General features: G+C 42.2%; 2 protein-coding genes across 2 annotated transcripts; one reads left to right on the plus strand and one right to left on the minus strand.

Moving 5' to 3' along the window:
• Positions 1-24,965: 24,965 nt before the first annotated feature.
• Positions 24,966-40,988, minus strand: SFRP4 (secreted frizzled related protein 4). Its single transcript, XM_032237391.1, has 6 exons — positions 37,736-40,988; positions 36,911-36,988; positions 36,735-36,800; positions 34,836-35,034; positions 26,846-26,909; positions 24,966-25,546 (listed from the first exon to the last, which is right to left on the minus strand). The coding sequence occupies exons 1-6, from the start codon at positions 38,187-38,189 to the stop codon at positions 25,358-25,360; spliced, it is 1,050 nt and encodes a 349-aa protein (XP_032093282.1). The 5' UTR covers positions 38,190-40,988; the 3' UTR covers positions 24,966-25,357.
• Positions 40,989-45,084: 4,096 nt separating this feature from the next.
• EPDR1 (ependymin related 1) lies at positions 45,085-112,055 on the plus strand. Its single transcript, XM_032237390.1, has 4 exons — positions 45,085-45,971; positions 98,331-98,539; positions 109,599-109,818; positions 110,681-112,055. Exons 1-3 carry the CDS (start codon positions 45,721-45,723, stop codon positions 109,787-109,789), a joined length of 651 nt encoding a protein of 216 aa, XP_032093281.1. The 5' UTR covers positions 45,085-45,720; the 3' UTR covers positions 109,790-109,818; positions 110,681-112,055.
• Positions 112,056-144,179: the final 32,124 nt, after the last annotated feature.

Here is a 144,179-nt window from a genome sequence, read left to right on the forward strand (position 1 = left end):
CAGGACTTTGGTCTCAGGTTGTTGTTGCTAAATGCCAGGTCTGTGGTTCACAAGGCTCCCCTCGTCCAGGACCTAATTTTAGACGAGGGGGCAGACCTGGCATGTATTACTGAAACCTGGCTGGGCCCGGAGGGAGAAGTCCCCCTCACTGAAATGTGCCCAGAGGGTTTTCAGGTGCTTCATCAACCGGGACCCCAGTGAAGGGGTGGGGAATAGCAGTTAGACTTATATACCGCTTCATAGGGCTTTCAGCCCTCTCTAAGCGGTTTACAGAGTCAGCATATTGCCCCCAACAACAATCCGGGTCCTCATTTTACCCACCTCGGAAGGATGGAAGGCTGAGTCAACCCTGAGCCGGTGGCCATTGTTATCTGAAAGTCCTTAGTTCCTCGTAGGATCCCTGCTCCGGAGCTTGTCGGGTGTGAATCCTTGCTGGTGAAGATGGACCTTGCAGGTCAAGTGGGCTTGTTGTTAAAGTACCTGCCTCCCAACAGCATGACGACAGCCCTCCCCTCGCTCCTCGAGTCAGTAGCTCAGCTGGCAGTTGAGTTCCCCAGACTTATGATACTGGGGGACTTCAATCTGCCTTCGCTCGGCGAACACTCTGATGGAGCGCAGGAGTTCATGGCTTCCATGACAGCCATGGGCTTGACCCAAGTAATCCGGGGCCCGACTCACTCAGCGGGTCACACACTCGACCTCGTATTTCTCTCGGAGCAGTGGAGTTGTGATCTTGGTTTGAGGGGCAGTGAGATCTTGCCCCTGTCATGGTCGGACCACTTCCTACTGAGGCTCGACTTTCGGAGACCAATCCTCCGCTGTAGGGAGGAGGAACCATTAGGTGGTTCCACCCCAGGCGTCTTATGGATCCTCAGGGTTTCCAGATGGCGCTTGGTGTTATGCCTGATACTCTCGCCCGCAGTCCGGTGGAGACCTTAGTTGCTGCTTGGAACTCAGCAGCGTCTGAGGCTCTCCACCGGATTGCGCCTTTATGGCTGATCCACGGCAGTGGATCCAGGAGGGCTCCTTGGTTTACCGAGGACCTCTGGGAGATGAAGCGCCAAAAGAGATGCCTAGAGCGCCGCTGGAGGTCCAGTAAATCCGAGTCAGACCGAGCACTATTAAAAGCTTGCATCGGAGCATATCTTTCGGCAATACGGACAGCTAAGAACACCTATATTGCCGCTCTGATAGCATCCGCTGAGTCACGCCCTGCCGCCTTGTTTACGGTAACCCGCTCCCTCCTGAATGGGAGGGTTGCGGATAATCCCTTACGAGGTAGAGCGGAGGAGTATGTCCAGTTCCTCGCGGACAAAGTTGCTCGGCTTCAGATGGACCTGGACTCCAATTGCGCAGAGCCAGCCGGGGTACCTGGGGAGGGTCTTGAGCGACATCTCTGGACTGACTTTCAACCTGTTACTCCTGATGAAGTGGACAAGGCCATGAGTGCCGCCACGTGTGCACTGGACCCGTGCCCCTCCTGGCTGATCGCGAACAGCAAGGAGGTGACACGGGGCTGGATCCAGGCAATGGTGAATGCCTCCCTTCAGGAGGGCTTCTTTCCTCCGGCATTGAAGACAGCGGTGGTGAGACTCCTCCTGAAGAAGCCATCTCTGGATCCAGCCATTTTGAATAACTACCATCCAGTCTCCAACCTCCCCTTTGTTGGGAAGGTTGTTGAGAAAGTGGTAGCCTTTCAGCTCCGACGGTCCTTGGATGAAGCCGATTATCTGGATCCCTTTCAGTCCGGATTCAGGCCTGGCTTCAGCACGGAAACCGCTTTGGTCGCACTGACCGATGATCTCTGGAGAGCCAGGGATGGAGGTCATTCCTCCATCCTAGTGCTTCTTGACCTCTCAGAGGCCTTCGATACCATCGACCATGGTATCCTTCTGTGACGGTTACGAGAGGTGGGTGTGGGAGGCACTGTTTTTCAGTGGTTCTCCTCCTACCTCTTGGACACGTCACAGTCGGTGTTGGTCGGGGGGCAGAGGTCGACCCCTAGGCCCCTGAAATATGGGGCCCCACAGGGTTCAGTCCTGTCCCCCCTCCTGTTTAACATCTACATGAAGCTGTTGGGTGAGATCATTCGGCGGCATGGGATAAAATACCACCAGTACACGGACGCTACCCAGTTGTATCTGTCCGCCCCGTGCCAACTCAGTGAAGCGCTTGACGTGATGTGCCAGTGCCTGGAGGCTGTCAGGGTCTGGATGGGAGTTAACAAGCTTGCGCTCAATCCAGACAAGACCGAGTGGCTGTTGTGTTTTCCTCCCAAAAATTTGGCTAGTACTCCATCACTCAGGCTGGGGGTGAAATTTTACGCCCCTCAGACAGGGTTCGCAATTTGGGAGTCCTCTTGGACCCACAGCTGACCTTAGAACATCATTTGTCGGCTGTGACCAGAGGGGCATTTGCCCAGGTTCGCCTGGTGCACCAATTGCATCCCTACCTGAACCGGGAGGCACTCGCAACAGTCACTCATGCCTTCGTGACCTCAAGACTGGACTACTGCAATGCGCTCTACATGGGGCAGCCCTTGAAGAGCATTCGAGACTTCAGCTCGTCCAGAATGCAGCCGCACAAGTGATTGTGGGTGCACCTCGATACCCCCACATTACACCTATCCTCCACAAGCTGCACTGGTTACCGATTGGTCTCCGGATACGCTTCAAGGTGCTAGTCGTCACTTATAAAGCCCTTCATGGTATTGGACCTGGGTACTTGAGAGACCGCCTGCTGCCAATTACCTCTCAAAGACCCATTAGATCACACAGAGTAGGCCTCCTCTGGGTTCTCTCTACCAGCCAATGTCATCTGGCTACTACCCGGGGGAGGGCCTTCTCTGTGGCAGCTCCGGCTCTTTGGAACGAACTCCCTGCAGAGATTCGGACCCTCACCTCTCTCCAGGCCTTCCAAAAAGCCATTAAAACCTGGCTGTGTCAGCAGGCCTGGGGTCGATGAGTTCCCTTCCCCTCTTGAATCATGTGGCTGTTGCTTGTTTTTTAAATGCCCTGTACTTTTGTAGTTTTTGTGTTTTTCCCTTCCCCTCCTTTGGGTTTGTGTGCCGCCCTGAGTCCCGTAGCGAATAGGGTGGCATATAAATAGAATGAAACTCAAACTCAAACTTTAAAGTGCATGCTGCCTCAGCCCGCCATAGAGCAAAACATGTCCTGGTTTGTGGCCGGGAGGCACGCTGGCACTTTAAAGTGCATGCTGCCACCCCGCTGTATGGCTGCTGTATGGCCGGGGTGGCGGCATGCACTTTAAAGTGCCAGCGTGCCTCCCAGCCACAAACCAGGACATGTTTCACTCTATGGCGGGCCGAGGCTGCATGGCTTTAAAAAATAAAATAAAAATGTGCTAGCCTGCGCTCCACCAGAGGTGGGTAAAAAAACATACACACACACGCACACACACACAATAAAAACAAATTAAAGTTACTTACATTACAAATAATTTTGAATTCCTCCCCCTGTCCCCTCCCTCTGACCCACACACCTTCCAGCTCCATCAAAAATGCAAGATTTGGTCTAGCCAGGCCAGGGCCAGGCAGGCTAGGATAGTTGCTGCTAGAGTCACCACGTGAATGACTCTGCTTAACTGTTTAAAAAAAGCCTCTAAACAAAGTGCCCTCTGTAGGAGGAGGCGAGAGAATCACATGCCTCCTTTGCATAATGAATTTTTCGCCTTTTAACCCTTGGTTAACTCTGAGCAACGGTTAAAAGACGAAAAATTCCTTATGCAAAGGAGGCCCATAGTTCTCTCGCCTCCCCCTACAGTTAGCACTAAGCAGACTCAGAGTCACTGTGACTTGGAGTCTGGCAGCAACTACCTTGGCCTTTTTAATTATTTTAAAAATTCTTTTCTTTTCCTCATGAGACTGATGAGGCCCCGCCTCCCCTGACTGCACATCCCTGCAAAAAACCCACCAAGAAGCCTAGGAAAACTCTTTCAAAAGCTTTTTTTTACAATGGCGGAGGAATTAAGTCTACAGGACACTTGGAGAGGAAGATATCCGAAGGAAAATCAATACACATTTTATTCAAATAGACATATGTCATGGTCCAGAATAGATATGATATGGATGTCAACAGATATATTAGCCAATATCCAAGATATAAACATCAAAGCACATACCATAATTCAATCACAATGGTTTGGAAGGGATGGAAGAAAAGATCAAGATGGACATTAAATCAAACAATATTAAATGAAAAGGAGTTTCAACAACATGGAGAAGGAATTGATTTTCTTTTTTAGAGAAAACAAAAAAGAAGATACCTCATTACAAAATGTGTGGGACCCAGCTAAAGCATACATTTGAGAGTTAGCAATAACTTATGTGGGGAAAAAGAATAAAAAGAAAAGACAAATTCAAAAAGAATTGGAAGCAGAGTACAAGAAATTAGAGATGGAATTACAAAAGGATACACAAAATAAAAGGATTGAAAATCAAATGGACTTGAAAAAACACAAATTGAACTTCATCATAGAAGAGGATTCGGCACTTAAAATAAAGAACTCTAGAGAAAGCTTTTTGAGAATGCAAATAAACCAAGAAGATGGTTAGCATACAAAATGAAAAGAGAGAGAGGGAAAAAGTTAAGTAATCAACTGATGGATGAGGAAAAAACAACATGTTATCAGAATCAGGAAAAGAAAATAATTGTTCAAACATATTTTGAGAAATTACATAAATAAGAGGAAACCTCTGAAAAAAAGATAAAACAATATTTAGAAAAAGCAGAATTACCTAAAATACCAGAAAAATTTAAAAAGGCATTTGAAGAAAGGATAACAATGATGGAAGTAACAGAGGGAATTAAAAGACAAAAAAAATGAAAGACACCAGGGCCAGATGGATTATCAGCAGAGTTATATAAAACATTACAAGATAATCTAAATAATACAATGTTAGAAGTATTTAATGAACTCCTGATAGAGGTGAAGGTACAAGATTCATGGATGGAAGCATATATAATTCTGATACCAAAAGAGGATACAGATTTACAACAAATAAAAAATAGACCAATTTCCTTGTTAAATGTGGACTATAAAGATTAAAAGAGACTGTTAAATGAATTTATACGTACAGATCAAAATGGTTTTTTTACCTAAGAAGCAGATTAGAGACAATATGAGAATAGTTTTGGATACTTTGGAATACTACAAAGTCCATCCTGGAAAACAAATGGCGTTGATGTTTCTTGATTAAGGTGACCAGATTTTCAGATTGGTAAAGAGGGATACCATTGACCGGGGATGGCGGGGTGGGATGGGGGGCAGCTTGATTAAAATTTTTATATTTTGTCAAAAGGTCACACAAGGTGATTACATGACCCCAGGACACTGAAAGCATCATAAATATGAATGTTGCCAAACATCAAAATTTTGATCACATGACCATGAGGATGCTTCAATGGTCGCTAAGTGTGAAAAATGGTTGCTAAGTGTGAAAAATGGTCACTTTTTTCAATGCCATTGTAACTTTGGTCACTAAATGAACTGTTTGAAAGCTAAAGCTAGCTTGCATTATGCTAGCTTGCATTATGCTAGCTTACATTTTCAAGAGAGAGAAGCTAAACCCCTTATTAGAATTGAAATAGAAATGAGTAGAGTAGAGTAGAGTAGAGCAGAGCAGAGCAGAGTAGAGTAGTTTATTAGCCAAGTGTGATTGGACACACAAGGAATTTGTCTTCGGTGTACATAAAAAAAATAAAATGGAATACATTCATCAAGAATCATAAGCTACAACACTTAGTGATAGTCTCTCTCTCTCTCTCTCTCTCTCTCTCTCTCTCTCTCTCTCTCTCTCTCATACACACACACACACACACACACACACACACACTCAAACACACACACACACTCCTCCTCTGGATTCAATGGGACTTTTAGAAAATCCCCACTCCTGTGCACATACTCCCTCTCTCTCTCTCTCTCCCCCTCCCTTCTCTGGATTCAATGGGACTTTTAGAAAATCCCCACTCCTGTGCACACACTCCCTCTTTCTCTCTGTCTCTCCCCTCCTCTGGATTCAATGGGACTTTTAGAAAATCCCCACTCCTGTGAAGGAACTAGACCTCTATGATGTCTGGCAAACAATGAATGACAAGATACAACAGTACACATTCTACTCTCAACCACATAATTCTTGGTCCCGTATTGATATGGTCTGGTCAAACCCGGAACTACTTATGGATACTGTAAATATTGAAATAACAACAAACAAGTGGGCCAACCATCATCCAGTCTTATGGCAATGGAAAGGAAAGACAAGGATAAAAGCTAGGTGGACACTAAATCAGAACATATTACAAGAGAAACAATTTGTATAATCAATAGAAAAGGAATTGGGATATTTTTTCAAAGAAAACGGTAAAGAGCAGACATCAATACAAAACGTCTGGGATACGATGAAGGCAGTCGTGAGGGGAACATCAATAGCCTATATAGCAAGAAGAAATAAAATGCATAGGGAAAAACTTAATACATTGAACAAAGAATTAAGAGAGATAGAACTGCTGATTCAGAAAGAGCCAGACAATATTAAATACAGGGAAAAAGGAGAATTAATTAAACACCAAATAAATCTGATTTCTCAAGAGGAAGTAGCACAAAACATTAAGAGAATGAAGCAGAACTATTTTGAACATGCAAATAAAACTGGGAGATGGCTGGCTCACAAAATAAGAAAAGATGATGCAAAAAGAACTATTAAACAACTGAGCGACGAGGAGGGGAACTTGAAACAGGAAATAGGGGAAAAGAAAAAGATTGTACAGAACTACTATAAGAAACTATATGAACCGGACGAAATTAGTGAACAAGACATCAGAAAATACCTAATAGAACAGAAACTTCCAGTCTTGCCGGAGGAGATGAGAGAGATGCTTGATAAGGAAATTACACAAGAGGAATTGAAAAAGGCCATTCAAAAACAAAAAAACAATAAAACACCTGGTCCAGATGGGCTTCCATCGGAAATCTATAAAAAACTCCAAAATACTGTAGAAGACAAATTATTAGAATTATTTAATGAGGCACTACAAAATGGTAAGGTTCCAAAATCATGGGGGAAGCTTTCATTACCCTAATACCAAAGGAAGAGGCGGATAGTAGTAAAATTCAAAACTATAGACCTATATCCTAGCCTGCCTGGCCCTGGAGCCTAGCTAGACCGAATCTGGAATTTTGGCGTAGCTGGAAGGTATGTTGGTCAGAGGGAGGGGGCAGAGGGGAGGAATTCAATTTATTTGTAATTTAAGTAATTTTAATTTGTTTTTATTGTGTGTGTGTGTTTGTGTATGTGTGTGTGTTTCTTTCTTAACTTCACTCAAATTCTCTCAATTTGAGAGAGAGTTTGCTTGAGAAGAGAGGGAAGGAGCAGATGCAGGGAGGGGAGCCTTGTTTGTTTGAGAAGAGAGGGGCAGCCCTCTCCCTCCCCCATCCTGCTCCCCTCTTCCTTTCTTCCTCCTCCTCTCCCCTTTCTTCACCGGCTGCCACCTCGCCCCCCACCTCCTCCATCCCCCCCGCTGTGTCTGCCAGGTGTCTCGCATTTATGGCTGGCATAAACACGAGACGCCTGGCAGACACATAGCTGGGGATGGAGGAGGTGGGGGGCGAGGAGGAACCACGGAGGTGGGAGGCAAGGAGGAACGGCGGAGGCGAAAGGCGAAGAGGGGTGGGGGGGTGTTTGCAGCCCTGGTTCCGTCTCCCAGCAGCCCCAGGAGGAAACGGCGAAGAGGGGTGGGGGGGTGTTCCAAGAGGCCCCCTCCCCTTTTGGCACTCTGCAAGCCAGGCCCACAATGGCAAGAGGATCCGCTCCGCTTCTATCACACACCCCCGCTCCAGAGAAGCTGGCCGGGCAAGTCTCTGCAGCCCCGGTTCCGTCTCCCAGCAGCCCCAGGAGGAAACGGACCAGCCCCGCCTCCCTCCCCGGACTTTCTGGCAGTGGAGGACAGCATTCTGCTCCCTCTTCCAAGCCCCGAGTGGCCAGCCTTTTGCCTTCATGGCTCTCGCTCTAGCCTTGTCTGGGCTCCTCCTTGGCAGGCTTGCTGGAGCTCTGGAAGAAAGCGGCGGGAGCGGAATGCTGTCCTCTATTGCCGGAAAGTCTGGGGAGGGAAGCGGGGCTGGCCTGTTTCCTCCTGGGGCTGCTGGGAGAGGGAACCGGGGCTCATGGAGACTCGCTCGCAGCCGGCTTCTCTGGAGCGGGAGGGGGGGCGATAGAAGCGGAGCGGATCCTCTTGCCGCTGCGGGCCTGGCTTGTGGAGTGCCAATAGGGGAGGGTGCCTCTTGGAACACCCCACCCCCACCCCTCTTCGCCTTTCGCCTCTGCAGCTCTCGCTCCAGCCTGTTGCAGGGGGGGAAGCCACTTTCTTTCTTTTTGCCTCACCAGCCAGAAGCTTCACCGCACATCACTGACCTCCACCACGCCCCTGCCTGGGACAACCACCGCCGCTCGTGGCTCTGCCAACCTCTCGCCCTCCCCTCGTCTTGGGCTCTCCTCATGGTCTCTCATCTTTGTTTCAGAAGGGGAGGGGTCCCTGGGCACCCGCAGCCTGTCGCCCTTTCTCCCCCCCACTCGCCCCCTCCTGAGAAAGGAAGGAAGGAGGGAGGGAAGAGAAGGAGACCGAGAGAGGGATGGAGATAAGAAAGGAGGCAAGAAATGAAGGAAATAAGGAAGGTGATAGGAATAAGAAGGAAAGAGGGAAGGAAAGGAGGGAAGAAGATGAGAAGGAGGAGGAGACAGAGAAAGGAAGGAAGGAAGGAAGGAAGGCTGCACATGGGAGAAGTTCTGGCACATGGGACGGAGCGAGCTGGAGGGGGGGCTTACAGGGCCGTCCGGAGAGGCGAGCTTCCTGGAGGCTGGTGTCCCGCACCCCACACCCTCCCCTCCAACCGGGCGACGCCGCCGAGCTCTTTGCCACCAGCGACTCTCGGAGCTGCTGGAAGAAAGAGGCGGCCATGGAGTTTGTCTGCCCCCCCAACTCCACCTTGCCCGGTCACACCCCCTTGTCCTGCGGAGGGCTTGCCTGGTGACGAAGACGCCTGGAGCGTCGGTGCCAGCAGGCAGGCAGGCAAGCGGGGTGCAAAGGGAGGGAAGCGCTGCTGCAGGTAGCTCGAGGAGGCGTGCCTTGTCACAAGTGGCTCTCCAGCCACCTGGAAGGAAACAGCAAGTCGAAGGGTGGGCTGTTGCACCCCGCGAGCAAAGGGGCTGCTGGGGCCACCGCAAGACTGCTTCGTTTCTGGCGGGTAGTTCTAAGCGAGGCGGCAAGAAAACCATATGCAATTCAGTAAGGCTTACTCCTTAATATATTAGTTCAGGACTTACAGCTTAATGACGTCGGTTTTTCCATATTATATCTTTTCAATTTACTACTGCATAGCAACGTTGTGAGTTATAGTGCAGAATCCCAATGCTATCGCGAGTAGGATAAGTCTTCCCTTGAATATCTAGGCTTTCTGCTTTCCGAAAGCATTGAACTGAGAGATTAAATATTTGTCTCAACGGATTGGGATGAGTGACATTCTCGTTCCTACAGAGATGGCTATTCTTTAGGCAAAGCTACAGTGCTTTTTGTCCTCCTTCGGAAGCCGTCTCTCGTGACGTTTGCGAGCCAATCAAGAGTGTGGCTTTGAAAACCTGTGGCGTGATCGTGCTGCGCGGGAGCAAGTGTCTCTCCCTGAATATGGAGGATGTAGTAGGCAACTTGTATGTATCCTAGAAAATCAGTAAGACCCGCTGGCGGCCCCTATCTGCCACGGTCTTGCAGCCTCTTTACATTGGTAAAAATAATTTTTTTAAAAAAATCGGGACTTTTTAAGAACGTGGTGGGACACGTGACAAATTGTAGAAAAGCGTGCCTGTCACGCTGAAAGCGTGACATCTGGTCACCTTATTCTTGATGCACATGATGCTTTTGATAATGTTAACCAGCAATTTATGATAACACAATTACAGATTATGGATTTTGGGGAGAGATTTATAAACATGATTAAAACAATTTACCACAAACAAGCAGCAAAGGTAAATGGAGAAATGACAGACAAGGTTAATATTATGAAAGGTACACGACAGGAATGTCCTCTATCCCCATTATTATTTGTGTTAACATTAGAGGTGTTAAATAGAAATATAAGACAAAATGAAGAGATAAAAGGGATAAAAATTAAGAAAGAAGAATATAAATTACAGACATTTGCAGATGATTTAGTGTTCATCTTGGAAGAACCGCAAGAAACTGGGCCAAAATTAGTAGAACAAAGAAGAATATGGAGAAGTAGGACACAAAATAAATAAAGAAAACAAAATTATTGGCGAAAAATATTACAGAGAAACAGAAACTAAAAATGTAAAATATTTAGGAATTCAACTAACAGCAAGATGTATTACAATTAAAGAAGACTATTATTATAAACTGAAAAGACAAATTGAGATAGATTTGGAGAGATGGAAAAATCTACAACTATCATTAATGAGCAGAATAGCAACAATTAAGATGAACATATTACTAAGACTGTTGTTTTTATTTCAAATGATACCAACAAAGCTAGAGAAAAAGTATTTTGAAACGCTTAATAAAATAATGAAATTCATATGGCAAGAGAAAAAAGCGAGAAATAACATAAAAATGTTACAAGATGCAAGTATTAGAGGAGGGTTTGGACTATCAAACTGGGAATTATATTACCAGCAACAGCACTGTCATGGATGAAAGAATGGGTTGTACTGAAGAAAACAAAGTTATTGACATTGGAGGGACATGATTTACAACTAATTTGGCATGTGTTTTTGTGGTATGGGAAAAACAAGATACGTAATCATTTTCTAAGACATTATGTAAGAAATACTTTATCAGTATGGGTGGAAGAAGGCGGGACTTAGCAGTGAGAAGACGGAGTTTCAGGCCATTCCTGAAATTCCCCTATTCCGGAGGAATTGGACGGGTTGTTTTCGATCCTAGCTGTCCTGAAGAGACAGTGAAGGTTTGGGGAGATCCAGTGACCTCAGAGACGTTCGCAGGTCTTGGGGGGGCTCGGAATTCAACCCCTTTTGCCAACCCTTTCTGGATTAGCTGTATGCTAACCGAAACTGCAGGTAGCCCCTAAGAATGGTAGAAGTGATTTCAACTGGTAAGCTGATTTTATTACTCAAAGAGAGACGGTCCGCATTAAAATCTAAGCTAATTGAAACCAAAGAACAGAAGAATCTAGCAGCGAATTGGTTTTTTTTAATGGATTTATGGCTGGTGGTTACCCTATTTCTTAAATGTTTTGAATGCTGTTTACGTGGATAAAGGAAAGTTTACTTTACTTCAACACTCCCTCAGGCTCTCCTTAAGTGGGCTGTAAACCAATTTACTATAATTTGGCTTCTTATAACTTGACACTTTTACTGCTTAGCTGTGTTGGTCTAAGATCAGATAAGATTGCATAGCTCCCAGCATGTCCTTACTTGCAAATATCTTCTGTGTCACATCATGGCATCTATACTTGCTTCAAGTGATTCGTTTCAAATGATTTTCTCCGCTTTTCAAAAGTTGTTTGATACATATGAAAAATCTGAAAAAAAACTGGACTATCTGTTGTTTTTAACATTAAAATATGAAGGAAAGAGTGAGAACGTTGAATGTTTGAGTGCTTCTGAAATTCAAATGAAGAATGTCAGAAAGGAAGTCTCTCAACTTGCTGACACGTCGGGCGTCTGGTCTACTTCGGAGGCAGAAAGAGAAAGAGATGCAACGCTTGAAAGAGGGGCAGCCATACAGAAAATTTATCTCAAAAGACAGATTGCAGGAGGAATGAGAAGCATTAAAGAATCTATACTTTATGAAACATTATTTGCAGAATTTTTGATACCACCCTTGAAAATCAAAGACAAATTGAGTGGAACAAGCCAAGGACAACGTTATTACACCAGAGGCACCCTAAGCAAAAAGGTGCAAAGATATTCCTGTTTGGACTTGCTTATAAAAACGTTTGGGGAACTTGTTTTAAGAATGGCAATAGGACTAAGGAAGTTTTGCTATTGGAGAGACATAGGCTGATAGATTGAAGAGTACAATTGAAAATTAGCTAAATCTAATTACTCTTATTTGTAATAGATATAGCTGAATAATAATTTATTTTTTTTCCATATTCAGATGTTTTATTTTCATTTTTTCATTTTCATTTCTTACAGTCACATATATACTGTGCATGATTGGGGCCATATAACATTAGGCAATAAACACAGCCATCCTTGTACTCCCCAAAATACAAAACCAATATACCACTTCAACCCTCCATACACCCTTTCTTACTCCCCCCTCCAACTTTCCTTTCTCCCCGCCAACATTCCCCTCTCCTACTTCCCCTACCCCTCTGTCACTCCTTTCTCCCCTTCCCTTCCATCTCACCCTCCTTCCGATCCTCTCTCCCACCCTCTCTACCCCTCCCTCTTCTTTTCCTCTTCTCCTCGCTTCGGTGTATTTCTACTATCTATCGATATATTCAGCTTCTTATTTTTATACTAAAATTAAAAAAAGCAACAGTATACAAGTGCAATCATGTTACTTTAAAATCTGGCACATACTATATTTCCCCCTCCCCCCATGACCCCACCTCCCTTCCCCCCTCCCGACTTCCCAGAGCCCGTACACGGTATAGCTTTTTATCAAACACAGTCTAAGATGTATTAAAACCAAGAAAGTTGGGGGGAAAAAATAATAATAAAGAAAAAAAGGGGGGGGGGAAGAAAAAAGAAAGAGAAGAAAAAAAAGTCAGTAAAATCTCTGCGTTGAACTCAGCTTCTTACCATTACACAAACTTTAAGCAGTTTACATTGTTCCTAATCTTAATTGTTTGATTACCTGCAGGATTTCCCCAGAAGTTATTTGTTGATTCAGCTTTTGCCTGTACTCTTCTCTAGCTAGGGGCCTTATCTCTTTATCTAAGTATCTGTCTGTTTCTAAACCCTTAATTTTGTCCCCTTTGTGCTGCCTTCCTCTATAACACAATTTAGATACATTTCAAATTTTTCTTTTGGTATCCTCTTCCAACTCTTTTCGCTTTTACCCTTGTTTCTGTCTATATATATATTTTTTGTATTCATCAGTACTCTCATATATGCTTTACTTACATCTCCTACAAATTCCCTGAATATACCCTTATTCATATTCAGAACAAAGTAATCATATAGCAATTTTTAACAATCATTAATATACTTTTCATATCAAAATAAACTCCCATTCGACCTCCAAGACCTTCTTGCCTGCACTACCCTTCCCAATTCCGTCCAGACTAGGTTATGATCCAAGAGAACCCTCGCCGCAATCTTTGTCTTCTTCACCCTAGAAGATAAATCATTAGTGATTTGTATAAAATTCAAAGTTGTCCATCAAGTCTTTTTCCCTTCTAGAATTAGGTCTAATGCGATATATCTTCCAAAGGGATCTGCTTCAGTTCACTCAGTCTTAATGTCTTTTCTTAAATATACAACTATACCATTTTTCTTTTGCGTCGCAGAGGTCACAAAATATTGACCAAGTTCGAGGTTGAACAGATATTTTGGATCAGTTAATTTAATATGAATTTCTTGCAGACAAGTTATATCGTTCTTGAACTGTTTGAAATAGTAAAATATTTTCTTTCTCTTCTGTAAAGAGTTCAGACATAACTCCTTGATCAATGGCCGATGATTATTGAGGTTGTTGCAATCTGCCTTGTTTTCCCATTCGTCTGGTAGTCGTACGGCTAGGTCCTTGTTCTCTGGTCCCTTGCCCTTCCGGAAGGAGGAAATGGTGCTTTCTGTCTGGTAGTTGTGTGATTTGCTGTTTATCTTGTCCTTCTCGTAATCTTTCTCCAGATCCAGATGATTCAGGGTGTCCCACCTTCAGGGTCTTGTGATAGAAATCTCGGGCTTCCCATACAGAGTTGAGACGATATATTTGCTTATCAAATGTAATTATAATACCAAATGGCACATCCCATCTATACTGTATCTGACGGTTTCTGAGTTCTTCCACTAGAAAAGCATAATCTCTCCTGGCTCTTACCATTTGAGGTGGTATTTCTTTCAAGACAATCAAATCCTGGCTGCCAATTTGAAGCCTGGTGTTATAGGACTCTTGTAGTATCATGTTTCTGAACTCTCTTGTGGCAAAGTATATAACTACATCTCGAGGGAGTTGCTTCTGTTTTGCCGCCCAAGAATTAACGCGATAAATTTTATCGATCTGCCAGTCAAAGTTGGACCCCGGTCTTCCCATCAGATGGTCAATAGCCTCTGAAAAAATCTGTTTCAAGTTCTCCTGTTTATCCTCACGCAACCCCCTGACTCTTAATGCGTCCATCTGCCTGTACTGTATCAATAATAATTGATATTGATAGTAATGTATATAATGTGGAGTTGATATGATAAATAATAATTGGATATGAGAAAGGAAGGTTGGAAATATTTTTGGATTATATACAAAGGGTATTAATCACAATAATTATCACTATTAAAAAATAAAATAAAATATATACAGTTAAATGTTAATTAATATGGGGAAAATGTTATGATATATGATATAACTACATAAAGAAGGGAGAATGATAATAAACTATACTGCATGGAAGATGGAATTTTTGGTATTAAATATTATGGATGTTCAGCTAAAATAGGATATGAGGATTTGATGTTAATAGAGGATTTTACAAACAAGTAAATGAAATGTCAGCAGGTGTTATGGATTAATTCTTTGGCATAGTTAAGGATGAAGGATGTTTAAATAACTGTAGTCAACTAAAAGTGGAGGTATAATGATGTTAATATGGTAAACATTTGAGTTAAGATATTTGAATTAATATGAATTAATGGAAGAGATGCACCAAAACATGTTGTAACCAGCTGATATACTTTTTTTATATAATATATAGCTGTGTTCTTTTTTTTGTCTTTGTTTTTGTTTTTGTTTTTTGTTTTGTTTTTTCTTCCCTGCCTTGTCTTTTGTTATTTTTGTCTTTTTGTCTTTTTTTCCCCCCCCACTGGTGTGGGCATGTATTGTTTAAGATTATTATTTTTACTAATATTTTTAAATAATAATTGCAGTCAAATGAAAATGGATATATGATGATGGTGATATGTATGAATATTTGAGTTAAAATGCTCGAGTTAACATGAGTTATGTTTGTTGACTGTGGAGGAGATGCACGAAAGTTTATTTGTGACCGACTGACACACTTCCTATAGCATGTAAAGAAAGATGTTGTACTTGTTTTAAATTAAAAATTAAAAAAAAATTAATTAAAAAAAAAGAAATACTTTATCAGTATGGAAGAAAATTAGAGAAAAACACTATTTAAAAATACCAAAGTGGCTTTTGACAGTGGAAGCATTAATACATCTGTCAGCCTCTGCTTTTCTGCTACTTCGGCTGCCATTGAAACGGGGAGGGGGGCATGGTATTTGGGAAGGGAATCATTATGTGCTGGAGGCAGATTCTAGACGCTGGTCTGACCATCTCATTGTGCATGCAGAGGAAGGGAGTTTCCCACGAAGGTTAACTGTCCAGCATTCCATCCTGGTGATGTTTTTTGAAGATATCTCCCACCTGACAGTTGGGTGAATTATAATTGGACTATGGACTGGGGTGCCAAGGGGAGGGGATTGAACTATACATGATATTCTTTGCTTTTGCGCCTAATTAACCAGCTTCGCTACTATTCGTTTGTAATTAGTAAAAGTACACTTAATTTCAAACAAATGGAGTTGAGTGGTTTCTTTCCTGATTATTAGATGAAGTAGCACCTGACAATATCCAAATCTTATTAAGTTGGAAAATATTATTAGATATTTTATCAGAAAAGTGAGAATTGAAACATAAATAAATTAGAAGATCAAGGGATTGATATGATTTAGTACACACAATTACAAATACAATCGCGATATGAAAAAGATGCTAAGCTGTATGATTTTTACTTGGAGTTGACAGAACTGCAAAATACTCACAGGAACAGAAGCGTGAATGATTTATAATGGTATAATTATTTACTACTATTAAATTAGAAGAAGAACAAGTAAAAGAAACAATAATAGCATGAGCAAAAAACTTTGGCTATACGATAGAACTTGATAAGTGGCAGCAATTATGGGAAAGGAATTATAAATTAACAATGGCAACAGCATATAAAGAGAACCTGTATAAAATGTTTTATAGATGTCATATGTTACCGGAAAGACTGGCAAAAATGTTTAAAGACAAGTTAACCAAGTGTTGGAAATGCCATCAGACACCAGCATCATATTACCATATGTGGTGGACATGTGCACAAGTGAGAAAGTATTGGGCAAAAATCTGCACATGGCTGGAGAAGATGACACAACAACAACATATTGATTTAAAACCAGAGCTGTTTTTGTTGGTATTTTACCAGAGAAATATAGTAAAGAGAATGTATACTTGATTATTCATGTAATAACTGCAGCTAGAATTGTTTTTGCACAAAATTGGAAGATGGAGAAAATCCCTTCAGAGGGAGAGGTATATCAAGAAAATATTAGACTGTGCAGAAATGAATAGATTAACATTGGCAATTAAGGGGAAGGAAGAATTGGAGTATTATATGGGGGAGATTTTATCACTGGATAGAAAATAAATATGGACAAAAAGAGATATAAAATTAAATAAACTGGGAAGGGAAGTAGATTTATAGAGGGAAAGCTGAATTGAAATGTAAATGAAATGTAAAAATAAGTGGAGAGATAAAAACATAGTAAAAATGATAGTAAATGTTAAACATGGTGACACAAAAACTGTACTCAGATGACTCACTATATGATTATGTTTATATAAAAAAAATAAAAAATAGACAAAAAAGAAACACTTTAAAAACAGCCTTTCAGGATGTTTTTCACAGCCATATGATTCAGGGCCAGTGGGTGAGTAGGAGAGGGGCAAGTACAGCAAAGACAAAGGCAAAATTGGCCATGCCCATCCAGTCACATGACCACCTAGCCATGCCCACGCAGCTGGTCTGCCCCCCCAACAGTCTGAGGGACCATGAATCAGCCCCGTTTAAAAAGTTTGAGGCCCTCTGGATTGAACTGATAGATCTTTATAAAAATGGCTTGTTCATACTATTATGTAAAAGCAAAAAGCTGTGATTTGATATTAATCTCATTTTATTGTAGAAGTCAGAAGTCATTACTTCTTTTTCTCTCCCCCATCTTTCCTCACTTCCCTTCTCTCTTTCCCCTCCTCCTCACTGCTCTTCTATTTACTTTTTGTATTTTGTATTTTATAATACTCTATAACACAATAAAAATGTTTTTCAAAAGAATTTTTAAAAGGCATTAATATGCGTGAATATGTCTTGGCTGATGATAAACAGCTAAGTTAATGAAAACCAATAGAGAACTTTTGGTTTTCATTAACCTAAGAGCTAGAACAGAGAATGCCTAGCCTATTGAAGGAGCTGTATTTCCAGAACTTCATGCAGAACAGTAAAAATCAATTGAAGCATATGAAATCAAAGTGTATCTTATCCAAAATTGAATTGAATTGAATTTATTGCACTTATATGCCGCCCTTTTCCCCGAAGGGGACTCAGGGCAGCTCACAATCCAAGTCAGGGAAGGGGATACAGATAAGGGATAAAAAGACGAACAAAACAATACACAATTTAAAAGCACACACCATTCGAGGAGGGGGGCAAAAGCTCTTTAGCCCCAGGCCTGTCGGAACAGCCAGGTTTTAAGGGCTTTGCGGAAGGCCTGGAGGGTGGTGAGGGTTCGAATCTCCATGGGGAGCTCGTTCCAGAGGGTCGGAGCAGCCACAGAGAAGGCTCTCCTCCAGGTAGTCGCCAGCCGGCATTGGCTGGCGGATGGAATTCGGAGGAGGCCTAATCTGTGGGATCTAATCGGTCTATTGGAGGTAATTGGCAGCAGGCGGTCTCTCAAGTACCCAGGTCTAATACCATGAAGGGCTTTATAAGTGACGACTAGTGCCTTGAAGCGTATCCGAAGACCAATAGGCAGCCAGTGAAGCTCGCAGAGGATAGGTGTTACGTGGGTGAACCGAGGTGCACCCACGATCGCTCGCGCGGCTGCATTCTGGACAAGCTGAAGTCTCCGAATGGTCTTCAAGGGCTGCCCCATGTAGAGCACGTTGCAGTAGTCCAGTCTAGAGGTCACAAGGGCACGAGTGACTGTTGTGAGGGCCTCCCGGTTCAGGTAGGGACGCAACTGGTGCACCAGGCGAACCTGGGCAAATGCCCCCCTGGTCACAGCCGACAAGTGGTGTTCAAAAATCAGCTGTGGGTCCAGGAGGACTCCCAAATTGCGGACCCTGTCTGAGGGGCGTACTGTTTGACCCCCCAGCCTGAGAGATGGAAAACTTGGCCAATTAGTAGGAGGGAAACACACCAGCCACTCGGTCTTATCCGGGTTGAGTACAAGCTTGTTAACCCCCATCCAGACCCTAACAGCTCGAGGCACTGGCACATTACGTCAACCGCTTCACTGAGTTGGCACGGTGTATCATCCGCATACTGATGGTATTTTATCCCGTGCCGTCGAATGATCTCACCCAACGGCTTCATGTAGATATTAAACAGGAGGGGGGACAGGACCGAACCCTGCGGCACCCCATGATTCAGGGGTCTAGGGGTCGATCTCTGCCCTCCGACCAACACCGACTGCGACCTGTCCGAGAGATAAGAGGAGAACCACCGTAGAACAGTGCCTCCCACCCCCACCTCCCGCAGTCGTCGCAGAAGGATACCATGGTCGATGGTATTGAAGGCCGCTGAGAGGTCAAGGAGCACTAGGACGGAGGCATGACCTCCATCCCTGGCTCTCCAGAGATCATCGGTCATAGCGATCAAAGTGGTTTCCGTGCTGTAGCCAGGCCTAAATCCCGACTGGAAGGGATCTAGATAATTGGTTTCCTCCAAGGACCGCCGGAGCTGAAAGGCCACCACTTTCTCAACAACCTTCCCCACGAAGGGGAGGTTGGAGACTGGACGATAGTTGTTTAAAACGGCTGGATCCAAAGATGGCTTCTTCAGAAGGGGTCTCACCACTGCCGCCTTTAAAGCGGGGGGAAAGAACCCCCTCCCCGAAGGGAGGCGGTAACAACCGCCTGGATCCAGCCTCGTGTCACCTCCCTGCTGTTAGCAACCAGCCAAGAGGGGCACGGGTCCAGCACACATGTGGAGGCACTTACGGCTCCCATGGCCTTGTCCACGTCCTCAGGGGTAACAGCTTGAAAATCAATCCAGTGATGTCCATCCAGATTCTCCCCTGGTGCCTCGGCTGGCTCTGCGCAATTGGAGTCCAGGTCCGTCCGAAGCCGAGCAACTTTATCCGCGAGGAATTGGACGTAGTCCTCAGCTCTGCCTTGCAAGGATCACTCGTATCCCTCCTATTTAGGAGGGAACGGGTTATCCTGAACCAGGTGGCTGGGCGCGACTCAGCGGAAGCTATCAGAGAGGCAATGTGTGTTCTTTTTGTCGTCCTGATTGCCCGAAGGTAGACTCTGATGCTGGATGTTAAAAGCGCTCGGTCTGACTCAGACTTACTGGATCTCCATCGTTGTTCTAGGCATCTCTTTCGGCGCTTCATCTCCCGGAGTTCCTCAGTAAACCAAGGAGCCCTCCTGGATCCACTGCCTCGGATCGGCTGTAAAGGCGCAATCCGGTTAAGAGCCTCTGCCGCTGCTGAATTCCAGGCAGCAACCAGAGTCTCCACCGGACTGCGGGTGAGGGTATCAGGAACAACACCAAGCTCCGTCTGAAAGCCCAAAGGGTCCATAAGGCGCCTGGGGTGGAACCACCTAATCGGTTCCTCCTCCCTACAGTGGGGGTTTGGTCTCCGAAAGTCAAGCCTCAGTAGGTAGTGGTCCGACCATGACAGGGGTAAGATCTCGCTACCCCTCAAACCAAGATCACAACTCCACTGCTCTGAGAGGAATACGAGGTTGAGCGTGTGACCCGCTGAGTGAGTCGGGCCCCGAATTACTTGGGTCAAGCCCATGGCTGTCATGGAAGCCATGAACTACTGCGCTCCATCAGAGTGTTCACCGAGCGAAGTCAAATTGAAATCCCCCAGAACCATAAGCCTGGGGGACTCAATTGCCAGCTCAGCTACTGACTCGAGGAGCGAGGGGACAGCTGCTGCAACGCTGTTGGGAGGCAGGTACGTTAACAGCAAGCCCACTTGACCCTTGAGGTCCAACTTCACCAGCAAGGACTCACACCCGACAAGCTCCGGAGCAGGGATCCTATGAGGTACTAGAGACTCTCGGATAACAATAGCCACACCCCCACCCCTTTATTGAGGTTGCGGCTGATGAAGCACCTGAAAACCCTCTGGGCACATTTCAGTGAGTGGGACTCCTCCCTCCGGGCCCAGCCAGGTTTCAGTAATACATGCCAGGTCTGCCCTCTCGTCTAAAATTAGGTCCCGGACAAGGGGAGCCTTGTGAACTACAGACCTGGCATTTAGTGACAGCAGCTTGAGACCAGGGTCCTGATTACTCATGCCATCTGGCCTTGGAGTGGGACTCATAGGGCCGGAAGGAGCGAGCCCTCCTTCCCCGATAATGGCCAGCCCTAAAGTCCCTGCCATATCTGCCCCTCCCTATTAAGACCGTAATGCTCCGGCCCACTCCCGTGTCCGTAGTCCCTCCACCCACCCCCATAGCCCCCGCATTTCCCGACAGGCCCTTCGAATCAGTCATCCTGAGATTGGAATAGGCCCAGATCCCCCCAACACTTCTGCGAAGCACTCAGTGTGGGGGAACCCGGTTCCCATCCCAATCTCGCTTACACACCCAAACACTCACTCACTCACACCCCCACGAGAATTTAAAAATAGAACAATATAATATAAAAAGGGAATTACACAAATTTAAAAAGTGGGATCATTCGCTTACCATCATACACATCCACACTACTTACAAAGAAAAATTGCGCAGATATAAAAAGGTGAATAAGCGAACAATCCGTACATAAAGACATAAAGTCCATAGAGCAACAGCACAATAAACCAGTCAAGGCCGGCACAATATGAGGGAGCTAAAAAGGCCTCTTTCTCTAAAGGTCTAGTATAGGAAGAATAATAGTCGAGATGGCTAGCGTAAAGTTTCTGAGGTAGTAGTGGACGATGATAGCCACGGTAATAGACACAGTCTGGGGGGAGAGATGCAGAACTAAAAGTCCAGCGGGCTAAGTCCATAAAGATGAAACGGATAACATATTTTAGCAAAAGGATAACATATTTTAGCATTTGAGACAGAATGCCATAAGAGGTTCTCCCCACCAATATAAAATTCTCTGCTGCTTTTTTTTTTGTGATATCCCAAATCTGCTACCTGAAATAACTTCACTGCCTAACAGAAGTACCAGTCAAATATCTTTTCTTAATGATTTTCAATCTCTGCTCTTCTGAGATTCTTTGGAACATTTCTTCTCAGATAAATATGCTGAACACATGATCCGTGCTGGTTTTATATAATAAATTGGACATACCTTGCAATGTGTATAAGGTTTACTTCTGTGGTGTTTGAAAAAAAAACCCTAAGCATAAAAAATGACTAAAAATGACATATCTACGCAATGTATATTTCAAATTGCTGTATTCTTTTAAGTGTATCTCTGTATAATAACAGTGATCCTTTATATATGAATATGAACACTCACTCTCCCTCCCTCCCTCCCTCCCCCCCCTCTCTCTCTCTCACACACACACACACACAGTTCATATTTCTCCAAGCTAAAACTTTTTCTTTAGCTACATGGACATTTAAAAACTGAAAATAAATAAAAAATATTATTATCAAATTGAGCTATGTGGTGGTATATCAATCATGGTTGCTTAAGTGTGAAACAATAGTTTGAATTCTATGATGACAATCATTTTACATGATCTCTAATTTCAAACAATTTATTTCATTTTAGAAATAAATTATCAAAAATAGTAGTTCTCTAATTGTTGGAGAACTTTCAGACAAACCATCATGCTTATTAGAAAGAAATACACATAGAAACATTTATATGTGGCAGAGAGAAGCAGTTGTTGTTTCCCAGCACGAGCAGTGGCGGAGAGAAGAAGTAGCCACTGTCCCGGAGAGCACATGGAGCCTCTCGGCCTGTTTTCTCTCCACCGCTGCTCTGGCTGGGAAAGCAACTTGTGTAGCATAGTGAAATTTAGCAACTGGGAGTTGCCGCTTTGGGTCATGTAAGTCTCATCCAGAAAGCACTGCAGCATAGAGAAACAGTCTTCAACCTGTCTGTTTCTCTCTGCTGCAGCGCTTTCCGGATGGGGTTTAAAGGACCCAGAGTGGCAACTCTTGGTTGCTAAATTTTGCTGTGCTGCACAAGATTCTTTCCCAGCAAGAGCAGTGGTGGAGAGAATACAGCTGCTGACCCAGAGAACATGTACTCTCCAGGTCGTCAGCTGTTTTCTCTCTACCCCAGTACTTTACGGATGGAACAGTAAGGTAAGAACCTTACCCAAACTGCTTCAGTCTACCTGTGCCCGTGCTTCCTCCCTGTGCCTCCCCTCCCCCTCTCACTCATGCTTCCCTCCACCCGTGCTACCCCATGGCCCTTCGGTCGAGCCTGGCAGGCCACAGGCCAGGTAAATTGTTTCAATTGAGGGAGAGGATGTAGTTTAAGGCCAGGCCAGGGTTCTCTAGGTGAGTGTGGGCAGTGCGCCTGGCCATGAGGACTTCCAGGAAGGCTTCAGGGAGGGCAGCGAAGCATGGTGGGGCCACATGCTGCGTAGAAGGGAGTAGGGAAGACAGGTGGGGATGAGGGGGAAGCTAGCTAGGCCACGACTGGCAGGCTTACTTATTCATGCAGGCAGATCAGAGCTGTTCAGTTGGGCTGCAGCAGGCACTTCATGGGAAGGCAGGCAAGCCACAGAGACTGTGTGGTCAATGCAGCCAAGGAGCCACATAGTGTGCTATGCTGAGGAAGTGAGATGAGAAGTGGCGGGGTGAGCAGGTGGGTAAAGCGGGTGGGTGGGGCAGGCAGGGTAAGTGGATGGGTAGGCAGGGGAGGGGCCAGCCTGAGATGGTATTTGCTAGTTCTCTGAACTACTCAAAATTTCCACTACCAGTTCATGCGAACTGGTCCAAACCAGCTGAATATCACTTTGATCTTATCAGTAAAAAACAACAACACATAGTGGCAATTTGTTTATAGTCTTTATACATTATTAATGGGTAAATGTGTTCAATAATAGACAACAAACAAAAAAACGGTCCTAAATGTATTCTAGCATTACACAAGATTGCAAGATGGTTTTGAAAAAGACAGTCTAATTCTAATTCTTCAAATTCTAATGCATATCTATGCCTAACTAAACAATTCAAATGTATTGTCCAAAATTTTCAATAAGGAAAAGTTCATTTCTGAACTTGCCAGCAATCGTATTATGGATTCCTAATTGGCATTCTTCAATGAAGCATATATATTACAATCTCAATAAAAGCTCAGATGTATGCAAGTGAGCCACTTTGAATTTCATCCTTAATATAGTATCAGAGAAATATAGTAAATATAGTTGGAAAACTATATGTACAGCAGAAAGCATGGGAAGCAAAGGTCCTTCACATATGCAATTCTTCAATTAATATTAAGACTCTGTGTGATTCTTAGCAACTAAATCATAATTCTTCAACAGGCAGAGTTGCATTCAAAGACTATTACTCCAAATAAGATGGATGGAAGTTAGTATTAGCTTCAGGTATAGTACAATGGGTATTCAAAAACATCCTATACTGTAAATATTACTACATGCTGTTCTGCACTACAGTCAATTGCCCTAATCCAATTTAATTTAGGAGATGGGAATTTGGGAGATGAAAATATTTCCTCCATTTTAAATTTTTTATCACCTGAAATATCCAGTCCAAACACAAAAAAGAATATGCTTGCTAAAAATGATCCTCAGTAAAATGAATGGGAAACATGGAAGAGAATCCACATCTACATATTATTGTTGTGAAACCTGTTGAAGAGGGTAAGTTAAGATAAATTTGACATTATAATGTTTCACCCTTGCTAAATTAGTTGAGATGCCTTCCCATTTTTAATAAAAAATGTTGAGACATACTGTAGTTGTGAATTAGTATTTAGGTTTTTAGTTAGAAAAGTTTTTGTTTTAATACTCATTCTTAATAAATCTATGTGACACTTAAGTTCAAGTTTTCAGTTTTGTTGTAGTAGATTTTTGAACGAATGGCTTTTTGTAAATGTGAAAGTATAACAATATACTATAGCAATGAATACTTATAAACAAAAACAGAGTTGAAGTAAAAAAAAAATAGAGCATGCTTTATACTGGCAGTCCTGTAGGTAAAGGTAAAAGTTCGCTTGCACATGCCTACTAGTGGTTTCTGGCTCTAGGGGCGGTGCTCATCTCCATTTCTAAGCCAAAGACATCTCCGAAGACATCTTCACAGTCATGTGGTTGGCACGACTAAACGCCGAAGGGGCATGGAGTGCTGTTACCTTCCCATCAAAGTGGTCCCTATTTTTCTACTTGCATTTTTCTACATGCTTTTGAACTGCTAGGTTGGCAGAAGCTGGGACAAGTAATGGGAGCTCATTCCATTATGCAGCACTAGGGATTCAAACCGCTGAACTGCTGACCTTCTGATCGACAAGCTGAGCATTTTAGCCACTGAGCCACTGTGACCCTTTTTGGCAGACAAAGGAATAAGGTAGACTGAATGTAAGGGGACTTGTTTTTAAGTATATATGGTATATGGCAGTCCTATATATACTGTGTATACTTAAAAATAAGCCCCCTTACATTCAATATATTGAATAAGTATATTGTAAGTATATTTAGAATAGCAGCATTACATATTTTTGCCACAGAAATCTGTATAATTCAATGACCCAGTGATGTTGTTTATGCATTTTTGACAATAAAGCTATGGTATTGTACTTTTTCTGTGCAATGAAGGTAGGATGAAGCACAAGAGCAATGCATGGCATCTCATCCCTACACTCAAAAAAAATTCTTCAGGATATTAGACAAAGACTCTCTTTTTGCTAGCATTATGATAAAATACTAGATAAATGCCAAAATAAGATATAGCTTTTCTGCTATAGCAAAACTATTCTTAGTACCAGAAGCACACAGGCATATTTAAATCAAAGAGCTACTAACCTAGACACCTGTTAATCAGCTATGATTTGCAATGCTAAATGTAGGCTGCATAATCAACTCTCTCAGTTTAGTGCAAAACTGTATGTGCTTTTATTTATTTTACAAAATAAAAATGAAATGTTTAGGTTATAGTGTTCAGCAAATCATATGCTTTTCAGGCCAGCTTGTTGGCTTTCCTATGGGAAAAAAAGGTGGAACTCATATTTTTTTAGAATTAATGTTTTTCTGGTGATTTCTGAGCTTATTGATCTTCTTGGAACTGGTGAGCACAGGATTGCTTTTCTTTAAGTTTTGTTTTGGTATCCTAATGTGACCAGAGTTTCTGGAATTCAGCTTTCTATTAGAGGCTGCTTGTAGTTTCTGTTCTTGGAGTCTCTGTTCCCATCGCTAGGAAACATAATGTAAAATAATGTTAGCATTCAGAAAACTTTGATTACACTGGAAGCCATTCCTTCATCTACTCATGGATATTCACTATCAGTGAAGACAACAGCCATGTTAACTTGTTAGGGAAAAAAAGTAAATGAATTAAATTCCAAACTATAAAACAAAATCATTTCCACTTTCCTATACTTATAGAAATGCTTAACTTAGCAGCACTTGGCAGTTGATGGTTTGCAAAATCATGCTTCTATAATAATAGATGGTCTCCTTGTACACTTCTGGAACACAGTTCTTGTAGCTGGTTGGACAAAATGAAAACCAGAGAGTAGAGCCAATCCTACCAGGTAGGAATGAACAACTTTTTCTTCGATGGGGGCAGGACAATGGTCCACTTGTAAAGGATGGTTTAACTTTAAAAGATATCTTTATGCATTTTTCCCTATAAAGGTACATCAAGCTCCCAGTCAGAGGATAATTTGTTCTACATTCAAGTGTTCTAACTTGTGTTATAAAAACCATGTCATGCATATCGATTCCAGTGCACTTTATATTATTCTTTCACTTGTCCAGTTTTTCTTTTAAAATAATATTTTGTATCAGTGGTTAGATCTAGCAAACACTTCTATATATTTAAAATACTCCATTTGTTCTTTTTATTCATGAAAATCTTAGTATATGGGCTGGGTTAGGGGTGACAATATGACTTAGGGCTAAAACTATGTTAAATAGTTTTTTCCCAAAAACATATTGCTCAGTGTGGATAAAAATGGCTTTTAAACTTGTATTTTTCTGCTAATATATATGCAAAGTGGTTTTGGAGAGAAATTCCAGAAATATAAATAATTAAATACAAAAAGAAAAGGAAAAAAATCCCCAGAACACTTGGATTAAGAGTTGGATCAGCCTGCCAAAGAAGTGTCATTTCAATACCTCACCTTGAAATCATGTGGTGCAGAATGATAAACTTTAGTATTGTGTTCATAACAAGAGCAGCTGATTTTTATACTAACAGGACTTATGCAAATATGCTCCTAGTATGGCTTCTTTTAGACATGCACTTAACTAACTAAGGCACTAAGCATAGTAATAACAATATCCAGTATTGAAAATAATATACATCATTCCAGAATTTTATCTATTTTTCTAATTATGTAATACCACGTAGGAAGGAGTTTTGTTAAAATTCTAAGACAATTCGTATTTCTCTATTCTTGCTTACTTTGACTCTGGAATATAGGCTAACATACTCCTTGCTTTTGTGCATCCCATCCATTCTACATGCTTACAAGAATCTGTTCTTACCTGAAACCTTTTGCTTAATGGAACCTTCCACTTTTCCACTGAGCACTCATCAAGAAGCATCAACCTAAAATAATTGCATAATTAAGAAGATCAGAATAGAAATGTACACAATCTTCATCCCATTTTGGTCTTGAGATTTATTACCAACAGTTTAGATACCTTTAAATGTACAGGTAGTCCTCTACTTACGAATACAATTGAGCCCAAAATTTATGTTGCTAAGTGAGACATTTGTTAAATGAGTTCCATTTTACACCCTTTTACCATAGATATGAAGTGAATCACTGTAGTTATTAAATGTTTGTTAAATGAATGGGGTTTCCTCATTGACTTTGCTTGTTAAAAGGTTACAAAAGATGATCATATGACCCCACGGCACTTCAACCATCATAAATATGAGTCAGTTGCCATGAGTCTGAATTTTGATCATGTGTCCATGGGGATGGTGGAATGATTGTAAGTGTGAAAAATGATCATAAGAACTTTTTTCAGTACCATTTTAACTTTAAATTGTCACTAAATGAACTGGTTGTAAGTCAAGGGCTACTTGTACTGTTACCTTCATAGGGGATAAATTACCATTGGTTGACTGCTTACATTATCTTACATATCAATGTAATCTTATAACTTAATGTGTTTAATACCAGTTGTTATAGAAAAGAAGAAAGAAAATGTTTCTGTGCCATACTTATAAGATTCCTGCGTTTAGGAATCCCCAACCCCCGGGCTGTGGACCACTACCGAGCCATGGCCTATTTACAACAGGACTATGTGAGTGGCGGGCCAGCATGTGTGCACATGCAAGTGCAGCTCAACTTGCACATATACACATGTGTACTGGCCTGCTGCTCACACAAGTTGAGCTGCACATGCATGTGTGTGTGCATTATACGACTGCTTGTATGGCCAGTTCCCCTCTCCTCATCCCCCTTTTACTGTGCCGGGGCTGCCAAGCTGCAAAGGTTGGGAACTACTGCTGCATTTGGTGATCATGTACATAACCCAGAAAACTGGGTTAAATGTTTTTTTAATCTGATTGATCAGGGCTCTTTATCTATTTTTATTTTGTATGACATTTGATTTCAAAGCAAGAGGAGTGAATGAGAAGCAAAGCAAAATGCCTTGATGGTTTATTACTAAAGAACTGTTCCTTTCTTTTCTTAATCCCTTAACATTAAAGTTAATAGGAAAAAGCATTAATCAAACCACGTCTTGAGTAGATTCTGTCCTTGTAATGGGAATTGAGAGAGCTTTAGAACCTGGAGATCCACAGTCTCAATTGATAATTGGCAGTGAATTAAAAAAAAAGGTAAGAGTTGTCATCAGTGTAACAATAAAAGACCTTCAGAGGATCACTCTCACCACCCTTAGACTACTTTGAAATCTATATTTTTTTAAGGCTTTGGATACTGTCACTGGGACTTACACTTTTAATTTCTCTTTAACAATGTTCCCACCATAAATGCTACATTTATATTTATATACTGCATTGTTCAAAGATATTTAGTCTTTCTTCTAAAACAATTTACAAAAAGAAATTCATGAAAGCAATATCCATGAAAACATAAATATAAGCAGTTTTATATTGTATTAAATTTTTAGTAATGATAATATAGAGTATAGATAGTATACATCAATGATATATAGAATTATATAAATGCATTCGTTTGCTTCATACTGTCTACCGGAAATTGATTCCAGAAATCATTTAGAGTGAATTGATTAGTTTATCAGGTACCTATTGGGATCCAAAAATTGAGGGTGGATTAGATTCCAGTCCAAAGTTACTAAATAGCATTATTTGGAGATTCGTACTACTTTTGACCTTGCAGACATTTGGAATCAGGTTTGGTACAAATCTTCCCACAGCTTTGAAAGCTCAGTGATTTATAACATTCCATCAGCATTGTTTTGCCACAAGCAAATTCTTTCTTTTTGTTCTAAATTGCTGGGCTGTTATACAATCCCAAAAAAATTGCTGCAATATTGTTTATCTAACAAAGTGAAAAACAGTCCTTAATCTATCAAGGAATGCTTTTAATCTTTCTCATCCTATTGTACCCCAAATGTATTAAAAGTATAAATCATACCCAGCATTTCCAGTTAGGGAACATGGTTGGAGAATGCCAGCTTGGGGAAGACCAATGGGCTTGTATAGGTGAAACTCGAAAAATTAGAATATCGTGCAAAAGTTCATTTATTCCAGTAATGCAACTTAAAAGGTGAAACTAATATATGAGATAGACTCATTACATGCAAAGCAAGATAGCTCAAGCCGTGATTTGTCATAATTGTGATGATTATGGCTTACAGCTCATGAAAACCCAAATCCACCATCTCAGAAAATTAGAATATTACCTGCAATCAGTAAAACAAGGCTTGTACATAGAACAATATCGGACCTCTGAAAAGTATAAGCATGCATATGTACTCAGTACTTGGTTTGGGTCCCTTTTGTAGCAATTACTGACTCAATGCGGTGTGGCATGGAAGCTATCAGCCTGTGGCACTGCTGAGGTGTTATGGAAGACCAGGATGCTTCAATAGCGGCCTTCAGCTCTTCTGCATTGTTTGGTCTCATGTCTCTCATCTTTCTCTTGGCAATTCCCCATAGATTCTCTATGGGGTTCAGATCAGGCGAGTTTGCTAGCCAATCAAGCACAGTAATCCCACGGTCATTGAACCAGGCTTTGGTGCTTTTGGCAGTGTTGGCAGGTGCCAAGTCCTGCTGGAAAATGAAGTCAGCATCCCCATAAAGCTCATCTGCGGAAGGAAGCATGAAGTGCTCCAAAATCTCCTGGTAGATGGCTGCATTGAACCTGGACTTAATGAAGCACAGTGGATCAACACCAGCAGATGACATGGCTCCCCAAATCAACACAGACTGTGGAAACTTCACATTAGACTTCAAGCATCTTGCACTGTGTGCCTCTCCATTCTTCCTCCATACTCTGGGTCCTTGATTTCCAAATGAGATTTAAAAGTTGTTCTCATCAGAAAAGAGGACTTTGGAACACTGAGCAATAGACCAGGTCTGTATTTCTTTAGCCCAGATAAGACTCTTCTTTTTTAAAAAAAAATAGAATTTATTTTTATTTTCAAAACAAACACAACACATAAAATCTTCCTTCTTTACATACTGTAGAAAGTGTATCAGTTGGTTACAAAAGGTTTTCGTGCATCTCTTCCACAGTCATCAAACATAATTCATATTAACTCAAGTATTTTAACTCAAATATTTATACACATTACCCTTATACCTCCATTTTTGTTCAACTATAATTATTTAAACGTCCTTCATCATAAAATATACCAAGACTTAATACATAACCACATACTGGCATTTCATTTAATATTTCTAAAATCCTCCAATAACACTGAATCCTTATGTCCTATTCTAGCTAAACATCCATAATATTTAATAACAAACTTTTCTAGTCCTCCTTTCCAAATCACTGTTGGCAATTTTCATCTAGTTTCCTTATATTATACTCATACATATATATAGGTTGTCATCATTATCCCTCCTTTATTTGACTATATCTGTATCATAACATTTCCCCCTAATAATCAAAACTTAATTGTATCTAATTTAATTCTTTTTTATTAACCTTTGTATATAATCCAAAAGGATTTCTAATCTTCCTTTCATGGGTATCATTCAATATTCATATCCAATTACTTATCATAACACTACACATTGTATACATTATTATCATTATCATTAATTTATTTAATTAATTATATCTATTATCACTAAATCTCACTAGGTTTAACTAGTTTTAAGTTATATTCTTCCATCTATTAGCCTGTATCTTTCCAATAACAAAACAATCTCTGTCTTCTGCCATAGTATTTTAACTCAGATATTTATACATATTACACTTATACCTCCATTTTTATTGGACTATAATTGTTTAAACGTCCTTCATTGTAAAATATACCAAGATTTAATACATAACCACATACTGGCATTTCATTTAATATTTCTAAAATCCTCCAATAACACTGAATCCTTATGTCCTATTCTAGCTGAACATCCATAATATTTAGTAACAGACTTTTCTAATCCTCTTTTCCAGATCACTGTTTGCAATTTTCATCCAGTTTCCTTATATTGTACACATACATAATACATACATACATACATACATACATACATACATACATACATACATACATACAGGTTGTCATCATTATCCCTCCTTTATTTGACTATAACCTGTATCATAACATTTTCCCCTAATAATCAATACTTAACTGTATCTAACTTAGTTCTTTTTTATTAACCTTTGTATATAATCCAAAAGGATTTCTAATCTTCCTTTCATGGGTACCATTCAATATTCATATCCAATTATTACTTACCATAACACTACACATTGTATACATTATTATCATTATCAATTATTTCTTTAACTATATCTATTATCACTAAATTTCACTAAGTTTAACTAGCTTTAAGTTATATTCTTCCATCTATCAACCTGTATCTTTCCAATAACAAAACAATCTCATATCTTCTTCCATTTGTGGTACCAATCCTCTAGTCATCTTCTTGATCAGCTTTGTATGGACTTCTCTTAGCAACTCCTTGCTTATAAGATTTCTCATATCATCTTGATGCCCTCTTTCTGCTTCCTTATTCAGTTTGTCTTTGATTGTCAACAGTGTTATCACAACTTTTGCTAGTGGAATTTCTTTCTTTAAATCCATAGGTTCTTTAATTTTAACTTCTTCTATATCTTGACCTTTGAAATAGATTTCCTCTCCATTTAATTCCTCTTTCTGTATTCCATTCTTTCCATTTTCAGGAACAAACCAATTACTATAGATATCAGCAGGTTTAGTCACTCTATATTCATTTTCCACTTTGGTTTTTTGAGTTTCAATCACCCCATTTTGCATTTGATGAACATTTTCAATTTTTTCATCATATTTTCTTGTTACGTGTTCTAGACATTCTAGTTTTTTCTCTACTATATTTGATAATTTCTGTAGTTCTGAAAATATATTTTGCAAAGTCAAGACCTTTATTTTTCCTTGGGATTTGTCATTCTGACAAACACAGCTACTCTAGCTTGAAAGATCAACAAAATTAAAGCATAGATTCACAAAGAACGCTGCTCTGACTTCTTTCTGGTCAAAAACATACTTTAAAGGCACATCGGCATTCTTATCAGTCTGTAGCCAAGCAGTAAAGCCTTGTGGTGCCAAGTCAAAGCAAGCCATGAGAGAGAAACAAATGTTCCATTTTGAATATACAAAACTCCGATCAACAATACCTCCCAGCCTCCAAAGCGGAGATACTATAAAAGAGTTTCTTTTTGTATCTTTTTTGTATATCAAATTAGAAAAAGAGGTCCAATCTTTAAATGAATTAGAAAAATACCCACAGCAATAAGAGAGGAAAATCTCTGTAAATTACAGAGAGTCATAAAGAGAAGGTAGAAGAAGAAAACTTAATCCATCCATTTCAAAAGATTTGTATAGATTCGATCCATGTAAATAACATTTAAAAAGTAAGATAACCATTCCAAATTTAATTCCGCCGCTTGATTCTTCTGTTGTCCAATTTAAATTAATTTTAAGTTTTTTATAGGCAGTCTCTTTTTTAAAACAATAAAAATTCCTCACCAGCTGGAAACACTTTCTCTTTCCATATCCTCCTGTTTTGAAGCCGCCCCGACTTTGTCAGCCTTGGCTGGATTTTTGTCACCGGCTTGAAGAACTTCTCTTGCTTCTTTCGAGGATTTTGCGATATCCCTGAGATCAGTAAGACGTATTCTTCCTGTTCACCATCTCTTCGGAATGGTTTAGGTCCATTTGGACCACCCAGTGGCAAAGGTATTGGCTATGGTCTCAGAGCATTGAGACCACACAACCATCTCATCGCAACATTGGCTCCTCCCCTGTTCCAGGTAAGACACTTCTGACGTTTGTTGTTCAGGAGCAGCTTGACAAGAGGAATATGACATTTGAAGACCATGTCCAGGATCCGTCTGTGTGTGGTGGTTCTTGATGCACTGACTCCAGCCTCAGTCCACTCCTTGTGAAAGTTCCCAACACTTTTGAATGGCCTTGTCCTAACAATCCTCTCCAGGCTGTGGTCATCCCTGCTGCTTGTACACCTTTTTCTTCCACACTTTTCCCTTCCACATAACTTTCTATTAATGTGCTTTGATAGAGCACTTGGGGAACATCCAACTTCTTTTGCAATTACCTTTTGAGGCTTTCCCTCCTTATGAAGGATGTCAGTGATGTTTTCTGCATAACTGCCAGGTCAGCAGTCTTTCCCATGATTGTGATTCCTACTGAACCAGACTGAGAGACTATTTAAAGGCTCAGGAACCCTTTGCAGGTGTTATGGCTTAGTTAGCTGATTAGAGTGGGACACTTTGAGCCTAGAATATTGCACCTTTTCATAATATTCTAATTTTCTGAGATTGTGGATTTGGGGTTTTCATGAGCTGTAAGCCATAATCATCACAATTATGACAAATCATGGCTTGAACTATCTTGCTTTGCATGTAATGAGTATCTCATATATTAGTTTCACCTTTTAAATCGCATTACTGGAATAAATGAACTTTTGCATGATATTCTAATTTTTCGAGTTTCACCTGTATACTATTCAGTTGATTCATGATTGGATAACTCAACCTTAACCCATATTTCCATCTGGGTAACATGCTGAATTGCTTGTGCAGTTCTTCAAAACATTTTTTAAAAGGTTTCTGTCTTACAACACAAGAAACATGCAACCTAAGTCCTGCCCCAATGGCCCTGGTTCAACTTAAGGTTTCCACATCCTTTAATCCAAGACCAAGACCAAGACCCACAATGTAATCACAAATGAGAAATTGTGATAGAAACAAGAATGTGGTATTTCTTTCAGCACTTTTCCAAGTAAGTGACCATTACTTTTGACATTTTTAAAAGCCAATGTAACTCAATCTCTGTTTATATATGGCTGAGTTCAGTGGGAAACTCAATGTTTTGTTTTTACTGTCTTTTTCAAATCTTTTGACAAAACACATAAAATTAAAACCTCAAAGACCTCTGGAAAGTTTGTTTTATGAAATTTATAACTCTTTCTAAACCATTTCCATTCCTGAGCTTAATTTTGGAAGCATTCACCCTTTTGTATTGATATTATAAAATATCTCAAGATTAACCAACATCGTGCTTATTACTTTACCCACTCCTCTCCCATTTTCCCTTTCTTTCAGAATCAAAACTCAAAAGTTTAACCTTTTCTTAATTTTTCAAAATAAATCTTTTCTATTCTTTGTTACCATCTCTTTCTTAAGCATTAATGCACTCAAACCTATCGATGTGGTATTCGGATCACAATCACTCATACTAGATACTGACATGCTCAGACTGCTGCTCAGGGCTTATGATAAGACATTATTACCAGTGCAACCTTATAAACTGATTCAAAATGAACTTCTGAACATTATAGCTGAAATTTTTTTGAATCTAGGTCTCAATAAGTCCATCTCTGTTTCTTCTACAATATGTAGGTTTTTTGCAGTGGTGGGTTGGAGGCGGTACGCCCCAGTATGGGTGTACCGGAGCCAACCCGGAGCACCAGATACCATTCTGGTATGGTGCTCCGAAGGGGCCATCCACCTGCCCAGGCTCCTTACTGGTGTTTAAAGGCTTCTGCACTTCCACACAGGCGCAAGGCGCGTACAGTGCCTGAGTGACGCTCTGCGGAGCAGCTGGAGCATCATGGAGTGTCGTAGAGGCGCTGCGCACATCCATGAGGATGCCATTGGCCCTGTTCCAGTTGGAACGGGATTTGCAACCCACCACTGGTTTTCTGATGCATATACAGTATGTCTTGTCTTCAAAGTTTTATGCATTTATTTTGCTGAAAATCTCAAACTACTAATGAGTACAGTTTGCTGTGTATTATCAATAGAAAATATTGGTGCTATACATCTTAATATGACTTCCTTGTTGGTTTATCATCACATACCTGGTGTGCCATTCATAGCACATAATGAGTACAACTTGATTTGGCAGAAGAGGTGGACACTGGCAAGAAGAATTAGTATACAGAGGAATTAGAGCATGAGGAACTGGAGTCAAAGATTTCAAAACATTTTTCACATCAACCATTGTGGTTATTTCATTGCAACTTCTTCTCTCCACACTCTTTATTTTAGCATGAATAACTGCAAGAAGCAAAATAATACAAAATAAGTACAGAGTAACATACTGAAACCTGCATCTGAGAAACATAAACAAAATTTCTCTACCCAATACATTTACCAGAGAGAATGTTCTACTGAACTCTGATGCTTGTTATGTAGTTATGATTGTGTTGTGAGCCCACTAGAATGGCCTCTTTTTTATTTTTTATATTATATTCAGGCAGGCAGGAAAAGCCATTAAAATACTGTACATCTCATGGTACATGTACTAAACAAAACTGTGAAACTGTTGCTTAGTTCAATGAAGGATAAGTATTTTTGAAAACAAATGAGATTTCCAGAACCAACCTGTAGGAGCTGTTTTTCTAGTCATAAAAATAATAACATGTAATATGTTTGAGCAAAGGCTCCAACTGAAAGTTGTTATAAACAGCACAAGAATTTACCCAGACCTATTAATATTTATAATATCAATATTTGAATTTGTTTCCTTATTAACACTTCCCTATAAGCCAAACTATTAATCAGACAGTTGTTTGCACTAGCAAAACTTGGGAATTTTAAAAAGTAGTTTGAGAACCAAACATAAGGTAATGGTGATCAGCTTTAAACATACGTTGGAATATCTGTCTCAACTGATGTTGTGGCAACTGTTGATGCCATTGCCTAAGACCCAGGAAAGTGATCATTTGAAAAAGAGGACTTTCTGAGAAGTGACTTCAGCTATATGGAATGACCTCAAGTCTACACTTTTGGCTCTTTGAGAAGAACAACTGACATGAAGTTAACTAGCTGGTTGGGAATCGGTGGGAATGTCTGACTTCCTGTCAGCTTTCCCACTGACTTTCTTGTAGGACTTGTTCAGGGAGTATTGGAAATGATAATCACATGAATGAACTGAAGGAGCTGCAACTTAGCAAAATTTCAGTCCTATTGGCGTTTTTGAGTCTCAGATTTTGGAGACATTCTGTATGTTGTCCATTTAGTGTATACCGATTTATTATTTCACCCAATTGAAAGTCACAAGCAATAAGATAGACACAAGAGTTTTAGAAGGCAATGAAAGGTTCTCTTCAATATAGAAATGGTTGCAAAGTGGGCTGGCTAAATGATCAGTAGAAAAAAAGTGCATCTCTTTTCTATCTTCCCAGAATGCATTCTGAATGGAGGAACAGTGGTCAACTGACCTTAGCTCTGAAATCATGCATAAGACATTACACTTGTTACACAACTGGAAGCAGCAAGGAAACATGTCAGCTTAAAGGGAGAAAATACTATTATGACTGGCTGTTCCTCCCAACGAACTGTGAAGTCCTCCCTCTCCCCCTCCTGGTATGAAATTCAAATGATAGTATATTTTTTCTCATTTCCAACCACATTATTATATGTTTCCATCTAAAAAACGATTTAAAAACATTTTCCCTCTCATAAACACATTGATCAAAGATGAACTATCTTAAATATAGAAAAGATAAAACAAATTCCAAATTTAAGGAAAACCAAATCAAAATACAAAACCAAGGCAGCACAAATTTATTTTGTCTCTGTGTTTTTGTTTTATTCTCAGACTCTCTGGATGAATAATTAACGAGTCCGATTTCATCGTGCTGAAAATCCCAGGACTTTCCTTCTCCCTATGAAGGGAAGGAAGGAAGAGGAAATCGAGATCGTATAGATTTTTCCTGTCTGTAATCATCATCATCCGTTGCGGTTTTTCTTACCATAGCTGTAATTTTTGTTCAGATAAATCGCCAGCGTGGGTTTTAACTTCTTGCATTTGCAGCGATCTAGAAGTTTTATTAGAAGCAGAAGAAAAGAAAGAGGTAAATTTCCATCGCCGCCAACTTCCGAGCAGAAGTAAGCTCCACCGAAATAAGAAGAGAGAAAAGGCACTTACTGGGCAACTTGCACTCTGGGAACAGCGGCTTCTCGTGGAGCATCACGTCTTCCGAAAAGTCAATCCACTTCACCTCCTCTTAACGAGAAAACAGTCACCCCAAAGGGGTAATGAAAGGTTGAAAGGCGAAGAAGAGATAGGCAGGGACAGGAAAAGCTTTCCTCTCCCAAGAGACTTTACAGCTTCCGTCAGACTCTAAAGCCCATCCTCTTGCGTTCACACGTACACAGGCTTACCTCCGCCCTGCCCACCCCCCCACAAGTGCACTGAGAGCTGAAAAGCTGCCCAGCCCCGCTCTTGCCACTTTCGGAACACGCCGGCTTCGAAGCGGGTCGGTTTTTCTCGCCCAACTGACCTTGCTTGAGATGACCACCTAGGAAGCGGCAGTAGGGAAAGGATTGCGGGGGTGGAGAGTTACCTAGCCTTGGTCGAAGTTTCCTCTGACTAAATTATGGGATGGATTCTGAAACTGCCTGGAAAAGCTATAGCCCAATTAGAGGTAGAGGACCGATCGGGTTTCCTTCGAATATCTCAAAGGCTGGCTGACCCTGAACCCGACCGCTTCTTCGGAACGAGCACTTCTGAAAGCTGGTCGAAGCGGCGTGGTCTCAGAGCCCCTGGGTCCTTGAAGCACCTCTCTCTGGTGGAAAGTTCCCCCGAATCCTGAAACTCTCCCAGTTCTTGACTATCCCCTACCCCATCCACAGCAGTGCCATTTCTTGTTCTAACCTTCCAAGCCAACTAACCAAAAGAACTTCTCTTGGGAAACCGGATTATAGGGTTGACCTGGGACCGCTTGGAGTTTAACCTGCCTCTTCGCCTCACCTGCCGGGAGATCCGTAATGATGGCCTCTGGGACTATGCACACACCCCGATCGTAGACAGGCAACTCCTCGCAGGATAAGGCCTCGGGCCAGCTGTGGTTGTATCTGTTCATGAGGGGCTCACAGCCGTCGCGGGCTCGCTGGCACAGAGACTTGCAGGGCTTGATGGGGTCGTGGAGAAATTCCACGGTGCAAATAGGGGCGAACATAGCGCAAAGAAAGAAGCTAAGCACTGGGCTGCAGCCGAAGTCTACCAGCTCCTGGTACTGTTCGATGGCAAGGACTGCGTTCTCCTGGGTGCTGTGGTGCAAGTGATTAGGCATCCGCGTCATGTTCCAGGGCATATATCGACACATCTGGATGCGCACCGGCTCACAGGGGGACCCAGGCAACAGAGCCGTAACCGCCCGGCAAAGCCAGGGCGAGAGCCAGGCCAGGAGGACTAGCAGGACCATCCTCTCGACGGAGCGGACGTCGCCTCACCGCTCACCTTGGTGCTCGGCGGTGGACTGACCGCCGGTAGGGAGAGCCGCCAAGGAAGTGTCTGCTCTCCTCCAAAGGGTGCGAAGCTAGGTCGTCGAGGCTCGAACAAGACGCAACCATAGACAGTTGAGGAGCTGGGGATACTATTTATAACCGATTGTGCCAGTGACGTGTGAACTGGCTTCTGTTTGCCGGCCCGGTCATTACTGGAAGGAGGGGGGAATATTCTGTGCGGGCTGAACTTCTTCAGAGGCAAGCTCCGACTGTACCTCAGTTCATTGAATTTCCACTTGACGCTCTCTGTCTCTCCTTCTCTCCCCTCCCCTCCCTCTTCCCCAGCAAGGGATTTAATGCAGACAATGAATTATCCAAGTACATTGAAAATAAGCAGCGTGATTCTGTAGAAGAGGGAAGGGGTGAGTTTGAGACGGGAGGCTATTTAAATGCTACAGGTGTGGAATACTGGAAATAGTCAAAGACAACTTTAACAAATATTTGTTCAACTTTTGAAACTAAGCCTTCTCCATTAATTAAATCCATTAAAATAAAATTCTCAAGAATACTTTTAAAATCCAGCATAGAAACAACCCCATTTCTCACCCCATTACTTTAGCAAATTCTTCACTGTACTAATATCAATGAATAAGATGTCCAGAAAATGTGGAGCCTTCTTTAAAAGATGTAACTTTTATCTATCAGTTATATGCCCTCCCTTGCTATGTTCTTCCACTTATTTGTAAAACAAATGTTTGTTGTAGTACCAATTCTTAGCATTTGCATAAGTTCTAATAACAATGTTACATTTTCTGCTGTTCAGTCTAACATACTAATGACTTTAATTCAGAATGTTTAAAACTTAAAACTTAAAGTATCACAATAACTGACCAGAGATAGAATAATTAATTTGTGGCATTACATTTTTTCTGTTATTCTGTTTTGCTGTTGCTTTGCAGCCCTGAACTCCCTTCATGGTCTCCTATCCAAAGATTAATTATACCTGATTCTCTTATTTATCTTCCAAGTCAAACAAGTTTGATCAAATCCAAAAAAAGATTATAGTGTCAGCACTACATACCTATCCCCTCTAGATATTTACTGAATAGAAGCCATGCTAAGAATTGCTAAGTTCTCATATTCCTCTTTTATTAATAACCTAAGAACAGTCATACACCAGACCAAGATCAAAGGAGCTGGGGATTGATTGATAGATGGTTATATTTGGTCAATGATATATTTTGTTTACCAAGAATACCATCCCATTTTATTTGCTATCAACTTCTGGCAATTAGAAACAGCTCATTAACATCCATTCTTCTATGTTTATTGAACGTAGATAGTTCTATTCTCTGTAGGGGTAGGTTCTTTTGCAAGCCATTAAAATGGTTAATACTAGCACTGATGATGTTACCTAGTTTGTGTAATGAAATGTCTGCAAGCTCAGAGAGCACCAAGGAACCCTCAGCCATTAAAATCAATAAATTATCATTGCATCTAGTGGTAGTGAATCCCTTAAGGCAATGGCAGCATTACATGAAGTCTATATTAATACAGCTCCTGGGGAAAATATTAACACTTACTGTAAATGTTTTGTTCTTTTTTAACTATTTGAGGGAGGAACAAGCTTTCAACAATGTAACAGTATAACAATAACGTAACTGGATGGGAAATCAGTTAATTGACCCTTAATTGATAATGCCCATGATCATCTCAAAGAACAAATCAAACTTTAGATTTTTTTTATTAAAGATATATCTTATAAACTTCATGTTAACATTCACATCATTCTTTAAAATAATTAAGAGATACAGTGTTATAAAAAAACCTACCACTTCTTTTTATGAGTCCTTATTTCGGAATAATAATTTTTAATGTTGATTTCCCATAGCATACTACAGCATAGTTGCTTCTTCTCAAACAATGTATCCTACTGTTTTCCAATTAGTGCTGGGCTATAACTCCCACTATTTTCAATTAATAGCTTATTGCCATGTTTGTCTCTTCAAGTTGGCATTTATCTGCCCATGTCCGAGTCTAAATTATTGGGTATGTATTGTCTTCTGAAAACCATCATTATGCACTTTCTACCTCCAGTTTGACCAACTTTGCGGTGAAGTTTATAGCAAAAATGCATGTCTCTGAGCTAGCTACTCTTTCCAAAATGATACTGTTCTAACCTGGCTTCTTCAAGATTAAAACTGAGATAGATAGTTAATGCAGACATTAGTGAAAGGGAACATGAACCCCTTATAAATAAGTAAAATGACAATAAAGATTATACTTATTAAAGAAAAGTGGTGCTTTGAAAGACTATTTAGGTGATCACTGATATTTGTATTCTACTTACTGTGAATCTACAGAAATAGAAAAGTGGGATTGAAAGAGATATTTGAAACACAGTTCACAATAGAAATGTGTATGTGTACATATAAACATGCAGGCATACTTGCATATTTACTAGGATAGTATCTAGATCTTTAATAAAATTATTTTTGTTAAATCTAATGAAACATATGGATTTGACAAGACATTGCAATACTATTCGACTTCCCCAAGAGTGTCTTTTCACAATTACAATTCTCTAATAATAGAACTACCATGTTTCCCTGAAAATAAGACCCAATCTTATTTAGTTTTGGCTCCTAAAATAAGCATTCAGACTTATTTTCAGGGAGATCTTATTTTTTTAAAGCGCTGGAGGCGGTGAGTGCAGGGGCTGATGGGTATGGGAGTGCTGCTACTGCCTGCCCCACCCTCTGTTCCATCTACTTGCCTGCAGCCGCAACAAGCCAAGCTCTCAGCACACCCCAGCCTCTGCCCTCCCTTCCTGCTGGCCCTGCTGTTGCTGGACACTGGAGCTCGGGTCTTGTCGCGCCAGTGGAGCCGATCACAGCAGAACACGGCGAGGCTCAGCACACAGGTGGAAACACTCTTGGAAGGATGCTGCGAGGCTCATCAGAATGGTTGAGCCACTCTTGGAAGGATGCCGCGAGGCTAGTTGCACTGGTGGAGCTGCTTGCGTCAGGACCTATGTGGTGTGTTGTGAGCATGAGTAGCATGAGCAGTTCCACTAGCGCAATGAGTCATGTATTGAGCTCATTCACTACTTTCTTTCCATTTTGATTCTTTTCCTTACCAGAAAGCAAACAAAATGATTGTTGAGGAAAAATGAGAACAATTCCACAATCATCTCTGATTTGAGGTTCCAGGAGGTTACTCCTCTAGACATTTCCTCAATTCCAGTAAGTCAAGTTGGGGCAAAGTAGTAAAGAGATAAATTGTGTTTATTTTCAAGAAAATGTGAAAAAGGTCTTATTAATATTATTATTAGCAAATGGATAATCACCAGAAAATATATCACTTCTAATTTTTGTGAAACATGATGATCACATTATGGAATGGGTTCAAATGTAATCATATAGATTTCTTCTTCATCATCTTGTTCCTGGGCGGGACTTACTGATGGAAGCAGCTAAACATAGCTGCTCCCGAATTACCAGTCGTGTTATCTGTTTAGATGATCATCTATCAGACATCTGACAGACACCTTACTCTTCGGGCAAGAAGGGAAGGAGAGAAGTTTTGTTGAGCAAATGCCTTTCTGATCTTTGCAGCTTCTGTGTCTGCGAAGAGAGAGGGGGGCCAGCTGAAGGCAGAACTGTTCCATGCTGGAAATCTCCAGCTGCTTTGCAGCACAAAGTAAGCGTCCCTCCCACTCAGACCAAAGATTGAATTACTTGATTTCAAAACGAGCAGAATTCGTATGCGAGAGCATTAATTGTTTATTTAAATCCTAGCTTCCAAGATCCTCATCCGTTTTATCTATTTAAAGAGGCACTTAAAATGGCGACGAGCCAGTTGAATTGCTGAGTAACAATGTTTATCTAGTTATACGGAGTTTCAAAACTTCAAAGGAAGGGAGTGATTTATTTTGCCTCACAGCCGGCCAACAGATCTTTACTAATTAGTTTCACTTTTAAAAGACTCTTTGCTAATATAGAGACATTCAAAACGGTGGTGAATATGCTGAACTGTTTCATTACAATGCTTATTTTTTGAAACCTTCTGCAAAGTCCTACGAAGTTTTTTTTTTTTTTAAAAAAAACACCTCAAAATAAAGGGGTGATTTAGTACCTCTTTCCACAACTGTATAGCGGGCCAGTAGAGTTTTCCTAATTGCTTGAAGATAAAACTTGGAATGGCCTCAAAACCAAATCCTAATCTGAAACCCCTTTCTTCAGCCCCCAGAAGCACATCGCCAATACTTGGTACAACGTCACAGCCACCACCCTCTATGCCCCCTACTGGAGAGTTACTAACGACAGAACTCTTCCTGAGAGAACTGAGTGAAGCTCATAACATGCTGACAATTAAAGTGGAAAACAAACTGAAAGATTTTAAAGAGGAGATAAAAGGGGAGATAAAAGAGGAGATAAAAGAACTTAAGGATGACTTGTATGATAAAATTGATGCCAGGGTTGCTATAATTAAAGATGATATGCTGGGGCTTGTAACTGTACTGACAGAACATGTTTCAGGAGTTGAAGATAGTTTAGAGGATCTTAATCAAGCTAATACTAATTTGACATCGAAAACAGGTGGTGCAACAAAAAGTTGAAAATCTGAAAAAGAAATTATTATGATACAGTACAGACGAATGGAACTCGCATTAAGAGTAAGGGGGTTGCGTGAAGAAAAACAGGAAAACCTGAAACAGATTCTTTCAGAAGCCTTTGATAATCTGGTGGGAAGACAGGGGTTGACTGGCAAATGGATAAAATTTATTGTGTTAACTCTTGGGCGGCAAAGCAGAAGCAGCTTCCTCGAGACATTGTTATATATTTCACTACAAGAGAGCTAAGAAACACGATATTACAAGAGTCTTATAAAACTAAGTTCCAGATTGGGGGTCAAGATCTGACTGTTTTGAAAGAGATACCACCTCAAATGCTAAGAGCCAGGAGAGATTATGCCTTTTTAGTTGAAGAATTTAGAAATCGTCAGATACAGTACAGATGGGATGCGCCATTTGGCATCATACTCACACTGGACAGGCAAAGATATCGTCTCAACTCTGTATGGAAAGCCCGAGATTTCTACCATAATATTTTGAAGGTTGGACATCCTGCACCTTCTGGATCCAGAGAAAGATCACAAGAAAGACAAGACAGAAAGCAAATCACACAACTACCAGATAAGATGGATCATCTCTCTCCTCTAGAAGCGCAAGGTGTTAAGGAACAGAGAGCAACAAGTTAAAATGCAACAACCGCAACAACTATCGGCTATCGATCAAGGAGCCACAGCAACAACCTCAGAAGCCATGGCCAAAGGTTAAACAGGCCATGCAGGAGGCTCTAAAAAAGCTTCAGCTAACCAAAGATGACAACTAAGATTTTAACATGGAATGTCAACGGATTGAATTCTCCACAGAAGAGAAGAAAATATTTCACTATCTTAAACAGTTCAAGAATGATATAATTTGTTTACAAGAAACTCATATCAAATCAACCGATCAAAAATATTTGAGTAATCCAAGATTCGGTCAACATTTTGTAGCTTCTGCTATGGAAAAGAAAAATGGTATAGTTGTATACTTAAGAAAAGATATGAAAGCTGAATTAATTGAAGCAGATCCCTATGGAAGGTACATTGCATTAGATCTAATCCTAGAAGGGAAAAAGACATTGTTTTTAGGAAATTATGCTCCTAATCAACAGCAAGATGGTTTCTATAGAAATCTTCACAATAAATTAGTATAGTGGGATTATAGGTCTTGTATATTAGTGGGTGACTGGAATGGTGTTATAGATACCAAAAGAGATAAGAAGATTTCTCGCCCAAACACTAAGATACGAGCAAAACTACCTAAATCCTTTTTTGACATGATGGATGACTTTGAACTGAGAGATATCTGGCGAGAAAGAAATTCAGAGGAATACGATTTTACCTTTTTTTCTAATAGGCATCAATCCTTTTCCAGGATTGATTTCATATTAATCATTAATGATTTGCTTTCTAGGGTGAAGAAGACAAAGATTGCGGCTAGAGTCCTTTCAGATCATAACCCAGTTTGGATGGAATTGGGAGGGGTGGTACAGGCAAGAAGGTCTTGGAGATTGAATGAAAATTTATTTAGATATGAAAAGTATATCAATGATTGTAAAAAATTGCTAACTGAATACTTTGTTTTTAACATGAATAAGGATACACCTATGGAATTTGTATGGGATGCAAGCAAAGCGTATATGAGTATTGATAAATATAAATAAATCACATAGACATAAACAAGGAGTAAAACGAACAGTTAGAGGAATTAAGAGGAAAGAGCTGGAGTTAACAACATAATATAAGGTCAAGGAAGCAATCACCATATTAAAATCCCAATTTGATATGTTGATCTCTGACCAGGTAGCCACCAGTTTGTTATACGCAAAACACAATACTTTTTGCAATGCAAATAAACCTGGCAGGTGGTTAGCTTATCAGATTAGGAAAAAAAAGAAAATTCGAAATATATTTAAATTGACCTACAAAGGGAAGGAGGTATTTCAACAGGATGAGATTCAAAAGGCATTTCGGGAATTTTTCACAGAGTTGTATAAGGGGGATAAAATTAATGGTTTAGATATAGACAGATACTTAGATAAATATTTCTTCTTCTGTTCAATTGCATCATATTTTCATAGACTGCCCAGACAAATCCCTATCTTGGCAAAGTTTTTCAGAAGTGGTTTGTCATTGCCTCCTTCCTAGGGCTGAGAGAAAATGACTTCTTAAAGACGACATAGCTGACTTTATGCCTAAGGCAAAACTAGAATTCAATGTCTCTTTGTTTTCAGTCTGACACCTTAAATGCTACACCAAACTGGCTCTAAGGACATGTAGAGGCAATGAAATAAAGACTCCTAGTAAATAGATTAAGGAGGTAATCAATGTTAGGATCCAATTCTATATACTGTATTGCTTGAGTTAGAATTGAAGGACTGCTATAATTTCTTGCAAAAAAAGCTGTCATCTAAAGGAACATCTAAAGGAAACCAAATTCTGCAGACAGAAGACTTCAGACTGCTTAATAATGCTACCTACGTTCACAATCGTGAAGATGTAACCAAACTGACGAATCGACTATATTTCTTGCTTAGGGCATCGACACCGTTGCCACAAAGTCCTGCAAAGGAGCACCATCGGCGATCTGCAGCCATTAAGATCTAGCTGGGAAAACCAAAAGACCCTCATTATTTTCCCCGTGCAGAAGCATAGAGCTCCTTGGGTAAAGATCGAAGCTCTTTTGGTAGAACGGTGGCGGTAGCTCCCTCTGCAGTTCCTGTCCAATCGTGGTGTGACGAGCAGCAGCAGGCGTTTCCCTTCGCAGCCTTCCAGATTCACGCTGCTGCTATTGACTATCGGGGCACGCCGTCGGAAGAAAGAGATCCGCTCACGAGCGGATTCTACCCGAGTCTGCAGCATTAAACGCGCGGAGCAGAAGAGAACGTGGGCTAAGGCATGGGCCCCAAAACCGTCGGTGTCAGCTGCAGGTTTTTCGCGTTGCTGATCATGAGCATTTTCTTAAGCTTGACCTGGGCAGCAAGGGCCCAACCGGTCGTCCCCTGCAAGGCCCCGCTGCAATGGGAGGGCCGCATGGTGGAGTACGACCACAGCAACGGCAGGAATATCCGTGCCATGGTGTCTTACGATAGTCCCAACCAACGCCTCCGTGTTCTAGAAGAAAAAAAGAGGTTCATCCCTTGCAGAAAGTAAGTTTCCCCTTCTATATCTCTGGTGGAGTTTGAGAAACCAGTACGACGGCCATACCTAGTCACATTCGCGGAGAGACTGTTTTAGTTTTTCTCCAGCTTCGTCTTTCACGAGGCGGGGAATAAATTCTCTACCCAATCCTACACGCCGGTTGATTGTACCCGATCGGGGAAACCTACAAAACTTGCACACGCGTATATTGAATCATCCGCTAATAGAGGAGGGAGTTACATGCAGGCCGGTAACAAATCCAGCTTGTTTTTCCGGCGCGGTTGTGGTTTACTGCAGCTCCGAATACGGCCAACCTTGAAATGTTCATTTATGAGTTCGTATAGGATGCTGCTAGGCTCCATTCTCAATAAACGGAATGAATACCTAACAGGTGAATCCCAGCGATGCGATTCAAGTGAGCCCCACGCAGTAGTGCCCCAAATAATGTTTTGAAACAAAAAAACCGCAAGAAGCAGCGGACAACCATAGAACGAAGGAAGGTGCACCCCATCACGCTGCTGACCACTCCACCACGCCCCAATTTTATTCCATATGTTTGGGTTAGTATAATTACACAAAAATAATAGATTTGCACTTTTAATTGGGTCATGATTTTGCTGTGTAGAATTTCAACCTCTTTAAAGATATCTTTAAAGTCCCCTCAGGGAAAAGGGCGGCCTATAAATCCAAATAAACTAAACTAAACTAATTCTCTTCTCCAAGTCTTTATTTGGGCCCTTATTGCTCCACCTAGTATTTGACTTTCTTGTACAGTACATGTTCCTGTTGTAATTTTGGCTTCATAACGTTCCATTCCAAGCTTTCAGAAAATAAAGAAAGAGGACAGGCATATCAAAGTTGCCTGTTCTTTTCATAGATATGTAGAAGAGCATACTATAGTAGACAAAGCTGTTGTGATAAATTGAATCTTTCTTCTGCAGAATTCACATCCTACTTTTTATATCTGGTTGCAAAACACTAGATTCTTATCTGAATTTGTAGCTGAGGAGATTAAGAAAGTAAAAATTAGCATTAAAAACAGGAATCTTTTGTAACATAGATGTCATTCAGTTTTTCTTTAAATAGAAAGTCTTAAACGTATATAAGGTAGCTTCTCTGTTTGCAGATGAATACAATACAATACAATACAATAGGTCTTCTAGTCCAACCCCCTGCCTAGGAAGGAAACCTTATACTGTTCCAGACAAATGGCTATCCAACATCTTCTTAAAGACTTCCAGTGTTGGGGCATTCACAACTTCTGGAGGCAAGCTGTTCCACTGATTAATTGTTTTAACTGTCAGGAAATCTCTCCTCAGTTCTAAGTTGCTTCTCTCCTTGATTAGTTTCCACCCATTGCTTCTTGTTCTACTCTCAGGTGCCTTGGAGAATAGTTTGACTCCCTCTTCTTTGTGGCAACCCCTGAGATATTGGAATACTGCTATCATGTCTCCCCTAGTCCTTCCTTTTCATTAAACTAGACATACCTAGTACATACCATTCTTCATATGTTTTAGTCTCCAGTCCCCTAATCATTTTTGTTGCTTTTCTCTGCAGTCTTTCTAGAGTCTCCACATCTTTTCTACATCGTGGCGACCAAAACTGAATGCAGTATTCCAAGTGTGGCCTTACCAAGGCATTATAAAGTGGTATTAACACTTCACAAGATCTTGATTCTATCCCTCTGTTTATGTAGCCTAGAACTGTGTTGGCTTTTTTGGCAAGTGCTGCACACTGCTGGCTCATATTTAAATGGTTGTCCACTAGGACTCCAAGATCCCTCTCACAGTTACTACTATTGAGCAAGGTACCACCTATACTGTACCTGTGCGTTTCGTTTTTCTTGCCTAAATATAGAACCTTACTCTTTTCACCATTGAATTTCATTTTATTAGATAGTGCCCAATGTTCAAGTTTGTCAAGATCCTTCTGTATCTTAAGCCTATCTTCTGGAGTGTTGACTATTCCTGCCAGCTTGGTATCATCTGCAAATTTGATGAATTCCCCATTTATCCCCTCATCCAAATCATTGAAGATGTTGAAGAGTACTGGGCCTAAAACAGAGCCTTGGGGTACTCCACTGCATACTCTCCTCCATATAGATGCAGTTCAGTTGAGGACTACATGTTGAGTGCGGTTGGTCAGCCAGTTACAAATCCATCTGGGGGTGATGCTGTCCAACCCACATTCTTCTTCTTTATCTAGTAGTAGGTTATGGTCTACCTTATCAAATGCCTTACTGAAGTCCAAGTAAACTATATCGACAGCATTTCTCTGGTCCACTTATTTTGTCACTTTGTCAAAGAATGCAATAAGATTAGTCTGGCATGATCTGTTTTTGACAAATCCATGTTGGCTTTTGGCTATTACTTAGTTTACTTCTAGGTGTTTGCTAATTCGTTGCTTGATTATCTTTTCCAGAATCTTTCCTGGTATTGAGGTCAGGCTGATAGGTCTATAGTTTACTGGATCTATTTTTTTTCTTTTTTTTGAAGATGGGAACCACATCAGCTCTTTTCCAGTCCGCTGGCAGTTCCCTGGTTCTCCAGGATCTCTGAAAGATATAGTTCAGTGGTTCTGAGATCTCATCTGCCAGTTCCTTCAGAACCCTGGGGGTAATCCATCTGGTCCTGGTGATTTGAAGGTGCTCACTTACCATTTTCTTGCCTATTTCAATTTGTGTTCCTAATCTGATTTTTGTGGTACTGTTTTTGATAGGTTGGACTGTTTTATCCCTTTGTGTAAAGACAGATGCAAAACGTGAGTTAAATAGTTCTGCTTTCTCCCTGTTGCTTGTCACCTTCTTGTCACTTTCTCCCAGCAATGGACCAATTGTTTCCTTAACTTTTTACTTGTTTTTAACATGTTGGAAGAAGCTTTTTTTGTTATTTTTTACTTTTGTGGCAAGCCTTTCTTCATTGTGAGCCTTAGCTTTCCTCGCTTCATCTTTACATGCTTGGGCTATTTGCTGATATTCTGCCTTAGTTATGTCCCCACCCTTTCCACTTTTTATACTTATCTTTTTTCTCTTTCAATTTGTCAGAGAGTTATTTATGCAATTATGCTGGTTTCTTTTGGGAGCTGTTACTTTTCTTCTTCATTGGTATTGTGCTAGACTTCCTCCCATATTTGGGCATACCAGGGGTTGTGACTTTAAATATATACCTTTCTTCCTGGCTCAGCTGATAAGGAGAGGAACTCTGTGGCTTAATGGTTAACACATCTGCCTAAGATGCAATACAGCACAGGTTCCAATCTCAGTAAGGGTATGGCTAGCTGATGAGAGCTAAATAGCTTGAAATAGATTTATACTAGTCTCCCTTTATTTATTTATCAGCACAAATACAACACAAATGTAACAAAGGCAACAGTAAAAATATTGGATTTCTGTCTGGATGGTCTCTTATGACGAGCCGATGGACAGAGAATGGAAGCAGTGAATTTCCTCCCATATTTGGGCATACCAGGGGTTGTGACTTTAAAAATATATACCTTTCTTCCTGGCTCAGCTGATGATGAGAGGAACTCTGTGGCTTAATGGTTAACACATCTGCCTAAGATGCAATACAGCACAGGTTCCAATCTCAGTAAGGGTATGGCTAGCTGATGAGAGCTAAATAGCTTGAAATAGATGTATACTAGTCTCCCTTTATTTATTTATCAGCACAAATACAACACAAATGTAACAAAGGCAACAGTAAAAATATTGGGTTTCTGTCTGGATGGTCTCTTATGACGAGCCGATGGACAGAGAATGGAAGCAGTGAATTTCCTCCCATATTTGGGCATACTAGGGGTTGTGACTTTAAAAATATATACCTTTCTTCCTGGCTCAGCTGATAAGGAGAGGAACTCTGTGGCTTAATGGTTAACACATCTGCCTAAGATGCAATACAGCACAGGTTCCAATCTCAGTAAGGGTATGGCTAGCTGATGAGAGCTAAATAGCTTGAAATAGATGTATACTAGTCTCCCTTTATTTATTTATCAGCACAAATACAACACAAATGTAACAAAGGCAACAGTAAAAATATTGGGTTTCTGTCTGGATGGTCTCTTATGACGAGCCGATGGACAGAGAATGGAAGCAGTGAATTTCCTCCCATATTTGGGCATACCAGGGGTTGTGACTTTAAAAATATATACCTTTCTTCCTGACTCAGCTGATAAGGAGAGGAACTCTGTGGCTTAATGGTTAACACATCTGCCTAAGATGCAATACAGCAAAGGTTCCAATCCCAGTAAGGGTATGGCTAGCTGATGAGAGCTAAATAGCTTGAAATAGATGTATACTAGTCTCCCTTTATTTATTTATCAGCACAAATACAACACACACACACACACATACATATATACACATACATACATACACATACATACATACATACATACATTCTATTTCCATTTCATTTCCATTATATATATGCAAAATATTACTCACGCAGCATCACGAAATCTCCAGATGTAAGGATTGTCTCTCCTAGCTTAAGAAAGTGAAGACTTTTGAAATGGAGTATTTCAAAAGGGAGCTTTTATTTATTTATCAGCACAAATACAACACACACACACACACACACACACACACACACACATACATACATATATACACATACATACACATACATACATACATACATACATATATACATACATACATTCTATTTCCATTTCATTTCCATTATATATATGCAAAATATCCTTACATCTGGAGATTTCGTGATGCATCACGAAATCTCCAGATGTAAGGATTGTCTCTCCTAGCTTAAGAAAGTGAAGACTTTTGAAATGGAGTATTTCAAAAGGGAGCTTTTATTTATTTATCAGCACAAATACAACACACACACACACACACACACATACATATATACACATACATACACATACATACATACATACATATATACATACATACATTCTATTTCCATTTCATTTCCATTATATATATGCAAAATATTACTCACGCAGCATCACGAAATCTCCAGATGTAAGGATTGTCTCTCCTAGCTTAAGAAAGTGAAGACTTTTGAAATGGAGTATTTCAAAAGGGAGCTTTTATTAAGTAGAAGGTAAACTATTAAGTTCAAAGCAACATCTGAATCTCCTTAGTCAATGTGAGTAGAATTAAAGCAGTAGAGACTCCTTCCATTAATTAGAATGCAGCTTTTAGCCAAAACACAAGTGTGAAGATGGTTCTTTTACCAACTGTCCTGAGAACCAAATAAACATACATTCCCATGGCTATCTTCTGTTAGACATTAAAGTGAACCATCCCACATGGCCATCATAAACATTCTCCAAAAGGTGAAGGGATCTCAAGGTGCTTCGGTGTCAGGAAACCAGTTGTAAAATATCAGTTGTCATGGGTACTGCTAATAAATCGACTCCCAGGCCCCCCTCCTCCCAATTGAATGGCAGTATCACTTTTAGGGATCTGACACCAGAACTGTAAAGCCCAGAAACTTGAAATTTGGCACGTATGTTCCTCTTGGCTTTTAGGTGCTTGCTAAGAAAGGATTTTTCAAAATGACCACCAGATCATTAGTATTTCTTATATTACTATTAACACACACTGATGCTAAAGAGTTAGACATTCTATTCCCCCTCCCTACCTGAAAAGAACTCTGTTCCAACTGCCACTTGGGTTGTTAGGGTTAGAGTTAGGGTTAGAAAAATGCTCTGATGCTAAGGAGTTAGACTGAGGGAGAGAAGGGGATAAGATAGGAGTGCCCTCTGTGGGGCAAGCCTGAGGGACAGACGAGGATAGGAGAGGATCAACAGGGCCAGCCTGAGGGAGAGGAGAGGCTTCTGTGGGGAAAGTCTGAGGGAGAGAAGGGGGAGAGGAGAAGATTCTGTGGGGAAAGCCTGAGGGAGAGAAGAGGAGGGAGAGAGGCTTCTGTTAGGCCATCCCGAGGGAGAGAAGGAGATAAGATAGGAGATGCCTCTATGGGGCAAGCCTGAGGGAGATAAGGGGATAAGAGAGGATCAATGGGGCCAGCCTGAGGGAGAGAAGGGAATAAAATAGGAGAGGCCTCTGTGGGGCAAGGAGAGGAAAGGCTTCTGTGGGCAAGCCTGACAGAGAGAAGGGGAGAAGAGAGGCTGATCATAACTACACATTAATTTTCAAGCTGTAAGTGTAGATTTATCAAGCCCAATCACGTAGTTTCGTAGTGGAGCATAGATACCCAGCTAGTGATTTATATTATTCAATATAACCTGTTGACAAATAGAGATGAATTAAAATAAAAATGCATGGTGGAGAACTGGCATAATAATATAGTATGCACACATACCTACATTCATCCTCATCAACACCACAAATGTTTTCATTTAATGTTCAGAACAATAAAAGAGTTGGACAATAAAATTGCATGATAGCAATATAGCATAATTAAAACTGATTGGTATTAATAATCTGAAAGATTTGTTTTTATTCTAAAGATGAGCTAGTCAAAGAGGCAAGTTTTTTGTGTTCTAGTAGATGTCAGAACCCTGAAATTATTTTGTCGGAATCAGAGATGTCAGTTCATCTGAGGAGAAAGGATACAATGCATTTAATACAAATTTAGATACACAATTTTTTTATTGTGGATATCATATAGATATTTGTGCATTAATTTTAGTTAATTTGGAGACTAGCAGCTCATAAATTGGAGATTAATTAACTGAAACATTAATGCCAGTTTACAATGGAAAATTATTAGCACAAAAGGCATTCATGTTTATAAACAATAGGGAATAATTAGCTGTAACAATCCTTAATGTTCAAAAAAATTGCATATGTATTTTACTCATGTAAATAAACATTTAAAGCATGGAAAAGTAATAATTCACTTACAAAAGATAAAAATGTTTAATAATAACTAATATATTAATATAATTTTCATTGTGTAAATTAGAGTTTTTGGCAGTAGCCCCGCAAGATGTGAGGTAATGATACACATTTTCAAAAGTAATTTCTGCATTCAGATAATGACATTCAGGTCCAAGTTTAATTATATTTCTAGAGCATTTTGTCTCATAATTGCTATACGCAGAATTAAAGAGGAAGTGTCAATGGTGATTAGAGAACTCTTTTCTTTTTCTACATAGAGAGAATGACATACTTGCATTTTTTTTCTTCTGAACTGATAAGAAGCAAACACTATGTTTAAAGTAGTTAAGCTTTTTTAATAGTTTTAAATTTTATTTACAAACATGTAAAATACACACACACAAAACTTAGACATACTACATTTACACAATACAATACGAACAGGAGCTTCTTGTTCTTTCTAATAGCAATTGCCAATTGATATCACTCATCTTATATTGTTTCCCCTTCTATTATATTTCATTTGTATTTCACCATTCTTAACCCTCTTATCTTACTCCTTTGTCTGCTATATTGACTGATTACTTCTAGTAAGTTTAAACCACTTGGATACATATCAGCGATGGGTTTAAAAATTTTTGGAACCAACTCTGTGGGTGTGGCCTGCTTTGTGGGAATGGCTTGCCGGCCATGTGACCAGGTGGGAGTGGCTTGCCAGCTATGTGACCTGGTGGGAGTGGCTTGCCAGCCATGTGACCAGGTGGGAGTGGCCAAGACGATGTCACTGAATTCTTTGCCCCAATGGATGAACTACAATAAGATTAAAATAAGTACAAAAACAATAAAGGAGCTACTTACAGAAGGAAGATGACTGTTCTTGCCAGTCTTCAGAATCACTGACTCCAATGAATGGGCTGCACAAAGAAGAGACACAGAAACAAACTCTTTCATTGCATACACTGCATTGGGATGAAACCAGCACACAAAATAATAGAAAAGGAAAATTACTGTCCTTTTTTGCGTCTTCTGCACCACCACCTTACCACCTTGCTCCAATAACCTGCACAAAGGAGAGACACAGAAAGCAAGACTTTAATTGCTTGCACTTTACTATCTCAAGGATGAACACAACACAGAGCACACCCAGCAATAAAGACAGCTACTTACAGAGGAACGATCTCATTGTCTTGACAGTCTTCTGCACACCACCTTATCACTTTGCTCCAAGAACCTGCACAAAGGACAGACAGAAAGCAAGATTTTAGTTGCTTGCACTTCACTATCTCAAGAAAGAACACAGTACAGAGCACACCCAGCAATAAAGACAGCTACTTACAGAGGAAGGATCTCACTGGCTTGATGGTCTTCTGCACACCACCATGTCACTTTGCTCCAACAACCTGCACAAAGGACAGACAGAAAGCAAGACTTTAATTGCATGCACTGCATTAGGATGAAACAAGCACACAAAATAATAGAAAAGGAAAATTACTGTCCTTTTTTGCATCTTCTGCACCACCACCTCACCACCTTGCTCCAACAACCTGCACAAAGGACAGACAGAAAGCAAGACTTTAGTTGCTTGCACTTCACTATCTCAAGAAAGAACACAGCACAGAGCACACCCAGCAATAAAGAAAGCTACTTACAGAGGAAGGATCTCACTGGCTTGACGGTCTTCTGCACACCACCTTATCAATTTGCTCCAACAACCTGCACAAAGGAGAGACACAGAAAGCAAGACATTAATTGCTTGCACTTCACTATCTCAAGGATGAACACAGCACAGAGCATACCCATCAATAAAGACAGCTACTTACAGAGGAAGGATCACTGGCTTGCCGGTCTTCTGCACACCACCTTATCACTTTGTTCAAACAACCTGCACAAAGGAGAGACACAGAAAGCAAGACTTTAATTGCTTGCACTTACACCTTACATAAGAATAACACAATGAAAGAGATACACTCAAGTACTTACTTGTGTTATTGCTTTCCTGATTGTTGATACTTCCATACTGTTCTTAGGCTTCCAGATTCCTCTGTTGCAGCTTTCCTGGTCTTTACTCGTGGATCATCAGCCGTGTGGTGGTGCGCTCTGCCAAACTTTCATTGCAGGAATTGGGTCCCATCTCTCAACAGGTATGCCAACAACACTTATCACCATCAGATTACTTATGTTTGGAACAATTAGGCGTGTTCTTTGCTCTGAACATATGAGGTTCATTTTTGAGTTCCCCCTTTGCTGAACTAACAACAATTGTCCTGACAATATCTCTAGCTTTTCTGATGCTGTCAGGAATTTATACTTGTCTGGATTTTTCAGCACATTTTCCGAAAAATCTCTCTAGTCGTTCAAATTAATTTCATAATTAAAAAATACTGCCAAATGCAACCAATGCTTCCTCTACCTCAGCCCATGGAACGACTACATCTTCAATGTTCCAGTAATCTGGCTCCAAATATGTGATAAAGTGTAACTTGTTTGTGGCTGGCAATAGGCTACCTGTTGTAGATGGTCACAATCCATCAGCCTTTTCTTCAAATTGGTGATGATGTTTGACAGAAGCTTGTCATGAGGAAGGGCAACAAATTGTTGATTTGGAGCTAAATTGATGTTTTTGAAGGCTTGTGTTTTAGCACTTCCACAAGTTCTGTTTCATATCTGCCCTTTCTCTGTCTAAGCACTTCAAAAGCATTGATTGTTCATAATACTAACTTTTCAGCCTTGATGATATTTGTCTCTCTCCCCTGTAGGGCATTTGACAGAAGAGAAATCTCATTTAGGATATCGATCATGAGGGCCAAATCCTTCAAAAAATCTAGATTTTCAAAATGGGAAGCCATGCCTGGGAATCTTTCATTGCCCTGAAAAAACTGATGGAGCACTGGATAAGCATGCCACACAGCTATGGTTGCCCTCAAACTACAGGCAGCTCATCTTGGTCCCAAAACTCTGTCAAGCTTCACAATTTCTATGCCCAATTGTTCGGAGATTTGAAAGAGGTCATTCTGGCTCTTGCAGGATTTATGGTGGTGTGTATTTTATCAAGGAAGATCTTGAAGTGGTTGATCTGCTTCACTTCTCTTATTGCATCATTCAGCACAAGTTGCAGGCGGTGGTTCAAGCAGTGCCAGATGACGATGTTTGGGAAGTCTTGAGCTATTCTGGTGCTGACTCCAGATTTTCTTCCAAGCATAACATTGGCACCATCGGAGCAGAAAGCGATTAAATTCTTCCGTAGCTATTTAGTGGTAAATCCAAATATCTGATGGCACAACCTGGAAATGTTTCCATTCTCTAGAAACATGAATACCTTTCTCTAACGAGAACATGGGTTTTGCATAGTACTTACAACCCACCTTCTTGTCGGATACTGCCGGTCTATAATACTTGTCCTTGAAGTGTCTGTATTGCTGCAAATTTCAGCAATCAGGAAGTTGTGGAACTTCAGTGGAGTCGATGGACTTGCTGCTTTCTCTGACCTCAAGTAGTGGTAGTGGTCATGCTGGTGGCAATTGTGGTGCTTGTGGTGCTTGTTCAGCTGGTGCTGGTGCTGGTGACTGTTGTGGATCAGTTGATCCCTCAACTCTTGGTTTTTTGGAGAAGAAAGCAGTCATACTCTGTGGCCTCTTCTTCATTATGCTAAGTAATACTAATTGGTTGCCAAAGAAATAAAACAATATTGGACTCAATTGTGGTTGTAAGCTAAGGACTACAGGTAACAGAAGGGACCTCTGCTTTCAACCAACAATGTACAGTCTTCAGGAAGGATAAGAAACAGGAAAGATAAATAAAACAGGAAAGATAGTCTTTCATCCAAGAAGATACTTCAAGAATGAATGTCATATTCCCAGAGCAATACAGATTTCCTTTTTCTGAAATGTAGTTCTCAGTTCCAAAAAACAGGAATATATGAATTAGGTTCAGTACTTGTGTCGGTCCAAGTAGCTATTCAGAAGTTAGTGATTAGAAGCAATGGTAAAGCAAGAAATTAAATTTCTGGAATTAAAACCAGAAATATTTTGTTGGCTATTTGAAAGGGAGTACAATATATATTTAATTTTACACATGTTAGCAGCTGCTGGAATTGTGTTTACACAATAGTGGAAAAACAGATATGAAAATGAATAAATATTACAATGTGCAGAAATAAATAAATTGACAATTAAAATCAAGAAGGCTTTGAATACTTTTTCATGTGGGATTTGTTTTAGCAATTGCTAACTAACGGAAACAGAAATTAGAAATCCAAAAGTATGAAAGAAAACACCAATTATGTAAGGAAAGGTCCCTCAAATGTATAAGGAAATATTACTATATCATTATTAATGTGTAGATAATAGCGGGACATAACATACCCACACCCACACAAACTATGACAGTGCCAGGAAAACACCAAAAAATAAGAATCCCCCCCCAAAAGACTGCAAATGAAACCAGTTTTTTCCCTAACCCTAAGGACAGGAAAGTCAAAGCCACTGGAATAAAAACCATCAAGGCATTGCGGGAAATTATAAAGGACAGTGCCAGGAAGCTCACAGAACCATCAACCACCTCAGAATTACCTAAACAACGAGGGTGAAACGCACTAAATCTGGCAAAGCTGCCTTGCACCAACCTGGCCTGCCCATAGAAAAGCAGCCACTTTGAGACACATAAACCAGGTCTGAACACTTAAAAGCAACATATTGCATCACAAAGAAAACATTTGCAAAAATGAATAACTTTTCTTGTAGTAAATATATTTTATAAACAATTAAAAAAAATTCCCTAAAAATAATTTTTAAAAAAGATATTCTATAAATAAAAAAAATCCTTAAAAAGCATTGTTAAGTATTCCACCAGCAATAATTTATACTGTAACCATTTTAAGGTATTGTACCAGCCATGTATACTGTAACCATTATTCCGCCAGCAATAATTTATACTGCAACCATTTTAAGGTATTGTACCAGCCATAGTATACTGTAACCATTATTCCACCAGCAATAATTTATACTGTAACCATTTTAAGGTATTGTACCAGCAATAGCATACTGTAACCATTATTCCATCAGCAATAATTTATACTGTAACCATTTTAAAATATTGTACCAGCAATAGTATACTGTAACCATTATTCTATCAGCAATAATTTATACTGTAACCATTTCAAACTATTGCATACACAATAATTTAAAATGAAACCATTTTAAAATATTCCATACACAATAAATTACAATAAAACAATTTTAAACAATTCTATGCACAATACATTTTAAAGTATTGAGTATAGAATTTTTAAAAATGGTTTATTTTAATTTATTTTGGATAGAATCTTTTTTTAAATAGTCTAAGACAATTTAAAAAAAGAATCCACACACAATAAATTGAAGTAAACCATTTAAAAATATTCTATACTCAAGGTGTCACTTACCAGCGGGCAGAATCAGCAGTTCTCCGATGTGATTGATGGATGGATGCAACAGGGAGCAGGCAGGCAGCGAGGCAGCAGGACAGGTAAGACAGGACTGCAGGGACAAGGGTTGTCGTGAGGCTGGAGAGCGGGGGCGGGGGGCTTTCGGCCGTGTGGTGTATGCGAGCCTGTGGCTTTGGTGAAAGCTACGCCGCTGCACCGCCCACCTGCTTTCGGCTGCATGGTGTACGCCAGCCCGTGGCTTTCGCTAGGGAAGGCCTGAAGGCCTTCCCTCGTGAAAGCTAGGCCACCACTGCCGCCTCCGCCCACCCACTTTCGGCCATGTGGCATACGCCAGCCTGTAGCTTTCTCTAGGGAAGGCCTTTAGGCCTTCCCTTGCGAAAGCTAGGCTGCCATCGCCACCGCCCAACCGCTTTCGGCCATGCGGCGTATGCCAGCTCGCGGCTTTCACGAGGTGGCATAAGCTAGCCTCCCGAGTCCCGCCACCCCCCCTCGTGCTTAGTTGCTTACCTGAGGGAAGCAGCAACCTTCTGGAAGGTGAAGGGAGTTGAAATGGAGGATTCAGTCAGCAAGCGCGATGCGACAGCTGCTCAGGAACCAAAGACTCTTTTCAAAAGAGAAGTCTCCAAAAGAGAAAGATTCTTTTCAAAAGAGGAATGTTGGTCGCTGGTGCCACGCTTTTAAACTTAAATTTTGTTTTGTTTTGTTTTTCTTTTTGCTTTCATAGTCCATTTTTTATCCACTATTGAATTCTAATTCCCAATTAAGCAAATATTTTCATATTCTAATTCGTTTATTTTGTTATACAATTTCCTATAGAATTCCTCTTGTTTCTGATTTGGTGCATATATGATTATTAATAATATCGGTTTTTCTTTTGTCTCTAATTCAATCATTAGCATCCTGCCTTCTTCATCAGAATAGACTGCTTTGGAGTTTATTTTTTTCCTTTATATAGATTGCTATCCCTCTTTTTTTTAATCTGCCAGTGCTGTATATAATTTCCTTAGCTTTTTCTTTTCCAGTAAATTCCTATGTTCCCTTTTAATATGCACTTCTTGTATACAGGTTATATCTACCTTCTGTTTCTTAAGTTTATTAAACATCTGCACTCTTTTTTTGGTGTGTTCAGTCCATTCAAGTTTATCTAAATAATTGTTATTTCCTGGTCCATCTTTAGATGGGGTGTTTTTTTTGTTGCTTCTGGTTTGTATCTGACTTTTCCCTCTCGCGCCTTCCTTTTCTGCTCTCTCTCTTGCCTCTATTCTTCTTTCCTGTTTCTTTCCTTGTCTTCTGATGTTTCTTCCTCTTGACTTTTACTTTCTAAGTCCTCTTTACTTCCTTGTTCTTTTTCCCATGTGCAGTATTCCCATGTGCACTTCTTCTGTATTCTCTATCATATCTTTTTCCTTGCCAAGATACCAGTACCACTTCTGGTACCAACCATCGGTACATTATTCTGTTTTTATTTAACTGATTTGTTAAAAATTGGTATAGTACCTTGTTCACGAATTCTCCGTGGAATCTGTTTAAGCGTGATCAACTCTTTTCCCTGGAATGTAATCATCCCTGTCTGGGTTTTTTTTGTACACTTCATCTCTAGTTGTTTTTTTGGCAAATCTTATGTGCACTTCTCTCGGGAGCCTATGTCTTCTGGCATAATTAGTATGCACACCGTAAGTTTCACCGATGTCCCCTCTCAACTCTTGTTCTTTTCTCTCTAGAATTTCGGTGAAGATTTTGATCATTTTTTCTTTCAGGTCTTCTCCTTCTCTTCCGGTATGTTTTGGAATCTTAGATAAAATGAAGCTCTTTCATTTTCAAGTCGGATTATTGATAACTCTAATTCTTTATTAACTTGTCTATATTTCAGCTCCATTTTTTCCATCTTCTGATCTGTTTGTTTTCCAGTGGAAGAGAGGGAGAGGTCACGTGTGGGTATTCTCAAAGCCTGATTGGTCCAAAGACTTAGAGAAAAGCTGTTAAATGCTCCTTCCTTTTCCTTATTTCCCAGTTTCCTCTCAGTCTTTTGGTCTAAGAGAATTTAGGTAGGAATTGAATTGTTTAATTGAATATTAATTGGATAAGTGTAATTCGAACTATTGGAGATTCTAAAAGGTTTTAAATTTCCAAATTTACTGCTGCGGCCCAAGGGACAGTCCTTTTGCCCCGTGCGGTTGGGGAGAGCCCCGTGGGCACTGCCACTCTCTCTCCGTGGGCCTGGAGCTCTTTTCCATATCCCCGGGCCAGCGGAGTTGACGAGCTCCGAAGCGCAGCTTTGTGAGCTTCTTCGGAAAGTGAACGCGGAATTGAGCAGTTTTTTTGCCTTGCCACCGCTCGCAAGGAGCGCGAAGAGCCCGCAGAGGTGCCAATTTAACTTGGATGGCTGCCGTCTTCCGCTTTGCTCTTAGAACTGACAACTAAGGCAGACAGATTTTGGCACCGGGGTTCCTGAGCCAAGAGAGCCTGTTCTTAGTAGCGAGGAGCCCAGCTTCGCCTTTTTGAAGCGGCCGCCATTAGTCCGCAACAAACGCCCAGAGTTCCATCGGCCATTTTGGGCACCATGTGCAGAGGGCCGATAAAGGCTACGTGGGCACTAGGAGAGCCTCGGACTGGAGAGGCCGGTTTCTTCACAGCTCGCAGAAGCTGCTGAGGGTCCAGGCTCCGGCAGGGCCTACAGAGGCCTTATTGAATATGTGAGTGGGGCAATGGAGGCGAAACCAGAAGTTTCCCCAGGCCCTGTAGAGGCCTCTATGGCAGCTGGGGAGGATCAAGGCCTAGGTTCTAAGACAAGGGCGGTTGCAGCCAAGCACATGGCGTCTCAGCGTCCCTCTAGAACCATAACCAGGGAAGAGGCTAGGAGGCAGAAGGCCCTGGAGAAGACTTTTGCCCGGGCCAAGAAACAGGCCCAAACCTCTAGGCCCAGATCGAGCAGCAGGTCCAGGTCCCCAGGCAGGCCCTCTTCTATTCCCCCAGGGGCTTCAGCCAATCCTATTCTTTGGTCTCACCTCCCAGATCTCATGTAGTCAAAAATCAGTGGGCTCGCCCCTCCAATTTTTCTAACCCGGGGAGCAATGACTGGTGCTTCTACAATGTAGAGCAGGCCTTCGCCCAGACCCTCCAATTACCATCTATTGACGCTCCCATTGCAGCCTTGGTTTCCTCATCGCCGGTGATCTCTGGGGACACTGCAGATAAGATGAAACTGGAGGACAAGCGGGCGGAACTTACCTTGTATAAGAATTTCAATGCTTCTGCCTGGACCATTAAGTCCGCGGCGGCGGCCTCATATTTCAACCGCACCACAGTGATGTGGCTCCGCCAGCTCCAGGATCACATTCCAATCCAGGATGAGCGACTCCATCAGGATATTACTAAAATAATGGCTGCGGCCCAATTTTCCGCAGATGCAACCCTGGATGCGGTCAAATTCGCCTCCAGCACCTTGGCCACCTTGGTCACATCCCGCCATCTGTTGTGGTTGCGTAACTGGCAGATGGACAACAAGGCGAAATGGAATCTGGCTGCTGCCCCTTTCACCAGTTCCAAGCTTTTTGGGGAGGCCCTCGACCCCATCTTGGTCGAGAACAAAGACTAAAAGAAGGTTCTCCTGTCTAATGCCAAAAAGACCGAGGCCCGCACTCAACCTTATTGCAGGCCTTCATATAGGGCCCCAGATTATGACCACCAACAACGGTACCAGCCGTTCACACAGGCAGTACCCATGGCAGGCTTATCAGGACCGTAACAGGTTCCAACAAAAGTCTAGGCAGCCCTTTCGAGGAGGAGGCGGTCGCCCTTTCCGCAGAGTGAAGTGACTTGAACTCAAGCCTTCCCATAGGCGGCCGTCTGTCCCACTATGCGGATCATTGGGATGAGATTACCTCGGACGCCTGGGTCAGATCCATGGTTTGTCACGGTCTGAGACTGGAGTTCCTCTCCACCCCCGCCCCCTGAATCTCTTCAGGTCGTTCCCACCATCGAGGTGCTCGGATCGCCGCCGCCTGATGGATCTAACCATACAACATCTTCTCGACATCCAGGCAGTGGAGTCGGTCCCTCCTATGGAACGAGATCAGGGCTACTACAACCTGTTTGTGTTCTGGGGGGCCATTCTGGATCTGAAACACCTGAACCACTACCTGGTCTACAGGCACTTCAAGATGTCCTCCCTCAAGCCCATTCTGCAGGGCATTTGGAGGGGGGACCTCTTGGCATCGGTAGACCTCACAGAGGCCTATCTTCACATTCCAATCCTGCCGGCCCATCGCAGGTACCTGAGGTTTTCACAAGGGGACCTTCATTATCAATACAGGGTCCTCCCCTTCAGCCTGCCGTTGGCCCCTTGCACATTCACAAACGTCCTGATGGCATTGGCGGCTCACCTAAGAACTATTCCGGTGAGACTCTAATGCTACCTGGACGATGTCCTAGTTCAGGCAGGATCCTTTCCACAGGCAGTGGCAGATCTTCAGCTCACCATTCAGTGCCTTCAGGCCCTGGGGTTCTCAGTCAACTTCCCCAAAAGTCACCTTTCCTCGTCCATGAGCATCCTCCACTTGGGGACGGTCATAAATTCAGCGTCAGGGATGGTCCACCTGTCCCCGGACCGTCATACCAGTCTACGCCAACTTGCAAACAGGGTTCACAGAAGTCGGTCAGTTTCCATCCTGACCTTGTCCCAGTTACTTGGCAAGATGGTCTCTTGCATTGGGATAGTTCCATGAGCCAGGCTTCACCTTCGTCCCCTCCAGTGGGCGCTCATTCCCTTTCAGAGAAGAAGGATGAGCAACTCCCCCAGACCATCCGCCTTCCAGCGATGGTCCGGACGTCTCTCAGGCGGTGGCTCTCCCCAGCCTTATGAAGGGGCTGCTCAATTTGGGAAGTGGACAGAGTAACTGTTACCACAGATGCGAGTCTGTTCAGTTGAGGGACCTTGATGGACTCCAGACTCATGCAAGGCCGTTGAACTGCCTCAGACCTCGGCACAACATAAATTGGTTGAAGCTGAAGACAGCTCGGATGGCCCTCTTACATTTCAGAGACTTTGTGAAGGGCCACCATGTGCTCCTCCTGATGGACAATGTCACCACAAAGGTGCACATAAACCGTCAGAGCGGGACCCGTTCTCGGGCTCTCTGGCTAGAGGCCCTGAGGATCGGATCTTGGGTGGAGAGGCATCTGCTTTCCCTAGTGTTGGAACATATCTCTGGCGAGTTCAACCACCAGGCAGACTGGTTGAGTTGGGCGACTCTGGACAACAACGAGTGGCAGCTCCACCTGGGCCTCTTTCGGGAGGTCTGTCAGAGGTTCAGCACCCCATTGGTGGACCTTTTTACTACGCCGACAAATTCTCAACTGAGGTTCTCCCGTTTCCAGAGCCAGACCGCGGAGGGCACAGATGCTCTCAGAAGCAGTTGGCTTCCTGGCTCTATGCATTCCCTCCCATCCCGGGGACCCTCAGGAAGGTAATAGTGGAGAGGGCTTTGGTCATCATGATAGCCCCTTATTGGCCCAGGAGACCCTGGTTTGCAGACCTAGTTGAACTGTCAGTGTCCCGTCCATGGAGGATTCCTCGGGAGGAGATTGTCTTGCGCCAGGGGGTCTTGATCCACCCGGAGCCCCAGTGGCTCCATCTGACCACCTGGCTCTTGAATGGTGACTCCTGAGGAAGGCCAACCTATCCTCCAAGGTTATACGAACCATCGAGGCCTCCAGGCGCCCGTCGACAACGCGGATCTATAATTCCACCTGGGCTGCCATCATCAGATGGTGCTCCCCCTAGGCGTCAACCCAGCCAGGGCCACAATCCCCAATGTCCTGGACTTTCTGCAGAAAGGACTGGACGATAGCCTATCACAAAACACTCTACACTCTATGCCGACAGGTAGTGGCACTGTCTTCCATCCTGGGGGGAGTGCGTTCCTCTTCTCTCTCCCACGTTCCGCTGGTCAAATAGTTTCTAAAGGGGCTGGCTAATCTCAGGCCCCCTCCTATTCAACCTGGGATCTTCCCCTAGTCCTCAAGACTCTGACAGTGCCCCTGTTTGAACCGATTAGGACTATTCACCTGAGATTTCTGTTCCTCAAGGTAGCCTTTCTAGTGGCGGTTACTTCTGCCCGTTGTATCTCAGAGCTTGGCGTCCTATCCTCCAAGGATGACCTCTCTCAATTTCACCAGGATATGGTAGTTCTTCACCTTGATCCCACCTTTATCCCAAAGGTGAACACCCCCTTCCACAGGGCACAGGAAATTGTCTTGCCCAACTTTTGCCCGCCCCTTCCAGAGATAGGGCATCGTTTGGACATCCGCCATGCCTTGCATGTCTATCTCAGGTGGACGGCGGGGGTGCACAGGTCAGAGGCCCTCTTCGTCTCCTTTCAGCCGGGAACATTGGGAGCCAGGGTTTCCTCGGCCATCATTGGCCGATGGCTACGTCAGGCCATTGTAGGGGCCTACGAAGCGGTGGGTCAGCCTGTCCAGGCTGGGATAACGGCCCATTCCACTAGAAGTGCTGCGACCATGGCGGCATGGGCCACCAGGGCACCATTCGAAGACATATGTTGAGCGGCTGCTTAGGCATCCCAGACCCCCTTCATCTGGCACTATCACCTGGATGTGTTCACCTCGGCGGATGCCTCCTTCGGGCATAGGGTCCTGCAGAAGGTGACGGCTGACACTCCCCTTGGATCATAGTTCTCCCTCCCTGGGACTAAGCTTGGGTATGTCCCACATGTGACCCCTCGCTCTCTTCCACTGGAAAAAGAACGTTGGTCTTACCTGAATGTGTCTTTTCAGGGGAAGAGAGGTAGGGGTCATGACCAACCCTGGTTAGCATAAGGTAGGGCCAAGGGTTAGACAGGGAGGTCCCCGGGGGTCCTCTGTATTGGTTTCAGGTCCAGTGTGCGCCATCGAGGAAACTGGGAAATAAGGAGAAGGGAGAAGCATTTAAGAGCTTTTCTCTCAGTCTTTGGATCAATCAGGCTTTGAGAATACCCACATGTGACCCCTCCCTCTCTTCCCCTGAAAAGACATGTTCAGGTAAGACCAACGTTCTTTCTTTTTTAAAATATCTTAACTCGGATATTTATTATATTACCATCATCATACCTCCACTTTTATTGACTATGATTATTTAAACATTCTTCATCATAATATCCTATATCCTATATCATAACATTCCCCCTAATAATTAAAACTTAGCTGTGTCTATTCTCCTGTGTGCTGCTCCGGGAATCCAATCATGGGTTAACTTAGCCCTTTAGCCTTGAGACTGAGTATGTAAATTTCTAAACCATGCCTCCTCTGGCTGGACTTCCTTCCTTCCCCCAGTCTCTTTACTCAGTCCAAGCCTACGAGACCTATTTCAATTCTCTCTTGACAATTTCTCAGGATTATTGCTTCTATTAATGGATTTACTTTGGTTCTTTGCTGTGGATTCTTCTGTTTGGAGGTAAAGCGGCAGTTTCTGCCAGCCGATTCCTCTACTTTGCTGTTTCCCTTGTAAGGATATCGGGTTCCTGCAGCCGGAGTGTAAGACGATCTTGCCGTCTGCAAACGGCTTCTCTGTCCTCCCTTTGTTTTGGTGCGTAGGGATGCTGAGTCTCCCAGCGCCGCCCTTCCCATGCCGGATAGCACCTGCCTGCGGGCGTGGTCAGATCCGAGGCTGGGGCCTGACGGAGCTATTCTCCTCTCTCTGCCTTCCTCCCTCGTCCCCTCGCTGGAGCGGCTGCCGGAGAGTTGCATGGATCGGCTGTTGGGATTTCTCCCTGCCGTTTCCATTTGAATTTCGCGCCCTTGTTGCCGGTCGCCATATTTGGCAGCGATTTCACGCATGCGTGATAATGTCCGGGATGAGAAAGCAGATTTTCTTCGCGCGCTGAGTCTGCGCACTGCTACCACCCCTCCCTTTTCCCTCACTTGAGGCTGCTGACTCAGGGAGGAGGTCGTTCTCTCTTTGTCTCTGCTTTCACGTGGCGTTCTTGGCGAGAGGAGCACAATTGGATTCCTTTGTTTCAGTGACTGAGCTCTTTCAAATTCATACCATGGCCGATCAATCAGTAGGTAAAAGTACTGTGGAGCCAGTTTCCGAGCCCCGCTCCCCTGGCGAAGGGGGGGCTAGCCCTAGGCCCGGCAGGGCCGCAACCAGGGCCTCCAGCAGTAGGCCTTGAGCCTCATCTGCTCCCCGGGACAAGTCGCATAAGCGCAAAGACAAGGCCAAGGTTCCCCCAAAAGCATCTGGGGCCCCCATTTGTCCACCCCCGGTTCTGATTCAACAAAACGTCTCTCCGGTGCGTGTTACTGAGCAGGGTTGGTCTCCTGATATTCAGCTTCCCCAAGCTCCCCTTCCTGAGGCGGGGGTATTTGGGCCTTGTTCCCTCCCAATTATTTCAGAAGCTAGTGGGGGCTCTCTTCGTTCGCCTCCTTGTGCTGGGCCTTCTGCCACATTCACGCCCACAGCTGCAGGCCTCTGGAAGGCCAGGATTTGGGCCTTCCTCCTGATTTATATTTCATGATCTCCGAGGCTATTTCTAAAGGGGTGGATGCAGAGTTGATGCGTAGATCCCAGGTCCCCAGGCCCGTTGCGGCCCACTCAGGCCTGGCTCCCCAGGCATTACAAGGGGATTCCTCCATTCTGCAAACGGATCCTCCCTCCCCTTTCCCCTCTGTCTTCAGTGCAGAATCTGCCTTAGTGGAGGAAGGTGAAATTCCGGATAGGGAACTTTTCAGTGACGAAGGCCCCCCTAGAGATCAGCCTACTGCCCCTGGGCTATTCAGGCACGTGCTTTTCAAATCCCTACTGTATAAGGCCAAGACCACCACCCACATGGGGGAGGCGGCTTCTAAAGAAAGTGCTGCTGTAGGCCTGGATGCCACCGAGCGTCTCTTTGCTGAGCAGGTGGCTTTGCAGGATTTTATTCCATCTCCCAAGCTTTTTCTTGATTTGATCCAGAAGCAGTGGGATCAGCCGACTGCAGTGAATCCTCCTGGGTCAGGGGATAGGAAGTTATACACATCTTCCCCAGAGTTGGAAAGTCTCCTCCAATTTCCCACGGTGGACTCTCCCATTGCTGCTCTTGCTTCACCAGCGTTAATTCCTTCTGAGATTTCAGAGGGATTAAAGGCTGAGGACCGCAAGGCCGAGACGGTCATCCGCAAAACTCATCAGGCTGCAGCTTGAGCCTTACGCTCCACTACTGCAGCTTCCTTTTTTAATAGATCTTCCTTAGTCTGGCTTAGGCAACTGCAGGATAGACTGGACCCGGAGGAAATGCGCCTTCATCAGGATATCACCAAGCTGATGGCGGCTCTGGAATTTTCTGCAGATGCCACCCTTAGCGCGGCTAAATTTGCATCCCGGACCATAGTTTCCAATGTGGCCTCTCGACGCTTGCTCTGGCTTCGTCATTGGCAAGCTGATGTCAAATCCAAGTGGCGTCTAGCATCTACGCCCTTCAAGGGCGGAGCCTTGTTCGGTTCAGTGCTGGATCCCATTCTCATTGAGACTAGGGATAAACGCAAGGTCCTTCCCTCTGCCAGTGCTCGTGTCAATAGGAGGCAGCAGCCTTACAATAGGCGGCAGCCCTTTCGGTCCGGGGACTCGGGGTTTGCTCCCGCTCCCTATGTCCCCAACTACACCAGGGGTTTTTCCCAGACTCAGGACCATGGCCAGGACCGAGCTGGAGCCAGAGACAGGGGTCGCCAGCAGGGTCAGGCGCAGAATAGGAGGTCTTTCCGAGGATCGGGCAACCGGTCCTTTCGAAGGTACCGGTGACTCGCAGGAAGTAGGCCCCATAGGAGAGCGTCTTTTGGCCTTCGCTCATCAGTGGGCGAAGCTCACATCGGACGCATGGGCCCTTCAGGTGGTGAGCTTGGGTCTCACTCTGGAATTTCTCTCCATCCCCCCGAGAAGGTTCATCAGGTGCCCCGTGCCCAGATGCCCATCGAAGCGGCGCCTTATGGACGCCGAAATACACCATCTTCTCACCATCAGGGCCATAGAACAAGTACCCACAGGGCAGGAAGGCCTAGGGTTCTATTCCATCTTGTTCCTAGTACCAAAGAACTCCGGGGGATGGAGGGCAATCCTAGATTTGAAACGGCTCAATCATTATATCAAATACCAAAAATTCAAAATGCAGTCTCTAAAGAGCATATTGGCTTCCATCCGCCAAGGCGACATGATGACTTCAATAGACATCAAAGAAGCGTACCTCCATGTGCCCATTCATCCGGCGCATCGGAAGTTCCTGCGGTTTCACTTCAACGGCCACCATTATCAATACCGGGCCTTACCATTTGGCCTCTCCTCGGCCCCGCGCACGTTCACCAAGCTTTTGGCAGTCCTAGCAGCCTCCCTTCGCTCAATTCCAATACGCATCAATTGTTATTTAGACGACGTGTTGTTGCTGTCGCCCTCTCGGGACCAGGCTCTGCGAGACCTGCAGGTCACGATGGACTCATTGCGCAACCATGGGTTTGTCCTCAACTTGCCCAAGAGCCACTTGCGTCCGTCCACGTCCCTGCTCCATCTGGGGACCACCATCAACTCTGTGGCGTGCGAAGTTTTCCTGTCTCCAGAGAGGAGACAGAGCATATACCACTTGGCGCATCATGTGCTGTCTCAAAGGCAAGTACCGCTATTGTCACTGTCCAAGCTGCTGGGGAAGATGATCTCCTGCATCAGCGTGGTTCCCTGGGCCAGGTTCCATGCGTGCCCACTCCAGTGGTTTCTGCTGCCCTTCCAGAGAGCGCATACCAGTCATTCCCAAATCAAGGTACGGCTCCCGAGCAAAGCCCGACGGTCCCTGCATTGGTGGATGTCCTCCAGGCTCCTCCGAGGATGCCCGTTCAAGGAACCGGTCCGCATTCAGGTCACGACAGACGCCAGCTTGTTTGGATGGGGAGCCCACGCCCTGAACAGGGTGGCTCAAGGTCGCTGGTCGGATCAAGAGCTGACGAACAGCATAAACTGGCTAGAGCTGCGGGCCATCCGTCTAGCCCTCCTGGAGTTTCGGGACATTGTATACCGCAGCCATGTGTTGATCTTGACCGACAATGTGGCCTCCAAGGCCCACATCAACCGCCAGGGGGGCACACAGTCCAGGGCTCTGATGCTGGAAGTGGAAAAGTTATTCCATTGGGCGGAGCCCAGACTGTCATCGATTCGGGCGGAACACATCTTGGGCGAGGCCAACACACAGGCGGATTGGCTGAGCAGGGCAACTGTGGATCAAGGGGAATGGCAACTCCACCCCATTCTCTTCCAGGAACTCTCTCGCCGTTTCGGCCAACCCGAGGTGGATCTGTTTGCACAAGCGAGCAACGCGCAACTTCCCCGCTTTTACTCCAGATACCAAACCCCGGGAGCGGAGGGGGTAGACGCTTTACGCAGTCCGTGGCCGGCCGGCCTTCTTTATGCCTTTCCTCCTCTCCCGATCCTTCCGTCGGTCATTCAGAAGATCTTGACGGAGCAGGCGGAAGTACTGCTGGTCGCTCCAATGTGGCCCAGACGACCCTGGTACGCGGACCTCGTCCATCTGTCCGTTTCGCGTCCTTGGAGGATTCCGGACGAACTGATTCAGCTCATCCAGGGGGCTCTCATACACCCGAACCCCCAACTATTGCAATTAGCCGTGTGGCACATGAGCAGGCTATTCTAACGGCCCTTCACTACTCTGACGAAGTCATTTCCACCATTCAAGCGGCCCGTCGCCCGTCGACTACCTGCATTTACGAAGCTACCTGGCAGGCCTTCTGTTGTTGGTGCCGTCGCACCGGGATCGATCCCATCAAGGCCTCGGTGCCACAAGTTCTGGACTTTTTACAATCCGGCCTCAACAAGGGGCTGGCACCGAACACACTTTGCCGCCAGGTCACGGCCTTGTCAACGGTGATCGGGGGAGGTCAAGGCCGCTCCTTATCTCAGCACTCGCGGGTCCGAACCTTTTTGAAAGGCGCTTCCAACTTACGACCGCCAACCGTACACCGTTATCCCACGTGGGACTTGACCTTGGTTCTCAGGGCTCTCACAGCTGCTCCCTTTGAACCTATCCACTCCATCAGTCTCCGGTTGTTAACGCTCAAGACGGCCTTTCTAGTGCCCATCACATCGGCCAGGAGAGTGTCGGAGCTAGCAGCGCTCTCAGTTCACGCGGATCTTTGCATTTTCCATCCAAACAGGGTGGTGCTTCGTTTGGACCCCACCTTCCTTCCTAAGATAAATTCGCTGTTTCACAGGACACAGGAACTCGTCCTACCGGACTTTTGTCCTCACCCCTCTCATCCCCAGGAACGCCAGTGGCACCATCTGGATGTTCGCAGGGTTCTTCGCCGCTATGTGAAGCGCATGGCGTCGTTCAGGAGGTCGGAAGCACTGTTCGTCTCCTTCCAGCCTTCGTCAAGGGGCCAAAAGGTTTCTTCCCACACCATCGGCCGATGGTTGAAGGCGTGCATTGCTTTGGCGTATGACAGTCACTCACGACCGGTTCCCAGGCGGATCACCCCTCACTCAACCAGGAGTGCGGCCACCACAGCGGCCTGGGCTATGCAAGCGTCTGTAGAGGAAATTTGCAGGGCGGCCACCTAGGCGTCGCCCTCACCCTTTATTCGTCACTACAAGATTGATGTCTATGCCTTGGCGGAGGTGTCCTTTGGGCGGAGAGTGTTGCAAAGGGTCCTTCCTTCTGCGGAGGAGCCTGACCAGCCTAGCTCCCGCCCTGGGAATTAATTGCTTTGGCATATCCCATGATTGGATTCCCGGAGCAGTACACAGGAGAATGACCGTTGTCTTACCTGAACGGTCCTTCTATGGGTGCTGCGAAGGGAATCCAAACCCGCCCGCAGTTTCGGCTGGCCAGGGCTCCACCTTGATTGTGACTCGGTGATTTTCTTATCTCTGACTGGACGTGATGGCTTAGGGCCAGAATTGCCTGCAGCTTGATCGACATTGACATATTTGCTCTTCGGCAGACTTCGTGCGAGACTGGGGAAAGGAAGGAAGTCCAGCCAGAGGAGGTGTGGTTTAGAAATTTACATACTCAGTCTCAAGGCTAAAGGGCTAAGTTAACCCATGATTGGATTCCCTTCGCAGCACCCATAGAAGGACCGTTCAGGTAAGACAACGGTCAATTTTGTTCTTTTGTATTGTTATTGTTATTAATAACATTTATATATATAATCTTTATATAGAGAGAGCCGAGGTGGCGCAGTGGTTAAATGCAGCACTGCAGGCTACTTCAGTTGACTGCAGTTCTGCAGTTCGGCTGTTCAAATCTCACTGGCTCAGGGTTGACTCAGCCTTCCATCCTTCCGAGGTGGGTAAAATGAGGACCCGGATTGTTGTTGGGGGCAATATGCTGACTCTGTAAACTGCTTAGAGGGGGCTGAAAGCCCTATGAAGCGGTATATAAGTCTAACTGCTATTGCTATATTACTATATTCCAAAATTATTTCTAGCCTTCCCTTCACGGGTAACATTCAATATTCATATCCAATTATTACTTACCATAACATTAGACGTATACATTACTATCGTTATCCATTTTTATTTAACTATGTTGATGTTTAATGTTGTTTGATGTGTAATAAATTTATAGGCCGCCCAATCCTGAAGGACTCCGGGCGGCTTACAACATTTAAAATAGAAGTTAAAAACACAAAAACATAGTTTTAAAGACTACCCAGTCTAATCGGGGCTGGAACTCAATCGTGAGTTCCACAGCCCAGAGCCTGCCGGAATAGCCAGGTCTTAAGAGCCTTACAGAAGGCCATGAGAGTGGGTAGGGTCCGGATCTCTGGAGGCAGTTTATTCCAAAGGGTCGGAACGGCTACAGAGAAGGCCCTCCCCCGGGTAGTTGCCAACCGACATTGTCTGGCTGACGGCACCCGGAGAAGGCCCTCCCTGTGCGATCTTATCGGTCATTGGGAAGTATGTGGCAGAAGACGGTCCCACAGATATCCGGGTCCTAGGCCATGTAGGGCTTTAAAGGTGATAACCAGCACCTTGAATTGCGTCCGGAGACCAATGGGAAGCCAGTGTAGCTCGCGGAGGATAGGTGTGATGTGGGTATACCTTGGTACACCCAATATCGCTCATGGGGCTGCATTCTGGACTAAATGTAGTTTCCGAACACTTTTCAGGGGCAGCCCCATGTAGAGCGCGTTACAGTAGTCCAGCCTCGAGGTAACAAGGGCGTGAGTGACCATGTGAAGTGCCTCCCGATCCAGATAGGGCCGCAACTGGTGCACCAGGCGAACCTGGGCAAAGGCCCCCCTGGTCACAGCCGACAGGTGATGCTCTAATGTCAGCTGTGGGACCAGGAGGACTCCCAAGTTGCGAGCCCTCACTGAGCGGAGTAGATTTTCACCCCCCAGGCATAACTCTACCTATTGTCATTAAATTTAACTAAGTTTAGCTAGTTTTAAATTATACTTTTCCATCTATCAACATGTATCTTTCCAATAGCAAAACAATCTAATGTCTTCTGCCATTTGTGGATCCAGTCCCTCAAACATCCTCTTGATCAAATCTGTATGGACTCCTCTTAGCAACTCCTTGCTTGTAATATCTCTCATGTAGTCTTGATGCCCTCTTTCTGTTCCTTGTCTTTAATTACCAGCAGTGTTATCAAATATTTTGCAAATAGTATTTCATACTCCATAGATTCTTTAATGTTTTCTTCTTCTATGTCCTGTCCTTTGAAATAAATTTTCTCTCCATTTAATTCCTCTTTCAATATTCCATTCTTTCTTTTTTCAGAAATAAACCAATTGCCATGAATATCAACAGGTTTAATCTCTTTATATTCATCTTGCATTTCAGTTTTTTGAATTTCAATCTCCTTATTTTGCATTTGAAAAACATCCTCAGTTTTTTCATCATATTTTATTGTTAAATGCACCAAATATTCCAATTTTCTCTCATTTTTTCCTCTATTTAATAATTTTTGCAGTTCTAAAAGTATTCCTTGCAAATTCAAAAACTCTGCAGATGCCATATTCATACGCAGTAATTTTTTTCTTAGAAGGTCAGCAAGATTAAAACATACATTCACAAGCTCTCTGTAAGCGAAAACAAACTTCAAAGGGACAGCTGTGGAATCTTATCAGATCTTAAGCCAAACAGCCAAGCAGTAAAACCTTGCAATGTCGAAGTGAAAACAATCTGTAGCTTGCAGAAAGTCACAAAGAAATGTTAGAAGAAGAAAGCTTAATCCATCCATTTGAAAAAGGTTTGCTTATATCCAATCCATGTAAATAGCATTTAAAAAGTAAGATAAACAATGTCTAGAACCATTACAAAGATCAAATTCGCTGCTAAGTTCTTCTATTCTTTGATTTAAGTTAGTTTTTAGGTTTTATAGGCAGTCCGTTTTTTTAAAAAACAATAAAAGTTTCTCACCAGCTAGAAACACTTTCTCTTTCCACATCGTTCCGTTCTGAGGCTGCCCTGACTTTGTCAGTCTTGACAAAAGACTGGAATTTTTATTACTGGCTTGAAGACATTTTCTTGCTTATTTCAAAGATTTTGCGATATCCCCAAGATCAACAAGACATAATCTTCCTATTCACCATCTCTTCGGGATGATTTAGGTCCATTGGGACCCCCCAGTAATAAAAGTGTCGACTGTGATCTCAGAGCTTTGAGATCGCACGTCGTCTCTTCATGGCTTCAGCCCCGCCCTCAGACCAACGTTCTTTCTATTTTTGTTTCGATGTTCTAGATATTCTGTTCGTTGATTGCTAAGGCATTCTGTATCCTTTCGATTTTATCATCCACGTTTTTGATATTTCCTTTCAATTCTCCCATTTCATTTTTCATTTCTTCATGATTCTTCCTTGTCTCCTCATGTTTGTAGCTGTCACTTCTTGGTTTTTCGTCAACGTCTCTTGTATCATCTGGAGCATCAATTGCATACTCTGCATTGTTGGTGCTCATCCCATTGTTCATCATTCTGCCTTTCTTCAGCCCCAATGCTCTCTCAATTGATCTCTGATTTGAGGGGGAGGATGTTGCTGAAGCCGGATTGGATGTTGTTTTTTCCCACTAACTTTATTGAAGTTGCCATTTTTATCCCTGTATTTATCATTGCCCACAATTGCATATAGATTCTATTTTACTTCTACTTTATCAGCAATATCAGTGGTATCAATAATTATATATCTCAATACTTAACAATATTAACCTCCCTTAATATCACATTTCAATATCTAAATGTTCCTATGTATTATTCTATTCTGTTTTTGATCCTTAATTATTATATATCATAGAGTTATAGATCACACTGTTGTCTTACACAAATAGATGTCTCTCAATTGTATCAGTTATACAGTAATTAGTTTTTTCCTCCCTCCCTCCCCCCCCTCATACAGACACACACACACACACACACGTACTCCAGCTTATGTCACCATTGATTCTCCAATGTTGGCGGCGACAGCGGTTATGCATGGGTTAACTCTCAGTAATCAATAGAACTGAGTCTACCAAAGTGATGTCGTCGCCTCAGAAAATGGCCTCCTGCTTTTTCAGACTTAGTTCAATCCGAACTGGCTGTGCTAACTGCTTTCTCCTCAACTTTAATAATTATTTAAATTATATTTAATTGGCTATTATTCTAAATTTCATCTAAATTACAACAAATTGGAAGGAATCAGGGGATAGCTCCTTAGAGCTAAATCTCTCAAACTAGTCCCAGGGCTTTTCGGAGAGACTCACCAGGGCTTCTTCAGGGCTTCTGCCTCTGGAGCTTGCCGGTAAAAGGATGTGTCTGCAAGCAGGGCTTCTTAGCAATAGTTGTTGGAGGCTGTGCTCTGCCCTGCTACCTCTTCTGGGCTACGGATCTCTCCCTCACGCCGTAGCCACCCCGAGCACCGCCAAAGGCCGCCAGCAACCTCCAGCAGTCCAGAAAAGCCACCAGCAACCACTGGCGCCAGGAAGCATCGCTGCTGAACATTACCGCTGCTCCTCAGTGCTCCCGCCCCATCGGAATGCCACTGCGCCTCTCGGCCTCCGCAGCCTTTTTGCAGGGCCTTTGACGCCCTCACTTACCTTGCGGCCTTAGCTACCTCGTGGCATCTGGCCCATAGGCTCTGTAGCCTCAGTGGCCATTTTGTTTTGGCGCAAAGATCTCTGGTGGCCATTTTGAAAGTGTTCAACGAGTCGTGAGTACAGACCATGTTTGCGTCCAAAGCAATAGCATCCTCTATTTCCACCTGTTGTCTGCTTTGACTAAAGTGGAGGCTTGCCTCCTCTCCCTATTCTTCATCCCTTCTCTTTGGAGCCCATTGGACGCCCTATTGGTGGAATCCAAGGATAAGCCGAAGGTCTTGCAGCCGGCCACTAAGAAGCAAGAGGGCCGCAGTCAATCCTTTTATCGCAGACAGCCCTTTCGGGGTCAGGATGGGGGTTCCTCCAACTCCCATCCGCAACATCAGGCTCCTCCCAGACAGGAGCCATCCTTTACTAACAGATCGGGCAGAAACAGCCAGAGATTCCAGCCCAGAAAGTCATTCAGGGATAATACCATCCGATCCTACAAGAGGCAGAAATGATTGCCTGGAGGATCACCCCATAGGGGGACTTCTGTCAAGCTTTGCAGATTGTTGGGATGACATTACCAACGACATGTGGGTCAGATCCACGATCAGATTCGGTCTTCTCTTGGATTTGCGCTCCAGCCCTCCGAACCACTTTGTCCCATGCCCCATTTCCAGGGATCCTCAAAAGAGTTGAGCAGGCCATCCATCATCTGCTCCTCATATGGGCCATTCAACCTGTGCCTCATCGGGTACAGGAGGTTCAAAATGCACTCTCTCCCGTCAATTCTAGAGAGTGTACATGGACACGACCTCCTAACATCAGTGGACCTCACGGAGGTGTACCTTCATGTAACCATTCACAAACAACACAGACGGTTTCTCCAATTCGTCTATGCGGGCCATCACTTCTAGTATCGAGCCCTTCCCTTCAGCTATCATCCACCCCAAAGGTCTTCACCAAGATCCTGTCAGTTGTAGCAGCTCACCTTCGTGCCAGACCCATTTGGATCTTTTTTTACCTGGATGTCATTCTCCTGTTGTACAGGTCAAGCATCCAGGCCCTGCGGGATCTGCAAGACATCTTGCAGGTACTTCAGGAGGTGGGGTTCTCCGTCATCAGGTACCACCCAGTTGTCGACTCAGCCCCTCAACGGGAGGCTGTGATCATCCCAAATTCCTGTAAAAATTTTAAAAAAGGACTGAACTCACTGTGCTCTTGATTGCATTTGCTGCTTCCCTGCCTGAGTGAGTAACTGGCTCTTGGCTGATTCCTGGCCGGGGAGAGAGAGAGAGAGAGCATGCGCAGTAAGCCCTTCAGGGCAACACGCTGCCCAGGTCATAAAGAGAGACCTAGGGCACTAATCGAGACTGTGGGTGAGGTGACGCTTCCCTGGAAGCCCCAGGAAGTCAGTCACATCGGAGAGGCTCAGCCGGCGCTGGAGTGCTCCGCCACTCCCCCCCCCAGGGAGTTGAGCAGCGAACTGCGGCATTTTATAAACACAGCGGAGTGCCCGTGCCTGCCTGCGAATGCTGGAGAGAGATGGTGGCCCGCAGGAGCTTGCAAAGCTCGGAAGAGAGCAGAGGAAGCGAGAGAAGAGTTCTCCAGCGGCAGCCCCAAAGACACAAGTCGCTTCCATATGTTTCCAGGGAGCGGAACTTTCTGAATTTGGAGCCTGTGGCCATTTTGGAACCACGTGATCCAAGATGGTGGTGCCCAGCAGCACAGAGGATACCGGCAGGACTCAAGCCTCCAGCCCAGCAGCCCACCAGAGGAGCAGAGGAGCAGCTAAACAGGTCAGACATTGCTATAGAGGCTGCTAGGGGAAGAGGAGGAGGCAAGGCAAAGGCAAAGAGAAAGCAGGTCTCCTCCAAGGGGGTCAAAGAGGCAGGCTGCATCTCCAAGCCCCCAAAGCATCGAGCCTTGGAGCGCATTTGCCACAAGGCCAGCAGCAAGAGAGCTACCCCTGGCCAGGAACCTGGGGAAGGATTTCCAGGGATTCGTCCTCCTGGCAGGACTGCAGATGGGAAACCCCCCCCCCCCAGGTGAGGATTCCCTTTGATACTTCGGGCATCTGGGGGTCTGCACAAGGATGGCAATCTTCCCCACGCCCCACAGCAGCAGGACCCTCGCCACAGCCCTTCCCATCCACACCTGCTGGCACAGGGGCGGGAATACCACCTACATCAGGGATGCCCAACTTCCAGGAGATGGTGATGCGAGCCTTCCAGCAGTGCATGACAGCAACCTTTCAGCAACCACAGATGCAGCCCCAGGCAGCCCCCGTGCCTAGGGTCTCGGAAGGGCTAGAGACCCAGGAGGAAGATTTTCCAGAATCACCTGCCTCCTTCCAGGGGGACAGCGATTCGGATTCTGAAGAGGGCAAAATCAGAGAGAATAGACTTTCTGTGGACAAAGGCATGCCTCCTCCCAACCTACCTTCTCCGGATTGTTCTAGCCCTCTCTGTACATATCCCTTCTGTTCAAGGCCAAGACATCTGCCAAGCTTGGCAACAGGCCAACAGAAGCCTCGGTACAAACCCAGGGGTTTTCAATGGAAAACATTTTCGAGGAGCAGGCTATCAAGGCAGACACAGTGCCTACACCCAAGGCTTTCCTAGACATGATCAAGCGGCAGGCCCCATGCCCACTTCCACGGACAAGATCTTCTTCAACATGGATAGGGACATGGCCCAGGTGCTTTCGCAACCTACCATCAATGCGCCTGTCACGGTCCTGCATACAGCTGTTAACATGCCAGGGGAGCCAGAGGATGCCCTGAAGGCAGAAGACAAGAAAGCTGACCTCATCTTACAGAGGACGCATCAAGCAGCGGCCTGGGCAGCCACCACCGCCTTCTTCTTCAACCGGTCTTCTCTGCTGTGGCTGCAAGACCTGCAGCAGCGAATCCCCATTTTGGATGGCAGGGCCCACCAAGACATCAACAAGCTGGTGGCCGCCATTCAGTTCTCCTCAGATGCCACCCTAGCTGCAGCCAGGTTTGCCTCCAGGGCGATCACCTCATCTGTGGCATCTCGCACGCTGCTTTGGTTGAAGCAGTGGCAAGCGAAAGTACGCCACAAATGGCGCCTGGCATCACCCCCCTTCATGGGAGAATCTCTCTTTGGAGCAGCCCTCGACCCATTCCTGGTAGAGAACAAGGACAAGCAGAAGGTGCTCCCCACCGTTCACAAGAAGTCCAACTTGAGAGTGGTGCCATACCCTAAACGCCCCAACTCCCAGGTTCAGGATTCCTTCAGGGGATCGGAGTTTTGGAACTCGGGCCCCAGGCAATACAAGGAGGTTTTTCATCCAGGCAGATACCCAGATAGACAGCACAGGGGCAGGCAGCAGAAGAGGCCCTTTCGAGGGGGCGGAGGAGGTGGCAGCGGGCGCTCCTTCTGCAAGAACTAGACCTAGCTCACCTCCCATTGGGGGGCGCTTGGCGTACTTTGCTGAACGCTGGGACTTAACCTCCTCTGACAAGAACTGGGTCCAGAACACCATTTGGTATGGTCTCCCACTCAAGTTCCTCTCCAACACCCCGAGTTCCTTTTGGAGCTGGAAGGGATTAGGCAGGGAGATTTTCTCACCTCCATAGACTTCACAGAGGCCTACCTGCATATTCCCATAGCCCCGGAACACCGTAAACATCTTAGGTTCTGCTACCTAGGGCACCTCTTCCAGTATTGAGCCCTGCTTTTTGGGTTGTCGTCTGCCCCTCGAGTTTTCACGAAGGTAAGGCAGCATTGGCAGCTTACCTGAGGCAGGTTCCTGTTCAAATTCAATGTTATTTAGATGACTTGCTGTTGCAGTCATCCTCCTTCAAGGGTGCACTACGGGATCTAGACACTACTATGGCAGTCCTGAGAGACCATGGGTTTTCGGTAAACCTGGCCAAAAGCCACCTTCACCCCTCCACTAGTCTGGTCCATCTAGGATAGATACAGAGGCAGGCAGAGTTTCTCTGTCATCAGAAAGACAGCTGTCTCTTAGGCAGCTAGCCGCTCAGGTAGCCAGGGGGAGTAGGATGTCCTTAGCCACACTGTCCAAGCTGCTTGGCACTATGGTATATGCCATTGGCATTGTTCCTTGTGCTCGGTTCCACACCAGAGATCTCTAATGGTTCCTATTGCCTTTCCAGCAAAGGTGCATGAGCTGCTCCCAGACCAAGATTCTTCTGCCCACAGAAGTATCCTGCTCACTGACTTGGTGGATATCCCCGGCAATCTCCAAGGGCGAGATCTTCAGAACGCCTGACAGGGTGACGGTAACAACGGACGCAAGCCTGTTCGGAGGGGGCGCCCATCTGCGGGCTCAGATGGTGCAATGACAATGGAGCCAGGCGGAACTGACTCACAACATAAACTGGTTGGAGCTCAGGGTGGTCTGCCGGGCCCTCCGGCAATTTCGTCACCTTGTCAAGGGCAGCCACATCTTAGTCCTCACAGATAACATCACCATCAAGGCTCATATAAACAAACGGGGATCAGATCGAAGGTCCTAATGAAGGAGGCCAAACAACTAGGGCAGTGGCCAAAAGGAACCTTCTGTCATTGACTGCGGAACATATAGCAGGGGTGGACAACATCAGAGCCGACTGGTTCAGCCAGACTGAGGTGAACAATTCAGAGTGGAGGCTGCAGCCGGCAATATTTGAGGAAGTGGCAAGGCACTTCAGACGCCCAGAGGTCGACCTATTCGCCACCCCTCTCAACGCCCAGCTCCCAAGGTTTTGTTCCAGGTCCCAAGGTCATACTGAAAATCCTGTGGGAGGGGGCGGAGGTGGTGGTGATCGCCCCTCACTGGCCTCGGAGGCCTTGGCTTGCTGATCTCCAATCTTTCTCTGTGGACAGGACTTGGAGGATCCCCCAGGAGAGGATCTCCCTCAACCAGGGATCGCTGGAGCACCTCAGTGGCTTTAGTTGACCACTTGGCGCTTGAGCTGAGCATCGTGAGGGAAGGCCACTTTTCTCCCAGGGTGATACAGACTATTCAGGCGGCATGCAGACCTTCCACGGAGTGCATTTACAGCGCTACGTGGCATGCCTTTTCAACATGGTGCAGCTCCAGGGGCCACAATCCGGTTCGAGCCACGATCCCGCAGGTTCTGGACTTCCTTCAGGCGGGCCTGGACAGAGGGTTAGCTCCTAACACGATTAGGAGACAGATCTCGGCCATCTCATCAGTACTTCTGTGTGGTAGGTCTCAGACCTTGACTTACCACCCCATGGTCAGGCGATTCCTCAAGGGGGCATCCAATCTTAAGCCACCCACAGTACACAGGTACCCCTCCTGGGACTTGCATAAGGTGTTGGACGCTCTGACAGGCCCTCCTTTCGAACCCTTGTGAACTGTATCTCTTAAGTATTTGACTCTTAAAGTGGCCTTTCTGGTGGCCATCACCTCAGTCAGGCGGATATCCTAACTACAGGCTCTGTCGGCCAGGGAGGATCTCTGTGTTCCACCAGGCAGGGTGGTACTAAGATTGGACCCCTCCTTCATCCCTAAGGTGTGCTTCTGCTTCCATCGCTCACAGGAATTGATATTGCCCAATTTCTGCCCGGACCCCTCTCATCCGTTAGAGAGGAAGTGGCACACCTTAGACGTAAGGAGGGCTCTAAGGATTTACCTCAGAAGAACCCAGCCAAACAGGAAGTCTGATTTGTCTCTTTTCAGCCAGGATCCCTGGGGAACAAGGTGACATCCACCACCATAGGCAGGTGGTTACGAACCTGTATTGTTAACCGCCTACCAAGCACAGGGGCTGCAAACACCGAGCTCTATTACAGTGCATTCCACACAAAGCGCGGCCACTCAGTGGCCTGGGCAACCCAGGCCTCATTGACTGAGATCTGTAGGGCTGCTACGTGGTCTTCCCCCTCACCATTTGTGAGGAACTACAAAATGGACTCCTTTACCTCTCCAGAGGCTTCATTCGGGCGTAGAGTGTTGCAGGCTGTGCACAGGGTGGAGGTGACGCCTCACCAGGCATAGGGTTTGTGCGAGCTCTTAACATGGGTAACCCTCCCTAGGGATGTGTAAGCTTTGGTACGTCCCATCTTGGATACTCCTCCTCTCACTATGGAGAAAGGGCATTGGTACTTACCTGATACGCCTCTTCTCATAGTGGGGGAGGATTATTCAGCCCCTCCCTGATATGGTTATGTAACATGAGCATTATGTTTGATGGTTGAGCTGTTCTGTTGAAGAAATAAATAAAGGTTGAAACTAAGATAAAGTCTGGCGTGGATGACATAGCGAATCAGATAAGGTTCTTTGCCGATAACTGGGTGGTACCTGGTGACCAGGGCATGGCCCAAAGAGCTTATCTGACTCAGCCCAATCAATGAGAGGACAAGGTCAACCTATCCTGGATACTCCTCCCCCACTATGAGAAGTGGCATATCAGGTAAGTACCAACACCCTTTTTGGAGGATTAATTTTAATATTGAACAACTACAATTCTCTTGGTCAATCCCAAATGTTAATAAACCTCAAAACTGAATATTTAAGAAAGTAAAAGTGAGGTTTTGGCTTTCTTGGAAGAATATGTGTTATTGGGCAACTATTAGTGTGCAGAATTATTATGCAACTAAATGAAAAAGAAAGTTTGTCCATCTCACTTGTATATTTGCATCTGTTAAAGTGAGAATAATAAACAAACAACTCAAAATGTAGAAATAAACATTTCTGACATTTGAAGAAGTAGAAAACTTGTACCAATATAGCCAACTTTCTTTTCAATAACAACCATAAGCTTTCTATTAATGGAGTCTGTCAGTTTCTTAATCTGTTGACAATCAACTGTTTGTGCAGTAGCAACCACAGCCATCTCAGATACTGTTCAGAGAGAGGTACTGTTTTTCTTCATCATGAGGGCCCACAAGTTCTTAATAGGGTTTAGGTTAGGTGAGGAAGGGAGCCATGTCGTCATTCTTTCATCTTTAAGACCTTTACTGGCTAGTCATGCAGTGGTGTACTTCGATGTATGCAATGGAGCATTGTCCTGCATAAACATCATGGTCGTCTTGAAAGATGCAGACTTTTTCCTGTACCTCTGTTTGAAGAAAGTGTCTTCTAAAAACTGGCAGTAGGTTTTGGAGTTGATTTTGAATCCCATCTTCAATCCAAAAAGGTCCAACTAGCTCATCTTTAACAATACCAGCCCATACCAGTACCTCACCTCCACCTTGCTGGCATCTGAGTTGAAGTGGAGCTCTGTGTCCATTACTGATCCAGCCATGGGCCCATCCATCTGATCCATCAAAAGTCACTCTCATCTCATCAGTCCATAAAATCCTTTAAAAATCTGTCTTCAGATATTTCTTGGCCCAGTTTTCCATTTCAACTTTGTGTCTTGTTCAGTGGTGGTCAGGTTTCAGCCTTCCTCACCTTGACCATGTCTCTGAGTACTGAATACCTTGTACTTCTAGGCACTGCAAGTAGGTTGCACTTCTGGAATAAGACAGCGGATAATGGTTCCTGGTAGCTTCACTTCTGATCCTTCTCAAATCTTTGGCAGTTAATGTGTGTCTTTTTTTCTCAACACTTTTCTTGTGACCCTGTTGATTATTTGCAACAAAATGTTTGCTGGTTCTGTCCCAATAGTTTAGCAATTTCAAGAGTGCTGCATCCCTCTGAAAGACTTTTTATAAATGTTGACTTTTCAGTCAGTGAAATTTCATTTTTGGCCCATTTTGCCTCAGGAAAAGAAGCTACTTAATAATAATTATTGATATAGGGTGTTGATCTCCTTAGGCTACACCCTCCCTCATTACACAAATGCACATCACCATATATGCTTATGTCAAATAAGCATTCATGTTTATACAGCTTAGAGGTGCCAAATGTGCATAAAAGATGGTCAAAATACTCACTTGTCTAATAATTGTGCATACAGTATATGCTTTTAACCATATCTGTACCAATTGTACATTCTTTGAGCAATTTCCATCTTGGGACTGACTCTGAATTACAAATTCCATCAATAAACATATATGGGAAAGACATGCAGGCAATTACAATTACTTTATTATAATTTTTTCAGGATATTTGCTTTTATTCATTTTGAATGGTTTCACATTCATCATATTTACAATAGGAGCATTGTTCCCCCCCCCTACATCTATGTCCTATAATTAATAGAATGGCATCTGCCAGTTGAGTCATTACAGTTGGGAGAAGAGTAGTCATGTTCTGTATGCAGAAGTTCACTTGTATAACAGATGTCCATTTGTAGGATAAACTTTGATAATGTACAGGGACTCAGGTCTGAAGTATGACTACGTCTGGCACTTCTTATAATTCTGTCTATTTGAAAAAGCTATTTTGATTTATCTCTTTGGGTTCCTTAACATTATTTGACCTTAAGTTGATTCAGAGAGAACAAGAACTTGTCCAGCCAAGATTCACAGTATGTTGCCTTCGGATAGTATCCAAAGAAAGCAGCATTGATTTTCATTAAGGACATTTGCAATGAATTTCAACTATTAACCTTTATTGAATAACTTCATTTATTGATTTAGTCACCGTCTTCCCTGTATCAGTGTGACCGTCATCCCTCACTGCTTTCCAGAAATAATGTGATATATCTTTTGTCTGTCTGTCTAATTTCAACTGTCCAAGGATGAAGAATCCTCATCTTGCTGTGGGTTTTTTAAAAAACTTTTTCAATTTGTATCAGCCACAAGTTCACTACTGGGGTAGAAAATTAATACTATGTTTTAGTACATTTTATTGGAATTATAATCAAAGAAAATACAATGAAATTAATAAAATGTAGCAAAAAGAAAAATCATGAGTAAGAGGGTACTGTATTTTTCAGAGTATAAGACACACCTATTTCCCTCAAAAAAAGGGTGAAAATTTGAGTGTGTCTTATACACTGAATGCAGCCTCCCCCCCCCCCCCCCGGGCCAAAAATGTGAGGCATGGAGGCAGCAATGGTCTGTGGCAATCTCTGCAGCCTGGAACAACTGATTGGGGTTATTCTGGCAGTCCAATCCACCCGCCAATCAGCTGTGCTGAATCAGGCTGCAATAAGTTCTGACACAGACCTGGCTGGTCAGAGTTTGCAGCAGCAGTCACATTCAGAAAGCACACACAAGTAAGCAGAATTCAAATTAATAATAATATACAATACAATACCAAAAGCAGATTTTCCAAGTAAATACAAGCAATATAACTAAATAATTACATAAAACTAGTAAGAATTGACTCGTAAAGATTTTAAAAGCATAAATGAATGCCAGCATCCTTACCAACAAGAAGTTAAGAAAACAGTGTTTGGCCACTGATAAAAACATTTTGAGTTCTAAAAGATGTCCTCTCCAAAAATATTGCAACATAGCAGCAGCCATGAGGTGATCACGCTTGCCGCCTCCTGCACCTCAAAAATAATAAGACCTCCCAGGAAAATAACACAATTTTGTTGTATTTAAGTACAGTGCCAATAAAGATTATATTTATAAAGATTGCCTTTCATGCTATTGGCACAGAATGTTTCATGCTATTGGTATAGAATGCTTCCCATTAAAAAAAAACTAAAGAAAAATATAGCACATAAAGAAGAAATAATTTGTGTTAACTGAATTATAATTATAGTCTTGGAAAAGCAAGATGGACCAATATCTCATGAATGAGAGTAAAATCGCCGTAATTAATTTCTATAAGTAGACCTTATTTATCTTTATTAATGAGATTTCTCATTCAGGATCAGTATCAACATAAAATTGCTCAACAAATGTATAGTTGGTACTGATATGGTTAGTTACATACAGATTGTCCTCAAATTATGACACTAATGACCTCTGGTTTGACATCACAGCAAGATCGGATGCAAGGAGCTGGGCTCTGTGATCATGCCAAATGCTCCTCATTGGAGGGCCCCCCTAAGGAGCTAAAGCCACCCTATAGGTGTGACAAAGAGCAGGTTCCAGAGAACGATGGCTCTCCAGCCATTGCTCTCTGTAACCAAGGATTCCCTTCTATTCAACAATGAAAAGGAGAGACAGCCATTATGGCTGGTGTGAAGCTGGCGCAGCCAAAGAAACAATGTGCTGGTGTGGTGTAGATGAACAGTGATTGGAACTGTGTGAGGTGATTCTCTTTTTACCTAGAATCTAAACCCAAAGAAAATAAACCCTGGAAAAGACAGTCTTTGAAATGCTTGTTTAAGTGGCAAATAATTACAGAGAGAAAAATTACAGACCTGAAAGAAAAGCAATTAAAATGAGAGCACAAAATCTTTAAAATATAGAGTGGCATTTCAAACTTTATTGGCAATATTTTGGTAAGGCATTTTAAAACGCTGGAATTGTCTGAATATTATTTGCAAAAACTGAAATAAATATTTGGTAGATTTTGTGCAACATTAAAATTTAAGCTGAAGGTGCCATCTACTGTTTTTTAATGGAATATATACTAAACTTACAACCTTGAAAAGTACTGCTAAAACAAAAGAAACAAAATGGAATTAAATAACATCTGGAGGACTGTTGTGCTATCTATTGTTCTATATCTGTCAACTTCATGGTTATTGGAGGTTTAACTCTGAGATTATGGAAGACATCTAAAGAAAGCAACTTTTAAATACCAGGATCTATGACTGAATTTATAGGGTGGACTTAAGGAGACATTTGGAAATCTTCCTGGATTACCTAAATTGAACTAATTGACTGACTAGCATGCAATGCTAAGATTGAGCAAACGGTTTCTAAATTGGCTTTCTGGGGTTATAGACAATTGAGACTTTGGGATGGTAACAGACTACTGATAGGCTATTGATCAATATATGGACCAATCAAAATAAGACAAGATGTTGCATTGGGAGAGATGAGTGGATTTTAAAAAAAAAAGAAAGTTTATGCTTCAAAGTACTTATGATACGTTGATAAATAACCACAGGCAGATAAAAGACAATGCATAACATTGTGGGGAAATCAGAAAACATTCAACAAGGGACAATGAATAAAAATAATAAAACACAGGAAATAGAGGAGATAATAGAAAGACCAGAAAAAAAGACAGAACAGATAAATAACGAATAAAACGAGAAGAGAAGGAGAAGATAATAAAGACTTATGAATAAATAAGGGACCGTATAGATTAAGAGATCAAAAATGGATTGAATAAAAATATAGTTTTGAAGAGAAGATAGGGGCTTGGACAGAACCTCCAGAGGTACAACAAAAGAGATGGAAGAAATATTTGTCTAAATAGGAAAGATGTAGACAGAGATCCAAAGGCAAGTCAAAACGAATAAGTGAAATACTAAAGCAGGCAAGAGATGATGGTTAGAAAGGGAATGCTGTTTAATATAAGATTGGCTTTATAAGATTGAGAGCTAGAATAGAGGAAGAAACAAGATCAAGAATATTATTATACATATTCTATATAATATACTAAAAGTAATAGCTAGATGTAAAAATTAGATGTTGAAAGATGGTATCACTATGTTTAAATAATATTGTGATTATTAGAATTGTGCACAAAAATACTGAACAACTAAACAATGAAGGAACACACACTAATACAAATACGTATAATACCACCACAATCACATAAGTATGATTAATGTAACAAATATTATTACTATTATTATTTGTATTTAAATGAATGATACCCAAACCACTCACTGTTCGTATAAGGATATTGATGTATATTCCCCCTCCCCCAAATATACCTGCAATGAAATCTGCCAATCAACAGAGCCTTCCCTTTTCCACAGCATCATTAAAATGAGCATAATTAAAATGAGCATCATGAGGCCATGGCAAAATATAAACATTTTATTTATTTCATTTTCATTTTCATTTTATACAATCACTTATATACTGTGCGTAACAAAAAACACACACAAAAAAGGAGAAAATCCACCATAAAAAAAAAAAACCCAACATGACACTTCAATCCCCCATACACCCTTTCTTCTCCCCCTCCAACTTTCATTTCTCCCCTCCAGCATTCCCCTCTTCTACTTCCCTTCCCCCTCAGACATCTCCCCCCCCCTCCATCTCACCCTCCTTACATTCCCCTCTCGCTCCCTCTTTACTTCTCCCTCTTCTTTCCCTCTTCTCCTCACTTTGGTGTATCCCTACAATTAATCTATTCAGTTTATTTTTTAGAAAATAAAAGAGAAAAAGAAAAAAAAGAAAACGAGCCGCAGTATACAAGTGAATTCTTATTGTTCTAAGAATTGAAACTGTAATTCCACCCTCCCCCCTCCCCCCTATAATCCCCCCTCCCTAACCCCCTTACGGCTTCCCAGGTCCCATACCCGGCATAGTTCTTTAACAAGCACTTGAGTATAATAAAGCCAGCTAACTTTAAAGTTAAAAAAAGAAAAGAAAAACAAAACAAAAAAAAAGGAATAGTAAAAAATAGAAAAGAAAAAAACACACACAGAAAAAAAAAAGAAAAACAAGAAAGATCAATAAACCCACTACATTAACACAGCTTCTCATCATCTGTAAATCTTAAACAATGTAGCTCATTCCAAATTTCAGTTATTTTACTACTTGCAGGGTTTCAAACTGTGTTAGAGCCAGGTAAGTTAATCAATTAGGATTCCCCAACTAAAAGTCTCCTTGCTTTATCTATCTATTCAGACCTTTAATTTATCTCTTTTTTATCCGAATATCCAAACCTTTCTATAAAACCATTAAACTCAAGTACTTCTTTCATTTTTCATTTCCAACACCTCCCATTCTATCCTTACCCAGATCCACATGTAAATTTTTTTTACCTTCCACCCTGCCTTTATCCATATCCACATATATATTTTATCCGCGTCCATTGCTCCTCACATATTTACTCCACCTTCCTGGAGACTCTCTGACTAATCTTTCTTAACCTTATATTGAAATAGCAACTGATACAAACATCAGCTTGCATTCTAGCCCCAAGTAGTCTAGTTAAGCTTTCGCTACCCTTCCCTCTCCCACGCGCCTCCCAACTCCGTTCGTCCCAGACCACAACTCAAAAAGATCGCGATCTCCGCTCTCCTCGCCTAGGAAAATAATTCATGCGCAATTTGAGTTAGAGTTCAAACAAATCTTATATACAATATGTGTCCACAATCAGCAACGCTTCTTTCAGTCTCCATGTCTCATCGTCGATATACAACTTTTCCATTTTATCCCAGGCAGAAATCATAAAGTTTTAAGAACATCGCTAAGTCTTTATTCTTTACTCTTCTGCCCTTCCTGAAGAGGAAAGCAACACCCTCTGCCTTGTAGCCACGTTTCTCGCTGCTTGTCTTCTCCTTCTCCTTGTCTCTCTCCAGGTCCGGATGACTCAGGAAGTCCCGCCTTCAGGGTCTTGTAATAAAATTCTCGGGCTTCACAGACAGAATTAATGCGGTGTTTTTGATTGCCAAATGTAACTGTAATGCCAGCTGGGACTTCCCATTTGTATGGAATCTGAGAATTTCTGAGTTCTTCAGTTAAGAAAATGTAATCTCTCCTTGCTCTTAATATTTGAGATGGTATCTCTTTAAAAACAATCAAGTCCTGTCCATCAATTCTCAACCTCTTGTTGTAAAGCTTCTGTATTATCACATTTCTGGATTCCCTTGTGGTAAAGTATATAATTATGTCCCTCGGAAGCTGTCGCTGTTTTGCTACCCACGAGTTCTGGCGGTAAATTTTTTGAATCTGCCAATCAAAGTTAAGTCCCGGACTTCCCACCGAGCGGCTAAGAGCCTCAAAGAAGATCTGTTTCAAATTCTCCTGTTCGTTTTCACGCAGTCCTCTAACTCTTATTGCGAAGGCAGTCTTATTATAATTTATCATGACAAGTTGTTTTTGAGCGTTTTCAATTTCCTGTTGTAACGTTTGAATTTTGGATGTCAAATTAAAGTTAGTTTCTTCCAAAAGTTCCAATTTATCCTCCGTTTCAGCAATATAATCTGTCATGACTGTCATTACTCCGATCATATCCTCCTTTGCTTGAGCAATTTTAGCATCAAATTGATCATATAAATCCAATATCAGTTGATTAATTTCCTGTCTGAAGTTATTAAGCGTTTTGAGAAGAAATTCTTGTGTTAACAAATCTCCAGTGGAGGACGTAGGAGGCAAGGGTAGCGGCTTCATAGCAGTTTTTTGAGATATGTTATTAAGGAAGCGCTTCTGCTTAGATTTGGGAGCCATTCCAGAATAAAAATAAAAGACAAGCAATCAGGCTAGCCAAGAATCAAAGTCTCTGCTCCCCTCAGTTAATCTTTTAACAGTTAATACGGAGAAGCCTTCAGGAGAGTAGGGCTGACTAAGTACGTCACATCAAACACAAAAGCTATAAGATCGCCATCTTGTGACGCAGCTAGAAAAGGGAGCCTTTTGCAAAGTTGAAGCTGGTATTTTAGATAGTAATAAAAAAAAATTCCTCAGGAATGGTCCCCGCCCGGATTAATTTTTAAATAGCTTAGCTTTGTCCTGGGGGGGGGGCAATCTGCCTAGGGCTGCAAAAAAGGCAGCTGCGGAGAACTGGCTGGAGTAAAAGCTCAGCTAATGTTGAACCTCTTCTCCATTCACAGCAAAAAAAAAGCTATGAATTACAAAGAGATCCTAACGACTGACCTTCTCCCTGCCCCTTTCTGCCAGAAAGGGGAGATATCTATAGATCTTATAAGATATACAGACCAGAACCCTGAGAGGAGCTCCGTTGAGCTCCCGACGGCGGCAGGCTCCACCCCCCGAAGCCTCCATGGCAAAATAAAATAACCATTCACTGCAGAATGTATTGAACAAGATAGGTTTTTCAAATAATTTAAATTTAAATTGCCAAGTTCCACAAAATAACTACACTTCCTAGAAATATACTAAATTCTACAAGTAGTCCTCGACTTAGAACAGTTCATTTACTGTCTGTTCAAAATTACAACAGGATTTTAAAAAGTGATTTATGACAGTTTTTCACATTTTTGACCATTACAGCATCTATATTATTATTATTATTATTATACAATTGTATCACAGCGGCCAGTTGTTTCGCCGGATTTGGCATTGGTTACTAGTCGGGCCCCACCCAGGAGCCTAGGACGTCGTAACGTATTTTCGTAATATGCGTGCAGATCCAAGCAGTGCGGCTTTTTGCATTTGACTGATGGTGATTTTGTCAATTTTTAACTGTTTTAAATGTAATTCCAGTGCTTTTGGAATAGCACCCAGTGTGCCAATTACCACTGGAATTACCACTGCTGGTTTGTGCCATAGTCGTTGAATTTCGATTTTTAAGTCCTGGTATCTTGCGATTTTTTCATGTTCCTTCTCGGCGACCCTGCTATCACCTGGTATTGCGATGTCTATGATTGTGACCTTATTTTTCTCAACCAGTGTGATGTCTGGTGTATTATGCGCCAGTATTTTGTGGGTTTGTATACGGAAATCCCACAAGATCTTGACCATCTGATTTTCGGTGACTTTTTCAGGCTGATGTTCCCACCAGTTTGTTGCTGTTTTAATATTATAATTTTTGCACAAATTCCAATGGATCATTTGTGCTACTGAATTGTGCCGCAATTTATAATCAGTCTGCGCGATTTTTTTACAGCAGCTGAGTATGTGATCAACAGTTTCATCAGCTTCTTTGCAAAGTCTGCATTTGGCATCATCAGAGGATTTTTCGATTTTGGCCTTAATGGCATTTGTGCGGATAGCTTGTTCTTGCGCAGCCAGGATTAGTGACTCTGTTTCTTTCTTTAATGTACCTGTTTTTAACCATAACCAAGTTTGTTCACTGTCCACTTTATCTTTTATTTTTTCCAGAAATTGACCATGCAGTGCTTTGTTCTGCCAACTCTCCATTCTTGATTTTATCACATCTTTTCTGTATTCTTGTTTTGTCTGTTGGGCCTTCAGTAGATTTTTGTTCTTTACTTCGATTAATAGATGTTCTTGACTTTCTTTTAAATAATCAGCCAGTGCATGTTTTTCTTCTTCAACTGTTTGCTTCACTTGTAATAATCCTCTGCCACCTGATTTTCGGGGCAGATATAGTCTATCAGTATCACCACGTGGATGTAAACTGTAGTGCATTGTCATTAGTTTCCTGGTTTTTCGGTCCAAAAGGTCCAAATCAGCTTGTGTCCAGTTAACTATGCCAGCTGTGTATCTTATAACTGGTATTGCCCAGGTATTTATGGCCTTGATTGTATTTCCACCATTCAATTTAGATTTCAAAATTTTCCTAACTCTGTTGGTGTACTCTCGCCTGACAAGAGTTTTTACTTCTCCATGCTTGATGTTATCCAACTGCAGAATGCCTAAGTATTTGTAGGCTTCATTTTCTTTGCATTTAATTAGTTGGCCATTGGGCATTTCAATTCCCTCAGATGTAGTGATTTTGCCCCTTTTTATGGATACAGTGGCGCATTTTTCCATGCCAAACTGCATTGAAATATCGGTGCTGAATACTCGGACTGTATTTGTCAATGATTGGATTTCTATTTCTGACTTTCCATAGAGTTTCAAATCATCCATATATAGTAAATGCAAAATTTTTTCAGCTTTTTTGGCTGTTTGGTAGCCTAATTTCATTTTTTTTAAGATTACTGATAGTGGGATCATTGCGATGATGAAGAGAAGAGGTGAAAGTGAATCACCCTGGAAAATTCCTCGCTTGATATTAACCATTCCGTAGCTCTCATTCCCTACTGCCAACTCAGTTCTCCATTGTTTCATTGTCTTTTCAGTAAAGGATGTAATATTTTTGCTAATGCCAGTTGTTTCTAAGCATTTTATGATCCAACTATGTGGCAGTGAGTCAAATGCCTTTTTGTAATCAATCCAGACCATATTCAAGTTCGTTTTTCTGTTCTTACAATTTTCTAATATCATTTTATCAATTAGAAGCTGATCTTTTGTGCCCCTGCTCCTTCTTTTGTTGCCTTTTTGCTCTACTGGCAAGATGTTGTTTGTTTCCAAATAATCCATCATGTTATCTGCAATAATGCCTGTGAGTAATTTGAAGGTTGTTGGCAAGCATGTTATTGGTCTATAGTTTTCAGGTGTTGTTCCTTTAGTTGCATCTTTCTGAATCAAGTATGTTTTTCCAGTTGTCAACCATTCATCAATTTGGCCCTTTTGTAAAATTTCATTCAGTTGCCTGGCCAATATTGCATGTAAACTGGTCAGATATTTGAGCCAGAAACCATGTAATTGGTCCTTTCCAGGTGATGTCCAATTCTTTACCTTTTTAACTCGATTTTTGATCATCTCAGTTGTTATTTCTAATACTTGCATTTGTTTGTTGCCAATGGTTTTCTCAAAGTCATGTATCCACTTTGCTTCCTTGTTGTAGTCCTTTGCATTTTCCCACAATTCTTTCCAGAATTCAACTGTGGCCTGCTTTTCTGGTTTTTCACTTTTGGTGTCACCATTCACATTAAGACTTTGATAAAAACACCGTTGGTCTGATCGAAATTGCTGATTTTGTTTATATTGGATGATTCGTGCCTCATATCTTTCAATTTTTCTAGCTGTTGCTGTTATCTGCTGTTTTACAATCTCTACAGCTTCATTGATGTTTCTTGTATCCAATCTATATCTTCTGATTAGCCGATCTATGATTTTGTTGTTTTTAAGCCGTTGCTCATGCATGTTCTTTAAGTTACTAGCATCTGCCCTTAATTTTTTTATTTTTTGTTCTAAACGGATTTTCCACTTTGGCTTTGATGCTTTTTCTGTTGTGTGACTAGGTACTTTAATTTTAATGCCTAGTTCATTAGTGACTATTACAGCTGCGCTGTACATTAACTGGTTTGTTTCCAAGATGGATCCCGGTTCAATTGTTGAAAACACTGCATTAACCATTTTCATGATAGGGGCCAAAATTTTCTTAGGCACAGTTTTTAGTGATGGTAAACGTTGCCTTTCCTCATTAAGCAGAAAATGCTCCATGATCTTATCCTTCAATTCTTTTTGTTTTTGAGTTAGTTCATCAGTTGGTTCAATGATAACTGGTTCTAGTGGTGGTGATGTTATTTCCTCCCCGAGAGCTTCTTCTGGGAGTTCTACTATAGTGTCTTTAGTTGTGTCTTGAATATCAGTTATTTCCGCTTGTGATATTGTTTTTTGGGTTTTGCAATTTGCCTGAATTTCCTCATGTTCAACTTCACTAAACACTTTATTCCGTATAATAAATCGCCTTTGATCTGCTAGTCGTTGTTCACTAACATTTGAATCTGGATATTGTTGTTTCCATAATTCATACATTCGCTTTAAATATCCTCTTTTTTCTGGCTCTGAGTTGTAGTAACAGGCCATTATGGCACGGTTTTCATCTGCACTATATTTTTGTCGTTTTGTTGGCTGGTCCACTTGTAGCCCACTTGTCGACGGATGTCCAGGGACCCCAACATCCGCCGCGGCCCTTGTTAACCCGCGCGACGACCGATGCGGTATGGAATTCTTATTCGTTTTTTTCACCATATTGTATGGGTTGGCGGGGTTTTTTTTTACGGGACCAGATGCCAACCTGATCCCAACCTTCCTCCTTTCTCATCCGGGCTTGGGACCGGCAATGGCGGAGGTTTTTTTTTTAATTATTATTATTATTATTATTATTATTATTATTATTATTATACAATTGTATTTTTAACACTTTTAAATGTAATTCCAGTGCTTTTGGAATAGCACCCAGTGTGCCAAGTATCACTGGAATTACCACTGCTGGTTTGTGCCATAATTGTTGAATTTTGATTTTTAAGTCCTGGTATTTCGCGGATTTTTTATATTCCTTCTTGCTGATCCTACTATCACCTGGTATTGCGATGTCTATGATTGTGACCTTATTTTTCTCAACCAGTGTGATGTCTGGTGTATTATGCGCCAGTATTTTGTCCGTTTGTATGCAAAAATCCCACAAGATTTTGACCATCTGATTTTTGGTGACTTTTTCAGGCTTATGTTCCCACCAGTTGGTTGCTGTTTTAATATTATAATTTTTGCACAAATTCCAATGGATCATTTGCGCTACTGAATTGTGCCGCAATTTATAATCAGTCTGCACAATTTTTTTACAGCAGCTGAGTATGTGATCAACAGTTTCATCAGCTTCTTTGCACAGTCTGCATTTGCCATCATCAGAGGATTTTTCAATTTTGGCCTTAATGGCATTTGTGCAGATAGCTTGTTCTTGCGCAGCCAGGATTAGTGACTCTGTTTCTTTCTTTAATGTACCTGCTGTTAACCATAAACAAGTTTTTTCACTGTCCACTTTATCTTTTATTTTTTCCAGAAATTGGTCATGCAATGCTTTCTTCTGCCAACTCTCCATTCTTGATTTTATCACATCTTTTCTGTTTTCTTGTTTCGTCTGTTGGACCGTCAATAGATTTTTGTTCTTTACTTCGATTAATAGATGTTCTTGACTTTCTTTTAAATAATCAGCCAGTGCATGTTTTTCTTCTTTAACTATTTGCTTCACTTGTAATAATCCTCTGATTTTCGGGGCAGATATAGTCTATCAGTATCACCACGTGGATGTAAACTATAGTGCATTGTCATTAGTTTCCTGGTTTTTCGGTCCAAAAGGTCCAAATCAGCTTGTGTCCAGTTAACTATACCAGCTGTGTATTTTATAACTGGTTTTGCTCAGGTATTTATGGCCTTGATTGTATTTCCACCATTCAATTTAGATTTCAAAATTTTCCTAACTCTGTTGGTGTATTCTCCCCTGACAATAGTTTTTACTTTTCCATGCTTGATGTTATCCAACTGCAGAATAAATATTTGTAGGCTTCATTTTCATTGCATTTAATTAGTTGGCCATTGAGCATTTCAGTTCCCTCACATGTAGTGATTTTGTCCCTTTTTATGGATACAGTGGCACATTTTTCCATGCCAAACTGCATTGAAATATTGGTGCTAAATACTCGGACTGTGTCAGTGATTGGATTTCTATTTCTGACTTTCCATAGAGTTTCAAATCATCCATATATAATATATGTGAAACTTTTTCAGCTTCTTTGGCTGTTTGGTAGCCTAATTTCATTTTTTTAAAAGATTACTGATAGTGGGATCATCGCGATGATGAAGAGAAGAGGTGAAAGTGAATCATCCTGGAAAATTCCTTGCTTGATATTAATCATTCCGTAGTTCTCATTCCCTACTGCCAACTCAGTTCTCCACTATTTCATTGCTTTTTCAGTAAAGGATGTAATATTTTTGCTAGTGGCAGTTGTTTCTAAGCGTTTTATGATCCAACTATATGGCAATGAGTCGAATCTCTTTTTGTAATCAATCCAGACCATATTCAAGTTTGTTTTTCTGTTCTTACAATTTTCTAATATCATTTTATCAATTAAGAGCTGATCTTTTGTGCCCCTGCTCCTTTTGTTGCCTTTTTGCTCTACTGGCAAGATGTTATTTGTTTCCAAATAATTCATCATGTTACCTGCAATAATGCCTGTTTGTAATTTGAAGGTTGTTGGCAAGCATGTTATTGGTCTGTAATTTTCAGGTATTGTTCCTTTAGTTGCATCCTTCTGAATCAAGTATGTTTTTCCAGTTGTCAACTATTCATCAATTTGGCCCTTTTGTAAAATTTCATTCAGTTGCCTGGCCAATATTGCATGTAAACTAGTCAGATATTTGAGCCAGAAACCATGCAATCGGTCATTTCCAGGTGATGTCCAATTCTTTACTTTTTTTACTTGATTTTTGACCATCTCAGTTGTTACTACGTGCATTGCTTGTTGCCAATGCTTTTCTCAAAGTCATGTATCCACTTTGCTTCCTTATTATAGTCCTTTGCATTTTCCCACAGTTCTTTCCAGAATTCAACTGTGGCCTGCTTTTCTGGTTTTTCACTTTTGGAGTCACCATTCACATTAAGACTTTGATAAAAACGCCATTGGTCTGATCGAAATTGCTGATTTTGTTTGTATTGGATGATTCGTGCCTCATATCTTTCAATTTTTCTAGCTGTTGTTGTTATCTGCTATTTTACAATCTCTACAGCTTCATTGATGTTTCTTGTATAAGAGCCGAGGTGGCGCAGTGGTTAGAGTGCTGTACTGCAGCCACTTCAGCTGACTGTTAAATGCAGTTCGGCTGTTCAAATCTCACAGGCTCAGGGTTGACTCAGCCTTCCATCCTTCTGAGGTGGGTAAAATGAGGACCCAGACTGGGGGGGGCGATATGCTGACTCTGTAAACCGCTTAGAGAGGGCTGAAAGCCCTATGAAACAGTATATAAGTCTAATTGCTAATGCTATTGTATCCAATCTATATCTTCTGATTAGTTGATCTATGATTTTGCTGTTTTTAAGCCATTGCTCATGCATGTTCTTTAAGTTGCTAGCATCTGCTCTTAGTATTTTGACTTTTTGTTCTAATTGGATTTTCCACTTTGGCTTTGATATTTTTTCCATTGTGTGACTAGGTGCTTTGATTTTAATGCCCAGTGACTATTACAGCTGCACTGTACATTAACGGATTCGTTTCCAAGATGGATCCCGGTTTGATTGTTGAAAGTACTTCATTAACCATTTTCATAATAGGGGCCAAAATTTTCTTAGGCACAGTTTTTAATGATGGTAAACGTTGCCTTTTCTCATTAGACAGAAAATGCTCCATGATCTTTCCTTCAATTCTTTTTGTTTTTGAGTTAGTTATTGAGTTGTTATTGTTGTTGTTGTTGTTATTATTATTATTATTATTTATAGTCTTAAAGCCTGCTAATACCCAAAATTATTTTAATTTACCCATTAACATACCAAGTACCATTAAAGGATCTTCCAAAACCAATACCAAGTCATCTGGAAAAACTCTTAAGTTCTATGTCTCCCTTAAATTTTTAATTCCATAATCCTTTCATCTTATGTATCTATTCAGTTTTTCAAGAATCATAGTAAACAGAAGAGGGATAATAGCTGCCCTGTCCTGTTCTTTTTTTATACAGGTGGTCATCAACTTACAACAGTTCATTTACTTGTTCATTTCAAAGTTATAACAGCAGTGAAAAAAGTGACTCATGACAGTTTTTCATACTTTTGACCATTGCAGCATTTTTCGCCCTTCCCGAACTTCTGATTTGCCCATAGGGCCGTTTTTCACCCTCCAGAACCTCCCACAACATGAAATTTACCAATTGAAGATTGAAAAAAATTGAGGTGAAGAGGTAGTTGTCTGTAATTTAGGCAAAAGTATGTTTTAAACCTTCAGTGATTGGTACAAAGCCAAAGTGAACTAAAATGTAAATTATATAAAACTATACATTATTTTTATGCCAATAAGATATCATGAATTTACTCTGGAATCCTAAGACTTATAGTTTAATGGTAAAGTTAATACGTTTTCTTTGAAATCTCTAACGTACCTTACAAACCCATAGATCTGTCTGCTGCCTTTTAATCAATAACTAAATATTGATTAAATCTGCCAAAAAAGCCAACACAGTTCTAGGCTACATAAACAAAGGGATAGAATCAAGATCACGTGAAGTGTTAATACCACTTTATAATGCCTTGGTAAGGCCACACGTGGAATACTGCATTCAGTTTTGGTCACCACGATGTAGAAAAGATGTGGAGACTCTAGAAAGACTGCAGAGAAGAGTAACAAAGATGATTAAGGGACTGGAGACTAAAACATATGAAGAACGGTTGCAGGAACTGGGTATGTCTAGTTTAATAGAAAGAAGGGCTAGGGGAGACATGATAGCAGTGTTCCAATATCTCAAGGGTTGCCACAAAGAAGAGGGAGTCAAACTATTTTCCAAGCACCTGAGGGTAGAACAAGAAGCAATGGGTGGAAACTAATCAAGGAGAGAAGCAACTTAGAACTGAGGAGAAATTTCCTGACAGAACAATTAATCAGTGGCACAGCTTGCCTCCAGAAGTTGTGAATACCCCAACACTGAGATTCTTTGAGAAGATGTTGGATAACCATTTGTCTGGAACGGTATAGGGTTTCCTTCCTAGGCAGGGGGTTGGACTAGAAGACCTCCAAGGTCCCTTCCAACTCTGCTATTGTATAATAATTAATATGTAGTTATTGATTAAAAGATGTAATTGATGTAACTAAATATGTCCTCTAAGTTGTATTACATTATATGAACAAGAATCTTACCCCAATTTTCCTGTTTCAGATTTTTTGAATACATATATCTTTATAAAGATGCAGTGATGTATCAGATTGAACAACTGACAAAGCTGTGTTCAAAGATTTCTTTGAGTGAGCCTTGGGATCCTTATGACATTCCTGACAACTCAACTTATGAAGATCAGTACTACATCGGAGGACCAAGTGATCAAATTATGGTCCAGGAATGGTCTGACAGGAAGCCAGCTAGGAAACGTAAGCATTATATTATTTCTGATCATAAATGAGGTTCTAACAGACTAGAAACGGAATAAACTCCTATCTTTTGAGGCTTGTTATTCTAAATGTAATTGTCAGCTCGCAAAGCATCCAAAGCTTGGTTTGAAGCTTATAATTTAATTAGGCCATTGGTCGGAATCCTGACAGTGATCTCATATCTCAAATGTTAAGCAAATTATCATTCATATTTATTTGTTTTAGTTGCTAGCATCCTCTGGCAGAAGCTTTTTCTGTTTTTTCAATATATTTCTAAAAGCATATTAAATATGAAATTTGTTAATTTTAGAGAGCAGGAGAAAACTGCATTCATGTAGCAGATCAGGTGTTATAAGATGGCACCCAAAGGTACTTTTTCAAGAGCTAACTGGACTTATTTGTTTTTCTTTGAAGACATTTTGTTTCTCATCCAAAAGGTTTCTTCAGCTCTGGCTGATTGGTAGGGAATGGAAGGATTTATGCTCCTTGCAGACAGTTGGTGATTTGCATTCTTTTAGAGAGTCATCGAGGCCACTTGGAGGTTTATCTGTGTCCTCAGGGTCATCTGAATATTGCAGAATCTGATGGCACAAGGTCAGTGGTCGTTAGAAGAAAGCCAAAACAACATAAATTGGTTAGAACTGTGCTTCACCCTGATACACTTCCAAAAGATGGTTCAGGACAATCTTATCCTCGTCCTGACCGACAACACCACCACCAAGGCACACATCAACATGCAGGGGGGAACTCGGTCCTGACCACTGATGCAGGAAGCCAATCTATTGTGCCATTGGGCGGAATCTTATCTAGCATCCCTCAGGGCAGAGCACATTTTGGGGGGTAGGGTCTCCAACATCCAGGCGGACTGGCTGAGTCGAGCCAAAATAGATCAAGCAGAGTGGAGCATTCACCCGGACCTCTTCCATCTACTCGCGCTACGGTTCGGCCTGCCAGTCCTAGACCTGTTTGTGACAGCAGACAACAACCAGGTACTATTCGAGGTTTGTGGAACCCTATGCAGAAGGGGTAGACGTTCTCAGGTGCCAGTGGCCTATATGCATTTTCACCACTCCCTCTCATCGAGAGGGTAGTACAGGAGGCAGAACTCTTACTCCTGGCACCCCACTGATCGCGCTGATTTTATTTTGCCAACCTCGTGACACTGTCGATCTCCCCTCCATGGCTCATTCCACAGTCACTAATTTCTCTTTATCGGGGGTCAATCCTATATCCCAACCCCTAGTGGCTTCAATTAACTGCGTGGCGATTGAGCAGCAAGCCTTAAAAGCTGATAACATCTCCCTCAAAGTCATTGCTACTATTCAGGCATCTTGTAGAATTTCAACGAACCATATTTATGATGCCATGTGGCAAGCGTTTGCTCTCTGGTGTTCTAATCTCACTATTGATTCACTAAGGGCTTCCATTCCTCAAGTGCTGGACTTCTTACAGAGAGGGCTAGATCAGGGTCTCACCCCAAACACATTACGTCGATAGGTGGCCGCTTTGTCTTCCGTCCTAGATAGCTCATCCCCAGAACATCTTTCTACTCACCCTCTGGTCCAGAGAGTTCTCCAGGGTGCCTTGAACCTCCGACCTCCTGTCATCTATATATATCTGACTTGGGATTTAACACTGGTCCTGGAGGCTCTCACTTCTCCATTTGAACCATTAAGGTCCATGTCATTAAAATTGTTGTCTCTCAAGACTTTGTTTCTAGTGGCTATAACTTCTGCTAGATGTGTTTCAGACTTGGCAGCCCTGTCTGTGAGGCACGATATGTGCATATTCCACCCAGACCGAGTTGTATTGCATCTTGATCCTACCTTCTTGCCAAAAGTCAACAGTCTGTTTCACGGGGGCCAAGAATTGTCATTACCTGATTTTTGTCCAGTTCCTCGCCACGAACGGGAGCGCAAATGGCACACCCTTGATGTACGCCGAGTCCTTAAAATCTATCTCGATTGCACGGCTTCGCTGCACCATTCAGAATCTCTCTGTCTCCTTTCGCCAAGCGTCCAACACTTCACAGTCAAGTTTGGGGCGGTGGATCAGAGCCTGTATTACGGTAACATATGAACTTCAGTCTTTGAAGATTCCACAGAACATTATAGCCCATTCTACCTGGAGCGCGGCAACTTCGGCAACATGGTCTACTCAGGCTTCTTTGGAGGAAGTTTGCCAGGCAGCCACATGGACGTCTCCCACGGCCTTCATATGCCACTACAAATTAGACAAGTATGCTTTGGCTGAGGCAGCTTTTGGCCGCAGAGTGCTGCAACAAGTACATATGCTTTAACAAATTTTACTCTATTGTTCCCGTCCTAGTGGACAGGTTTTTCTTTGGTACGTCCCAGTCTGGTTGCTGTCTCCACGATCATAGGAGAATGGGTGTTGGTCCTTACCTGATATGCTCATTCTCTGTGACGTGGAGATAGCAGCCAGCCCCACCCTAGTGTAAATCATTCTGAACGGAATGTTTGTGCGGAGGAGAGAGTATGCATTTGGCAATTATTTTTTGTTTGTTTTACAATTCTCACTTGACTCTACAGTCTACTTTGTCTAAACTGGGAGGAGTCACCAGGGCTCGATGACATCACAAGTGTAGACTCAGTCCAGTTGGTTACTGGACAGAGCAACCCAGTCTGGCTGCTATCTCCAAGTCACAGAGAATGAGCATATCAGGTAAGGACCAACAACCATTCTTACATATATTCTTTCAAGCATATATGTCACATATGAAAACATTAGCCAATAGATTTTGAACAGATCTGGATATAAAATACTTAGGTTTTCAAGGGGAGAGTTTGGTGTAGTTTTAGTGTACTGGATTACAAACCAGCAGATGATGATTTCTAGACCCACTTTAGGCTTAAAGCTAACTGGGTGACCTTGGGCCCGTCATTCTCTCAGCAATGGCAAATTGCTTCCAAAATTGCCAAGGAAACTACAGGGATTTTTCCAGGCATTACCAGGAATCAACACTGACTTGAAAGCATTAAAAAGTGTTTGAAAAAGAAGACGTGTCTGACGTCGCTATGACACGACATGCAATCTTGGAGCTCCAGGATTGCTGTCGATATATCTGCTCCTGGACAATCCTTTTTGGACCTAAACCGTCCTGTAGAGACGGTGATAGAGAAGGAATTTAGAATTTTTAGAATTTATTGGTTATTTATAGGGCATGTTCTGCTGATCTCAAGGGCATCGCAAAGTCCCTGATTGATCCAGGAGATGCTCTTTTTTTCCGGCTACAAGAGAAGCAGCCATTGAAACAGCAGAAGGTTGGGACAGACCCCTGAAACGGAAGCAGAGCAGGAGAGAGAGTGTGTCGAAATGGTGAGAAAGTTTTTACTATTAGAGAAGAGAATACTCAAAAAGACTTAGAGTTAAATTAAAATTGAAGACGGAAGAAAGTAAGCGGCGAATCAAGTCTAGATTAAAACTTGTGTTATATTTTTCTCTTCAATTTCGTTTCTTTTTATGGATGAAACTTTTACAAATGCCTCTTACTTTTAAATTGGACTGGTCTTTTTTCCCCTTCTTCTTCTATTTTTTCCCCATTTTTTTGTATTTGTGGATTCAAAATTCCCTCTCAAGGCTCGTCTGGATTGTAACTTTTAAGCATTTTTTTCTCTTCCTGAGTAAGGAGCTTAAAGAGAGAGGTAAAAGCAGAGGAAAAGAAGTAACACTGCCACCTAGAGGTTGAAAGCTTGGTAACATCTGATATTTCAAGGCTATTGGCTTTGTTTACTGAAAGGGACAGTGGGAAAGCACATTTTGTTACTACAGGTGCTCTTTTGGAGTAAAGAGAAAGCCTTGACTTGAAAGATTATACTGAATCTGTCTGAACCTAGCAAAAAGCCTTGGATGTCTTAGTGGCAATGTTTACAATCTGAAAAAATGGCGCACCATGAAGAAGAAAAGGAATTAACATTGAATTTATTGAATTTATTGCACTTACATGCTGCCCTTTTCCCCGGAGGGGAAAATAATTGCAAATAATTATGCTAGAAATTCAAAAAGTACTAATAAGCACAGAGAGAATTGAAAAGAGACTTGAGATTATAGAACAAAATACGGAAAGAAGGGAAGAAAGGGAGGAGAATACTTACAAAATAACGGTGAAATTTGAGGAGAGTTCAAAAAATTACAGAAAAATTTGAACAAGGTGATAAGAAAATTGTTGACACTGACTGCAAACCGAGAGTGGAGGGAAATGATATGTGTGAAATACTGAAAGAAGAGGTCGACGAAGTGGAACTCTATCTCAGATTTCAAAACATAGATGAAGAAAGGGGAGAAAATTTGGCAGAAACAATGAGAGTAATTTTGATGAAAGTACTAGTGATAACTAAAGGCAAGCTGATGGAAGGAACAGATGGAGGGTTTTGAGTCTTTACAAGATATGCAGTGAACAAGAAGTTGCCAAGAGAAGTCCACATAAGACTTATCAAGAAAACACTTAGAATACAGATTCTACAAATGGCAAGAGATATTGGACTGCACTACTACTGGAAGAATACAGGATGATAAAATGAAATGTCACAACAAAATTAAGTTAAACTTAGTTAAACTTTGAGTATTATGTATAAGACAAAGTAATAATAATTATAGTCAAATAAATGATTAACAATGATAATAATGCATTTATATATGCTAGATTGATAATATAAAATTTTATATAAACTGCAAGTCAGCAATATGGAGATGATGTTGGAAAGTTTTTTTTTATAAAAGATAAACAATTCTATACAGAATAGAATATAAAGATGTAATACCATTGGATGATTTCAGGATGATGTCAGGAAACGCCATAATATAAATTTACTTTAAATTTAGTATGCTTCACATAAAAAGGATGTAATAATAGCTATACTCAATGAATGTTTAATAATTATAATAACGTATACATACAATATATATTAGATTGATGATACGAATAATGGAATGGAATGTGCTGAAACGAGTAAGTTGACATGAGAAATTAGAGACCAAGAAGATAAACAATTTTATAGGATATGGGATTTATTTTACCAGTGGTTAAATAAAAAGAACAACAGCATGGAATTGAAAATTATTAGAGAATGTTACCAATACTAAAATAATAGAATGATTTAGAATAGGATATAAAATATTTTATTATTGGATATATTGAAGATGATATAATTAATTATTATAATATAAATGAACCCATATTTAGAATACTTCTCTTAAAATGAAGAAACAATAGAGGTAGTCAAACAAATGAAGTACCCAATATATTTGATTGACAATATGTGACTTTATATAAAGTTTAAATGATAACTGTTGTGGCCCAACAGGAGCCGTTGGAGCTGCAAACAGACTCCAACAGCGAGGGACCCTATGAGCCGGCTCTGGAAGATGTGGAGGACGTTAGACAGGGTTCTGACTCCGAGCAGGGATCAGAGAGACTGGTTGGCCACCAGGAGACGCCTGAGGAATGGAGCAGCGATGAAAGCCAAAGGGAGTGTGCTCCTGACATCAGGCCTTGGAGCAGTGGGGAGGAGACAAGGGAGTTGATACTGGACGCCCGGCAACGGTGGGCAGATAGATGTAGAGAACAACTACGCAGGTACAGAAGATAATTGGACCCAGGTGATTGTAATTAGGTTCCTCTCAAGACAGTATATAAGGAGGGACTTTGTGAGGAGTTGGTTGCAGGATTCAACTTAATTATCAACGCTGGAGAAGCTGTTATCTGTATCTGTCGGAGTCTGGGTTGCTGCCAAAGTTCTTTATCTATTCATTCGTGTTTGGGTTTCAGCCACCAAGATTTATGTTTCCTGCTAATAAAGTGTTGTGGCATTCCAGCTAAGTTTATCTCGGTATTTGTTACTGGATGGAGGAGGGGGTCAGAACAGATTGAATCCTGCCCCAAACGAAGCTCTATTAAGCTACAATGGAGCAACTTCGTGCTGAGAATGCCCAGTTGGCACAACAGATTGCTTTGCTGGCTGGTCAAGTAGCTCAGTTCCAGGGGCCTGCTATTCCCCCCACCCCCCAGCCATGGAGGAAATGTCTGGTGGCTGTGCCGGACAAGTTTGCTGGCAACCAAGCTATGTCTCCAGCTTTCTTGGGACAATGCCAGCTGTTTGTCAGCTTAAGAGAGGAGGATTTTCCCATTGACCGGGCTAAGGTGGGATTTATTATTAGCTTGCTTTCAGCTCGCGGGGCTACTCCGTTGCTATCTCAGGCTAGCCCTCTGCTGGATGATTTCAGGGGTTTTTGTGAACACCTCCGGTTGATGTATGATGACCCCATTGAGGAGGAAACAGCCACCAGACTACTCAAGACACTGCAGCAGAGCAGTGGCTCCTTGCAGGATTAACTCAGCGAATTCCAGCTGCTTAGTCATGACTCAACCTGGAATGAGCCAGCCCTTATGGACACTTTTCAGGACAGCCTGTTGGATGACCTGCAGGATGAGCTGCTGCAGGTGGACAGGCCACCCACATTCAACGTATTGGTCCTTTTGTACCTCTGGATAGACGCCCAGTTTCAGAGGCGGAGGTCTCACCTCACATCCCAGGAGACTAGTGGAGTGCCAATTCCGCAGGAGACCACAGTTGCACGGGAGGAGCCCATGGAGTTGGGAGCCGCCAAATCCCGCTTGTTGCGAACGGAGATGGGCAGACGGCATGCAGGGGGGGGTTGTGTTTTTATCGTGGGGCTCTTGGACACCTAACCACAGCTTGCCCTAAAAAGAGTGGGGGGGGGCTGTGAGGTCTGAGACCTACCCCTCAGCTCCAGAACAATGTGTTGGGACACTGGCGGAGCCCGATCTGAGGGAAACGTTAGGCTGGGTGCATGCCAAAACAGAAGTGGATGAGCCTCCATGGCATACGATTGTAGCAGCACATATCCTCTTGTCGGGTAGTCCGCAGGGAATTCCGGCCCATACCTTGGTCGATTCCGGGGCAACCACGAACTTTATGGATGTGGCGTTTGCTACAAAGTACGATGTCCCTCTATGTCTGGTGGACCTACTGATGTGGGTTGAGACCATTGATGGCTGGGTGCTTCTTTCTGGCCTTTCAAGGCCGCCATGTAGCCTTTGCGCCTGGTCCTCAGGGAGCATGAGGAGGCCATTCAATTTTATGTTGTTTCGGGACTGCATTTCCCTGTGGTCTTGGGCTTTGCTTGGCTGCGGGCCCTCAGATTTATTGGTCGCAGAATCTGATCACGTTCCCGTCCCTGCAATGTGTCGACTACACCCGTCACGTCTGTGCAGGCCAGGTGCTCAGCTCGCCCAGAGTGGCTGTGCCGTTGGGTTTAGTGGCGTTCGCAGACGTAATTAGTGAGCAGGAGGCGGATCAACTGCTGCTGCACCAGCCTTATGACTGTCCCATAGACCTGGTACCTGATGCGAAGCTCCTGATGGGTCGCCTGTATTCCATGTCTGAGCCGGAGTTGGCCGCATTGCAGGACTTTCTAGACAAGAACCTCGCCCGGGGTTTTATCCGGCCCTCATCTTTGCCACTGTCTGCCCCGGTTTTGTTTGTTAAAAAGAAGACCGGGTATCTGAGGCGATGGTGTTCACGAAACTGGACTTCCATGAGGCTTATAACGTGGTCCGAGTCAGGGTGGGGGACGAATGGAAGACGGCCTTTGGCACCTGGTACGGACATTTCAAGTACATGGTCATGCCATTTGGGTTGACCAATGCCCCGGAAGTCTTCCAACATTTCATGAATGATATCTTCCGGGACCTGTTGGATCAGTTTGTCATCATTTACCTGGATGGCATCTTGATCTACTCGACGTCCCAGAAGGATCATCAACAACATTTGCACTTGGTCTTGCAACAAGTCCGAGAGCATCGTTTGTTCGCAAAGCTGGAGAAGTGTCAGTTCTGGCAGACTACCATTGAGTCCCTGGGACACCATATCTCACCTGAGGGAATTGCGATGGAGCCGGGCAAGGTGGAGGCATTGCGCAGTTGGCAACCTCCTTTGCTTATGAAGGATGTTCAGAGACTCCTCAGGTTTGCCAATTGTTACTGGACCTTCATCCCCAGTTTTGTTTTCTTGATCATGCCCCTCACTCGGCTCCTGCAAAAGAAGGTGCCATTTCACTGGGGGCCCACGGAGCAACAGGCGTTCATGGCCCTGAAGCACACCTTCACGAAGGAGCTGATCCTGAAGCACCCTGATCCCAACCTCCATTTGTGGTGGAGGCGGATCCGTCTGACATCGCGGTGGGTGCGGTGTTACTGCAGGCTCACGCCCCTGATGGTACTCTTTTCCCTTGCACTTATTATTCATGGAAACTCAATCCTTCCGAGCGCAATTATACCATATGGGAGAAGGAGTTGTTGGATATCAAAGTGGCGTTTGAAGCCTGGAGGCATCACCTGGAGGGGGCCAGGCATCAAGTCGAGATCCAGATGTACCATAGGAATCTAGAGTTTCTGACAACAGCCTGCCAGATCCGGTGGTCTCTGTTCTTTGCCTGGTTCAATTTCAAAGTGACTTACATTCCTAGTGTGCAGGACCAAAGGGCGGATGCCCTGTCCAGGAAATCGGAGTACTCTGACCCTGCAGACTCGCTTCCACCCCGGACCGTTCTACCCATCGAATCCTTCGCTACAGCTCACGAGTCCGTGGACTTACGGTCTCTGATACGAGATGCGCAGCGGGGCAACGAGTGGGTGGAGCAACGGAGGGCAAAGGTAGGGCCAGCTTCTCCATGGACCTTTGACAATGACCTTTTGAGGTACCGGGACCGGCTCTATGTGCCCGAGGGCCCCTCTGTGGACTTATTCTGTCCTAGTGTCGTGACAATCCAGCAGTGGGACATTTTGGCCTTTTCAAGACTCTGAACCTGATCTCCCGTTCTTTCTGGTAGCCTTGCTTACGACACGATGTGCAGATGTACGTCATGTCGTGTGTACAGTGTTGATAGGCCAACTCAGAGACAGGAGCTCCTCCAGGCTTGTTGCAGCCATTGCCGACCCCGGACAGACCCTGGGGAGCCGTGTCCATGGACTTCCTGACAGAGCTGTCTCTGTCTTCAGAGTTTACTACGGTCCTTATGGTGGTGGACATGCTCACCAAGATGGCGCATTTCATCCCCTGTCGGAGATTGCTGACAGCCCGTGCGCACTGCCCGCATGTTCATCCAGCATGTTTTCCAGCTGCACGGCCTACCTGACGGGGTCATATCGGACCGTGGGACGGCCAGTTTTGGAAAGGGCTGATGGTGGCTCTAGATGTCCAGTTTTGTTTGTCCTCGGTGCACCATTCCGAAACCGATGGGGGTACGGAGAAAGTGATTGGGATCCTGGAACAGTACCTGCGCTGCTTCGTGAATCAGCAGCAGAACAACTGGGCGGAGTACCTGGCCGTGGCGGAGTTTGCGTTTAACAACTCGCAGCATACATCCACACGGACAACGCCATTCATGGCAAACGTCAAGTATCACCCTCGCTTTTTCCCTCTTACCCCAGTGGACTCCCCGGTCCCCACAGCGCAGGACTCCCTCTCTGAGCTCCAGGCAGTCCACCAAGTGGTGTGCCGTTATCTGAATCAGGCTAAGGAGGACTGCAAAAGGGTGGCAGATAGGTCTCGGCATGTGGTGCTGGAGTTGGCTGTGGGAGATCACGTGTGACTGTCCACATAGCATCTTCCGTCCCACCAGCCGGCTAAGAATTTGGACCAATGGTGTCTTGGGCCATTCCCTCTAGAGGCCATCATCAATCCAGTGGCCTATCACCTGTCCCTTTCACGTTCGATGTGAGTGCACCTGGTGTTCCATCACTTGCTCCTGATCCCTGAGCGGTCGGCTTGTCCTCTCCGCCAACCCTCTTCCCCCAGCCATCATCGCATGATGTGGAAACACGGCTACTGCAATAAGTGGCCCGGATCAGAGACTCGAGATGGCTAAAGGGACGTTTTCAGTGCTTGGTAGACTGGAAGGACTAGGGGTCAGACAGGGGGGCCTGGACCGATGTGACAGATGTGCATGCCCCTGCTTTGGTGCGAGCCTATCATGCGCAATATCCCTCGAGGCTGCATCCTGAGTGTCAGACCCAGGGGAAAGGCCCTGCAGTGAGGTATAGTATTGTGGCCCAACAGGAGCCATTGGAGCTGCCAACAGACTCCGACAGTGAGGAGCTCTATGAGTTGGCTCTGGAAGATGTGGAGGACCCTGGAGAGGGTTTCGACTCCAAGCAGGGATCAGAGAGGCTGGTTGGCCACCAGGAGATGCCTGAGGCATGGAGCAGCGGTGAAAGCCAAAGGTAATGTGCTCCTGATATCAGGCCTTGGAGCAGTGGGGAGGAGACAAGGGAGTTGGTCCTGGACCCCCGGAAGTGGCCAGCAGATAGACATAGAGAACAACTGCGCAGATATAGAAGATAATTGGACCCAGGTGGTTGTAATTAGGCTCCTCTCAAGACAGTATATAAGGAGGGACTTTGTGAGGAGCTGGTTGCAGAATTCAACTTAATTATCAATGCTGAAGCTGTTATCTGTATCTGTCGAAGTCTGGGTTGCTGCCAAGGTTCTTTATCTCTTCAATGTGTTTGGGCTTTCAGCCACCAAGATTTATGTTTCTTGATAATAAAGTGTTGTGGCATTCCAGCTAAGCTTATCTCGGCATTCGTTACTGGACAGAGGAGGGGGTTGGAACAGATGACTATGGAAAGAATGCACAAAAAACTTGAAACCAATTGACACACTGTACGTAACTGAAGATGTTTTTATGTTACGTCTTGTTTGTCTATGTTTAAAAATAAAAATTTAAACATTAAAAATGTGTTTGAAAGAGACTAGTATTTGGGGCTTTTTATCGTGGTGTTCTTACCAATTTCTCACTCTTATGTTAACTATGAAATCACTCACTGCAGAGTAATTACATTGAAACCAATGTAACCAATACCTAGAGTTAGTATTTTTAAGGATGATTGCATTAATCCTTCATTTGTGGTCAGGAAAATGGAACTTACTTTTTTATTGTCTTATAATTGACTTTGAAAACTCAAAATCATGCTTTTCTATAAAACCAGTAAGAATTTGTGCTTCTTTCATTACAGTTGAAAATTGGGTGGGAGTTTACACAATCAAGGACTGTTACCCAGTTCAGGAAACCTACACCAAGAACTACAGTGTGACAACCTCCTCGCGTTTCTTTGACCTCAAGCTTGGAATAAGTGACCCATCTGTTTTCATCCCTCCCAGCACTTGCCAGACAGCTCAGTCAGAAAAGATGACTTATGTATGCTGATGGTTGATCTTGGTTTCTACATTGCATATGTAAGCTCAATATGTATTATTAATAACTAGCTGCTAATGTCTGATATGACTTGCTCTTTTCAGGTTCTAACAGACTAGAAACTGAATAAACTCCTATCTTTTGAGGCTTGTTATTCTAAATGTAATTGTCAACTCGCAAAGCATCCAAAGCTTGGTTTGAGGCTCATAATTTAATTAGGGCATTGGTCGGAATCCTGACAGTGATCTCATATCTCAAATGTTAAGCAAATTATCATTCATATTTATTTGTTTTAGTTGCTAACATCCTCTGGCAGAAGCTTTTTCTGTTTTTTCAATATATTTCTAAAAACATATTAAGTATGAAATTCGTTAATTTTAGAGAACTGGGGAAAACTGCATTCATGTAGCAGATCAGGTGTTATAAGATGGCACCCAAAGGTGCTTTTTCAAGAGCTAACTGGACTTTCTTGGGTTTTTTGAAGACATTTTGCTTCTCATCCAAAAAGCTTCTTCAGCTCTGACTAATTGGTAGGGAGTGGAAGGATTTATTCTCCTTGCAGACAGTTGGTCATTTGCATTCTTTGAAGCCACTTGGAGGTTTATCTGTGTCCTCAGGGTCATCTGAGTATTGCAAATGGCTGTGGAATCATCTTTGAATTACTGTTGAGAGAGGGCTCTTCAATTTTGACATATATATCTTTGACCCGTCTTTCAAACTAGCGGCCTTCTCTGTTCAAAATGTGGACTCAAAGAACAACAAGAAAATCCAGTTGCCTCTATGAGACAACTATGACCTAGATGACTGAGAATCTTCATAGCCATAAGATGGCACATTGTAGCAAAATTATTTTATGAAAGCTGCTATAGTGAATGAATAATCTCTTATTTATATATTAAATAGATTTATATGGCAGCCCAACTCAGACCTGATGACTCCAAGTACCATGCATAATTAAAAAAACAACATAAAAACCCCGGGAGACTACTCCCACATGATCGTAACAACTGCAAACATGTGGAGCCATTGACCATCTCTGGATCAGTCTGGGATCCCCAGGCCTGCTGACAGAACCATATCTTCAGGGCTTTCTGGAAAAATAGCAAAGAAGGGGCCAACTTATTTCCAAGGAAATGATATTTCAGAAGAAGGGAGCCACTATAGAGAAAGCCCTTTTTCTAGGTCCTGTTTGATGAATCTTCTTAATAGATGGGACTCACAATATAGCCTGCTGTCCCACTTTGGTGAACAGGATAGATGAAAAAGGTTTCTCTCAAGAGTCATTTAAAATTCAGGTGAATTTTTGTGATAATGAGAAACTATATATAAATCTTATTTTCCTGTATGAAAAGATCTATCTGATGCTCTTCTTGTCTTCATAGTCACTATTAAAATATGTACAATGTCTTCTCAGGAAATTTTAAAACATTCTTAAGAAATATGCAACATATCGTTATTATTATTCTGATAGTCTAGAAGAGAAGTAACTTTAGTGAAGATTATTGTTATATCAGCAAGACTAAGGAAAATCACCAGAATCACTATTGTTAGTTTTGGAAACGGAAACAAATACAAGAAGAAAAAAGTTTTAATGGGTCATACAAAAGACTGTTCTTTATATAATCAAAATTAAATTACAGATAGTCCTCCAGTTACAACAATTCACTTAGCAATGGTTCAAAGTTATGACATTTTTGCTGAAAGTACTTATGACCCAGTCCCAAAGTCACATATGTTGTAGCACCACAGCAGTTGTTCACCCTTACAACTGAGATACAGAGATGCTGCAATATGTTCCCTGTCTGTTTTCCCCCACCATGGCCTGCCAGATCTCTGCAGGAATTGAGTTTACTTTGGTAGCTCATTGCATTCCACATGCTCCTCCCTACCTGTTATTGACCTCTCATTTGCCTTTGGAAGATGTCCAGAGCTCAAAACATCAATGCGAAGCTGTTTTCCTTAGACCTTGTGTTCTTATACATACTTCCATCCTCTTTGGAAAAACTTCTGCAATTTGCGAGCACTAGGTTTGCCTCTCCCATTCCCCACTGAGCCCCAGCCTATCTCACAAGTGGGCGTGGCTCTGCCATTTACTGGAATGCTGAACCTGCCTAGTTGTTGCCAATTGCGCACAAAGGGAGGCCTTGGGTGTCTTGTCCCTGCACTAGACTTTCAAAGACCCTCTCCACTCCTGAGGTACCTGATATGTTCTTAACAACTTGCTCATTTGATTAATGAATGCATTAGAAAGAGGGGTGGATGGCCTCGTTCCTTTAATGTAATCCAGTTAACAAATCCTCAAGTTAGACTGTAACTGGCAGGCTCCATTACATTCATAATTCGAGGATTACCTGTAGAAATAATTCCAAGACTGAATTTTGGGCTTGTTATCATCAACAGTACATTTAGAGCAAAAGCCCGTTTGAATTTACTGCTTAAACTAAAGAACCATAGTTACCCAGTCTCCCTAGCCCCATTAATTAAGGTTTATAAATTCACAATTCGCAATTTAATGAGTTTATATGCCGCCCAATCCCGGAGGACTCCGGGCGGCTTACAAATACGAAATAAAATAAAATAACACATTGGGGAAAGAAACAAAACAGTTTAAAAAAAACACAACATACATTTGGCTTAGCTGGGGGTTGGACCTGATTTAAAAATCAGCAACCCCATGCCTGTCGGAACAGCCAGGTTTTGGTGGCTTTTTGGAAGGCCACGAGAGTGGGAAGGGTCCAGATCTCTGCTGGTAGCTCGTTCCACAGGGCCGGAGCAGCTACAGAAAAGGCTCTCCCCCGAGTAGTCGCCAGCCAGCATTGTCCGGTCGACGGCACCCGGAGGACGCCTAGCCTGTGGGTTCTTATCGGACGTTGGGAGGTGTGTAGCAGGAGACGGTCTCTCAGATATTCAGGTCCAATGCCATGTAGGGCTTTAAAGGTAATCACCAGCACTTTGTAGCGCGTCCGGAGACCAATAGGGAGCCAGTGTAGCTTGCGGAGGATAGGTGTAACATGATATCGCTCACACAGCTGCATTCTGGACCAACTGTAGTCTCTGAACACTCTTCAAGGGCAGCCCCATGTAGAATGCAGCTAAGATTACCCTTAGCTAAGGTTACCCCTATGCTCCTGTATGGAGCAGAGGTTTGTATTCTATCCTCGACCACAGTCCTAGAACAAACACAGTCTCAGCCCTTGAGATGTATTTTGGGTGTACAGATCCAAGAGCATCTGCTGCAGCTGTTAGAGCTGAATTTATACAATTCATGCACTATCCAGAATTAGAACATATAACTACTGGTGCAAAGTCAATTGAAATGGAGACTGATAGACTCCCCAAGTTATGTCTACTAGAGCAAATAAAATTACAATCACAAATCTCTTGGATCACCTAACAATTTTTTTAAGATGCTGTGGCCTTCCTGTCTCTTACGTAATAGGAGAACAGTTCAAAAAAAGAGTTGCCCAAAGAATTAATGATATAGAAGCACAAAATGGCATAGCTATCCTTAGTAATGTGGGTAACTTGAAATGGCTGAGTAAATACAAAAGTACTTTTCAAGTAGAAAGCTATTAATATCCATTCCCAAGGCCTTTAAATCCCACTTGCAGATATTCTTGTATCGCAGCTGTTGTCTCCCTCTGGGGCACTTTCCCTGTACTAATTCTCCTTACAGGAGATCTTTCAGGATCCGACCATCAGCCAGTCTCGCAACATGCCCAAGCCAGCGTAGACGTTGCTGTTTCAATAGTATATACATTCTAGAAATTCCAGCACGTTCCAAGACTGCACTATTTGGAACTTTGTCATGCCAGGTGATGCCAAGAATATGTTGGAGACATCACATATGAAAGGTGTTTGACTTTCTCTCCTGCTGTGCATAAAGGGTCCAGGACTCACTGCAGTACAGGAATGTGCTCAGGACGCAGGCTCTGTAGACCTGGATCTTTGTATGTTCCGTCAGCATCTTATTAAGCCATACTCTCTTGGTTATGTCTGGAGAATGTGGTGGCCATTTTACCAATATGTTTATTCAGCTCAGTATCTAAAGAGAGAGTGTTGGTGATAGTTGAGTCGAGATACACAAAGTCATGGACGACCTCCAGTTCTTGTGCAGAGATTGTAATACAGAGAGGTGAATCCACGTCCTGGCCTGTGACTTGTGTTTTTTTCAAGCTGATTGTTAGTCCAAAGTCTTGTCAGGCCGTGCTAAAATAGTCCATAGGTTGTTGAAGGTCTTTGCAGACTGAGCAGTAACGGTAGCATCGCGGGCGAAGAGGAAATCCCGTAAGCATTTCAGCTGGACTTTTCTTTCAATCTAGAGAGATTAAAGAGTTTTCCATCTGATCTGGTGTGGAGATAGATTCCCTCTGTTGCAATTCCAAAAGCATGTTTCAGCATGACAGCAAAAATGTTCCGAATAGAGTTAGTGCGAGGACGCAGCCCTGCTTCACTCCACTTCGAATATCAAAAGAATCTGGTTAAGATATCAAAAAAAGTGCCCTTCATTTCCTCATGAAAGGACCTGATGATATTGAGCAGCTGAGGTGGACATTTAATCTTGGGGAGAATTTTGTAAAGGCCATCCCTACTAACCAAATCAAAAGTCTTCATAAGATTGATGAAGACTACGAAAAGTTGCTGGCTTTGTTCCCTGCATTTCTCTTGTATCCCTCTAAGGGAAAATACCAAGTCAAGTAGTGGACCTGTTGGCTCGGAATCCACACTGTGATTCTGGATAGACACTCTGCAAGCACCTGGAGTCTCTTCAGTATGACATGGTCAAGCAGCTTCCCTACAACACTAAAAAGAGATGCCGTGATAGTTGTTACAGTCACCCCTGTCGCCTTTGTTCTTATACCGTGTGACAATATTTGCATCCTTCATGTTCTGTGATACTCCACCTTTCCTCCAACAAAGATAAAAAATTTCATGCAATTCAGTGGGGTTGTTCTCTTTGCAGCACTTCAGAACTTTGGCAGGGATATCTTTCTCAGGTGTCTTGCTGGAGGCAAGAGAATCCAGGCCCGCATTTAGTTCTTCTAAGGTTGGTTCACTGTCAAGCTCCTCCAAGATAGACAGGCATTCGATGTTATTTAATGTTTCTTCAGTTACCACATTTTCTCTGGAATATAATTCAGAGTAGTGCTGCACTCGGTCAGAGGGGCACATTTCTTTGGTGTTGGATCTAAGGCCTGCTTAATGCCATCATACATCCCCTGGATATCTATCTATCTACATACACACACACACACACACACACACACACACACACACACACAAACACAACACACACAAACACACAATATCATAATCTATAGATTGTGCTCACTGGAATAGGCTTTATATGCAATTAGCATTCTCCTTTTTTCATCGTCAGCTCCTCCCAATGGGCTTCAAACCAGTCTGCTGTCTTTCTGTTCTCCTTACCAAATACTGACAAGGGAGTATTATAAACAGCATTCTTGAAATATTCCCATCTTTCAGATGCGTTTGCTTCAACTGGGCCTGGGAAAGTTTCCTCAAGGGCTGTGCAAATTCCTCCACTTTGCCCTGATTGCGGGTCTCGCTGATGTCGATTTGTGGTCTTCCTTTCTTCTTTGAGTGATGCAGCCTCTTTGTTTGCAGTTTTATTCTGCACACTAAGGAATGGTCTGTATCTCAGCACCCTGATAGCTGCATGTGATTGTAATACTGGGAAGGTTAGAGTGCCTGGTAAGAATCAGGTTGAGCTGGTGCCAGTGCTTTGATCTTGGATATCTCCAAGAGACTCTGCATTGAAGCTTTGTTTTAAAGAATGTATTGCTAATGCAAAGACTGTAGTAGCAACAAAACTCCAGCAGGCTTTGGCCATTTTCATTTATCTTCCCAACGCCAAGCTGGCCTAAACAAGTAGGCCAAGAACTATAATCAGCATTAAACTATAAATTATAATTATTAAATTATACTCTGGCATTAAAATCACCAAGGATAAACAGTGGTTCATTCTCTGGGTTTTTATTGATGGTAGCAACCAGATCATCGTAGAATTTGTCTTTAGATTCTACTGAAGATGATAATGTCGCTGCATATGTGCTAATAAGAGTAACCAGCCCTGCTGATGAGAAGAGCTGCAAGGACAGAATACTTTCACTTCCTGCAGTAGGTGGAGTAATGAATCCTAATGAGGTGTTTCTGACCACAAAGCCAACCCGCATTACCTAATCTCATGAATGAAAAGTTTCTCTCCTTAATAGATCCCGAGTCTGATAGCATTGTCTCTTGAAGGGCAACGATGTCCATCTGCAGTCTGCTCAGCTCCATGTCGATGACAGCTGTCTTATGTATGTCATCTATTTCGTGCAAATCATCAGAAAAGCCGGGGGTCATTGTCTGAACATTCCAAGTGCCCAACTTTAGGGTTAAAGTTTTCTTATGGTTGTTGCATGTTGGAAAGTTATCGATCTGCTTGTCAGCTTTTGACCCTAAACCCCACGTATCCTGTGAGGATAGCAGACCGTGGGGGGCAGCACCTTATTGGCTGAGGGCTGCCCAGCGTAAGGTGGGCAATAGCTGCCCAATGAGGTATAATGACCTCTCCCACCATCGAAAGTGGCCCCTGGGATCACGCTCTACACCAATCGAGCAAAGACATAATTGGTAACTGCCCCTTTGTTGTTTCGATGCTGTATGCAAAGATGGAGTGTCATCTCCAGAGCACGAGGCTTGGGTAGATTGATATGGAGGATAGACTGTTACCCAAACAGCAGATCCCCCCTCTCCACAACGCTGAAATAGTCCAATGAAACGGCAGAGCTGATACGATTAGTTCCAGCTGCATCATAGGAGTTACCAGAATGTGGTTGTACACAGTCACGAACTGCTTCTGGGACTCTGGCTCTGGGTTTTGCCTCGAGATTACTCCTGAAGCCTTTTCCAGTAGTGATGGAGCCACAAGGCAATGAAGGTTTGTAATCAGAGTTTCCCTTCTCCTAGAAGATGGTTCCTCTGCTTTATTTGTCGTTAGAGTGCAGAGCCTTCTTCCGCCTTTAAAACAGTTGACTGTCTTCTCTTGTAACCCTGGAAAGGGGCCCTTATGAGGTGCTACCAGCTGGGCCAAGGTCTTTTAGGAAGGTGTTATTCTTCCAGCACACCTCCTCACTCCAGGACTCCTGCAGGCTGGAGTTGCAGTCTCTGATGCAGGAGTGCACAGAATAATCCTCGGCCTGCAGTTATTTCTCCAGCAAAAGCTCGAACTCCTCATAGTTTTCCTGAGCGTGTTGGTCCAGCCTTTGATAAACCTCCAGGCAGCTGCTGCAGGCCTTCCCGCTCTGGGCTATCACAGCAGCAGACAGAAAATCCATCAGCAGGTTAGACAAGTTGCAGTCCAAACTCTCTAGGCCGGCCATTCCGAGCCGCAGTCCCAGGCCATATAAGTGTCACAAAGGTCAAAAGTGTCCCTTCAGGAAGTCCAGCTAGGGAGAGGAGGCAGTTGCAGCGAGGTACTTAAATAAAACAGCACAGTACTTAACAAAATGGTTCGGTTGAGATCAGCATATGTGGGATTGAATGGGATAGATTGCAGGGGTGACACCAAAATATAATTTTATCATATTTTATCTATATTTTATACGTATCTTAAATTATTGCATTATTCCAATTTCATTTTAGACTATTTTATTCCAATTCCATTTTAAATCATATTCTATTCCAATTTCATTTTAAATTGTATTTTATCAAGTTCCATTTTAAATTGCTTTTATCAAATTTTAGTAATAATTTGTTTCTGGAACTTTGCACAATGCACAATAAAGACAGTGTCAAAATTTGTAGAAATAAAGTACACATGTTTAAAATGTGTGTTTTTACTCTGGTTATGTTAGATGAGTTATGAACCAGGGACTCTCTGTATGCAACTTGAAAAGCTAGTTCAAAAAAACTGTTATCTTTTAATTTTAGTTGTTGTAAGAGTGGATAATGTATTGATTCCTTCTGAAAATTTGTGAAGTGGTAAACAACATAGAAAATCTGCTTATTAATTTTGAAATGTCAAGAATGATATATTTTTATGCATGATTCACTAAGGTCTTTTAAATATGTATTTATTCCCATATCAGAAGATGAAAGTATCTCCTATTGTTATCCACCTCTCTTAACAAAGAATAATTCAGTCTCAAGTAATGATTTGAAATTTAATTTTAATTTCCCCATAACTATTTATTCAATAAGTGGCCAGTATTCTAGGCCCTCTGATGTATTTCTACTTATTATTTCATTGTTGGAACAATTAATTTTATTGTGAGTCTTTTGTTTACATGCTATTTTATTTTTAGTATAAATATTAAATATATGTGGGAAAATCTTGTATTTGCAGAAAACCTTGATGAAATGAAAAGGGGGTTAACAAATAAATATCTTTACAAATAATTGGAGCTCTGTACAGAATTTGTAATTATAGAGAAAAGCCTTTCATTTTCATTCAACTTGTACAGTTTGGAGATAGGTTGATCAGGTGCTCATATTCATTGTAATTCTATGAAGGTATCATTCACAGGTGGAATGTATAGAAGGGGAAAATTACCACCTTTCTTCTAGGGCAGAGGTTGGCAACACGTTGCTCATAGTAGGGACTACAAAAGGAGTTGCCATGGAATGTGAAAAGAAATATGTCAGCCCCGTTTCGCTCCAGTGGCTCGGGGCTGCCATTTTGCAGAGAAAGCAGCAGAATGTGACAGGCACATTCAAAACCTTCTGGGCTCCTCTGTCTCTTCCTTCCGATGGCGTGACAGGCGCTGGACAGCTGGGAGGCGGCCCGAAGGCCAAAAGCATTGCTGACACAACTATACCCAGAAACAAGAGCAGCTGGGAAGCGAAGGATACGCGAGGGACTGATTTCAGATTCCCAGTGCATGGAGGGAAAGTGATGCATGTGATGGATAGCTGGCGGGAGGGAGTAATGGTTCCTCCTTCTAGATTATGGAACGTTGTGGGGCATTGCTGTTGGAGAATCACGAAGGTGTAATTAGAATAAAGGATTATAAGATGGTGGGGAGCACAGAGCAATAGCTCTAACAATTTTCTTTCATTTGTATATTCAACATGATGGTCAGTTTGTGCCAGATTGGATAAACAAGGTTCTACTTCTCATTGCTGGTCAGAATCTTTACTATCTGTCCTGACCTTGACTATGACTATATATTTCTGTGAGTGAAATAAGCTATGATGCCTCGGAAGGTCAGATATTGTTTAAATTGAAAAACTATAAAAGCATAGATTTCTTAAGTGATATAATCAAAATACACAGGATGCTGTACATAAAATTGTGGTACTATATGTAGTCCTTGAGTTGTGACACTAATGGAGCCTACCAATTTGTATTAAAACTCATAAAATAAGTGAGTCATTTTTTATTGTGCTTGTTAAGTGAATCATCTGGGCTGTTAAGTGAACTAAAAACAAGCTTGTCATTTGCTTCTGTTCATTAAGAATCTCAATGATCATTAAGTAAATCAAGAGGCTCGAGAATTTGCAGGGCTTTTTGACATGGCGCCCTGAAGGGAACCACTGCTGCTGTTCATTAGCTGTTCTGGCAAGATGAGGCAGCCCTTCATCTCTGAACTACAGCGCTTCCAGACAGGTGTCTGGCACCCCTCCAGCTCCAATGTGAAAGAACTGCCTTGCACAGGCACCTACCTTGCATGGCTCACGAGTTCCCTGCATCACAAGATAAGAATGGCCACTGCTTTGCCCTGCACTGCCGGTGCCCTAAGCTCTTCACCAGGTGATGTATGGTGCCCAAGCTGCTCCTGATCCTCGCTGCGTTTTGCCTTTTTTTTTTGAGACTTGACTTCGTGATCAAACTGCATATCAGGACATTTCAGAGGCTCAACTGGAAGAAATCCATAGGAGACCGATGCTACTATTCTGCAACAGAAAAGTTTGTGCTCCAGTACTGAAACGGTTTATAAATATGATTAGCTTTCTCTAATGGAAAACTATTTGTCATTCTGAGATGGCTGTGGAGAAAAGGGTGGTGGGAAATTAAGACTTCCTTGTTTTGTTTAACTTGTTTTTGTTTTTGATTAGACTGCTTATTTTAGATTACCATTGTTTTTGTTCAGTTGTATTATAATTATATTGTTCTTTGAATAAATTTTCTTTTCATTTGTGAAGACTTTTTGAAAGTGAGATTCCTATTCTGCTTTACCTTAACCATGTTTCCCCTAAAATAAGACAGGGTTTCATTTATTTGTTTTAAAGCTTTTATTTTTAGACAAACATAAGCAAACAAAACAAAAAAACATAGAGCCATCTTCAATTACAAATAGTGCCTCGGTTGGTTACAAGGTTTTTGTGCATTCCTTTCATAGTCATCACTTACATTTCATATATAATCACATATTATCATATACATTATTATTATACCTCGTTTATTTGACTGTCACTATTCTTCATTTTCCACAAGATATATTAAGTATTGGGATTATTTACACCACAGCAATTCAATATGTCATCTCAGATAATTCCAGTAGTAAAATATTTTATGTTATATTCTATATCATTCAATTGTTCTTATATTTACTACATTCTCTAGTAGCTTTCATTTCCATATTTTTTCATCTAAACACGAATAAAATAAATCCCATAACCTATAAAATTGTTTATCTTCTTGTTCTCTAATTTCAAATGTCAATTTACTCATTTCAGCACATTCCATTATTTTATGAATAACTTCCTCCTGTATTGGTATTTTCTCATTTCTCCAATTTTTAGCAAATATAATTCTAGTTGCTGTTAGCACATTTACAATCAAATATTTCAGTTTTCTGTTATATGTTTCCGGTATGATTCCCAATAAAAAGATCTCTGGTTTAAAGTCTATGTGTTTGTGTATCATTTTCTCCAACCAAGTGTGGATTTTAGTCCAATATCATTTAGCTTCTATGCAAAGTCCACCACATATGATAATATGAACCTGGTATCTGATGACATTTCCAGCACTTTTCCGATTTGTTCTTGAACATACTTGCTATTCTCGTTGGGGGTAGATGCAACCTGTAAAACATCTTATACCAATTTTCTTTGTATACTGTTGACATTGTCATTTTATAATTTTGAGACCACAATCTCTGCCACTTATTTAGGTCAATCCCATGTCCAAAGTTTTTCCCGCAAGCTATCATAGGTTCTTTAACTTGTTCTTCTTCTAGCTTAACCTCTAATAAGTATCCATATAATTTTTTTAATTACCTTTTCATCAGTACCTGTCAAATTTTATCTAACTCGGTCATTTTATTATGGAAACCTTCCTTTTTAAGATCTTCTACATTTCTAGACTTTATTTGCACATATGAAAACCAATTCATCTTTATTCCTTCCTGTTCTAGTTCTTGCCTAGATTTAAGTTCACCCTCTGCATTCAACATTTCACCATATCTAACTGTTCCTTTTTGTACATTACTGGATATGAAAATGCTTCAATAGTTGATATCTAGACTGGAAATTTTAAGAAATGTTGCCTTTTAATCTTCTCCCAATTTAATAGCAAAGCCTCCCATACCCCTGTGTTTTAGTTCCCTTGAACCATAAGAAAGCATGCCATCCCAATAACAAATCATATCCTTCTACAGTGAGTAATCTACAATTTCTTAATGTTATCCACTCCTTGACCCACATTAAGCTTTTTGCCTGATAGTATATCTGTAATTCCCAGTTAGGCAGACCAAATCCTCCTCTTATTCTAGCATCTTGTAACAATTTTAATTTTATTATTGTTTTCTTTCCCTGCCAAATATATTTCAACACTATTTTATTTAAGTCATCAAAATAATATTTCCCAAGTCTAATTGGAATTGTTTGAAACAAATATAAAATTCTGGGCAATATATTTATTTTGATTGTAGAAATTCTCCCTATCATTGATAGTTGGAAATTTCCCCATTTTATCAAATCTGTTGCAATCTGCTTTTTAAGCTTATAGTAATTATTCTCTTTAAGTGTACCACATCTTGTTGTCAAGTATATTCCCAAATATTTGACCTTGTTCGTGACTTCGATCCTCAAAGCTTCAAAGCCAATTCTTCCTTTTGTCTTGATGCTATATTCTTTGTCAAAATCTTCATTTTATCTTTGTTTATTTTCAAACCTGCTACTTTTCCGTATTCCTCTATTTTATCTATCAATTTAGGTGCAGTTTCTAATGGATCTTCTAGGATGACCAGGTCATCTGCAAATGCTTGCAATTTGTAGTCTTCCATTTAAATTTTCATTCCTTTTATGTCTTTTTCTTCTCTAATATTTCTGTTTAAAACAAAGGGGACAGTGGGCAGCCTTGTCTTGTCTCTTTCCTTATTTCAATAGAATCTGTGAATTCTCCGTTTATCATTATTTTTGCTGTTTGTTTATGGTATATAGTTTGTATGGAATGAGTAAATTTCTTATCAAAGCCCATCTGTTCCAGCTGTAATGATATAAATCGCCAATTCACATTATCAAAGGCTTTCTGTGCATGTAAAAACATCAAAGCCATTTGTTTTTCAGGGTGCCCCATAATATTCCAAAGTGTCCAGAATTATTCTCATATTATCTTTAATTTGTCTCTTTGGTAGAAACCCATTTTCCGATAGGCTCAAGGGAGGGGCGACTCCTGGGATATTCTCACAGCCTAATTGGTCCAAAGACTGAGGGAATCTCTTTTAACTTACTCCTTTCCCTGTTGGCTCCCAGTTCCTCAGTCTTTTGGTCCAAGCACTGGTTTTTTTGGTTCCTAGAGAGAGAGTAAAATCTTTTAAAACAATTGAAAATTGATTTGATCCATTGGCTACTTTAAAATTCAACCTTTCTGAGCTGCTACTTGCAGGGATAGGGTCCTCTGTCTTGCAGCAAGCGGGGAAGGCTAATTCACACCTTTTTCTCTGAGTCTTTTGGAGTTCTGACCGATCCCTCGTATGGTGGGGGTGTCAGGCTCCACATCTGCAGCTCTGCAGGAAGGGCTGCCAGTGGAGATGCCATTTGGGCGGCGGGGCGGCTTCATTAGCTTCAGGAAGCTGCGCCTGGGGGAAACAAGCTGCAGCAAGCATTTTTGAGTTTTGGCTGAAGAAAATAAAAAGCAGTTGAAAATGCGTGAACACCTCCGAGGCCATTTTGAAAGTTTGCAAGTGGATGTGGCCATTTTAGAAGCACGCACATGGTGGCAGGCATTTTGTAGCTCCAATTTCACTTAAACTGCATCACGGCCAGAATCAGGCTGGCAAGCTCCAACCGAGGCAGCCCGATATTGACTCCCGCAAGGCCCTTGCTGGTGGCTTGGGGCACTGAACCTTCTAAGGCACGTGAGTGGCACCAATGGCAGAGAGCAGGCAGACCACTCCACAGGCCCAGGGGAAGGAGTGGGGAGATGGTTGGGACCAGAACAAGGGCTGCAACAGCTAAACCTTCAGCAGCCCAACGCCCCTCCAGGGAAACCCAGAAAGATGAGAGCTGGTGTCAGAAGGCCCTGGAGAAGAGGATTGCTAGGGCTGAACAACAGGCCAACAAGCCCTCTTCTACCATGTCCAGATCATCCCTTAGGCCTGAATACCATCATTCAGCCTCCACCCCTAGGGGATTCAGTCCTTCCTCTCCCTCTGTCTCCTCCACTGGGGCATGCAGGCAATCCAGCATAGAAGTTTCTCCTTCCCCTCCTGTTTCACCCCATGGGCCCAGGGATGTGGTCGGGGATCCTTTGGAGGGTTCATCCCAGGATTTTCTCTCCCCCCCTACTCCTTGGCTCCACAAGGGCCTGCCCCAGTTCATTCAGAGGATGTTTGAGGATCTTGAATTGCTCCCTGAGAGCATCAAGAGACTGATTTCCTCAGCCATTTCAAAAGGTATTGTTTCTGCAGTTTCTTTGAGGGAACGTCAGTCACCTAGGGCTCCTAGGTCCCAGGTTCCCTACCAGGCCAGGAGTTCAAACTAGGCCTCCTTCCCCCTCAATAGTCAGTGAGGGATCAGTGTTAGGGGATGACCCCTGTCAGGATATGGGGATGAAGAGACTGTCCACCCGGACCCTCCGGCTTTTCCTAACCTCTTTGCTCCTCTAATGTTTAAGCCGTTGTTACACAAAGCCAGAAAGATCACTAAGGTCAGGACGGGATCCTGCCATTCCTCCTCCTAGAGATCCTAATTTGGTCATGTTCTCCAATACAGCGACCAACAAGGAGGTTCCAGCTCCTCTCCTTTTTCTAGAGGTAGTCAAAAATCAGTGGGCTCGCCCTTCTACCTTTCCCAACCTGGGCAGCAACGACCGGCGTTTTTACAACATGGAGCAGACCTCTCAGGCGCTCCAATTGCCCAATGTAGACACACCAATAGCCACCCTAGCCAATGCCTCATCCGTTGTTTCAAGGGATGTGGCTCATAAGTTGAAACCAGAGGACAAGTGGGTGGAACTTACGTTACGTAAAAATTTCAATGCTTCTGCATGGGCTGTAAAGTCTGCTGCAGCTGCCTCTTATTTCAACTGATCAGCGGTCATGTGACTCAGTCAGTTACAGATCACATCCCTGTTCAGGACAAGTGGCTTCACCAAGATATCACTAAGATAATTGCAGCCACGTAGTTCTCAGCTGATGCCACCCTTGATGCTGTAAAGTCCCGAGCTTTACCCATCTCAGTAACCTCCAGGCGGTTGCTATGGTTACATAACTGGCAAATGGACAAGTCCAAGTGGGGCCTGGCAGCTGCCCCATATACTGGGATTAACCTATTTGGTGACTGCTTAGACCCTATTCTCATAGAGAAGAAGGAGAAGAAGACGGTCCTGCCTATCAACACCAAGAAGACGGACAAACGTCCGGCCTCTTACTGTAGGCAATCCTTCAGAGCTCCTGAACAGGAGTATCATCAACAGAGATATGTCCCTTACAGATAGGCAGTTCCAGAGGCCTTACTAACAGGACAGGGGAAGGTACCATGGTCAATCCAGGTGGGGGGGGTGCCCCTTCCACAAAGGAAAATGACTCCAACCTGGGGTTTCCCATAGGCGGTCGCCTGGAACTCTTCATGGATCAGTGGGACCACATGACATCAGATGCCTAGGTAAGGACCACAATCAGAAATGGACTCCGGCTGGTGTTCCTCTCCATGCCCCCAACCTTCTTCAGGACCTTTCCACCATCCCAGGACCTGGAATGCCGCCGTCTGATATCATTAGCCATACAACATCTGCTGGATATCAGGGCGGTAGAACCGATTCCAGAGATGGAATGTGGGTTGGGTCACTATTCCAACCTGTTCGTTGTTCCGAAGAGCTCGGAGGGCTGGGGGCGATTCTGGACCCCAAGTGCCTCAATTGGTACCTAGTGTACAGGCGCTTCAAAATGTCATCCCTCAGGTGCATTCTGCAGGGCATTAGGTGGGGGGGGAGTACCTAGCGTCAGTGGATCTGACAGAAGCTTGCCTCCACATCCCCATCCTTCCCGCCCATCACAGGTTCCTTCATTTTTCCCACAACGGGCTTCACTTCCAATACAGGCCCCTTCCCTTCAGGTTAGCTTCAGCCCCGGCACATTCACGAAAGTCCTGGTGGCATTGGCAGCTCACCTCTGCTTAGTCCCGATGATAATACAATGCTACCTGTTTGACATGATTATGCAAGCCCAATCCCAGTTCCGGGCTGCTCATGACCCCAAACTCACAATTCGGACCCTTCAGGCCTTGGGGTTTTCCATCAACTTCCCCAAAAGTCATCTCTCACCCTCAACAAAGAACCTTCACCTGGGGGTGATGATAGACTCCTTGGAAGGCAAGGTTCAACTTTCCTCAGAGTGCCTCATCAATCTGCAGGTTCTGGCAAGGCAGGTACGCGCAAGGCACTCAGTTTGCATCCTGACCTTGTCTTGCATACTGGGTAAGATGGTGTCGTTCCGCCTGGCACTTGAGCGGAGCCTCCTAAGGAGCGCCAACTTGTCAGCCCAAGTTAGAACCATTATTGAGGCTTCCAGATGTCCCTCCACCACGCAGATATATAATTCCACGTGGGCACCATTTTTCAAATGGTGCAAACCACTTTGGATTTGTCCCACCTTCGGTGGCACAAATTCTGGATTTCCTCCAGAAGGGTCTGGACAGGGGTCTCTCCCATAACACTTTGTGGCGTCAAGTGGCTGCTCTGGCCTCGGTGCTCCCAAGGGAGAACCATTCGTCCCTCGCCCAACATTCCCGGATCAAGAGATTTTTAAGGGGAGCCGCTAATTTACTGCCCCCTCCAGTTCATGGGCTCCCAACTTGGGACCTCCCCCTAGTTCTTAGGGCCTTGATGGGGGGGTCGCTTTGAGCCTTTGCGCACTGTCCACCTTAGATTTCTATCTCTTAAGGTGGCGTTCCTTGTTGCCATAACGTCGGCCAGGCGCGTTTCCGAGCTGGGGGCCTTGTCCTCCAAGGATGACCTCTGCCAATTTCACCAGGATAGGATGGTCCTACATCTGGATCCTACCTTCCTTCCTAAGGTCAATTCGCTCTTCCACCAGGTGCAGGAGATCATCCTTCCCAATTTCTGCCCGGCTCCATCCCATGAGAGGGAGCGACTATGGCACCGGCTAGATGTTCGTCACACCTTGCACATTTATCTATGGCGCATGTCTGCATTCCATAGGTCTGAGGTCCTATTCATTTCATTTCATCCTGGCTCTCTGGGGGCCAGGATTTCCTTTGCTTCCATTAGCTTATGATTCCGTGGGCTGCCCCCCCTTTGGGGATTAAATGAAACAAAATAAAAAGAAAAAATCCATCCCAACCAGTATTGTAGAAATAAAGAAAAAGATCTAATCCATAGGTAAAAAAAAAAGAAGAAAAACTGATACTTTCACTTTAAAAAGTAGAAAATGTTTACAAAACTTCCATCCATAGGAAAAAAATAAAAGGATAACACACTGTCCAATAATGCTTAATATTGCTGCTTTTTTTCTTTTCTTTACCAGAAAAGTTTAGCTTCAATCTTTTTTGGGCAGTCTTTTATAAAAATAAGATTTCCTCACCAGATGAACACACTTTCTCTTTCTGTTTTCCTCCCATTGCGTGGCTGTCCCGATTTCAGCAGCTTGGGGCTGTGCTTATGTCGCCGGCAAGAAGAGATTCTCTTTGCGGTGCTCCTGTGATCAGCAAGACGTACTCTTCCCTGTCTCTTTGGGATAGTTTAGGTCCAGATGGACCATCCAGTGGCAAAAGTATCGACTGCAATCTCAGAACTTCGAGATTGCATGTCGCGGTGTCAGCTCTCTTCCTCCTCTCTTTTTTCAATTTATATGCCAACCATCTACCTGGTTTATTTGTATTTTCAAAGTAGTTCTGTTTAGCATCTCTATTTTTTTGCGCTAATTCCTCCTTTTCCATTAGCCCTATTTTATATTTAAATGTGTCCATTTTTATTTTAATGTCAATTTTTGTGGAGATTTCTTTAAGTCTTTTTCAAGTCTCTTGTCATCATCTAGTACTTTGAAGGCTTGTCTTTTCTTTATATCTCTCTTCCTTGTATAGTCTATTATCAAGCCTCAGGTGTAGGCCTTCATTGTGTCCCAGAGGTTCTGCGTTGATGTATCTTCTTTTCTGTTTTCTTTAAAAAAGAAAGCCAATTCTTTCTCTATTTTCTGTACAAAGTCCTTCTCTTTTAGTATAGTATTATTTAACATCCATCTAGATCTTTTTCCTTGTCCTTTCCTTTTAATTGTCAATGGATTATGGTCCATCCAAGTACTTGTTTCAGTTTCGATTTCTTGCATAGTACAGATCAATTCCATTGTAGCCCATATCATGTCTATTCTGGAGCATGATAAATGTCTATTTGAATAAAAGGTATATTGTTTTTTTTTGTGGGATTTCTTTCTCTCCAAACATCTTTTAGGTCTATTTCATCAGTCATTTTAAAGAAGGATTTTGAAAGAGACTTTCTGTTTAATCTTGTTGTTTTCTTGGGTTTTATAGTCCATATTCTGATCTACAATTCCATTAAAGTCTCTCATCATACAGATGTTAGCATAGTCCAAATCAATTATTTTCCTCTGTAGTTTTCTATAGAATTCATTTTGGTTATCATTAGGAGCGTAGATTGCTATCAAAAGTATTTTCTTATTATTGTCCATAATTTCCACCATCAAAATTCTTCTATTGTCATCTATATAAATTTGTCCACTGGAATTGTATCTTTAATGTAAAAAACCACTCCTCTTTTCTTACATCTTGCCAATGTAGTAAATATTTTCCCCAACTTTGGCTGCACCAATATTTGTTCATGTTGCTTTTGAATATGTACTTCTTGAAGGCAGATTATGTCCAATTTTAATTTCAAATTAATTTATGAAATATTTTCCTTCTTTTAATTGCTGAATTAAGTCCATTTATGTTCATTGTAATCAATTTTTTCTCTTCCATATTTGTATTTTATAAGTAGGATTCATTGCTCTAGTAGATCTCAGTTCTCGTTGTTCTATAATGTCAATGCCGCCTACTGGTCCTTCTTCTTTCTCAGTCTCAACTGTAGACACCTCTTGAAATTCTATCAGTGATTCTTCTTTTCCTGCCTCTTCAGCCTTCCCTCTCAGATGCTGCTGAGAGGGAGCATGATTCTTCTTTGTCAATAGTATCTATTCTATATCTTTGTCCTTGCCATACAAACATAAGGCCTTCTGGTATCAACCATCTGTAATTAACACCTTTTTAAAGTAGAATTTTAGTCAAAATTGGTATTCTCTTTTCATCTCTCTCACTCTTCTTGGTATTTGTTTCAAAGCTGCAATCTCCTTGCCTTTTTGTCTCTTGCCTTCTGAAGTATTAGTGTCTTAGTTGCTTTCTTAGTAACATGAGCTTACAGGAGCTTCTCTTGGAAGACCATTTCTCACTGGTGAAGAAGAGGAGATTGTTGTTGCAAAGCCAGTGGTCATTATTTTTTTGCTCATCTTCAATTTCTTCTATGTTTGGGCTTCCTGGGCGGAGCTTACTGATGGTGGCAGCTTAAAATAGCTGCCCCCGAATTCCTGGTCACGTATCTGTTTAGATGATTATCTTTCTGACGTCTAACAGGTTTCTTATCCTTCAGGCAAGTAGGGAAGAAGATATAGTTTTGCTGGCAAATGCCCTTCGATTTTTGCAGCTTTTGTGTCTGCAGAGAGAGGGGGGCCAGCCCAAGGCAGAACGGCGTCCGTGCTGGGAACTTCAAACTGCCTTGTGCAGTACAAAGTAAGATTTCTCCCAATCAGTTCACAGCTTTGATTTATTTGATTTTAATGCGAGCTGAATCCGTTTACGAAGACATTAATTGTTTACCAAGATCCTAGCTTCTTTTTTTTTTACAAGATCTTCTTCTGAAAATCTATTTACTTAGAAGCTTTTAAAATGGCGCCGAGCCGGCTGGATTCTTCTGTAACAATGATTATTTTCTTAATCTCCTTGTTAAACGCTACAGAATTTTAAAACTTCAAAGGAGTGATTTATCACCCTGCCTCACAATCGGCCAACAGAAACTTTTTAATTAGTTTCATTTTTACAAGACTTCCTTTCTCTCATTAATCTTGCTTATCTGGAATTTAAATGGTGATGAATCTGCTGAACTGTCTTGATACAATGCTTATTTTCTGAAATCCTTGGTAAAGCTTTACCAAACCTCAAATTTCAAAACAAAGGGAGAAATTCAGCATCTCTTCCTATAGCTGCACAGTCAGCCAGTAGAGTTTTATTAACTGCTTGAAGATAAAATTTGGAATGGCCTCAAAACCAAATCCTAATCTGAAACCGTCGCCCTCTATTCCCAGGGGCACATCCCCAGTGCCTGGCACAAGGTTGCAGCCTCCGCTCCCTACACCCCCTGCTGGAGATTTGTTAACGAAAGAATTCTTCTTGAGTGAATTAAGTGTGGCTCTCAACACTCAGACAATTAAAATGGAAGATAAACTTAGAGATCTTAAAGAGGAGATAAAACAGGAGATAAAACAGGAGGGAAAAGAAGAAATAAAAGAAATAAAAGGGGAAATAAAAGAACTTAAACAGGAGTTGTATGATAAAATCGATGCCAGGTTGTTAAAATTAAAGATGAAATGCTGGGACTTGTAACTGTATTGACAGAACATGTTTCCGGAATTGAAGATAGTCTAGAGGATATTAATGAGGCTAATACCAACTTGACATTGAAAACAGAGGTGGTGCAACAAAAAGTTGAAAATGCTGAAAAAGAAATTATTATGATACAGTATAGACAAATGGAACTGGCATTAAGAGTAAGGGGGGGCTGCGTGAGGAGAAACAGGAAAACCTGAAAGAGATCCTATCAGAAGCCTTTGATCGTCTGGTGGGAAGACCAGGGACTAAGCTCGACTGGCAGATCGACAAAGTTTATCGCGTTAACTCCTGGGTGGCAAAGCAGAAACAGCTTCCTCGAGACATCGTTATATACTTCACTACAAGAGAGCTCAGAAACATGATACTACAAGAGTCTTACAACACTAAGCTCCAAATTGGCGGTCAAGACCTGATTGTTTTGAAAGAGATACCACCTCAAATGTTAAGAGCCAGGAGAGACTATGCTTTTTTAGTCGAAGAACTCAGAAACTGTCAGATACAGTATAGATGGGATGCACCATTTGGTATTATACTTACATTTGATAGGCAAAGATATCGTCAACATTTTGTAGCTTCTGCTATGGAAAAGAAAAATGGTATAGTTGTATACTTAAGAAAAGACATGAAAGCTGAATTATTGAAGCAGATCCCTTCGGAAGATATATCGCGTTAGATCTAATCCTAGAAGGGAAAAAGACATTACTTTTGGGAATTTATGCTCCTAATCAACAGCAAGACGGATTCTATAGAAATCTTCATGCCAAATTAGTACAGTGGGACTATAGGTCCTATATACTATTGGGTGATTGGAATGGTGTGATAGACACTAAGAAGACTTCTCGCCCAAATACTAAGATGCGAGCAAAGCTACCCAAACCTTTTTTTTACATAATGGATGACTTTGAATTGAGAGATATTTGGCGAGAAAGAAACGCAGAGGAATATGATTTCATTTTCTTCTCTGATAGACATCAATCCCTTTCAAGGATTGATTTTATACTAATCACTAATGATTTGCTTTCTAGGGTCAAGAAGACAAAGATTGCGGCTAGGGTCCTTTCGGATCATAACGCAGTTTGGATGGAATTGGGAAGGGTAGTGCAGGCAAGAAGGTCTTGGATATTGAATGAAAACTTATTTAGATATGAAAAGTATATTAATGATTGTAAAAAATTGTTATCTGAATATTTCGTTTTGAATATGAATAAGGGTACATCTATGGAATTCGTATGGGATGCAAGCAAAGCTTATATGAGAGAAGTGCTGATGAATATAAATAAAACACACAGATATAAACAAGGGCTAAAACGAACAGACTTGGAAGAGGAAATTGAGAGAAAAGAGTTGGAGTTAACAATGAATCCAGGCGATACAAAGGTTAAGGAAGCTATCACCATATTAAAATCTCAATTTGACATGTTGATCTCTGATCAGGTAGCCACTAATTTATTATATGCAAAACACAATACCTTTTGTAACGCAAACAAACCTGGCAGATGGTTAGCTTATCAGACTAGGAAAAAAAGGAAAACTCGAAATATATCTAAACTGATTTATAGAGGGAAGGAGGTGTTTCAACAGGAAGAGATTCAAAACGCATTTCAGGAATTTTTTACAGAATTGTATAAAGGGGATAAAATTAATGGTCTAGATATAGACAAATATTTAGATAAAGAGAAAATACCCTCAGTTAGAGAAGAGCACAGGCAAAAATTGAATCAACCAATAACCTCGGGGGAAATTTTGCAGGTAATTAAGCAATTAAAGTTAGGGAAAGCACCAGGTACAGACGGTTTGACAGCGGTTTACTATAAAAATTTACAGTTAGAAATGGTAGAACCTCTAAGAGAATATTTAATAAGATTCAAACGGAAGGTAAGGTTCCTCCATCTTGGAAGACAGTGTTTATATGTTTGATACCCAAAGAAGATCAAGATACTACCCAACCAAAAAATTATAGACCTATCTCATTACTTAATGTAGATTATAAAATTTTTACTAAAATACTAGCAAATAGGTTAATGCTGGTTATTCAACAATTGATACACACAGACCAAACAGGTTTTATACAGGGGAGACAGATGAAAAGTAATGTCAGATTAATTATTAATGCATTAGAATATTTGGGAAAGAACAACCAGATCCCTGCTGCGTTTATATTTTTGGATGCTGAGAAGGCCTTTGATCGAGTTAACTGGCAATTTCTGTTGAAGATATTGCAAAAAATGCAGATAGGAGATAATTTTTTACAGTCAATTAAAGCAATATACCAACAGCAAACAGCACAAATCATAGTCAATGAAAGTTTAACAGACTCTTTTCAAATTGGAAAAGGTACAAGACAGGGCTGTCGTTTGTCCCCGCTATTGTTTATTATAACTTTGGAAGTATTGTTGAATAAAATACGGGGCTTGGATGGTCTAAAAGGGATCAAGTTTAGGCAGCAAGAATACAGAGTGTGCGCTTTTGCGGATGATTTGGTCATAATATTGGAACAACCGCAGGAATCCAGTATGGTTTTAATGAATACGATTAATCAATATGGTCAAGTGTCTGGTTTTAAAATAAATTTAGGAAAAACCAAAATATTAGCTATAAATATGAATACTAAACAAAAGGATGAACTAGGGGGGATGCTAGGATGTGAGGTAGTCAAAAAAGTCAAATATCTTGGAGTCAATATTTTAACCTCAAACGGGAAATTATATAAGCATAATTATGAATCACTTTGGCATAGTATACAGATAGAGATGAAAAAATGGGAGAAATTGCACTTATCTTTGCTGGGTAGGATAGCGGCAGTGAAAATGAACATCTTACCAAAATTTTTATTTCTCTTCCAAATGTTACCTATACTTAAAAAAGATGCGAATCTTTTAGAATGGCAGAAGGGTATCAACAAATTTGTATGGGCAGGAAAGAAGCCGAGGGTAAAGATGAAAATAATGCAAGATGTACGTGAGAGAGGAGGCTTGAAATTACCTAACCTAAAACTATATTATGATGCAGTGGCGCTATCTGTAATTAGTGATTGGACTCATTTAACTAATGATAGAATACTGAATATCGAGGGACACGATCTGGTATATGGTTGGCATGCTTACCTGTTATTCAACAAAAAATTGGATAAGAAGTTTAAAAGTCATATTTTAAGAAATGCTTTACTGCGGGTCTGGAAAAAATACCAATATAAATTAAATGACAAGATACCCATGTGGGCAATTCCTAGACATGCAATTGAAAATATGAACATAGCACAAAAACAGGATAGAACTACCTATAGACAGCTTCTCATTTTGGAAAGGAGGGTACTACAACTAAAATCTTTAGAGGTATTAAAAGAGGAGAAGGTAGTTCAAACATGGTTCCAGTATGGGCAATTACAGGCCAGGTGGAAAATAGATCCAAAAATTGGTTTTATCCAAGTTGAAGATAATTTGTTTAAACAAATAAGAGATCAAAGCTTAATGCATATAAAGAAGATATATAATGTATTAATACAAATGGATTCGGAAACAGAATTAGTTAAAGATTGTATGATAAAGTGGGCTCAAAATATTGAAGAACCAATAATGTTGGATACATGGGAAAGAATCTGGGTAAGAAATGTGAAATTTACACAAGCTCAAAACCTGAGAGAAAATTTTTATAAGATGTTCTATAGATGGCATTTAGATCCTAAAAAGCTGGCTTCTATGTATCCGAATGTACAGCCTAAATGTTGGAGATGTGGTTCTCTTGATGCTACATATTTTCATATATGGTGGACCTGCCAAAAGGTTAAGGTATTTTGGATAAAAATATGGTGGATTATGCAAAATATCTTTAAAAGAAGGATAAAGTTTACTCCTCAGTTATTCTTACTAGGTATATGTACTGACTTTACAGTGGTAGAGACTAACTTGATTCTGCACCTAAAAATGGCAGTAAGACTGTTGGTGGCGCAATACTGGAAGAAGGAAGACTTGCCTACAATTCAAGAATGGACATTGAAAGTTACAAACGTAGCCGAGATGGCTAAAATATCGGCATATCTTAAAGATCACTGAAATGAGAGATATAAACGAGACTGGGGAAAAAATGGATTGACTATATACAAAATAAATACGGGACCAAGAAATTCCAGTTAGCCTATGCTTAAGATCAGAAATTATTTAAATTGTTTAAAGTTAATTCAGCAAGAAGAAGCTAAGATCAATGTAGAGATGTCATTAATTTCTTTATTTCTTTTTTCTCAATAGATTTTAGACTGTGTTTGTTAAAAATCCATAACATGTACGGGTCCTGGGAAGTCGGGGGGGAGGAGGAGGGGGGCTGGGGGGGGAGGGTGGAGGGAGGGAGGGGTATACATTAGGCTAGACAAGAATTTGGTGGTAAACTAGAACTATTTTGACACACAAAAAATTGTACTCCGATGTCTTACTGATTGAGGAATGATGAAATGTTTGTTTTAAAAGAAAATAAAACTTTTGAACCAAAAAAAAAAATTCTTCTATGCTTTAATCTGCTTATTATGGAGGACAATTGTAATCCCAAATAATCATTGAATAGTCAATGGAAGAAAGTATGAAAAGAAGAAGAAAACAAAAAAGGATTTTTGTAAAACAATCACAAGAAGTAAAGAAATATAAAAATAAAAAATGTGTGTATGTGTGTATATGTATGTGTGTGTGTATATACACACACACAAACACACACACACACACACACACACATATATATATATATATATATATATATATATATATATATATATATATATATAATATATTCACATACATACATATACATACATACATATATATATCCACATACATACATACATACATACATATTCTCCCTTAATCCAATTCAATAAAGCAAAATACAAATGTATCCAAAAGAAGAGGGGGAAGAAAAACAGACGCATCACCGTGACCCGTCAAAACCACACTCGACTAAGCCACGCCCGATTAAACCGCATCGCTGACGTCATCAACAGTGCGACAACAGCCAGCGCGGAGAAAGAAGGGCGCTTTAAATAGCGCTTTGAAAGCAAGCCGATTCAACTTAAGGTAAGGGTTAGGTTTAGGATTAGCTTTAGGGTTAGGTTTAGGGTTAGGTTAAGGGTTAGGTTTAGGGTTAGGTTTAGATTTAGGGTTAGGTTAAGGGTTAGGGTTAGGTTAAGGGTTAGGTTTAGGGTTAGGTTAAGGGTTAGGTTTAGGGTTAGGATTAGGTTTAGGGAGGTTAGGTTTAGGTTTAGGGGTTAATTTTAGGTTTAGGGTTTACTGCGTGCTTCTGTCTCTGCACTGTTTTCACCCTGTTGATGATGTCAGCGACGCGGTTTAGTCGGGCGCGGTTCAGTCGAGCGCAGTTTTGTGGTGGAACCACGCAGCACAGCTTCTTTTTCTTTAAAAAAAGGAAAAAGCCAAACTTCTTCTACAAAGGGCCTCAGATCAGCTGGAAATTGCTAAATTGAGAGGAAAGCAGGGGAGCGAAAGGGAAAAATAAAATAAAAAGAAAAGCAATGGAAGAAGGTAAACACTGCCACCAAAAAAGTCCAAAGCTTTTATAACAAATCCAAGCTTTTATAAAATGAAAACCTTTTCAAGGTCACACTAGGCTTTTTTCTTTGAATTTCTATGTATTCTTTCAAAGCAAGACTTCACACATTAATAATATCACAGAAGAGCACCTGTATAAACAACCTCCATGCTCATCACACTATCCTTCCTTAGCCAAACATTGTGTCCTTGAACGGAACAGCTTTTCTCCAAACACAAGAGAAAAGGTACAATAAAACCTTTTTAAAAATAGGAGAAAAAAAGTCTTAAACACTAAAACTTAATTATGTCAGTATATCTAAAAATAAAAGGAAGAAAAGAAATCAGTTCGGTTTAAAAAGCAAAGTGCATTTGTAAAAGTCCAGTTAAATTCCAATAATAAAAGGGGGGGGGGAACCCTCAGTTTGACTTTGGCTTAAATTCACCGCTTATTCTCTTCAGTCTTCACTTTTACTTTAAATTTTCCTCATTTAGGGTGTTCTCTCAAATAAAAAAAAGAAATTATCACCAAGACGACACACTCTCTCCTGCTCTTGCGTTCCAGAGCTGTCAACAGTTTCAGCAGTCTTTAATGGCTGCCTCACATTCGCCGGTAAAAGGGGCTTTTCCTGAATCACCAGTGACGTTGTGATGTCTCTGGGATCAACAGGATGCGCCCCTTCCTGTCATTGTCTCTACGGGATGGTTTAGGTCCGGATGGACCGTCCAACAACCTGGATATCGGTGGGGATCTTGGAGCTCCAAGATTGTCCGACCATTTCACTGCGACGTCAGCTCCGCCTCCAGGGTTTTACTTCCTCTTGACTTCCGGAATAAGGGCTTGGCCTTATTTTCGGAGAGGTCTTGTTATTTTTCAGGTGCAGGAGGCAGCAAGCCCACCGGCCCCACCCTCTCTGCCCACCACCTGCTTGCCTGCAGCCACAATAACCCAGGTTCTCCTTGCACCCTGCCCTTCACCTGCTCTGCTTGCTGGCCTTGCTGCTGGCTGGCTGCTGAACAGCTGACTGTGTTGCTCTAGCCTCGCGAGAGCTCTTTGACCTCATGGCAGAACTGCTTCTCTATGTGTCTCTCAGGAGACACAGTGTGCAAACAAAACAAAGCACTGCGAGTCCAGGCATCCTTTCCGTTTGCTCCCCATTCCTCTCTCGCCCCTTCTCCCTCCCTGGAAACTCTGCGGGGAATTCTGCCAGAGTCCAGAATTTTATAGCAGAAAAGAGGGGGGGGGGATTTCAAAGGCCCTGGAGAAAAAGAGCAAAGCTTTTATGTTTGCTGTCCGAAGCGGGTGCCGAGGCCAACCTTGCAGGAAACGATCTGCTCCTCCATGCAAAACCTCACAGTGGAAGGAAGAAAGGGAGAGTGTGTGAAAGATCAAACCTTTGTGTGTGAGAGAGAGACAAAGAGAGTATACCACTGCCAGCCCTGGTATATGGTAATTCTCCGAGATTAGATCCGAGATCTCCCTCCCTCCCTCCCTCCCTCTCTCTCTCTCTCTCTCTCTCTCCCTCCCTCCCTCCCTCCCCCCTCCCTCCCTCCCCCCCTCCCTCCCTCCCTCCCTCCCTCTCTCCTTTTCTTGCCCTGCACATGGCTGTGGAGAATGGGGCAGGGAAGCAGGTTAGTGGAGGGGTGTGGCTGCCATGGGAGGGGGGGTTTGGGATATCACACACACACACCATCCTTTCTTTGGGAGCTCTGCAAGTGGCACAGATTGAAAAGCTAAAGGCTTCGTATAGAGCATTTGGGGGATGTGTGTCTACACTGAGATCCCAAGGAAAGAGAGATCACTAAGAAGAGGGAGGAGGAGATTTTGCCTCTTATCTTGTTCTGAGTCTGTGCTGAGCTTCAGAACAGGGTAAGAGGAAGGAAAATCCCCCCTCCCCATTTTCAAGCCATTTGCAAAAATGCCCCATTCCGAGCCTTCAATGCTGCAATCCTGGAATATGCTGAAAGCTTGGAATGGAGCGTTTTTGCAAATGGATTGAAAATGGGTAGGGGGGATTTTCAAGCCATTTGCAAAAACGCCCCATTTTGAACCTTGAATGTGAATATGCAGGTGAGAAGTGACCTCCTGTAGGCATGGAAATCCATACACCTGGGACATCGGAAGAAGCCCTGTGAGGAGATGCTGCTGCTGAAGTGCAGGAAATCTCCCCTCCCCCGGCAGATCGTCCTTTCAAAGAGGAGTTTCAGCAGGATGAAGAGGTGACTGAAGGTGGAGTTTGTGTATGTGTGTGTAGATTTCCTGCACATTGGCAGTGGCATCTCCTCGTAGGGCTTCTTCCACACCGCAGGTGTATTGATTTCCACGCCTTCCTTTCCTGTTCCTTGGACAGAATTGCCTGCTGTGACTGTCACCATTAGGCAAGGAGGGTGTGAGGCATGTGAGTGGTGGTGCTTGACCTCTGGCTTCTTTTGCAGCCGCAGTTGGATGCAAAAGCGACTGTGCTTGCTGGAGACAGAGGCCTGAGTGGCACCCATAAATCAGCTGTTTTGTGAATGGAGTGGCTCAGCTGATCCAATTAAGGGGCCAAGAAGCTCTGAGGGGAAGGGAAGGGCTGCCTCCTGTTCTGGCCATACCCACCCCTTCACTAGGGCTTATTTTCGGGAGTGTGCTTATATTTTTGCTCACCTCGAAAATCTGGCATGGCCTTATTTGCAGGGCATGTCATATTTTTGGGGAAACACAGTAATATCCTGTTTTCTTTCTTTCCTAATGCTTTTTTTCCTTTGTGTATCTTAAAATAGCTTAATAAATCTATGCAAATACAAAAATAGATATTTAGCCATTTATTTTTCAAATGGATTTGAACTTATGAAATAGCCGTTGAAAAGATCAACACACAAATATTTCTAGATCTTTGTGACAGGTTTATTCTGAATTCCTCTTCCAACGAGAATTATTTCCAATTTTATAGTTGGACTTGAATTCTCTAAATATTTGTCACTGTCATAGAGGCTGGGGTTAATGGTAAAGGTAAAGATTCCCTTTGCACATATGTGCTAGTCGTTCCCAACTCTAGGGGGCAGTGCTCATCTCCATTTCAAATCTGAACAGCCAGCAATGTCCAAAGATGTCTCTGTGGTCATGTGGCTGGCATGACTAAACAGTGAAGGTGGTTCCTATTTTTCTACTTATATTTTTACGTGTTTTCAAACTGCTAGTTTAGCAGAAGCTGGGACAAGTAACAGGAGCTCACTCTGTTACGTGACACTAGGTATTCGCACCGCCGAACTGCCGATCTTTCTGATTGACAAGCTCAGCATCTTAGCCCTGAGCTACCGTGTCACCCGGGTTAATGGTAGTTGACATATAAATCAAATGGAAACTCCTTGATCATCTTACTTGGTTTAATTAGATCTGTGTACTAGTTAGTTTGCACATACATGGAGCCCTAATGGAGCCTGTCAAAATGTCATTAAATGAATCAGATTCAATGTTATGACATTTTAACTTCAAATTCATTAATTGAATAAAACGGATCGTTAAATGAACAAAGATTTGACTTACTATTTTTTCCCATTTGTTAATTGATCACTGCAATCATTAAGTAAAAGGAGAGCTTTACACAATGCTGCCGGCCGCCCATTAGCTGTTTCCAGTGCAGCCTTCCACTCAGGAACTAAATTGCCTCCAAGCATGCTCCCAGATCTCTTCACTTGCAGTTGCTTTAAAAAAAAATCACTTGCTGCTAGCCATCTCAAGCCAATTCAGGCAGGCAGCCAAAATGGGGTGGGGAATTTACACAACTCTTGGCTTGAGTCATTTAAAAAAACCAAACACTTGCCATTAATCAGCTCAAGCATCTCCAGGCAGGAACCCAGAGGGAGGTGGGGGAAGGATTTGTAGAGTTCTCGACGTGCAGTAGAGTTGGTAAACACCAACTTCTATTTAAAGTCATCTAGTCCACTGCTCTCACAGGACAACTATACTATTTCTGATAAAATGGCTATCCAATCTCTTCTTAAAAGCCTCCATTAATGGGGTGACCACAACTTCTGGAGGCAATTTAAATTTAAAACCTATTTAAAAAATCACTGCCCCGATCAGCTCAAGCTGCTCCAAGCAAGCATCCAAAGTATGCTACAGTTAAAATACTCAAAAAAAATTTCAGCCCTAATGAGGTGCTAATGAGTCTGAAGCTTCCATGCTTTGCTGCTCCCTCCCACAATCAGCTGTGCTTTAGAAGCTTTTTCAGCCCTAATGAGGTGCTAATGTCAGAGGGAGAAGCAATGAGAAAAGCAGGCAAAGCATGGGAAATCGTTTTACTCGTTAGCACTTCATTAGGGCTGAAAAAAGCTTAGAAAAAGCTACATTCGGAGTATAAGATGCACCCAAATTTTCAGCCTCATGGGGGGTGGGGGAGGAAATGTGCAGCTTATACTCCAAAAATATGGTAAATAAGAACAATAAAATTGGTGCACAAAGCTAGATTTTTTTAGAAGAAAGAGTTTTAAAATATAAATGAAAAACTATTAGATAATACCTGACAAAAACAATAAAAGTTTTATGTAAGGTATTTCTAAATTGCTCTCTGATTGGCATCCTCACTTGCACTTTTCTTCATTTTTACTGGACCCTCATAGGCTGTATGATTTACTCTTAACCATTTTTTGACAGTAGGAATAGGATCCCATTCCTTTAGAGGTAGGCCAGTTAGAGTAATAGTCATTATGTTTGTTATATTAGAAACAGGTGACTTCTGTTCTCTGAACATATTATGTTCATCTTTGAAAAAACCCTTTCTGCTTCTGCTGAACTTACAGTAATTGTTGTGAAAATATTTTTTAGCTTTTTGAATACTGTTAGGAATTGCATATATCTTGGAATTTTTAAAAACATTTCCTGCATAATCTCAATCATTAATATCAATTTGGTAATTTAAAATGTCATTAAATACGAGCAATTGTTCTTCAGCTGTTTTACATGAAATTACTACTACTTCAATATTCCAATAATCTGGCTCCAAAAAAATGAGAAATTATAATTTATTCTTGTCTTGAAATTGTCTACAACCTGTTTTTAAATGTTCACAATCTATTAGTCTTTTATTTAAATTCATTATGATGCTTTCTAAAAGTTTTTCCTGACAAAGCCCAACAAATGGATGATTTTCTACAAATTTTATATTTTCAAAGGTTTCTGAAGTAATTAATTCATCACTTTTTTTTGTATGCATCCTTTTCCTTTCCAAGCATTTCAAATGCATTAATGGATCTTATCACAAGTTTTTGAGCCTTTATTATGTCTACATTCTTGCTTGTAGTGCATTTGAAAGAAGAGAAATCTCATTTGGAATATCGATCATCAATGTCAAATCAGGATTTTCAAGATGGGCAGCCATACCTAAGTATTTTTCATTTAAATGAAAATAGTGATGTAGCACTGGATAAGTGGGCCACAGAGCTAGGGTGGCAGCCCATCTTGGTCCCAAAAATTTATCAATCTTTATAATTTCAATTCCAAGTTGTTTGGATATTTTGGTAAGTTCAATTTGGTTCTTACTGAATTGATGAAAAATAATATATATCTTATCAATAAATATTTTAAAATGATTTACTTGCTTTATTTCCTTTATTGAATCATCTCGAACAAGTTGGAGGTGATGGTTTAAGCAGTGCCATGTTACTATGTTTGGAAACTTTTTTGCTATCCTAGTGCTTATTCCAGATCCCAAGCATAAGCTTGACACCATCAGAGCAAAATACTTTTTAAAAAATGTTCTAGGTAGTTCTTAGTAAGCCCAACATTATTTAAACTTTCCATAACTGACTAATGTATTGTTTCTGCATCTTGTTTTTCCAATTCAACTAACTCAACGAAAATTGTTGGTGAGGTAACTGAATCCTCAGCTTTTAAGAAAAGTATAACAACTGGTTTGCAAGATATCATTGAGTTGTCATCAATAATCAAACATTTTCAGATTATTTTCAAAAATTTTAGTAAATAGGTTTTTTAAAAATTTTTTTGCAATGAAGTCAACTATTTTCCCTGCAGTTTTATGTGAACGTAATCTTATTCCCATATCTAATCCATTTTTAATTTTGCAATTCTATCCAATTTTCTATGTCTGAAAATGGTTTACATCTTTGTGCCAGGCTGTAAACTGTATTAAATACTCTACAATAGTACCTACATATTTTTCAGTCATCTTATCTATTCCTTTTGTTATTGAATCCTGCTCACGTTGTTTTACATTCTCTTTCATTTTTCCTCTAGAGAAGCTTCTTGTACCTCTATTTTTCCCTGATGCGTCAATCTGAAAATATTCCATTGTTTTGATACATGAACATTATTCTCTTTTGTGAAGTCATATTTTGCACAATACTTGCAACCTAACTTTTTCTTAGAAATTACCAGTTCTTCATATTTTTCTTTAAAGTTGTTATATTGTTGCAATGTCCAATAGTCAGGAAGATTATTTTCAATTTTGGAGTTATTGGTTATTTCAGTAATTGATGTGCTGCTTTCTCCAGGTTAGGGTGATTGTGCTTGTGACTGTTTTGGATCATCCAAGGCCAATTCTGATGCAACTTATTCCAATCTTGGTTTCATAATGAAAGAATCTATCAAACTCTGTTGCCTTTTCAACCTGTTAAGGGCTACTACAAAATATTTTTTATCACCTAGTCCAAACCCTCACGCAAGCACGAGACCCTACACCATTTCTGACAGATGGCAGTTCAGTCTCTTCTTGAAAGCTTCCAGTGATGAAGCTCCCAGAACTTCCAAAGGCAAGCTGTTCCATTGGTTGATTTTTCTCAGGAAATTTGAAAGGCTCCATCAATTCAGTTTTGTCATATGCCCCATGAATGCTCGCTAGATTTCAATCTGGATTTATTCAACCTTGGAGCAGATTTGTCAGCCTCTGCTTTGCTGTTGCTTCGACTGCCATGAAACGGGGAGGGAGGGCATGGTATTTGGGAGGGGTTACTCATTGTGCTGGAGGAAGGTTCTGGAGTTCAGCTGCCTGTCGGACTACACATGCGTAGGAGATTCCTGCCAGGACTAACGGCACCGACATTCCATCTTCGTGATGCCTTTTGAAGTTATCTCACACCTGACACTTGGGAGAATTATGATTGGACTGTAGCTGTGATGCCAAGGGGTGGGGAATGGGCTATTCTATATATCAATCGCTTTCGCGCCTAAATAATCAGACTTCGCTTCGCTATGCCTTTAATCATTTATAATTAGTAAAAGTACACTTGATTTCTACTCATGGAGTCTCGTGGTCTTCTTTCCTAATTATCTAATGGAGAGGATCTGACAGTAAGCGAAGTCTCACTCACACCCCACCAGGAGATTTCAACCTTCCGTGGGGGGTGTACTTACAAGAAGAAACGAGGGAGATGTCTTTGCGAGCAAGCAATGAAGAGTTTGAAAGGGAAACCGCTGACCCATCATTATCTGGAAGAATGGCTGGACTAGGAATAGCGGACCCTGCGATTCCCCCTCGATGGTCCTTGAATGTGGGGCAAAAAGAGGACAGCGAAAGTTGGGATGCTGGAGTTACCAGGAGAAAACAAAGGGCGAAGCCAGTCGAATTGGAAGAAATCTTGTCCGAACGAAAACCCCGAGAAGGAGACCAAACGGAAGACTTTGAACAAAGGTACTCTATGCAAAAATTTAGGGAGGGTGAAGAGGCCGAGGGAGGATGGGAGCAAACTAACCCAGAAACAGCTTCTCCGCAGAATGGCAAAAGTCCCTTAACTGTAAAATATGACGGGAATCCCCAAAAACTGGGTCTCTTCGTTATACAAATTTATAACTATATGGAAATTTATGGACCCGATTTAGAATCGGATGAAATGAAAGCGCGAATGGTGTTACTTGCTTTGGAGGAAGAGGCGGCCGAATGGATGATCAGCCTGCACCAAAGCAATTCCCCCCTCCTGAGGAATTTTGACGCTTTTATGACTGCGTTTAAGAGAAGATTTGATGACCCCCTAATTGAAAAACGGGGAAAGTTGAAATTTATGACCCTCAGGCAGGGAGATAGACCGGTGACTCAGTATATTCAGGAGTTTCAACAACTTTCTTGTTATATGAGAGGCTGGTCTCAGGATGCCCTTTTGGACCAATTTGCATTAGGATTAAATGAGGACATTTATCAACAATGTGTTAACAGACACCTTCCCAAGCGCGTTATAGCTTGGTATGAAAATGCAGCAGACATTGAGCTCGATTTGATTAGACTTCAACGTGCGAGGGAAGAGAAAGCAAGAAAATCACCCCCCCAACTCAGAAGCCCCCTTTCCGAATCAGGAGTGAAGGAAAGGGAAGCTCCACCGGCAAAGGCAAGCCGCTCACATGCTTCCGTTGCGGGAAGGGAGGCCACTGCGCCCCAGATTGCCACGCTAAATTTCCCACAACCACCCCACCCCCTGCCAAGAGGTAAGAGAAGACAAGCAGAGCCCCAGAGAAGAAGAAGAAAGAGGCTGCTTTCGCTGCTGATAACACCCCCCCCCCCCGGTGCTTCAGGCAGGATGTGGAGGAAGAAGCTGACGCCACCGCCAGCTCCTCTGATGACTCTGATGACGACACCTCGCCTCGCTGGGTGAGTTCAAATAAAGGCCCCATGTTGATCCCAATAGAATTAAGGGTACCGCCCGATGGGGTGTCAGAACAGCTTCCTGCCCTCCTTGACTCGGGCTGTTCCAGATGTATGATCAACCCTGCAATGGTGGAAAAACTAGGCCTCAAATTAAGGACTTTGAAAACCCCTATTGTGTTTTGCCAAATAGATGGGTCCATTGCAGGGGGTGGCCTGGCCCATTTCTATACTGAACCTCTAGAG

This window comes from Thamnophis elegans, chromosome Z (genome assembly GCF_009769535.1).
Source record: "Thamnophis elegans isolate rThaEle1 chromosome Z, rThaEle1.pri, whole genome shotgun sequence".
In the NCBI taxonomy this organism is placed as follows: Eukaryota; Metazoa; Chordata; class Lepidosauria; order Squamata; family Colubridae; genus Thamnophis; species Thamnophis elegans.

Bases quoted from the DNA above. Each gene is read 5' to 3' on its own strand.
- SFRP4 (XM_032237391.1), bottom strand. From the start codon at position 38,189: ATGGTCCTGCTAGTCCTCCTGGCCTGGCTCTCGCCCTGGCTTTGCCGG. The intron at 36,989-37,735 runs GTGAGGCGAAGA...TTTCTCGTTAAG, and splicing joins CATTACGGATCTCCCGGCAG to AGGAGGTGAAGTGGATTGAC. The intron at 26,910-34,835 runs GTATGTGATGAT...CAATTATTTTAG, and splicing joins TGCTATGAATGGCACACCAG to GTTGATGCTTCTTGATGAGT.
- EPDR1 (XM_032237390.1), top strand. From the start codon at position 45,721: ATGGGCCCCAAAACCGTCGGTGTCAGCTGCAGGTTTTTCGCGTTGCTG. The intron at 45,972-98,330 runs GTAAGTTTCCCC...TTCCTGTTTCAG, and splicing joins AGGTTCATCCCTTGCAGAAA to ATTTTTTGAATACATATATC. The intron at 98,540-109,598 runs GTAAGCATTATA...CTTTCATTACAG, and splicing joins CAGGAAGCCAGCTAGGAAAC to TTGAAAATTGGGTGGGAGTT.